This window comes from Hemitrygon akajei, unplaced genomic scaffold (assembly GCF_048418815.1).
Source record: "Hemitrygon akajei unplaced genomic scaffold, sHemAka1.3 Scf000102, whole genome shotgun sequence".
Classification (NCBI taxonomy): Eukaryota; Metazoa; Chordata; class Chondrichthyes; order Myliobatiformes; family Dasyatidae; genus Hemitrygon; species Hemitrygon akajei.
The window spans coordinates 2,135,020-2,275,756 of NW_027331988.1; the positions used below are offsets into that span (position 1 = coordinate 2,135,020).

General features: G+C 44.2%; 1 long non-coding RNA gene and 1 pseudogene across 1 annotated transcript; both read left to right on the plus strand.

Moving 5' to 3' along the window:
- The first annotated feature begins 6,707 nt into the window (after positions 1–6,707).
- On the plus strand, positions 6,708–103,196 carry LOC140723155 (uncharacterized; annotated as a pseudogene).
- Positions 103,197–114,879: 11,683 nt separating this feature from the next.
- On the plus strand, positions 114,880–116,219 carry LOC140723141 (uncharacterized). Its single transcript, XR_012097820.1, has 3 exons — positions 114,880–115,225; positions 115,606–115,732; positions 116,054–116,219. It is a non-coding gene; the product is annotated as an uncharacterized lncRNA (long non-coding RNA).
- Positions 116,220–140,737: the final 24,518 nt, after the last annotated feature.

The following is a 140,737-nucleotide window of genomic DNA, read 5'->3' on the forward strand; positions in this document are numbered from 1 at the left end:
AGGGGTCGCCCTGTTATAGGAAAGGCAGAAGTCCGCTGAAAAGAGTGCAGACAGTATTCACAAAGATGCTGCAGGGACTCTCGGGGTTGAGTTACAGGGAGCGGTTCGCCCGAGGGGCATTTTATTGAGGGCAGAAATGTAGCTGGATTACGAGCGTCGTTTCCTCACATAGAACCTGCTCTGTGTATTGAACAGCCTGAGAAAGGAAATGGGAGCAACAGAGTCGTTTACAATATTTAAAGTACACATGGCCAGTTTGACGAATCTGATCCAATCACGGACAACGGTATCAGATGGACACGTCGGTCAGCATTGAGATATTGGGCCGAAGGACCCGTTACTGTGATCTATCATTCTTGGACTCTACTCATCACTGCTGCATCGGTGAACGTGAAGAGATTAATGTGAGCATGCGCTCCTGTAAAACGTTTTCAGCTGCGGTCACGTGTTGAAACAAACAAAGTATCTTTTTACTTCCACTGATAATGTCCAGTAGAGATTTAATTCCAAGAGAACAATTGACGGCTGTGTTTCTGCAGAAAAATACGTTTGAATTTCTTTATTCTTATTTTTGGTCATTTTTGCTTCACTGTAGTTAACCTTGTGGCGATCATCATTCTGAGCCGGGGAAACTGCGGTCTCTCCAAATGCGTCACGCGGTACCTGGTGACGATGGCTGCGGCGGATCTAATGGTGGTGATTATCGAAGTCCTGTTCTACCAGATGAGTCGAGCAAACGGATTTCATTACGGAGTCCTGGACAACGCTCCGTTCTGCCTTGTCCACTACGTCCTGTGTCACGTGGCCGTTGACTGTTCCGTGTGGTTTACTGTCGCTTTCACTTTCGATCGCTTTGTGGCCATTTGCTCCGCTAAATATAAAACAAAATACTGCATCTCCAGAATTACGGGTTTGGTAACTGGCGCAATATCGATCGGTTTATGTTTAAAGAACATCCCATTTTATGTCATATACATGGAAGGCGTTGTTGGTGAGGGGTATCTGGGTTTGTTTCGATAGGTCCGCACTTCTTTTCTCGGGATCGTTTGAGGGGTTTTATTGGGTGGACCGTCTGTTGAATCCGCTACTTCCTTTCTTCCTCATTTTGACCCTCAATGCTCTGACCGTCAGACAGATACTGGCGGCGAGCAGAGTCCGAAGGGGGCTGAAGGGACGGGGAAATTGCGGGAAACACCGGGATCCGGAGATGGAGAGTCGGAAACAATCCATCATTCTGCTCTTCAGCCTGTCGGCGAGTTTCCTTCTCTGTTGGGCGACAACCACTCTGGTCTTCATTCTCATGCGATGCCTCTACACAGACCTGGAAATGTCAATCCGGCTTTTTCAGGCACAGTTTTGGGGTTCTGTGATTCAGAATTTCAGCAGCTGCACGAATACATTTATCTACGGAGTGACCCAGACCAGATTCAGAGAGCAGGTGAAAGCTCTTCTGCTCTCCCCCATTACCTCAGCTTTGAATTTTTTTTAGAAGTCTGTACCGCTCAGATGAACGCGTCAAATAATGTTTCAATATCGGAAGTTATCCCACACCAGATCCACAGGGATGGTAATAAACTGAACTCCCTGAAATCGTTATTCTCAGTGATTACATTTCTTCCCAGCAGGACTGCATCGCCTTTCATTCAGACTCTCCTTTCCCGTTATTGATAACGGCGTTTGATTACATCCCTCCCGTAGCAATGTATTTTACCTTGCAGATTAAATCACCCGGGTATCTAATATTGAAAACACATATATCCATTCTCGAGGTGTGTATTACCTGAACGTTTGCAGAGTGCTGGTCGTGGCTGCCGAACCGGACACCCAACGTTCATTCTCTCTCTCTCTTGTTCGGTGTTTTCGCTGAATTTATTTCTGCAGGGTGATTGTTTTTTCCTTTATCTGTCTGGCTGAAGCTCTCTAGTTTCGGCACAAGTCCAAGCCCACAGTATGAATGAGAAATCATTTTGCTTCGGCCCAACTTCGCTCTAATTTGACAACACATCGGGGCAGATTTCCCATTGGCCTGACAGTATTTCCACACAGTGAATACAGGCTGTCCTTGCTACAGCTGGTTTGCAGCACCGGCCCTTCACAGTAATGATGTCGAACATGAGGAACGATCAGAAGCAAGTTTAAAGACCTTACGCTTTGTTCCTTACACTGATTCTAAAATGTATACATTCACATTGAGTTCGAGCCATTACTGTCCCGATCATTCAAGCTAATGTCCTGCTTTATATATTCCGGGTTTCTTTGTTTACTAGGGATGTTGGACTGTGATGGTATTGAACTGTGACCCCCTTTGCAGTGTCACGTGTCGCACGCAACTGGGTTGTAAACAATTGCTGTGAATTGACGGCTCCGAGTCTGTATTCGCGGGGATTCAGAAGAATGAGGGGGGATCTGATTGAAACATCTCGAATGTTGCAATGCCTCGATAGAGTGGAGTTGAAAGGGCATTTTCCAGTAGTGGGGGAGATTAGGAGGGGAGGACACAGAATTGGGAGACGTCAATTTAGAACACAGATGAAAAGTTTTTCCTTTAGCCACGCACACAGATCTGTGAATCGATTGGCACAGTCGGCGGTGCAGGACAAGACACTGGATGGGTTTAAGCCGGAGTTTTATAGATTCTTAGTTAATCAGGGCGTCAAAGGTTAGGGGCGCGAAGGCAGAAAAATAACTATAAATCAACCATAATGGAATGACGGAGCGCATTCGACTGGCCAAATGGCCTAATTCTTTTCAAGTGTTTTATGGTCTTATTACATTTATTCTGATTCAAAGACACATCGCACCGGTTTCTCAAGCTTTCAACGCCTGTTCTTAGATTTTAAAATGTAAGTTCAAAGTCAGAATCATCTGGCGACTTTCTGTCCGGGTTTCCTGCTGGACTGAATATATTCGTCATCATTCTCCAATTTCAAAAGAGCGCGATACGTCTGGAAATTCAGACGTCTGTCCTTGTCCCACTAACACGTTGACAGCCGGTATATTAAAATAAGCACGAACACTACAGATCATCTAATTAAGAGCGTTCAATTAACTATTTTTGACTCTACCTACCCAGGATTAACTCAATATAAAGCTGACGTGCTGATTTTGATCTCTGCCCAGTTTGCAGCATTTTAAGACACTTTCCGGAGAAACGTCCCAATCAGCGGAGCGACTTCATATCTCGATCGAGTCCCCGCCATTGAAATTGCTCCTTCGTCTGATTCGGGATTTCTGGAAACATACTACGCAATCCGAATTGGTGCATCACTGATAAAGCGTTAAGTCAATGAGAAGTCGTTTCTAATCACTGAAACATCAGAATTGTCCCGGAATTCCTGCACAGGTCGTGCCGCTTTGTTTCCCGCAATTTTTTCCGAGGGTAAGTGGCCGAAAGGGTGGGGTTACCGTATGTTCAGTTCAGTGATCCCCATTAGAATGTTTTAAACTTGATATGCAGCAAAACCCTGAATTCACTTCTACTCGCAGGTACCGGCAGAGTCTGATTACTGATTTAAAATTCAGACTGATTCCTTTGCGTATTTCGTTCCTGACGTGAGTGATCTATCTCTGACTGACAAAGTCGTTCCCCGTGTTTTCATTGCTTAGGAAAATAATTCGGAAATGCCGAAGCTACTGGAAGATGCTGGGTCTCCCGCTGCGCCTTTTCTAATTCTACCTGCACGATCAGACGGTAAAATGAGCCGGACACAATCGGTTATGGTGCTGTGTAACGGCCCAGTGGGGTTAAATGTCTTTTAGTGAAGACAGCGCATTCAATGTTACACAATCTGAGCAAAGGATCGTTCAGTGGTGATGCAGCCCCGCTCTCTGAGTTTATCCGTAGGTGTAGTGTTTGGAATTAGGGAGTGTCAGTGCGATTCCAATAAATGTAAACTCATTTCATTACAGTGTTTTCCGAGATTAAAACGGACGGAAGATAAAACCTGAAGAATGTAGAAGAATAACTAATAGCAATGGAGATCTGATCTCACAACCGGCATTGTGGACAGAGGAAATGAGTTAAATCCAAATTTTCCGGAGTTGCTCGCTCTCCTGCAGTTCCGTTCCCAGCCCCTCGCTCTCCAATGCCATCGTTTAACCCCTTCACACATTTCCCCTATCGCGTGGTGCAGGATCGCTGACAAAGTCGGCAACAACCACAAATATCAATTGTAAATGAACGGCATAAATTGCTTATACATGTCAGTCGGCAGTGAGAGCGGTCTCGTTGTTGTCGGTCAGGAACAGGCCGGACGGTAGTTTTACAAAAGTGAACCAAATGAAATGTACAACCACATGTCACTATGGGACTAACTTCCCAGACAAAGTGGGAGGCGGGACTTTATTCTATGGATTTGTTTAACCCAGTTCAAATATCCAGCAACGTTCTTAGGCTATGAAAGCATTCCCCACGCTCAATGCTGACTATATGACGGGAAATCATTTCCACCATATTTCACGAATACCGCGGTCAATGGCGATTGCTCGATATTTATATTCCGTGGAGTGAAGGTATTAGAAGGAAGTTCGTGCAGCTGATGCACTTCTTGTCGAATTACAGGTTCCACACACAGAATTCTGGAGGAACTCAGCAGGCCAGACAGCATCGATGGGAAGGAGTACAGTCGACGTTCCGGGCCGGGAGCTCTTGCTGGTCTGTTGAGGAATATCATATTGAACGGATGTGATAAAACGTGCCGATCGCCTGTGATCACATTGGACGAAAGGGAATGCGTTACCCCAACTACTCCTGAAGGGGGCGGTCATGAGTCCATTATTGTGATGAAGCTGCCTGGTTTTCACCTTTGACATTATCTTCAGTCGGACGAATGTGTGCCCGGCAATTTTGCTTCAGAAAGGTCAATCACAGTGTTAATTTTAATTGTTTATGTTGTTTTCTTATCGAGACAATCAAACGATAAACTTGCAACATAATTGCTAAGAGCGTTTGCTATCAGTGATACGGGTGATTTGGAGAGAGGGGTTAGATTATCCTTGAAAGACGGGAGGCTGTGATGGAATCTGCCAGGATGATATTGAGGTTTTGTAGGACAGTCCAATGCTAAGAACGTTGGCTTTCAGTTATATGAAAGATTCGGAGAAGGTACTTAAATTATGCCTAGAAGAGAGAAGATGTGGGGAGTCTGCCGGGATGATATGAGAATTTGGAAGGCAGAGTCAGAGTGGGTGTAAGGACTGTGGACGGTCGGTACCGGAAGAATACAGTGAATGTGTCTCGAAGAATCTGACCGGGAATCAAAACACATTCCACACAGAGGATGGAGATGCGGGGAAGGGGCTCAATTTGCATTCACTCGGACAATTACGATATATTAGAACGAAGTTGTTAAAAAAAATCCTTCTTAGTAACACGGGAAAACCCTTCAGTGAAGCAGAAGATGCGTAAACTAATGCAACGGGGCAGTTACTGACTCCCAAAAGCTGCTGGAAAATCGGGTTGCCATGGAGATTTGATATCGTGCTATAACGGGGAGCGAGACTCTGCAGAATCAAGCCCTGAAATGTTGCTGCTTCTCCGGACCGTTGAAGGATTCACGCTGGACTTCCTCAGATGTTAGTAACATTTGCAATTTTTTATAATCACTAATGGAGAGCGGGAAAACTTTGGGAAAACAAAACCGTGATATAGAGGAAGGTTAATGGGAAATATAGCAAGTGAAATAAAATACTGAAGACCGTGACACCCGATAATAAAACACGCCTCTTGCACGACACTCACTCACTGACTACGCGTGTCTCCAAGTAGCAACAGATACTGACCTTCGGAATCTCTCAGCCCCCACAGACACCACAACTCCTCCTCTAACCTCTTCCAATCACCCAGCGTCTTCCGTACGGGCTGTACCCACATCCCTCCACCAGAGACCGTTCCCCCTCAGCTCGCCTGCTCGTTAAACACACCTCCCAGTAAACACACGTCTCCCCCAATAACCTGTCCGAATGAGCCCGGTCCTCCGACACAGAAACCCTCCGAGTCCATTCCATCAGCACAGGCCCTTCGTATTGAAATCACCGACACCCACCCCACACGTTTTACACACATCCAAAGACCACACACTACCTCACTGAACCCTCCTTCTGAATCTTCCTCTTCGCCACCGACACCCGGCAATGTCTCTGATCCTCCCCATCAGCTTGTGCCAGTGGGTGTTCCACCCTCAGACTAATGGGCAGGCTGAGAGGCCGGACCCGGACCTGGAGCGAGCCCTTCTCTGCCTTCTGTCCGGGAATCTGTCCTCTTGGAGTGACCATTTAATCCGGGCCGAGTCCGCCCACAATACCCTTCAGCATTCACCGTTGGGTCTGACCCCATTCGAATGTCAAATTGAGTTTCTGCCGCTCAGTCTCCTGATCAGGAATTAGATGTCGGGGTCCCCTCCGCCGAGTAATTTGTTCAAAGGTGTCTCAATGACAAAGACTCGGAAAGGAAGTTCAGCCGGGCTGCGGGCCAAGGCCAACAGACACTGACGGCTTGGCCCGTCTTTCAATATTTACAAGCGGGTCTTTGTTCAAGTAAAGATCGTCCACTCAAACTGGAATGGCGGAAACTAGCCCCTCGCTTTATCCGTCTCTCTAAAGTCATGAGGGAAACTGCCCGGGCAAAATACACATCACATCTTCCCCGTTCTCTAAAAATTCATCCCGCCTTGCATGTATGGGGATTTAAACTTGTACGTTGTCCCTACATGGCCCCGAATCGGAAGCCACACATGCCTCTCCCTCCGCCCTTCTCCCCGCCCCTCAGCACTGGGGATCATTTCACTAGTATGGGAGGGATGTGGTCCGGAGGAACCAGGGATATTTTGGATCCTGTCCTTAATTCAGAATTCCAGTGGACATTCCGGGCAGGACTGGGCCGTCAGATGCCGGCCATGGTGGTACGGGATTTGCCGCACCCTCGGGTCGGCGGTAGAGTATTCTCAACTCTCTGTTTTTCCCTTTGCTGTTTTTGTAATCCTCTGCATAGTTGCTGCCAGAACTGCAAAGTTCCTCCACCATTGTGTGTGTGTGTGTGCGTCTCTGTATTTCCAGCAACTGCAGAATCTCCTGTGTTTTATATCTGCCTTTGTGGATTGGACTTGGGCATTAGATACACTCTGATAGTGAGTATATTGTTTATGGGAGCCGCTTTCTGCGTTAAAACAGCTCCTGAGTTTTCTATATACAAAAAAAACCTGAGGTTTGGAGATGGAACGGAGCTTGCAGAAACTTTTAACGGCACCTTGATTACCGATAATGCCCTGGATTAAAAATTTCGCCGGCGCTGAAGCATCGATCACATGCGCAGGCGTCAATATTGATGACGTTTGCGAATATCACGCACGCGCGCAGTTCACCAAAGGCCTCGGGAGCACGGCTTCTGCATCGGACTCAGTCAAGTAATTATCTCCGGGCGACAGTCCTAAACACCGACTGAGGGACAATTGCTGTGACCTTCCGACACTGTACCCCGCAGTCCCGGGACGGTCCTGCTCACCTCCCTGTCTCTCAGCCCCACGATCCGTACACCGACTGATGAGGGAATGGGAACCGATGGATCTCTCAGACAGAGCTGAGCTCCAGCTATCTAAATGCAAGGATTAGGAACTCGGAGAAAGGGAACAAATTCGGGTCTTTTACATAACCAGTTGAGAAAATCACCAGAAACTCAGCATTAGTACACTTTTCCCTAGATGCTGCCTGGCCTGCTGAGTTCCTCCGGCATTTTGTGTGTGTTGCTTGAGCTACCTCCGTTTGTTCTGGACTTTTCTGCCCGTGACGACATGGTTTGACCCATTCTCTCTGGGAAGATAATGACATCAAAAACCTTTGTCCTTGACCAACAAGTAGCTTTCACATCGCAAATGTGCCAGACTCCAATGAGACAGACTACTGCCCTTCCCTTCATATTCATTGGCATTGCCATCACTGAGTTCACCACTGTCAGTCATTGGGGGAGGCTTCAGGGGAAATATTTATGTACAATACAGAAACTGATGTGTGTATTGTGGCGATGCAAACGTTGCTGGAGAATTTACAAGTGGGAAGAAGTGGAGTGATATTTGGAAATCTGTCTTTTTAAAGTGTAATTTAGCAGGCAAACCACATATAGGCAATGTGCAAATCCTTCATTACCCATTACAGGCCTGCTACATAGGTTCTGTGAGAGTGCAGATGAACTCGAACGAACCCAAAGGAGATCCAAGTTCCTACCTCTCCAGATAAAACTCACTGTGCACATGTCGTCACTGGGTGAAAGAATGCACAGTACATGGTTTATGTGCACACTGGTCATTACAAATTAGAGGGGACACTGGTGGGAGGGTGGGGAGACATCCAGTGTCCCTGATGCCCTCACCTACAAGATGTGTGTCCAGCTGCAATTTAAGGAGTTGGAGCTAGAAATGGATGAATTCTGGATCATCCAGGAGTTGGAGGGGGTGATGAATATGACATGAAGAGAGGTGAGTTACACCCAAGGTGCAGGACACAGGAAACGGGATGAGAGTCAGGAAGGGGAATGAGGGTAAATAGCCATCGCCGAGTACTCTTGTGGCCATCCCCCAAAAACAACAGGTGGACCACTTTAGAAACTGTTGGGGGGGATTACCTGGCAGAGGAAAGTCAAAGGGGTGATAGGGGATTCGATAGTTAGGGGAACAGAACAAGAGGGGACTAATATCCTAGTGGTAATGGTTGCTAGTGGTAGGGCGGGGTGAGGGGTAATGTGGTTAAAATAAGTTGTAGGGGGAATGGGTGCCAGAATGACAGAACAGATAGTGGAGAGGGTGAATTGAATTGAATTGACTTTATTATATCGATCCTCCCTATACATTATGTCTCCGTCTAAATTTGCAATGTGTAAAATATAGCATTTATGATAAATAGTTTGTACATATGACAGTTAATATAACATACAAATGCAACTGTATCAGCAGGAATTAATCAGTCTGATGGCCTGGTAAAAGATGATGTCCAGGAGCCTGTTGGTCCTTTTGCTGTGGTACTGTTTCCTGGATGGTAGCAGCAGGAACAGTTTGTGGTTGTGGTGGAATTGGTCCCCAATATCCTTTGGGCCCTTTTTACACACCTGTCTCTGTAAATGTCCTGAATAGTGGGAAGGTCACATCTACAGATGTGCTGGCCTGTCCGCACCACTCTGTGCAGGTTCCTGCAATTAAAGGAAGTACAGTTCCCATACCAGGCAGTGATGCAGCCAGTCAGGATGCTCTCAATTACATTCCTGTAGAAAGTTCTTAGTATTTGGGACCCCATCCCAAACTTCTTCAGCTGTCTGAGGTGAAAGAGGTGCTGTTGTGCTTTTTTCACTACACAGCCGGTACGTACACACGAGGAAATCTGCAGATGCTGGCAATTCAAGCAACACACACAAAATGCTGGTGGAACACAGCAGGCCAGGTAGCATCTACAGGGGGAAGCACTGTCGACGTTTCTGGCCGACACCCTTCGTCAGGGCACCATGTGAGATCCTCGGTGGTGTTTATACCAAGGAACTTAAAGCTCTTCACCTTCTTAACGACAGATTGATTAATGTTAATAGGGGTTAGTCTGTCTCCATTCCTCCTGTAGTCCACAATCAGCTCCTTTGTTTTTATGATAATGTGGGAGAGTTTCTTTTCTTGACACCAGTCAGATGTTGTTCAGACCTCAGACAGAGTCAGCAATCAAATGGTTGAGCATGGTGCGATGAATGTGCTGAGCTGTGTATATCACCATGCAAGAAGCACCGTAGGAAAGCCAGATGAGCTCAGGGCAGGGAATTCTGATATTGTAGCCATTATTGGGACTTGTTGACACCCAACAGTCTGAGGGATTTAGAGGAACAAATTTGTAACGAGATTGTAGACCATGTCAATAAACTTAGGTTTATTCAGTAAGTGATTTTAACTTTACATACATTGACTGGGACTCCCATACTGTGAAAGGACTAGATGGGGTAAAGTTGGTCAAATGTGCCTTTAATCAGTACGTAAAATTCCCGACGTAGAAGTGTGCAATAAGCTGTTAGGAAATGATCCAGGGCTGGTGACAGAATTTAGTGATCATAGTGCCATGAGATTCAAAGGAAATATGGAAAAAGAGAGGTCTGGACCATGGGTTGAGATTCAATATTGCAGAAAGGTCAATTTTGATGGTATGAGAAAGGATCGAACAAGTGTGGTTTGGGACAGGCTGTTTCCTGGCAACGGAGTACTTTGTAAGTGGGAGGCCTTCAAAAGTGAAATTTTGAGGGTGTGGAGTCTGTATGTGCCTGCCAAAATAAAAGTTGAGAGATAACTGGTGCAGGGAACCTTGGTTTTCAAGAGATATCGAGTCCCCAGATATTTTGTTCCTCTAAATCCCTCAGACTGTTGGGAGCTACCAAGACCCATTAATGACTACAATATCAGGATTCCACACACTGAGCTCATCTGAGTTTTTTTTAGTTGTCTGCTATTGGTTTCTAAAAGTTTTTGCTCTATTATGTGCCCTCTCTCTGGCTTTATGTTGGCTTTGGCTTCTCATTTTAGCCACGGTTCTGTCCTCCTGTCGTTTTAATATTTCCACTTCTGTGGAATCACGCAGCTCCCGAATTGCTCCCAGAAACTCCAGCCATTGCTGCTCTGTTGTCACTTCTATCTTTCCCTTCCAAACAAGTTTGGCCAGCTTCTCTGTCACAGAAACATGGAGAAGTTCAGTACGGAAATGGGCTATTTGGCCCATCTAGTAAATGCTGAAAAAAACATTTAAGCTGTCTAATGCAACTACTTGCACTGGGACCATCACGCTCCATACCCGTATCATCCAGGCTACCATCCCAACTTCCTTTAAGTGGTGAAACCGAGCTCATATTCACCACTTGTGCTGGTATCTCATTCCACACTCTCACAGCCATTACAGTGAACAGCTTTTCCAAATGTTCCCATTAAATTTTCACCTTCCCCACTTACCCATGACCTCTGGTTGTGGTCCCACCCAACCTCAGTGGAAACAGCTGCTTGCATTTACCCTATCTATACCCTCATAATTTTCTATACTTCTAACAAATCCTCAATCCAATGTATGATTTCCTTGTTTGTGTTTAGAGCCTTTTTTAGGTGTATAAAATGATGAGGGGCATTGAGCGTGTGGATAGTCAGAGGTTTTTTCCCAGGGTTGAAATGGCTAACACGAGGGGGCATAGTTTTAAGGTGCTTGGAAATAACCTTGGCAACTCAAGTAATCTCACTTGAAATGTTGTCCTACACCCATTGATGTATTTTGTAAATCTTTTTACAGGTTAAAAATGAGAAGGAATTTGTCTCCGGGAATCACAAACACGGAACGCCAGTTTTGTTGTCTCTGTCTAGATGTTCAAAAAGTGGAGCAAGGGATTCAATCGACCATCCTTCCTGCTCAGACTGTAGGGAGGGATTCAGTCGTGCATTTGACCAACTGGCACGCCCGTCATTTTACACAGCAGAAAGGCCGTTCATCTGCTCAGACAGTGGGAATAGATTCACTCGGTCATCTCAACTGAAGATAAGTTCACACTGGGCAAGGCCATTCACCTGGTCTCTGTGTAAGAAAGGATTCAGTCAGTCTTCCCACCTGTGGACACAACTGTCAGTTCACACCGGGCAGAGGCTGTCATCTGCTGAATTTCTGGGAAAGAATGCACTCAGTCATCTGACCGAATGGCACACCAGTGAGTTCACACTGGCGAAAAGCCGTTCACTTGCTTAGTCTGTGGGAAGGGATTCACTCAGTCAACCAATCTGCAGAGTCATCAGCGAATTCACACTGGAGAGAGGCCATTCACATGCTCAGTCTGCAGAAAGTTATTCACTCATTCATCTCACCTACAGATTCACCAGCGAGTTCACACCGGGGAGAAGCCAATCACATGCTCAGTCTGTGGGAAGGGATTCACACAGTCATCCACACTACAGAGTCATCAGCGAGTTCACACTGGAGAGAGGCCTTCACCTGCTCAAAGTGTGGGAAGGGATTCACTCGGTCATCCCAATTACTGGCACACCAGTCAGTTCACACGGGGGAAAAGCAATTCACCTGCTCAGAATGTGGGAAACGATTCACTGAGTCATCCACCCTACAGATACACCAATGAGTTCACACTGGAGAGAGGCCATTCACCTGCTCAGAATGTGGGAAGGGATTCTCACTGGCATCCCACCTACAGAGACACCAATCAGTTCACACTGGAGAGAGGCCATTCCTCTGCTCAGACTGTGGGAAGGGATTCACTAAATCATCGCATCTGAAGGTACATCAGCAAGTTCATGCCGGAGACAGGCCGTTCACCTGCTCTGACTGTGGGAAGACATTCACTCAGTCATCCCATCTACAGAGACATCAGCAAGTTCACACTGGAGAGAGGCCATTCACCTGCTCAGAATGTGGGAAAGGATTCACTCAGTCACCCCAATTACTGGCACACCAGTCTGTTCACATTGGGATGTGGCCGTTGTTATGATTCCATAGGTTTTGTTTGCCGTGGACTATCATTTTAAGAGAGAGAGAGATTAAGAAGGTGAATCAGTCTGCCTTGCAGCTTGTTTACATCGCGCGCAGCTTGTTTAGTTTTAACCGAGGACACAGACACTCAGAGATAGACGGAGACGAAGAAGGAAAAATGGAAAGATCAGAACAAGAGAACTGGTGGCCAAGGGTCACTGATCGCAACTTTCCTATTCCCACAAGGGTGGGTTAATTATCGATTCAGCGTACTCAAATGTGTGGTTGTCACCTCGTTTGATCGGTAGGAGTGGATCTGATTTGGGGTATCCTATGAAGACCACTGATGTATTAACCCTTGGCTGGGTGTGGTGTGGTAATTTGCTTGAAGACAATACCCCTTGTGACAAGTCACTTTCCGTGATAATTCATATGTGGATTTGGAATGATGACGGATAAAATTTACAGCAACTGTTGTCTTGTTTCACCAGCATGAAACCTGTGGAATTCGACATAATTGCCTTCTCTCAACATTTACGCTGGATTACAAATATCTCTCTCATCACCTATTCCATGGTTGAACTGAACTTTCATACTTTGCCATCTCAAGACTCCAAGTCTTGTTTCCCCCGAGCTCAATAATTTTGGAGTTATATTTGCACATATATATACACACAACAATGTTAACTTTTGTTTATCTTGCTTGTTACTATATTATAAGTAGATTCAAATAATCATAGTTTTAACTTCAAAAACAGACTCCAGGTGTAGTCTATTGCTGCTGGTTCATTTCTAAAGCATTAAGATTCATAACAAAATTGGGCCTGCGTCCCAGATATTAACAGTTTTGGGGGCATTGTCATTAATCATCGATTTCATTGAGGAAGTCCCTTTGATTTATTTGTGTGTGGAAAATCAGTAGCAATGGATGTTGATAGATGTCAGGAAGTGCCAACCTCTGAGGCATTAGAGGATGCCAAATGGACTGAGTTGTTGAGTCTTGCTAGAAGGTTAAAACTTGCTAAGTTGAAATCGACAATAAGGAGGGCACAGATGCAGAGGATAATAGCTGAACATTATGTATCTGAGGGTGTGTTTAAAGTGGAGGAGTTGGAGGTGTTTCCTGAAAGTAAACCTCATGGGCTTGTGCTCCAGTACAAGTGAGAAAAATTAAAGATGGGGCTGCGGAAGGCAGAGGCAGTTTGAGGCTAGGGAGGCAGAAAAAAAGGGAGGAAGCAGAAAGTCAGAGGCTGTTTGAGCTTGAAAAGATAGAGAGATTGCAGCAAAGGGGTCTGGCCTTAGACTCTAGTGATAAGTTTAAGGCCAGTCAGGAAGTTAAATTGTCCCTCCATTTGACGAAGCAGAGGTAGATATATACTTTCAGCATTTTGAGAAGGTTGCTCAAAGTTTAAAGTGGCCAAAGGAGGGTTGGCCTTTTCGCTTACAAAGTGTAATTAAGGGGAAGGCTCAGCAAGCCTATCCTGCTTTGACAGTTGATGAAGCAGCTGATTATGACCTTGTGAAACAGTCTGTGCTCAAAGCTTACGAGTTGGTCCCAGAATCATACAGGCAAAAGTTTGGAAATTTGAGGGAATCTGTGAAACAGACTTATATGGAACTTGCTTATGAGAAGTTTGTTGTGTTTTGACTGCCGGTGCACATATAAAAATATAAATGATGATTGTAACAGCCTGAAAGTGTTGCTTTTAATTGAAGAATTCAATAGGTGCATTCCTGATGACATAAAGAGATATTTAGATGAAAAGGATGCTGCCACTTTGCAGGGTTCTGCTAGATTAGCAGATGAGTTGTTTTTACTCATAAGGTTAAGATTATCCTGAATGAGAGCTTCCAAAAGAGTAGCAGGGATCACCAGGGTAAACCAGACATTAAAGCTGGGACTTGTGACAAGAGTAAGGATGAAGGGAAGCAGTTGAAGGAGAATTATTTTGGTCTCATTTGTTACTATTGTAAGAAAGCTGGTTATATGATGGATATTTGTTCCATCCTGAAGAGGAAAAAGGAAAAGGAGACAGTCCCAAATGCCTGTGTTCAGTATGTTGAAGCACCTGTCAACCCACAGGGTTCTGAACATTCTGTTTCAGGCTCAGTTAAGGTCTGAGAGGTCTGACCGTGTTAAGAAGGGATTCGATCATTTTATGTCAGATGTGTTTGTATTAGTAAAGGAAGCGTCAACCCCGGTACCAGTGAAAACTCTTTAAGTTCCTGGGGCTTCTCAGTCACTTATATCAGACAGCGTTCTAAAGTTTGATGATGAGACTAACACTGGTGAGGTAAATCTTATTAAAGGCATTGGGGGCGACATGGTTTCCGTGCCATTGCACAAGGTAACTTTACTGTCGGGGTTGGTTTCGGGATCTGTTGAGATCGGATTGTGCTCCAGTTTACCAGAGGAAGATGTTATTTTGCTGTTAGTGAATGACCAGGCAGATGGTAAAGTTGTTCCTGCTGTGCAGTTAACAAGTAACCCAACTACTGACGACCAACTGATGGATTTTAACATTTATCCTTCCTGCGCAGGAACTCGAAGTATGGCTAAAATGTCTGCCGATGCTGACGAGTTTATAGCAGAACAGAACCGAGACCCTGAGATTGAAGCTTTAAAAGAAACAGCTCTCTCAGATGATGAGATTAAGAAAGTGCCAGATATGTATTATCTCAAGGATGGAGTGTTAATGCAGAAGTAGAAGCCACCTACTATACCAGTGAGTAAGGAATGGGCAATTGTTCACCAAGTTGTAGTTCCTAAAGTTTCTAGGACTGAAATTTTAACTTTGGCCCACGGTATGCCTTTTGGTGGCCATTTTGGAGTAAATAAAACTGTAAACAGGATTATGAAATAATTCTACTGGCCTAATCTGAGGAAAGATGTGACCTTTTGCAGAACCTGTCATATTGGTCAAGTTGTGGGTAAACCTAATCAGGTCACCCCAGTGGCCCCACTGCAGTCTATATATAACTGCATTTGTTGAATCATTTTCAAAATTTATAGTGGATTGTGTTGGCCCATTGCCAAAGACTAAAGCTGTCCATCAGTATCTGCTAACTATTATGTGTACTGCATCCAGATTCCCAGAGGCAATACCTCTCAGAAATATTAAAGCTAAAACTGTGGCGAAGGCTCTTACCAAGTTTTTTTTACTTTATCTGGTTTGCCTAAAGAAATCCAGTCTGATCAAGGAAGCAATGTTACATCTGGATTATTCCAGCAGGTAGTTTATGAACTGGGAGCTAAACAAATTACATCGTCTGCGTACTATCCAGAATTGCAATGGGTTCTAGAAAGATTTCATTCTACCCTCAAAACAATGATTAAGACATAATGTGTTCCACACTGTCTCTCTCTCTCACTCCATGACTTATAAAGGCTTGAAAAATACATCATCGGACGCACGCACGCACATGCCAAAAAAAGACATACTGTGTTGAAAATGGAAAAGACTGAGATGAAGGAATATATTTGCTTTTGTTCGCAGTAAGAGAGTTGGTACAGGATTCACTGGGCTTTAGTCCATTTGAATTTGTATTTGGTCATAGAGTGCGGGGAGCTTTGACCTTGTTAAAGGAACAGTGAATTGATGGGGATGTGCATGTTAACTTGTTAGACTAAGTTTTGAAGTTCAACAATGAACTACTCCAGGCCTGTAGTCTAGCGAGACAAAACTTAAAGATTTCTCAAAACAAACTGAAGTGTTGGTTTGATAAGTGGGATTGCGAAAGAAAATACCAGGTGGTGGATAAGGTGCTTACCTTATCTCCAATGTTGACAAATCCACTTCAGGCAAAACTCAATCGACCGGAAGAAATAGTCTCTCAAATTAATAATGCGAATTATGTTATCAAAACACCCGACCGATGTAAACTAACACTGGTGGTACAGATAAATATAATAAAGCCTTATTTTGACAAGCAGGCACCATCTGTGTGTGTTGTTGTCAAAACATATGAATCTGGCAACCCTGAGAATGAAACAATTGACTTGTCTGAGACTTTTCACAAGCCAAACATTGTCCCAGTTAGGCTAATGAACTCGGTTGCTCCAGAAAACTTTGATAACAGGTTGGCTCACCTGCAGCCAAAACAGCAACAACAGCCGAAGGAATTAATTCTGCAGTTTAAAGATTTATTTCCCGATGTTCCCAAGCAAACCACGGTCGTAATACATGATGTAGATATTGGTTAAACCGATTAAACAACACCCATATCGCATGAACGTAGAAAAGTGTAAATTGGCTGAGCAAGAATTTGAAAATATGCTGGAAAATTGTATTATTAGTCCTTCAGCATCAGATTGGAGTCACCCCCCGTTATTGTGCCCAGACCTGATGGTAGTATTAGATTTTGCACTGGTTATAGGAAGGCAAATGCAGTAACAAAAACAGATGCCTATCCTATCCCTAGGATGGATGATTGCATCAATAACGTTGGAAAAGCTGAATTTCTTACAAAGTTTGATCTGTTTACAGGGTATTGGTGTGTTCCATTGACGGACAGAGGTAGAATAAATTCTGCATTTATGATACCATCTGGGTTGTATGAATATAATGTCTTGCTGTTTGGGAATGAAAACTGGTCCAGGAACATTCTGGAGAATGAATGATTCTGTAATTCGAGGGTTGGAACACACAGATGCCTATATTGATGACTTAGTCACGGGGAGTGACACTTGGGACGAGCATATCTCTGCAGTAGAAAAACTGTTTGACAGGTTTTCCCAGGCCAGCCTTACAGTTAACTTAGCTAAGAGTGAATTTGGCCATGCCACTGTGACCTGTCTTGGCTATGTTGTAGGTCAATGCAAGTTGGCTCCTTTTCGGGAAAAATTCCAGGCAATTTCTTGAATTCCTATTCTGACTGTTAAGAAGGCTCTTAGAAGGTTTCTGGGAATGGATGGATATTACCGTAAGTACTGTAAGAACTTTGCTGCTATCGCTCTTCCTCTGACTAATCTCCTGAAGAAGGGTGAAAAGTTTGTTTGGACCGAGCCTTGTCAGGAGGCATTTGAAAGATTTTAAGTTATTATGTGAGATTAGGCCAATCAATGGAGTGCTGTCAGCAAATTTAATTAGCAGATTGGAGCTGTGGGTGGCAACACAAATCATGTGTGCACAGAAAGTAAAGGAGAGGGCCAAATAGACAACTCTGTGGGTTATGTGTCCTGAGGGTCAGAGAGACAGAGGAGGTGGAGCCCACTCTTACCACCTGCCGGCGATCTGACAGGAAGTCCAGGATCCAGCTACACAAGACAGAATGAAGGCCGAGGTCTCTGAGCTCCTTGTCGATACTTCATGCCTTTGTATGGCTACTGCTCTGCCCATGACTGCAAGGAACATGCAGAGAACTTTGGAGAGCAGAGAACATCAGAGAAACAAGCCGCCACTCCATGGACTCTTCCTACACTTCCCCTCCCTCGGAAAAGCAGGCCATGTACACAAAGAACCTCATAACCTGGATATTCTTGCTGCAAACCCGCTCCCACATTGGCGGAGAGATACAAAAGCCTTAAAGTGCGTAACACCAGGCTGAAGGACGGGTTTCTGTCTGCAGTTATAAGCCAAATGAATGATAAAATGGACTCAAACTCACAATGTATATCGACATGACCCTGCACTATATGTCTATCTGCACTGCACTTTCCCTGCAGCCTAATGCTTTGTTACAGTTATTGTTTTCTTGTATATCAGCTCAATGTACTGTTGTAATGTATCGATCTCTGTGGATGGTATGCCAGGCAAGATTCTCACTGTAGCTCAGTACGTGATAAGAATAAACAAATTCCCCATTTTAATTGTGTGGAAATATTAGACAGACTGAGCTTCTGCTCTGGAACCACAGAAGGAAACTGAACTGTTGTCATTTCTGTGGAAAGCAAATATATGGAAAATGCTTCAATCTCTCATTACGATCTGCAGTAACTGGGATCAGGTGACCGGTGGTGGGTCTCCCATATCAGTATCAGAATCAGGTTTAATAGCACCGGCATATGCCATGAAATACGTCGTCTCTGCGGGAGCAGTAGAACCTAATTCTTAACAAAAGATTTTAACAATTGTGATTTAAAATAAGTGTATATATATATAGTACAAAAATAGAAAAAATAAAAATGTAATAAACTATTTTAATTGTGTAAATGTAATAAAGTATTTTAATTGTGTGGATCTATTTGACTGACTGGGTTGTTGCTTTGGAAATTCTGAAGTGAAGCTGAATTAAACTTTACACATTTATGAGAAGCTCAGATAAATACAGAAGGCTAAATTCTCACATAAGTGGGCCAGCCACCCAAAAACATCGGCTGCACTTCAGCACGTCGAAACAGTGAATGAAACATGCAGAAAATATTGCACGAAAAAAAAACATCGTCCACCCACAACGAGAGGACGTGACTGATCCGGATCTCACTGCCTTGTCTGAAGGGGCAAAAGGTGAAGCTACACGTACACGTAGAGCAGTGACCCACAGATACTGCAGATCTGCAGAAAAACGTGAACAGGAAACGGGATCAGGTGACGGGTGGAAGGACTCCAACCTGAACCGGTGACTCTGCTCCTCTCCCCACACACACTGCCCGACCCATCCGCCGCATTCCCCAATTTATTCCATATTTATACCAGATACATGTCTACTTTTCCACACCATATCTGCACCGATCACTTTTCCTCCACCCCCAGGTCATAGAGTCACGGGCTCGATTCCCATCCCAGTCCGAAACATAATTCAAGCCCAACCAGGAAGTGTTCACGTTTCATTTAAATCGGTTCTGTGTTTATAAACACTAATTTGTATTCAAATTCCTCCGGCTTCAGTGGACAGGAACACTGAAACATCAAGTGAGAAACAGCAGGAGGTGGCCATTCTGCCCATCTAACAATCAACAAGATGGCGGCTGCTCTCCCATCTCAGCCACGTTTCTGTCCGATCCTCATTTCCTCGATCCTTTCGGTCTCAACACATCTGCCGGACTCTTTTCTACCTGAGAACGATCACTGAGTCTTCACCGCTCTCTGTGGAGGGGATTTACAGATATTCACAACCCTCGGAATGGAGACATCCAATCATCTCAGTCCCGGACCATCCACCCACTTTTTCAGAAACTGGGATCCCTGGATCAAACGGTAATGATGTGCATTTCAATGTGTTCTCCTCTCAGTCCTCGATTCTCTAAATGACATTTAGAGTTATCACATTTGATCTTTCTTCAAGTTATGACCCCACCACTCCAGGGATCAGTCAGGTGAATCTTCATTACACTCTCTATAACAAATACTCTCTAACCTCTTTGTTCATCCTCTATGGAATTAATTTCCATCTTCTGCAGCCCCGTGTTGCCCCAACCACTCACCTCCCACCCCTGTCACTATTTTCGCCTTCCACCTACCCCCTCACCTGGATCCACCTCTCAATCCCCAGCTCTTGCCCCATCCCCACCCCTCACCCTTTTTCTCTGACTATTTCCCGTCCACTCTCAGTCCAGAGGGAGGGTCTCGCCCCGAAATGTTGACCGTCTATTTCCCTCCACAGATGCTGCCCGACCCACTGCGTTCCTCCGGCAATTTGTTATTTGGTCTGTATAACCCGTGTTAGTATGGGGAGCGGGAATTTACACCATATTGCAGGGATAGGGTTTGTGTTAATGGACTTTTCGGTGAGACAACAACATTAATCACGGGTTTCCTCACTGAATCCAGTGTTGTGAGATGTAAAGTCCCCTGCTATGTGTCCGGCTGTGCCGTGTTGATGGTGGAGTGGGCAGCGTGGTGTTTGGCTCGATTCGGGTCACAACAACAAAATTGCCAGCGGGGTCCACACACAGTGTATTAGTCAACAGAAAACCTCTTGTCACTGCAGGCTTTGTCTCCTGGTAAACTCAGCACCCTGGCAGTGTGACCCATAGATGCCCCTTCCTCTCAGAGTCAGGGAATCATTCTGTCAGCTGATCGACGAGAGGATATTATATTTATTGGTCATTAAAGTTCACCCAGATTCGTTTGGACGGATTTGATGTGGAGTTCGGGGTGTCACAGTGAAAGGACCGGACGGCCGAACTCTCCCCGTTGTCCAATCGTCCTTCCCGGTGAGGCGACACTTCACCTGTCAAGCTTCTGCAGTCGCCCATTGTGTCCGCTGCTCCCGATGCGGCCGCCTCGACGCTGGTGACACCGGCTCCTCCTCAGTTTTGCCGGGTAGGAATGTTTTTTAACGGGAGTCGATATTTTTCTTCCCTTTTGTGCGGGAGGGGTGGGTTTTGGGGGTTGATGATCGGGAGGCCGTCATTTTTGATGCGGGGGGTGGGGAGGGAGTTTCATTTTTTTTCTCTCTGAACGAATTTCCTGTTTTCTTTGTTCCGTTGTTCTCTGGAGAAGAAGAAAACTCAGCGTTATTTATGGATACCTGCTTTGATAATAAATTAACCTTTGAACTATCCACTCCCAGCGGGAATTACTTAGTTAGTCACTCAGACAGGAACATTCTGTGAATGCTCCCACCCAATTCCCCTTACACCACAGATATATCTGTCCAGATACTCCCCACACAAGACAGGCTGGAGCCAAAATTATTTACTACATGACAGACCCTAAAGACAAATTAAAAAATAGTCATAATGGCTTACACACACAGAACAGACAGAAGCTGTCCTATCAGTACGCATGAGTGCACAAGGAGATAAGCATCCTGAAACCCTAGCTAGCTACCCTGAAGAAGAAATATGGCTCAGCACGGCTTAGCACATTGGTTGATCATCAGAAGTTTCTTTCAGAAAAACAGGCTGCTATTGTTTAATGTAGTGTTAACCCTTTTACATACTTTATCATTCCCTCCTTTAGATCATTACATGATCAACAAAGCAGTAACTTTTTACAGAGAAAGCAACCAAGTACAGCATTGACTTCTCAGTGGGTAAAAACGGCATACCTCAGTAATTCGAACAATGATATGTACAACCATTTGGACATAATGCAATATCATGCCCCACTTATCACCGACAGGTCTTCGAAGATCACCATTTCGACCCTTCGGTGAACCCGTGTACATCCTGCCCTACTCTCTTGATGCTGCCAGTCTCCTAGGCAGTGTGCTTGGAGAGGGATGTAACGTTAGTAGCCTCATCAGGGATATAGGTGCAGCATTCTGTGTCAGTAATAGCACAGGTTCCCCCTTTCTCAGCTGGGATAAAATCTAAAGCTGTACGATTCTATATGACTGTTTGCCGGATTGCAATCATTTCAGTGGATATTTATGTTATTTGGGCCTGTGTTTCTGTCAGGGCCCCTGCAGTATTGTGGCCTCAAGCTCCTCAAGTGCTTGTAGCCAAATTGATTATCTCTCGTGAATTCCTGGTTACTCCATAGGAGAGAAAAGCGATCATCCAAAATCGCTCAGTCTCAGTTATTCCTCTCGGCTGCTGGACAATTGCGGTTCTGGCCAGGATGCATGTTTCCCAGTATAGGAAGTTCAGTTTGGTGGGGGCCTGCGATACCATCCCTCAAAACACCGACAGCCACAGTCATCTCTGACTGGAACACAATTCCTCACTCTCTTCCCCAAGTGTTATTTGAGGAAGCCCAGGCTAAGAGTTCCTCACTCTGGTTGATCAGGATTACAGACATTGGAATCATAGTTTTACCCAGCAGGCCCCTAGTTCTACCTGTTTGGCAAGGTGTGACAGAGAGACATTGAGGTGTTAACATGGGGACTCCCAGAAAGACATAAATACGAACACTTCTGTTACATTCCCATAACGGTTTAAATGAACCAGCAGCAATAGACCACACCTGGAGAGTGGTTTTGATGATAAAACCACTCTCTTTATTCGTATCTACTTATAATATAACAAATTAAGCAAAATAATCAAAAACTAAAAGTGTTATGAGTACACATATGTGTAAATATAACTCCCAAACCACTAAGCTCAGAGAATGCCAAGCTTAAACTCTTGAGATGGCAATCTGTGAAATTCAGTTCATCCACGGAATCAATGACGAGAGAGAGATATTTGTAATCCAAGGTGAATGTCAAGAGAAGGCAATTACGTTGAATTCCACAAATTCCACAGTGGTAAAACAAGATAACAGTCGCTGTAAGTCTTTTCCGTTGTTGCTCTAAATCCACATACGAATTATCTCCAAAAGTAGCTTATCACAGGAGTACTGTCTTCAGAAGGATCTACCACCCAAGCAAGGGTTAACACACAGGTAGATTCCGCAAGGTACTCCCAATCTAGACCCAACACACATAGTATTACCGACAGTGATTTCCACAGAATATCCCTTCTCACAAGTGGTTACCACATAACACACCCGAATCCAGCTAAGGGTTAACAAAAGTGGTAGCCACGGGATACTCCAACAAAATCCCCATATGGATTATACGAATTATCACCAACAGTGATTGGTCACAGGGGTACCTCTTCAAGTGAATTACCACCCCCAGGCAAGGGTTAGCACAAGTGGTCCTCACAGGATGCTCCCAAACCAACAGATCCACTCCAATGGATCAAACAAAGTGACAATCACGCATTCGGTATACGCTGGATCAGCAGTCAACCCACCTTGTGGGCATAGGAGAGTCCAAACAGTGGCCTTTGGCCACTAGGAACCTTTGTTTCGAACTTTCCATCTTCTTTCTTTCTCTCTGGCTGACTGTGTGTCCTTGCTTAAATAAAACAAACTGTGAGCTATGTGAACACAAGCTGCAAGCAAGTGTAAACACGCTGCATAGTCAAATAGGTCCGCCTCTCTCTCTCTCTCTCTCTCTCTCTCTCTCTCTCTCTCTCTCTCTCTCTCTCTCTCTCTCTCTCTCTCTCTCTCTCTCTCTCTCTCTCTCTCTCTCTCTCTCTCTCTCTCTCTCTCTCTCTCTCTCTCTCTCAGTAAGAATCAAACGGCAGCTGGGAACGCCAGGCTTGTTTACACAGGAATTTAGGAGAACTTAGAATTTTGTATTTTCTCCCCGTATTGCCTTTTTAGTTATCTTCTGTTGTTCTTTAAAAGTTTCCCAATCCTCTGGCTTCCCTCTCATCTTTGCTCTGTTATACATCTTCTCTTTTATTTTTACACTGTCCTTGACTTCCCTTGTCATCCACGGTCGCTCTCTATTCCCTTTAGCTGGCTTTTACCACTGAGATAGTGCGGAACTACAACCAGAGGCCATGGGTTAAGGGTGAAAGGTGAAATGTTAAGGTTAACATGAGGGGAAACTTCTTCACACAGACAGTCATCCGGGTGTGGAATGAGCAGCCAGCACAAGTGGTGCATGCAAGCTCAATTTCAACTTTTAAGCGGTTCGTGTAGGTACCTGGGTGGTAGGGATGTGGAAGTGGGTAGTTAATAATATGTAAAAGAAAAACCAAGATGCACGTCAAGAAAGACAATTTGCATGAGAGTGTTTTAGTTACTGTGGGTCAGGCACCCATGCAGCTCAGCAGGAAGAGGGAATAATACCAATGGAGAGAGTCAAACTGAACCAGGGTAGAACTTGCAGATGGCAGAAATGCCCCATTCTTATAGAAACAGGAAGAGCATCGGGGAACTGATGGTCATTCCAGATACCAGCACTCTGCCCAGTCAGGAGATGATTTCTCTCTCCAACTTGGGTTCAACCTCATTGTAACATTGAGGAACAGCCAGATCAAATCTTGGCGACTCCAATAATCTCATCTGAAATGTTGTCCTACAGTCATTGATGAACTTTGTAAATCATTTCACAGTTTAAAACGAGTAGGAATTTGTCTCCAGGAATCTCAAACACAGCACGCCAGTTTTGCTGTCTCTGTCTAGATATTTAATAAGTGGAGCGAGGGATTAAATCGAACATCCTTCCTATTCAGACTGTGGGGAGGGATTTATTCGGTCATCTGACCAACTGGCACGCCCGTCATTTTACAAAGGAGAAAGGCTGTTCACCTGCTCAGACAGTGGGAATGGATTCACTCGGTCATTTCAACTGAAGGTACATCAGCAAGTTCACACTGGACAAGGCCATTCACCTGTTCTGTGTGTGAGAAAGGATTCAATTGGACTTCCCACCTGCCGACACACCAGTCAATTCACATCGGGTAAAGGCTGTTGATCTGCTGAATTTGTGGGAAAGGATTCACTCAATCATCTGACGTAATGGCACACCAACGAGTTCACACTGGGCAGAAGCCCTTTACTTGCTCTGTCTGTGGGAAGGGATTCACTCGGTCATCCCACCTACAGAGACACCATCGAGTTCACACCGGGGAGAAGCCCTTCCTTTGTTCAGAATGTGGGAAGCGATTCACTCAGTCTTCCACACTACAGATGCATCAGCGAGTTCACACTGGGGAGAAGCCGTTCACCTGCTCAGTCTGTGGGAAGGGATTCACACAGTCATCCCACCTACAGAGTCATCAGCGAGTTCACACTGGGGAGAAGCCGTTCACCTGCTCAGTCTGTGGGAAGGCATTCACTCAGTCATCCACCCTACGGAGTCATCAGCGAGTTCACACTGGCGAGAAGCCGTTCACCTGCTCAGTCTGTGGGAAGGGATTCGGTAAGTCATTCAACCTACAGAGTCACTTGCGAGTTCACACTGGGGAGACCCCGTTCACCTGCTCAATCTGTGGGAAGGGATTCACTCGGTCAGACAACCTGCAGAGACATCAGCGAGGTCACGCTGGGGAGAAGCCATTCACCTGCTCAGAATGAGGGAAGCGATTCACTCAGTCATCCCAAGTAATGACACGCCAGTCAGTTCACAATGGGGAGTTGCCGTTGCTATGAATCCCTAGAGTTCGTTTGCTGTAGACTGTCATTTTAAGAGGGAGAAATTAAAAAGTTAAATCAGTTTGACTTGCAGCTTCTTTAGTTTTAACCGAGGACACAGACACTCAGAGTCAGACGGAGACGAAGGAGGAAAAATGGAAAGATCAAAACAAGGGAACTAGTGGCCAAGGGTCACTGATCGCAACTTTCCTATGCCCACAAGGGTGGGTTAATTAGAGATTCAGCGTACTCAAATGTGAGGTTGTCGCCTCGTTTGATCCGTAGGAGTGGATCTGATTTGGGGTATCCTGTGAAGACCACTGATGTGTTAACCCTTGCCTGGGTGTGGTTGGGTAATTCACTTGAAGACGATACCCCTTGTGACAAGTCACTTTCCGTGATATTTCGTATGTGGATTTGGAATGATGACGGATAAAATCTACAGCAACTGGTGTCTCGTTTTAACACCATGGAACCTGTGGAATTCGACATAATTGCCTTCTCTCAACATTTACGCTGGATTACAAATATCTCTCTCATCAACTGACCTTTCATACTTTGCCATCTCAAGGCTCCAAGCCTTGTTTCTCCCGAGTTCAATAATCCAGGAGCTATATTTACACACATATATACACATAACACTTTTGTTCATCTTGTTTAAGTTACTATATTATAAGTAGATTCTAATAAAGATAGTTTTAACATCAAAAACAGACTCCAGGCGTAATCTATTGCTGCTGGTTCATTTCTAAAGCGTTACAATTCATAAGAAAATTGGACCTGCATCCGGGATATGAACAGATTTGGCGGCGTAGTCATTAATTATCGATTTCATTGGGGAAATTCCTTTAGATTTATTTGTGTGTGGAAAATCAGTAGCAATGGATGTTGATAGATGTCTCGAAGTGCCAACCTCTGAGGCATTAGAGCACATCAGGTTAAAACTTGCTAAGGGGAAATCAACAATGAGGAGGGCACAGATGCAGAGTGTAATAGCTGAACATTATTTATCTGAGGGTGTGTTTAAAGTGGAGGAGTTGGAGGTGTTTCCTGAAAGTAAACCTAGTGAGCTTGAGCTCCAGTACAAGTGAGAAAATTAAATGTGGAGGCTGCGGAAAGACAGAGGCAGATTGAGGCTAGAGAGGCAGAAAAACAGAGAGGAGGCAGAAAGGCAGAGGCTGTTCGACCTGGAAAAGAAAGAGAGATTGCAGAAAATGGGTCGAGTGTTAGACTCTGGTGATAAGTTTAAGGCCATTCGGGAGGTTTCATTGGTATCTCTATTTGACGAAGCAGAGGTTAATAAGTACTTTCAGCATTTTGAGAAGGTTGTTTAAAGTGGCCAGAAGAGGGTTGGTCTATTCTCTTGCAAAGTGTAATTAAACGGGAAGGCTCTGCAAGCCTATTCTGCTTTGACGGGTGAAGAAGCAGCTGATTATAACATTGTGAAACAGGCTGTGCTCAAAGCTTACGAGATTTTCCCAGAATCATACAGGCAAAAGTTTAGAAATTTGAGGACGTCTGTGAACCAGACTTATATGGAACTTGCTTATGAGAAGTTTGTGTGTTTTGACCGCTGGCGCACATATAAAAATATAAATGATGATTTGAACAGCTTGAAAGAGTTGGTTTTAATTGAAGAATTCAGAGGATGCGTCCCTGATGAGATAAAGACGTATTTAGATGAAGAAGATGCTGCCACTTTGCAGGAGTCAACTGGATTAGCAGATGAGTTTGCTTTAACTCATAAGGTTAAATTTATCCCGAATAAGAGCTTCCAAAAGAGTAGCAGGGATCACCAGGGTAAACCCGAAATTAAAGCTGGGACTAGTGACAAGAGTAAGGATGAAGGGAAGCAGTTGAAGGAGAAATATGCCGGTCTTACTTGTTACTATTGTAAGAAAGCTGGTCATATGATGGCTAATTGTTGCCTCTTGGGGAAGAAAAATGAAAAGGAGGCAGTCCCGAATGCTTGTGATCAGTCTGTTGAAGCACCAGTAAACCCACAGGGTTCTGAACATTCTGTTGAGGCTCAGATAAGGATTGGAGAGGTCTGACCCAGTTAAGAAGAGCTTTGATTATTCTATGTCAGATCGGATTGTATTATTAAAGGAAGGGTCAACCCCGGTACCACTGAAAATTGTTTGAGATACAGGGGCTTCTCAGTCACTTATATTAGACAGCGTTCTAAAGTTTTGTGATAAGACTGAAAGCGGTGAGGTAAAACTATTAAATGCATTGGGGGGCGTTGTGGTTTCTGTTCCATTGTACAAGGTAACTTTACAGTCAGGGTTGGTTTCGGGACCTGTTAAAATCGGATTATGCTCCAGTATACCGGTGGAAGATCTTACTTTGCTGTTAGGAAATGACCTGGCAGATGGTAAAGTTGTTCCTGGACTGCAGTCGACAGCTAAGCCAACCACTGACGACCCACAGATGGATTTTAACATTTATCCTTCCTGCCCAGTAACTCGAAGTATGGCTAAAAAGTCTGCCGACGCAGACGGTTCTGTGCAGAATGATTCTGATACCCATGATAACCAAAATCGGGATTCCTGTTATCATGACTTGTCAGGGACTTTCCTGCCTTCATTGTTTCAGCAGGATTCAGGTAGTAAGTCTGATGAGAAAGACTTACTCCTGACTAGGAAGGAGATTATAGCAGAACATAACCGAGACCCTGAGATTGAAGCTTTAAAAGAAACAGATCTCTCAGATGATGAGATTAAGAAAGTGCCAGTAGGGTATTATCTCATTATGGAGTGTTAATGAGGAAGTAGAGGCCACCTGCTATACCAGCGAGTCAGGAATGGGCAATTGCTCACCAAGTTGTTGTACCTAAAGTTTTAAGGGCTGAAATTTTAACTTTGGCCCACAGTATGCTCTTAGGTGGCCATTTTGGAGTGAATTCAACTGTCAACAGGTTTATGAAATAATTTTACTGGCTTAATTTGAGGAAAGAGGTGACCTTTTGCAAACCTATCACACTTGCCATTTGTGGGTAAACCGCACCAGGTCACCCCAGTGGCCCCACTGTGGTCTATACATGCATTCGGTGAACCCTTTTCTAAAGTTCTAGTGGATTGTGTTGGCCCATTGCCAAAGCCTAAAGCTGGCCATCAGTAACTACAAAGTATTATGTGTACTGCATCCAGATTCCCAGAGGCTATACCTCTCAGAAATATTAAAGCTAAAACTGTGGTGAAGGCTCTTACCAAGTTGTTTTTTGACTTTTTCTGGATTGCCTAAAGAAATCCAGTCTGATCAAGAAAGTAATTTTACACCTGGATTATTTCAGTAGGTAGTTTGTGAACTAGGAGCTGAACAGATAACATCATCTGCGTACCATCTGGAATCACAAGGGCTGTAGAAAGTTTGCATTCTACACTCAAAACAATGATTAAGAGATAGTGTGTTGAAAATGGAAAGACTGTGATGAAGGAATATATTTGCTTTTGTTCTCAGTAAGAGAGTCAGTACAGGATCACTGGACTTCAGTTCACTTGAACTTCTATTTGGTTGTAGACTGAGGGGACCTTTGACCTTGTTAAAGGAACAGTGGATTGATGAGGATGTACATGTTAACTTGTTAGACTATGTTTTGAAGTTCAAAAAACAACTACACCAAACGTGTAGTCTAGAGAGACAAAACTCAAAAATTTCTCAAAACAAAATGAAGTGTTGGTTTGATAAGCGGGCTTGCGAAAGAAAATACCAGGTGGAGGATATGCTATCTTATTTTATCTCCAGTGTTGACGAATCCACTCCAGGTGAAACTGAATATGAAATAGGCTCTCAAATTAATGTTGTGAATTATGTTATTAAAACACCCGGCTGACGTAAACTAACACAGTTTGTACACATAAATATAATAAAGCCTTATTTTGACAAGCAGCCATCATCTGTGAGTATTGTCGTCAAAACATATGAATCTGGTAAACCTGAGAATGAAATAATTGACCCGTATGAGACTTTTCACAAGCCAAACATGCTTCCCAGTTAGGCTAATGAACTCGGTTGTTCTAGAAAACATTGATAACAAGTTGGCTCATCTGCAGCCAAAGCAACAACAACAGCTGAAGGAATTAATTCTGAAGTTTAAAGATTTATTTCCTGATGATCCCAAGGAAATCACGGTCGTAGTACATGATGTAGATATTGGTCAAGCTAAACCTATTAAATAACACCAATATCGTATGAAAGTAGAAAAGTGAAAATTGGCTGAGCACGAATTTGAAAATATGCTGGAAAATGGTATTATTATTCCTTCAGCATCAGATTGGAGCTCACCCTGCGTTATTGTGCCCAGACCTGATGGCAGCGTTAGATTTTGCACCATTATAGGAAGGTAAATGCAGTAACAAAAACAGATGCCTATCCTATCCCTAGGGTAGATGATTGCATCGATAAGGTTGGAAAAGCTAAATTTCCAACAAAGATTGATCTGTTGAAAGGGTATTGGTGTGTTCCATTGATGGACAGAGGTAGAGAAATTTCTGCGTTTGTGACACCTTCTGGGTTGTATTTGCCTTTGGACATTGTTTTGCCTTTTGGAATGAACAATGGTCCAGGATCATTCCAGAGAACGACTGATTTTGTAATTCGAAGATTAGAACACACAGATGCCTATATTGATGACATAGTCACAGGGAGTGACACTTGGGAAGTGCATATCTCTGCAGTAGAAAAGCTGTTTGACAGGCTTTCCCAGGCCAGCCTTACATTTAGCTAAGAGTGAATTTTGCCATGCCACTGTGACTTATTTGGGCTATGTTGTAGGTCAAAGCAAGTTGGCTCCTGTTCAGGCAAAAGTCCAGGCAATTTCTCAAGTTCCTATTCCGACTGGTAAGAAGGCTCTTAGAAGGTGTCTGGGAATGGTTGGATAAAGCTCAGCAAGAACTTTACTGATATCGCTCTTCCTCTGACTAATCTCCCGAAGAAGGGTAAAAAGTTTGTTTGGACCGATCCTTGCCAGGAGGCATTTGATTGATTGAAAGCCATTTTTATGTCATTAACCTGTGCTCAGGGCACCTGACTTTACAAAGCCATTTTCTATAGCTGTGGATGCCAGTGATGAAACTGCCGGGGCAGTGTTATTACAGAAAGATGATGATGATGTTGAACTTCCTGCAGCTTACTTTTCGAGAGAATTCAATGAGCATCAAAGAAATTATTCCATCTTAGCGGGCTCGCTTTTGACATTATAGAAAAACCTGGACAGATATATGGATGAGAGGGGCTTGGAGGGATATGGCCCAGGTGCAGGTCAGTGGGACTAGGCAGATAAATGGTTCGGCACAGCCAAGAAGGGCCAAAAGGCCTCTTTCTGTGCTGTAATGTTCTATGGTTCTTAGAGAAAGAGTTATTGTCACTCATCTTGGCTTTGTGGCATTTTGATGTCGATGTTTGTCTGAGAAGGAACCTCTTGTAGTTTATACTGATCATAATCTGTTGGTGTTTTTGATTCAGGTAAAGGGCAAAACCAGATGAATGTTAAACTAGAGTCTGATTTTGCAAGAATATGGCATTGTGATAATGCATATGAAAAGCACGGACAATATCATTGCCGATTGTCTTTCCAGATGCTGAGTTTACAGTTTTAATAGTGAAGCACAATCTGGTATTTGTATACGATTCTACAATGTGTTACATGATAACCATTATTTTACATACGGTAGCTTGCAGTAAAATTTTTGCTCTTTTAGATCAAAAAGAAATTTCCTTTGGGGGGGGGGGGCGAAGTGTGATGTATCTCTCGGTTTCGTTTGCTGTGGACTGTCACTTTAAGAGAGTGCCTGAGTGAGGTGGGGACTAACAATGACGTCAGCAGCTGACTTTCTCAGCTCACTTTTGATTTTTACAGAGAGAGAGAGCTCAAGGAGGCGGGACTGTCTGACTTGTAGCTTGTTTACATTACTCGCAGTTTGTTTGGTTTTAAGCGAGGACACAGACACTCACAGTCAGAAGGACGCAAAGAAAGAGAACAAAAGGATTTAGACAAGGAAGCTAGTGGCCAAGGGTCACTGTTTGGAACTCTCCTGTGCCCACAAGGGCGGTTTGATTATCGATCCAGTGCACATCGAATGTGTGCCTGTCACCTCGAATAATCCGCAGGAGTGGATTTTGTTTGGGGAATCCTGTGGTGACCACTTACGTGTTAACCCTTGCCTGGGTATGTGGTGTGGCGATTCACTTGAAGACGATATCCCCTAGGAAATCTGAAATTCAAACAACAACACAAACAAAATGCTGGTGGAACACTGTAGGCCAGGCAGCATCTACAGGGAGTAGCGCTGCCGACGTTTCGGTCCGAGACCCTTCGTCAGGACTAACCGAAAGGAAAGATAGTAAGATATTTGAAAGTAGTGGGGGTAGGGGAAATGCGAAATGATAGGAGAAGACCGGAGGGGGTGGGATGAAGCTAAGAGCTGGAAAGGTGATTGGTGAAAGTGATACAGAGCTGGAGAAGGGGAAGGATCATGGGACGGGAGGCCTCGGGAGAAAGAAAGGGGGGGGGCAGATGGAGAACAGGTAATCAACTAAATATGTCAGGGATAGGGTACGAAGGGGAGGAGGAGCATTAACGGAAGTTAGACATTTTAATTACACGTCCCATTCCCATTCTGATATGTCTATCCATGGCCCCCTCTATTGTCAAAATGAATCCAAACTCAGGTTGAAGGAACAACACCTTATATACCGGCTGGGTAGCCTCCAAATGAACATTGACTTCTCTAACCTCCGTTAATGCCCCTCCTTCCCTTCTTACCCCATCCCTGACATATTTAGTTGTTTGCATGTTCTCCATCTCCCTCTGGTACACAAGTCAGTTCACACTGGGGAAAAGCCGTTCACCTGCTCAGACTGTGGGAAGGGATTCACGGTCATCCGACCTACTGGCACACCAACGAGTTCACACCGGGGAGAGGCCGTTCACCTGCTCCGACTGTGGGAAGGGATTCACTTGGTTATCTCAACTGAAGGTACATCAGAGAGTTCACACTGGGGAAAAGCCGTTCACCTGCTCAGACTGTGGGAAGGGATTCACGCTCATCCGACCTACTGGCACACCAACGAGTTCACACCGGGGACCGGCCGTTCACCTGCTCCGACTGTGGGAAGGGATTCGAATAATCTGCAGGAGTGGATTTTGTTTGTGCTATCCTGTGGAGACCACTTATGTGTTAACCCTTGCCTGGGTATGTGGTGTGGCGATTCACTTGCAGACGAAATCCCTAAAAGCAAACATGAGGTCATCTCAACTACGGGGACACCAGCGAATTCACACTGGGTAGAGTCTGATCACCTGCTCGGACTTTGGGAAGAGATTCTCTCAGCCAAATCAACCAAATGTGCATCATTGAGTTCACAGTGGGGAGAGGCTGTTCACCTACTGTGAATGTGGGAAGCGATTCGCTTATTCATCTAACCTGATGTAACTCTCGCTTCGGCTGGCAGCTTAATATAGGAGGTGATAGCCCCTCCCACCCGGCGAAACTGAAGAAATCTCATTTGGGTGGATGCTGCGTGATGTGCCCACTGTTACAAATCAGTACTGTACCCCGAAATAACAAACGGTACACAACATTTGATTAAACAATTGAGCTTTATAATTCTTACTTTGACTGAGACAAATATGTACAGTGTATCAGTAAAGTTTCCTGTAACATTTGATTTCATTGTGAAGTATTATCTTGCACCTTCTATCTCACTGAGTTTTCCAAGAATCAATTTCTGTTTGCTGGAACGACAAGAGGTTTCATTGAATGCAGCACCTGGTGGGGTAAGAGTTATAAGCTACGATCATAGGCTATGGCAGGATAGATTGTAGCATTTTGTTACGAACAGTAACACTTTAGAAACGAACCAGCATGAACAGACTGCACTTGGAGACTGGTTTTAGAAACATAGAAACATAGAAAATAGGTGTAGAAGTAGGCCATTCGGCCCTTCGAGCCTGCACCGCCATTCAGTATGATCATGGCTGATCATCTAACTCAGAACCCTGTACCTGCTTTCTCTCCATACCCCCTGATCCCTTTAACCACAAGGGCATTTCTAACTTCCTCTTAAATATAGCCAATGAACCGGCCTCAACTGTTTCCTGTGGCATAGATTTCCACAGATTCACCACTCTCTGTGTGAAGAAGTTTTTCCTCATCTCGGTCCTAAAAGGCTTCTCCTTTATCCTTAAACTGTGACCCCTCATTCTGGACTTCCACAACATCGGAAACAATCTTCCTGCATTTAGACTGTCCATTCCCTTTAGAATTTTATATGTTTCAATAAGATTCCCCCTCAATCTTCTAAATTCTAGTGAGTATAAGCCTAGTCGATCCAGTCTTTCTTTATATGAAAGTCCTGCCATCCCAGTAGACAATCTGGTGAACCTTCTCTGTACTCCCTCTATGGCAAGAATGTCTTTCCTCAGATTAGGGGACCAAAACTGCACACAATATTCTAGGTGCGGTCTCACCAAGGCCTTGTACAACTGCAGTAGAACCTCCCTGCTCCTGTACTCAAATCCTTTTGCTGTGAATGCCAACATACCATTTGCCTTTTTCACTGCCTGCTGTACCTGCATGCCCACATTCAATGACTGGTCTACAATGACACCCAGGTCTCGTTGTACCTCCCCTTTTCCTAATCGGCCACCGTTCAGATAATAATCTGTTTTCCTGTTCTTGCAACCAAAGTGCATAACCTCACATTTATCCACATTCAATTGCATCTGCCATGAATTTGCCCAATCACCGAACCTATTCAAGTCATCCTGCATCCTCTTACCATCCTCCTCACAGCTAACACCGCCGCCCAGCTTCGTGTCATCTGCAAACTTGGAGTTGCTGCATTTAATTTCCTCGTCTAAATCATTAATATATATTGTAAACAACTGGGGTCCCAGCACTGAGCATTGCGGTACCCCACTAGTCCCTGCCTGCAATACTGAAAAGGTCCCGTTTACTCCCACACTTTGCTTCCTGTCTGCCAACCAATTCTCTATCCACATCAATACCATACCCCAATACCGTGTGCTTTAAGTTTGCACACTAATCTCCTTGTGGGACCTTGTCAAAAGCCTTTTGAAAATCTAAATATACCACATCCACTGGCTCTCTCTTATCCACTCTACAAGCTACATCTTTAAAAAAATTCTGTAAGATTCGTCAGACATGATTTTCCTTTCACAAATCCATGCTGACTTTGTCCGATGATTTCACCTCTTTCCAAATGTATTGTTATCACATCTTTGAAAACTGACTCTAGCATTTTCCCCACCACCGACGTCAGACTAACCGGTCTATAATTTCCCGGTCTTTCTCTCCCTCCTTTTTAAAAAGTGGGGTTACATTAGCTACCCTCCAATCCTCAGGAACTAATCCAGAATATAAGGAGTTTTGAAAAATTATCACTACTGCATCCACTAATTCTTGGGTTATTTCCTTAAGTACTCTGGGATGCAGACCATCTGGCCCTGGGGATTTATCTGCCTTTAATCGCTTCAATTTACCTAGCACCACTTCCCTACTAACATGTATTTCCCTCAGTTCCTCCATCTCACTAGACCCTCGGTCCCTTACTATTTCCGGAAGATTATTTATGTCCTCCTTAGTGAAGACAGAACCAAAGTAGTTATTCAATTTGTCTGAAATGTCTTTGTTCCCTATGATCAATTCACCTGTTTCTGACTGTAAAGGACCTACATGTGCTTTGACCAATCTTTTTCTTTTCACATATCGATAAAAGCTTTTACAGACTGTTTTTATGTTCCCTGCCAGCTTTCCCTCATAAAGATAGATTCTCTCATAATCTTTTGTCGCTTTCCTAATTAAGCTCTTTTTCCTCCTCTGCTGGTCTCTGAATTTCTCCCAGTCCTCAGGTGTGCCGCTTTATTTTTGCTAATTTATATGTTTCTGCTTTGGACTTGATACTATCCCTAATTCCCCTTGTCAGCCACGGGTGCACTACCTTCCCTGGTTTTTCTTTTGCCAAACTGGGATGAATAATTGTTGTAGTACATCCATGCGATCTTTAAATGCTTGCCATTGTATATCCACCGTCAACGCTTTAAGTATCACTTGCCAGTCTATCCTAGCTAATTCACGTCTCATACCTTCAAAGTTACCCTTCTTTAAGTTCAGAACCTTTGTTTCTGGATTAACTATGTCAATCTTCATCTTAACTCTTATTATGGTCACTCTTACCCAAGGGGCCTCGCACGACAAAATTGCTAACTAACCCTTCCTCATTGCTCAATACCCAATCTAGAATGGCCTGCTCTCTAGTTGGTTCCTCGACATGTTAGTTCAGAAAACCATCCCGCATACATTCCAAGAAATCCTCTTCCTCAGCACCCTTACCAATTTGGTTCACCCAATCTATATGTAGATTGAAGTCACCCGTTATAACTACTGTTCCTTTATTGCACGCATTTCTAATTTCCTGTTTAATGCCATCTCCAACTTCACTACTACTGTTAGGTGGCCTGTACACAACTCCCACCAGCGTTTTCTGCCCATTAGTGTTATGCAGCTCTACCCATATCGATTCCACCTTGTCCAGGCTCATGTCCTTCCTTTCTATTGCGTTAATTTCCTCTCTAACCAGCAATGCTACCCCACCTCCTTTTCTTTCCTATCTATCCCTCCTGAATATTGAATACCCCTGGACGTTGACCTCCCATCCTTGGTCACCCTGGAGCCATGTCTCTGTGATCCCAACTATATCGTATTCATTAATAACTATCTGCACATTCAATTCATCCACCTTGTTACGAATGCTCCTCACATTGACACACAAAGCCTTCAGGCTTGTTTTCACAACACTCTTAGCCCTTATACAATTATGTTGAAAAGTGGCTCTTTTTGCTTTTTGTCCTGGATTTGCCTGCCTGCCATTTTTACTTTTCACCTTACTACTTTTTGCTTCTACCCTCATTTTACACCACTCTGTCTCTCTGCACTTGTTCCCATCCCCCTGCCACGTTAGTTTAAATCCTCCTGAACAGCAGTAGCAAACCCTCCCCCTAGGACATTGGTTCCAGTCCAGCCCAGGTGCAGACCATCCTGTTTATACCGGTCCCACCTCCCCCAGAACTGGTTCCAATGCCCCAGAAATTTGAATCCCTCCCCCTTGCACCTTTTCAAGCCACGTGTTCATTTGAAATATCCTCCTTTTCTGCTCTGACTAGCACGTCTTTGATGTTAAAAACACTATCTTCATTAGTATCTACTTACAATATAGTAACTTAAGCAAGATGTATGTATGTGTAAATATAACTCCCAAACTATAGAGCTTGGTGGTGGGTTGGGGGGGGGGGGGAGCAAGGCTTAGAGTCTTGAGATGGTAAAGTATGAAAGTGTAGTTCATTCACGGAATAAGGGATGGGAGAGAGATAATTGTAATCCAGGGCAAATGCAGAGAGAAGGCAATTACGTTGAATTCCATAGGGTCCACGGTGGTAAAATGAGATAACAGTCGTCGTAGGTTTTATCCGTCGCCGTTCCAAATCCACATACGAATTATCACCGAAAGTGACTTGTCACAGGGATCAACAACACACATAAAATGCTGGTGGAACACAGCAGGCCAGGCAGCATCTATAGGGAGAAGCGCTGTCGAAGTTTCGGGTCGAGACCCTTCGTCAGGACTAACCTAAAGGGAAAATAGTAAGAGATTTGAAAGTCGTGGGGGGAAGGGGCAATGAGAAATGATAGGCGAAGACCGGAGGAGGTGGGATGAAGGTAAGAGCTGGAAAGGTGATTGGCGAAAGATATGGAGCTGGAGAAGGGAAAGGATCATGGGACGGGAGGCCTCGGGAGTAAGAAAGGAGGCGGGGGCGGAACACCAGAGGGAGATGGAAAACAGGCAAAAAACTAAATATGTCTGGTATGGAGTAAGAAGGGAAAGAGGGGCATTAACGGAAGTTAGAGAAGTCAGTGTTCATGCCATCAGGTTGGAGGCTACCCAGCCGATTATAAGGTGTTCTTCTTCCAACCTGAGTTTGGATTCATTTTGACAATAGAGGAGGCCATGGATAGACAGATCAGGATGGGAATGGGACGTGTAATTAAAATGTCTAACTTCTGTTAATGTCCATCCTCCCCTTCTTACCCCATATCTGACATGTTTAGTTGTTTACCTGTTCTCCATCTACCACCCCCCCCCCTTTCTTTCTCCCGAATCCTCCCGTCCCATGATCCTTTCCGTTCTCCAGCTCTGTATCACTTCCGCCAATCACCTTTCCAGCCCTTAGCTTCATCCCACCCCCTCCGGTCTTCTCCTATCATTTCGCAATTCCCCTCCCCCCACTACTTTCAAATCTCTTACTATCTTACCTTTCGGTTAGTCCTGACGAAGGGTCTCGGCCCGAAACGTCGACAGCGCTTCTCCCTATAGATGCTGCCTGGCCTGCTGTGTTCCACCAGCATTTTGTGTGTTGTTGTTTGAATTTCAGGTTTCCTCGTGTTTGTCACAGGGATATCGTCTTCAAGTGAATCGCCACACCACATACCCAGGCAAGGGTTAACACGTAAGTGGTCTCCACAGGATTCCCCAAACAAAATCCACTCCTGTGGATTATTCGTGGTGACAGGCGCACATTCGATGTGCACTGGATCGATAATCAAACCGCCCTTGTGGGCACAGGAGAGTTCCAATCACTGACCCTTGGCCACTAGCTTCCTTGTCCAAATCCTTTTGTTCTCTTTCTTTGCGTCCTTCTGACTGTGAGTGTCTGTGTCCTCGCTTAAAACGAAACAAACTGCGAGTAATGTAATCAAGCTGCAAGTCAGACAGTCCCGCCTCCTTGAGCTCTCTCTCTCTGTAAAAATCAAAAGTGAGCTGAGAAAGTCAGCGGCTGACGTCATTGTTAGTCCCCACCTCACTCAGGCACTCTCTTAAAGTGACAGTCCACAGCAAACGAAACCGAGAGATACATAACACTTCGCCCCCCCCAAGGAAATTTCTTTTTGATCTAAAAGAGCAAAAATTTAACTGCAAGCGACAGTATGTAAAATAATGCATGTATGGTTATTATGTAACACATTGCAGAATCGTATGCAAATACCAGATTCTGCTTCACTATTAAAACTGTAAGCTTAGCATCTGGAAAGACAATCGGCAATCATATTGTCCGTGCTTTTCATATGCATTGTCACAATGCCATATTCTTGCAAAATCAGACTCTAGTTTAACAATCATCTGGTTTTGCCCTTTACCTTAATCAAAAACACCAACAGTTTATGATCAGTATAAACTACAAAAGGTTTCTTCTCAGGACAAACATCAACATCAAAATGCCGCAAAGCTAAGATGAGTGACAACAACTCTTTCTCTAAGAACCATAGAACATTACAGCACAGAAAGAGGCCTTTTGGCCCTTCTTGGCTGTGCCGAACCGTTTTTCTGCCTAGTCCCACTCACCTGCACCTGGGTCATATCCCTCCAAGCCCCTCTCATCCATATATATGTCCAGGTTTTTCTTAAACGTCAAAAGTGAGCCGGCTAAGGTGGAATAATTTCTTTGATGCTCATTGAATTTTCTCGAAAAGTAAGCTACAGGCTGTTCAACATCATCATCATCTTTTTGTAATAACACTGCCCCGGCAGCTTCATCACTGGCATCCACAACTATAGAAAATGGCTTTGTAAAGTCAGGTGCCCTGAGCACAGGTTAATGACATAAAAATGGCTTTCAATCGATCAAATTCCTCCTGACAAGGCTCGGTCCAAACAAACTTTTGACACTTCTTCGGGAGATTAGTCAGAGGAAGAGCGATATCAGTAAAGTTCTTGCTGAGCTTTATCCAACCATTCCCAGACACCTTCTAAGAGCCTTCTTACCAGTCGGAATAGGAACTTGAGAAATTGCCTGGACTTTTGCCTGAACAGGAGCCAACTTGCTTTGACCTACAACATAGCCAAGATAAGTCACAGTGGCATGGCAAAATTCACTCTCAGCTAAATGTAAGGCTGGCCTGGGAAAGCCTGTCAAACAGCTTCTCTACTGCAGAGATATGCTCTTCCCAAGGGTCACTCCCTGTGACTAAGTCATCAATATAGGCATCTGTGTGTTCTGACCCTCGAATTACAGAAACAAACGTTCTCTGAAATGATCCTAGACCATTTTTTCATTCCTAACGGCAAAACATTGTATTCATACAACCCAGAAGGTATCACAAACGCAGAAATTTCTCTACCTCTGTCCATCAATGGAACACACCAATACTCTTTCAACAGATCAATCTTTGTTGGAAATTTAACTTTTCCAAACTTGTCGATGCAATCATCCACCCTAGGGATAGGATAGGCATCTGTTTTTGTTACAGCATTTACCTTCCTATCACCAGTGCAAAATCTAATACTGCCATCAGGTCTGGGCACAACAGCACAGGGTGAGCTCCAATCTGATGCTGAAGGACTAATAATACCATTTTCCAGCATATTTTCAATTTTTTGCTCAGCCAATTTACACTTTTCTACTTTCATACGATATTGGTGTTGTTTAATCGGTTTGGCTTGACCAATATCTACATCATGTACTACGACCGTGGGAACATCGGGAAATAAATCTTTAAACTGCAGAATTAATTCCTTCAGCTGTTGTTGTTGCTTTGGCTGCAGGTGAGCCAACCTGTTATCAATGTTTTCTAGAACAACCGAGTTCATTAGCCTAACTGGGACCATGTTTGGCTTGTGAAAAATCTCAGACGAGTCAATTGTTTCATTCTCTGGGTTACTAGATTCATATGTTTTGACAACAACACTCACAGATGGTGCCTGTTCGTCAAAATAAGGCTTTATCATATTTATTTGTACAACCTGTGTTAGTTTACGTCAGTCGGGCGTTGTAATAACATAATTCACATAATTAATTAGAGAGCCTATTTCATACGGTCCATTGAATTTCACCTGGAGTGGATTCGTCAATATTGGAGATAAGATAAGATAAGATAAGATATCCCCCACCTGGTATTTTCTTTCGCAAGCCCGCTTATCAAACCAACACTTCATTTTGTTTTGAGAAATCTTTAAGTTTTGTCTCACTAGACTACACGCTTGGTGTCCTTTATTTTTGAACTTCAAAACATAGTCTAACAAGTTAACATGTACATCCCCATCAATCCACTGTTCCTTTAACAAGGTCAAATGTCTCCTCAGTCTACAACCAAATAGTTCAAATGGACTAAATTCCAGTGATCCTGTACTGACTCTCTTACTGAGAACAAAAGCAAATATATTCCTTCACCACAGTCTTTCCATTTTCAACACAGTATGTCTTAATCATTGTTTTGAGTGTAGAATGAAAACTTTCTACAGCCCTTGTGATTCCAGATGGTACGCAGATGATGTTATTTGTTCAGTTTCTTCACAGGACCAACATCAACATCAAAATGCCGCAAAGCCAAGATGAGTGACAACAACTCTTTCTCTAAGAACCATAGAACATTACAGCACCGAAACAGGCCTTCATCTTTTTGTAATAACACTGCCCCGGCAGCTTCATCACTGGCATCCACAACTATAGAAAATGGTTTGTAAAGGCAGGTGCCCTGAGCACAGGTTAATGACATAAAAATGGCTTTCAACCGATCAAATGCCTCCTGACAAGGCTCGTTACAAAGAAACTTTTGATCCCTCTTCAGGACATTAGTCAGAGGAAGAGCGATATCAGTAAAGTTCTTGCTGAACTTTATCCAACCATTCCCAGAAACCTTCTAAGAACCTTCTTACCAGTCGAAATAGGAACTTCAGAAATTGCCTGGACTTTTGGCTGAACAGGAGCCAACCTGCTTTGACCTACAACATAGCCAAGATAAGTCACAGTGGCATGGCCAAATTCACTCTCAGCTAAATGTAAGGCTGGCCTGTGAAAGCCTGTCAAACAGCTTCTCTACTGCAGAGATATGCTCTTCCCAAGTGTCACTCCCTGTGACTAAGTCATCAATATAGGCATCTGTGTGTTCTGACCCTCGAATTACAGAATCAAACGTTCTCTGAAATGATCCTGGACCATTTTTTCATTCCAAACGGCAAAACATTGTATTCATACAACCCAGAAGGTGTCACAAACGCAGAAATTTCTCTACCTCTGTCCATCAATGGAACACACCAAAACCCTTTCAACAGATCAATCTTTGTTGGAAATTTAGCTTTTCCAGCTTTATCGATGCAATCATCCACCCTAGGGATAGGATAGGCATCTGTTTTTGTTACTGCATTTACCTTCCTATAACCAGTGCAAAATCTAACACTACCATCAGGTCTGGGCACAATAACGGTGGGTGACTCCAATCTGATGCTGCAGGACTAACAATACAATTTTCCAGCATATTTTCAAATTCTTGCTCAGCCAATTTACACTTTTCTACTTTCATACCATATTGGTGTTGTTTAATCGGTTTGGCTTGACCAATATCTACATCATGTACTACGACCGTGGTTTCCTTGGGAACATCAGGAAATAAATCTTTAAACTTCAGAATTAATTCCTTCAGCTGTTGTTGCTCTGGCTGCTTGTTATCATTTTTTTTCCAGAACAACCGAGTTCATTAGCCTAACTGGGGCCACGTTTGGCTTGTGAAAATTCTCAGACGAGTCAATTGTTTTATTCACAGGGTTACCAGATTCATATGTTTTGACAGCAACACTCACAGATGGTGCCTGTTTGTCAAAATAAGGCTTTATCATATTTCTGTGTACAACCTGTGTTAGTTTACGTCAGTCGGGTGTTTTAATAACATAATTTACAACGTTAATTTGAGAGCCTATTTCATACGGTCCATTGAGTTTCACCTGGAGTGGATTCGTCAACATTGGAGATAAGATAAGATATCCCCCACCTGGTATTTTCTTTCGCAAGCCCGCTTATCAAACCAACACTTCATTTTTTTTGAGAAAACTTTAAGTTTTGTCTCACTAGACTACACGTTTGGTGTAGTTTTTATTGAACTTCAAAACATAGTCTAACAAGTTAACATGTACATCCCCATCAATCCACTGTTCCTTTAACAAGGTCAAAGGTTCCCTAAGTCGACAACCAAATAGTTCAAGTGAACTAAAGCCCAGTGATCCTGTACTGACTCTCTTACTGAGTACAAAAATAAATATATATATTCCTTCATCCCAGTCTTTTCCATTTTCAACGCAGTATGACTTAATCATTGTTTTGAGTGTAGAATGAAAACTTTCTACAGCCCTTGTGATTCCAGATGGTACGCAGATGATGTTATTTGTTCAGCTCCTAGTTCATAAAATACCTACTGAAATAATCCAGGTGTAAAATTACTTTCTTGATCAGACTGGACTTCATTAGGCAATCCAGAAAAAATGAAAAAAAAACAACAACTTGGTAAGAACTTTCGCTACAGTTTTAGCTTTAATATTTCTGAGAGGTATTGCCTCTGGGAGCCTGGATGCAGTATACATAATACTTTGTAGTTATTGATGGCTAGCGTTAGGATTTGGCGATGGGCCAACACAATCCACTATAACTTTAGAAAAGGGTTCACCGAATGCAGGTATAGACTACAGTGGGGCCACTGGGGTGACCTGGTGGGGTTTACCCACAAATGGACAAGTGTGACAGGTTTGCAAAAGGTCACATCTTTCCTGAAATTAAGCCAGTAAAATTATTTCATAAATCTGTTTACAGTTATATTCACTCGAAAATGGCTACCTAAGGGCATACTGTGGGCCAAAGTTCAAATTTAAGTCCTATAAACTTTAGGAACTACAACTTGGTGAACAATTGCCCATTCCTCACTCTCTGGTATCGCAGGTGGCCTCCACTTCCTCATTATCACTCCATCCTTGAGATAATACCCTACTGGCATTTTCTTAATCTCATCAACTGAGAGATCTGTTTCTTTTAAAGCTTCAGTTTCACGGTCTCGGTTCTGTTCTGCTATAAACTCCTTCCTAGACAGGGATAAATCTTTCTCATCACTTACTACCTGAATCCTGTTGAAACAATGAAGGCAGAAAAGTTCCTGACAAGTCAACATAACCTGAATCCCGATTTTGGCTATCATGGGTATCAGAATCATGCTGCACAGAACCGTCTGTGTCGGCAGATTTTTTAACCATACTTCGAGTTACTTGGCAGGAAGGATAAATGTCAAAATCCATCTGTGGGTCGTCAGTGGTTGGGTTAGTTGTCAACTGTACTGCAGGAACAACTTTACCATCTGCCAGGTCATTCCCTAACAGCAAAGTAACATTTTCCACCGGTAAACTGGAGCACAATCCGATTTTAACAGGTCCCGAAACCAACCCTGACTGTAAAGTTATCTTGTACAATGGAACAGAAACCACACCGCCCCCAATGCCTTTAATAAGATTTACCTCACCTGTTTCAGTCTCATCGCCAAACTTTGGAATGCTGTCTCATATAAGTGACTGAGAAGCCCCTGTATCTCAAACAATTTTCAGTGGTACCGGGGTTGACCCTTCCTTTAATAATACAATCCCATCTGACGTAAAATGATCGAATCTCTTCTTAACTGGGTCAGACCTCTCAAATGCTTATCTGAGCCTCAACAGAATGTTCAGAGCCCTGTGGGTTTACTGGTGTTTCAACAGACTGATCACAGGCATTCGGGACTGCCTCCTTTTCTTTTTTCCTATCTGAGCCTCAAACAGAATGTTCAGAACCCTGTGGGTTTACTGGTGCTTCAACATACTGATCACAGGCATTCGGGACTGCCTCCTTTTCCTTTTTCCTTATCTGAGCCTCAACAGAATGTTCAGAACCCTGTGGGTTTACAGGTGCTTCAACAGACTGATCACAGGCATTCGGGACTGCCTCCTTTTCCTTTTTCCTTACCCGAGACTCAACAGAATGTTCAGAACCCTGTGGGTTTACTGGTGCTTCAACAGACTGAACACAGGCATTCGGGACTGCCTCCTTTTCCTTTCCCCTATCTGAGCCTCAAACAGAATGTTCAGAACCCTGTGGGTTTACAGGTGCTTCAACAGACTGATCACAGGCATTCGGGACTGCCACCTTTTCCTTTTTCTTCCCCAGGAGGCAACAATTAGCCATCATAAACCAGCTTTCTTACAATAGTAACCAGCAAGACCAGAAAATTTCTCCTTCAACTGCTTCCCTTTATCCTTACTCTTGTTACTCGTCCCAGCTTTAATTTCTGGATTACACTGGTGATCCCTGCTACTCTTTTGGAAGCTCTTATTCGGGATAAACTTAACCTTCTGAGTTAACGCAAACTCATCTGCTAATCCAGCAGACTCCTGCAAAGTGGCAGCATCCTTTTCATCTAAATATCTCTTTATGTCATCAGGCACGCACCCTCTGAATTCTTCAATTAAAACCAACTCTTACAAGCTGTTAAAATCATCAGTTATATTTTTATATGTGCACAGGCGGTCAAAACACATAAACTTATCATAAGCAAGATCCATATAAGTTTGGTTCGCAGACTTCCTCAAATTTCTAAACTTTTGCCTGTATGATTCTGGGACCAACTCGTAAGCTTTGAGCACAGCCTGTTTCACTATGTCATAATCAGCTGCTTCATCAACTGTCAAAGCAGAATAGGCTTGCTGAGCCTTCCCCTTAATTACACTTTGTAAGAGAATAGGCCAACCCTCTTTTGCCAGTTTAATCTCTGAGCAACCTTCTCAAAATGCTGAAAGTATTTATCAACCTCTGCTTCGTCAAATGGAGGTACCAATTTAACTTCCCGACTAGCCTTAAACTTATCGCCAGACTCTAACACTCGACCCCTTTGCTGCAATCTCTCTATCTTTTCCAGCTCGAACAGCCTCTGCCTTTTTGCTTCCTCTCTCTGTTTTTCTGCCTCCCTAGCCTCAAACTGCCTCTGCCTTTCCGCAGCCTCCGCTTTTAATTTTTTTTTCACTTGTACTGGAGCTCAAGCTCACGAGGTTTACGTTCAGGAAACACCTCCAACTCCTCCACTTTAAACACACCCTCAGATACATAATGTTCAGCTATTACACTCTGCATCTGTGCCCTCCTCATTGTCGATTTCCCCTTAGCAAGTTTTAACCTTTTAGCAATACATAACAACTCAATCCTTCTGGCGTCCTCCAATGCCTGGCACTTCGAGACATTTATCAACATCCATTGCTTCTGATTTTTCACACACAAATAAATCAAAAGGGATTTCCCCAATGAAATCGATAATTAATGACTACGCCCCCAAATCTTTCATATCCCAGACGCAGGCCCACATTTTGTTATGAATTGTAACGCTTTAGAAACGAACACCAGCAATAGGCTACACCCGGAGTCTGTTTTAATGATAAAAGTATCTTTATTAGAATCTACTTATAATATAGTAACTTAAGCAAGATAAACAAATGTGTTATGTGCATATATGTGTGTAAATATAGCTCCCAGACTATTGAGCTCCGGGGAAACAAGGCTTGGAGTCCCGAGATGGCAAAGTATGGAAGTTCAGTTCAACAATGGAATAGGTGATGAGAGAGATATTTGTAATCCAGCGTAAATGTTGAGAAAAGGCAATTATGTCGAATTCCACAGGTTTCATGGTGGTAAAACTAGACAACAGTTGCTGTCCGTCATCATTCCAAATCCACATACGAATTATCACGGAAATTGTCTTGTCACAAGGGGTATTGTCTTCAAGTGAATTACCCCACCACACCCAGCAAGGGTTAACACATCAGTGGTCTTCACAGGGTACCCCAAATCAGATCCACTCCTACGGATCAAACGAGGTGACAACCACACATCTGAGTACGCTGAATCGATAATTAACCCACCCTAGTGGGCATAGGAAAGTTGCAATAGTGACCCTTGGCCACTAGTTGAATTGTTTTGATCGTTCCATTTTACCTCCTTCGTCTCCGTCTGACTCTGAGTGTCTTTGTCCTGGGTTAAAACTAAACAAGCTGTAATGATGTAAACAAGCTGAAGTCAAACTGATTTAACTTTTTAATTTCTCTCTCTTAAAATGACAGTCCACAGCAAACGAAATCTAGGGATTCATAACAATGGCCACTCCCCATTGTGAACTGACTGATGTGCCATTACTTGGGGCGACTGAGTGAATCCCTTCTCACATTCTGAGCAGGGAATGGCCTTTCCCCAGTGTGAGCTCGCTAGTGACTCTGTAGGTTGGATGACTGAGTGAATCTCTCCCCACAGACTGAGCAGGTGAACGGCTTCTCCCCAGTGTGAACTCGCAAGTGACTCTGTAGGTGAGGAGACTGAGTGAATCCCTTCCCACAGACAGAGCATGTGAATGGCTTCTCCCCAGTGTGAACTCGCAAGTGACTCTGTAGGTGAGGAGACTGAGTGAATCCCTTCCCACAGACAGAGCATGTGAATGGCTTCTCCCCAGTGTGAACTCGCTGATGTCTCTGTAGGTTGGATGATTGAGTGAATCTCTCCCCACAGACTGAGCAGGTGAACGGCTTCTCCCCAGTGTGAACTCGCGTGTGAATCCGTAGGTTGAATAAGTGAGCGAATCCTTTCCCACATTCTGAGCAGGTGAATGGCTTCTCCCCGGTGTGAACTCGCTGATGACTCTGTAGGTGGGATGACTGAGTGAATCCCTTTCCACAGACTGAGCAGGTGAACGGCTTCTCCCCGGTGTGAACTCGCTGATGTATCTGTAGGGTGAAAGATTGAGTGAATTGCTTCCCACATTCTGAACAAAGGAAGGGCTTCTCCCCAGTGTGAACTCGATGGTGTCTCTGTAGGTGGGATGACTGAGTGAATCCCTTCCCACAGACAGAGCAAGTGAAGGGCTTCTCCCCAGTGTGAACTCGCTGGTGTGCCATTACGTCAGATGATTGAGTGAATCCTTTCCCACAAATTCAGCAGATCACCAGCCTCTGCCCGATGTGAAGTGACTGGTGTGTCCGCAGGTGGGAAGACCAACTGAATCCTTTCTCACACACAGAACAGATGAATGGCCTTGCCCAGTGTGAACTTGCTGATGTACCTTCAGTTGAGATGACCAAGTGGATCCATTCCCACTGTCTGAGCAGGTGAACAGCCTTTCTCCTTTGTAAGATGACGGGCGTGCCAGTTGGTCAGTTGACCGAATAAATCCCTCCCCACAGTCTGAGTAGGAAGGATGTTCGATTGAATCCCTCGCTTCACTTCTTAAATATCTGGACAGAGACAGCAAAACTGGCGTGGTATGTTTGAGATTCCCGGAGACAAATTCCTTCTCGTTTTAACCTGTGAAATGATTTACAAAGTCCATCAATGGCTATAGGACAACATTTCAGATGAGATTGCTTGAGTCGCCAAGTTTTGATCTGGCTGTTCCTCACTGTTACAATGAGGTTGAACCCAAGTTGGACAGAGAAATCATCTCCTGACTGGGCAGAGTGCTGGTATCTGGAATGACCATCAGTTCCCCGATGCTCTTCCTGTTTCTATAAGAATGGTGCATTTCTGCCATCTGCAATTTGTACCCTGGTTCAGTTTGACTCTCTCCATTGGTATTATTCCCTGTTCCCACTGAGCTGCATGGGTGCCTGGCCCCACAGTAACTGAAACACTCTCGCGCAAATTCTCTTTTTAACGTGCATCTGGGATGTTCTTTCACGTATTTTTAACTTAAAGTTCCACAATTTTAACGCCTTATAAAAAAATCCCTGCTGAGGTGAATGGTTGGTCTGCCCAGCTGTTAAATGGACTTCGAGTGAATATTAGTATTACTTCAGGTTCCTGTGGAAAATTACAATACAGAAACAGGCCATTTGGGCCATCTGGTTTGTGCGGAACTAATTAAACTGCCCACTCCCACACCCCTACCATCCAGATACCTACACGAACCTCTTAAATGTTGAAATCGAGCTCGCATGCACCACTTGTGCTGGCTGCTCATTCCACACCCAGATGACTGTCTGTGTGAAGAAGTTTCCCCTCATGTTCCGTTAACATTTCACCTTTCACCCTTAACCCATGGCCTCTGGTTGTACTCCCACCCCATCTCAGTGGTGCTTTTTAAAAGCTATTATTAATGCTTTTTGAGAGAGTGATTTTAGATGCATATCATATTTTTACTGAGTTAAGTATTGTATGTAATTACTTTTGCTACAATAAGTGTATGGGACATTTGAAAAAATGTTGAATTTCCCCATGGGCATGAATAAAGTATCTATCTATCTATCTAAAGGGAGTGGGGGGCGACCGTGGATGACAAGGGAAGTCAAGGACAGTATAAAAATAAAAGAGAATATGCATAACATAGCACTGATGAGAGGGAAAGAGGATTGGGAAACTTTTAAAGAACAACAGAAGATAACTAAAAAGGCAATACGGGGAGACAATACTAAATTCTAAATTCTACTACTAAATTCCTATGTAAACAAGCCTGGCTTTCCCGGCTCCTGTTTGATTCTTACTGAGAGAGGGGGGGGGTAGGGAGAGAGAGGGGGGGGTAGAGAGAGAGAGAGAGAGAGAGAGAGAGAGAGAGAGAGAGAGAGAGAGAGAGAGAGAGAGAGAGAGAGAGAGAGAGAGAGAGAGAGAGAGAGAGAGAGAGAGAGAGAGAGAGAGAGAGAGAGACGGAACTATTTGACTATGCAGCGTGTTTACACTTGCTTGCAGCTTGTGTTTACATAGCTCGCAGTTTGTTTTATTTAAGCAAGGACACACAGTCAGCCGGAGAGAAAGAAAGAAGATGGAAAGTTCGAAACAAAGGGCCTAGTGGCCAAAGGCCACTGTTTGGACTCTCCTATGCCCACAAGGTGGGTTGACTATTGATCCAGCCTATACCGAATGTGTGATTGTCACTTTGTTTGATCCATTGAAGTGGATCTGTTGGTTTGGGAGTATCCTGTGAGGACCACTTGTGCTAACCCTTGCCTGGGTGTGGTAATTCACTTGAAGAGGTACCCCTGTGACCAATCACTGTTGGTGATAATTCGTATAATCCATATGCGGATTTTGTTGGAGTATCCCGTGGCTACCACTTTTGTTAACCCTTAGCTGGATTCGGATGTGTTATGTGGTAAACACTAGTGAGAAGGGATATTCTGTGGAAATCACTGTCGGTAATACTTTGAATGTTGGGTCTGGATTGGGAGTACCTTGCAGAATCTACCTGTGTGTTAACCCTTGCCTGGGTGGTAGTTCCTTCTGAAGACAGTACTCCTGTGATAAGCTACTTTTGGAGATAATTCGTATGTGGATTTAGAACAACGACGGATAAGACCTACAGCGACTGTTATCCTGTTTTACCACTGTGGAATTTGTGGAATTCAACGTAATTGCCTTCTCTCGACATTCACCTTGGATTACAAATATCTCTCTCTCGTCATTGATTCCGTGGATGAACTGAATTTCATACTTTCCCATCTCAAGACTTTAAGGTTGGCATTCCCTGAGCTCAGTGGTTTGGAGTTATATTTACACATATGTGTCCTCATAACACTTTTAGCTTTTGATTATTTTTCTTAATTTGTTATATTATAAGTAGATACGAATAAAGACAGTGGTTTTAACATCAAAACCACACTCCAGGCGTGGTCTATTGCTGCTGGTTCATTTAAACCGTTACGGGAATGTAACAGAGGTGTTCGTGTTTATCTCTTTCTGGGGGCCTCCATGTTAACACCTTTCTGTATCTCTGTCACACCTTGCCAAACAGGTAGAACTAGGGGCCTGCTGGGTAAAACTATGATTCCAATGTCTGTAATCCTGCTCAACCAGAGTGAGGATCTCTCAGCCTGGGCTTCCTCAAATAACACCTGCGGAAGATAGATAGATAGATAGATAGATAGATAGATACTTTATTCATCCCCATGGGGAAATTCAACATTTTTCCAATGTCCCATACACTTGTTGTAGCAAAAACTCATTACATACAATACTTAACTCAGTAATAATATGATATGCATCTAAATCACTAACTCAAAAAGCATTAATAATAGCTTTAAAAAAGTTCTTAAGTCCTGGCAGTTGAATTGTAAAGCCTAATGGCATTGGGGAGTATTGACCACTTCATCCTGTCTGAGGAGCATTGCATCGACAGTAACCTGTCGCTGAAACTGCTTCTCTGTCTCTGGATGGTGCTATGTAGAGGATGTTCAGGGTTTTCCATAATTGACCGTAGCCTACTCAGCGCCCTTCGCTCAGCTACCGATGTTAAACTCTCCAGTACTTTGCCCACGACAGAGCCCGCCTTCCTTATCAGCTTATTAAGACGTGAGGCGTCCTTCTTCTTAATGCTTCCTCCCCAACACGCCACCACAAAGAAGAGGGCGCTCTCAACAACTGACCTATAGAACATCTTCAGCATCTCACTGCAGACATTGAATGACGCCAACCTTCTAAGGAAGTACAGTCGACTCTGTGCCTTCCTGCACAAGGCATCTGTGTTGGCAGTCCAGTCTAGCTTCTCGTGCAACTGTACTCCCAGATACTTGTAGGTCTTAACCTGCTCCCCACATTCTCCATTAATGATCACTGGCTCCATATGAGGCCTAGATCTCCTAAAGTCCACCACCATCTCCTTGGTCTTGGTGACATTGAGACGCAGGTAGTTTGAGTTGCACCATATCACAAAGTCCTGTATCAGTTTCCTATACTCCTCCTCCTGTCCATTCCTGACACACCCCACTATGGCCGTGTCATCAGCGAACTTCTGCACATGGCAGGACTCCGAGTTATATTGGAAGTCAGATGCGTACAGGGTGAACAGGACCGGAGAGAGTACGGTTCCCTGTGGCGCTCCTGTGCTGCTGACCACTGTGTCAGACCTACAGTCTCCCAACCGCACATACTGAGGTCTATCTGTCAAGTAGTCCACTATCCAATCCACCATGTGAGAGTCTACTCCCATCTCCGTTAGTTTGTGCTTTAAGATCTTGGGCTGGATGGTGTTAAAGGCACTAGAGAAGTCAAGGAATGTAATCCTCACAGCACAACTGACCCCATCTAGGTGAGAGAGTGATTTGTGCAGCAAATACGTGATAGCATCCTCCACTCCCACCTTCTCCTTATACGCAAACTGAAGCGGATCCCGGGCGTGCCTGGTTTGTGGCCTCAGATTCTGTATTATCAGCCGCTCCATGGTCTTCATCACGTGCGACGTCAAGGCAACAGGTCTGAAGTCATTCAACTCCTTTGGTTGTGGTTTCTTCGATACCGGGACAATACAAGATGTTTTCCACTGTCTGGGTACTCTTCTCTGATCTAGACTCATGTTGAAGATGCGCTGTAGTGGTTCTCCCAGTTCACTCGCACAGGCCCTCAGTAATCGTGGGGAAACTCCATCCGGTCCAGCCGCCTTGCTGGTACAGATCTTCCTCAGTTGACCTTCCACCTGTGCAGCCGTAAACCTGGGCGTAACTGAGAGTGAGTAACTGTGGTCCAGTCAGAGATGACTGTGGCTGTCGGTGTTTTGAGGGATGGTATCGCAGGCCCCCACCAAACTGAGTTCCTATACTGGGAAACATGCATCCTGTCCAGAACTGCAGTTACCCAGCAGCCGAGAGGAATAACTGAGACTGAGCGATTTTGGATGATCGCTTTTCTCTCCTATGGAGTAGCCAGGAATTCACGAGAGATAATCAATTTGGATACAGCACTTGAGGAGCTGGCCACAATACTGCAGGGGCCCTGACAGAAACACAGGCCCAAGTAACAGAAATATCCACTGAAATGATTGCAGTCCGGCAAACAGTCCTACAGAATCGTACGGCTTTAGAGTTTATCCCAGCTGAGAAAGGGGGAACCTGTGCTATTATTGACACAGAATGCTGCACCTATATCCCTGATGAGTCTACATCCCTCTCCGAGCACACTGCCAAGGAGACTGACAGCAGCAAGAGAGTGGGGCAGCATTTACACAGGTTCACCGAAGGGTCGGAATGGTGATCTTCGAAGACGTGTCGGTAATATGTGGGGCATGATATCGCATTATGTCCAAATGGTTGTAGATATCATTGTTATAATTACTGATATATGCCGTTTTTACCCACTGAGATGTCAATGCTGTACTTGTTTGCTTTCTCTGTTAAAAGTTACTGCTTTGTTGATCATGTAATGTTCTAAAGGAGGGAATGATAAAGTATGTAAAAGGGTTAACACTTCGTTAAACATTAGCAGCCTGTTTTTCTGAAAGTAACTTCTGATGATCAACCAATGTGCGAAGCCGTGCTGAGCCATATTTCTTCTTCAGGGTAGCTAGCTAGGGTTTCAGGATGCTTAACTCCTTGTGCACTCATGTGTAGAGATAGGACAGCGTCTGTCTGTTCTCTGTGTGTAAGCCATTATGACTATTTTGTAATTTGTCTTTAGGGTCTGGCATGTAGTAAATACTTTTGGCTCCAGCCTGTCTTGTGTGGGGAGTATCTGGAAAGATATATCTGTGGTGTAAGGGGAAATGGTGAATTGGGTGGGAGCATTCACAGACTGTTCCTGTCTGAGTGACTAAGTAAGTCCCGCTCGGAGTGGATGGTTCAAAGGTTAATTTATTATCAAAGCAAGTATTCATAAATAACGCTTTTTTTTCTTCTTCAGAGAACCACGAAACATGAAAGTCGTTCAGAGAGAAAAATAAAATGAAACTCCCTCCGCACCCCCCGCATCAAAAAGGACGGCATCCCGATCATTAACCCCCAAAACCATCCCCTCCCGCACAAAAGGGAAGAAAAATATCGACACCCGTTAAAAAACATTCCTACCCGCACAATTGCGGAGGATCCGGTGTCACCAATGTCGATGCGGCCACATCGGGAGCAGCGGACACAACGGGCGACCCCGGAAGATTGACAGGTGAAGTGTGGCCTCACCTGGAATGATGATTGGACAATGGAGGGAGTTCGGCCGTCCGGCCCTTTCACTGTGACATTCCGAACTCCACATCAAATCCGTCCAAACGAATCTGGGTGAACTTTAATGACCAATGAATATAATTCCTCTCAGCGATCAGCTGTCTGAGTGATTCCCTGACTCTGAGAGGAAGGGGTATCTATGGTCCACACTGTCAGGGTGTTGGGTTTACCAGGAGACAAAGACTGCAGGGACGAGAGGTTTTCTGTTGACTGATACACTGTGTGTGGACCCCGCTGGCAATTCTGGTGTTGTGACCCGAATCGAGACAAACACCACGCTGCCCACTCCATCAACAACACGGCACAGCCGGACACATAACAGGGGACTCCCTCTGGACTGAGTGTGGACGGGAAATAGTCAGAGAAAAGAGGTGAGGGGTGGGGATGGGGCAAGAGCTGGGGAGTGAGAGGTGGAAGGTGAAAATAGTGACAGGGGTGGGAGCTGAGTAGTTGGGGTAACTCGGGGATGCAGAAGATGGAAATTAATGCAGAAGATGAACAAAGAGGTTAGAGAGTATTTGTTATAGAGAGTGCAATGAAGATTCACCTGGAGTGGTGGGGTCATTACTTGAAGAAAGATCAAATGTGATAACTCTAAATGTCATTTAGAGAATCGAGGACTGAGAGGTGAACACATTGAAATGCACAACATTATTACCGGTTGAACCAGGGATCCCAGTCTCTGAAAAAGGGGGTGGACTGTCCGGGACTGTGATGAGGGGGAAAGTCTCCATTCCGAGGGTGGTGAATATCTGTAAATCCCCTCTACTGAGGGCGGCGAAGACTCAGTGATCATCCTCACGTAGAAAAGAGGCCGGCAGATGTGTGGAAACCGAAGGGATCGAGGAAATGAGGATCTGACTGAAACGTGGCTGAGATGGGACAGCAGCCGCCATTTTGGTGATGGTTAGAGGGGCCGAATGGCCACCTCCTGCTGTTTCTTACTTGATGTTTCAGTGTTCCTGTCCACTGAAGCCGGAGGAATGTGAATAGAAATTAGTGTTTATAAACACAGAACTGATTTAAATGAAACGTGAACACTTCCTGTTTCGGCTTGAATTATGTTTCGCAGCGGGATGGGAATCGAGCCCGTGACTCTGTGACCTGGGGGTCGAGGGGAAGGGATCGGTGTAGATATGGTGTGGAAGAGTAGGCATGTATCTGGTGTAAATATGGAATAATATGGGGAATGCGACGGATGGGTCGGGCAGCGTGTGAGGGGAGAGGTGCAGAGACACCGGTTCAGGTGGGAGTCACTCCACCCGTGTCCTCATCCCGTTTCCTGTTCACGTTTCTCTGCAGATCTGCAGTATTTGCGAGTCACTGCTCTACGTGTACGTGTAGCTTCACCTTTCACCCGTTCAGACAAGGCAGTGAGTTCCGGATCTGTCACGTCCTCTCGTTGTGGGTGGACAATGATTTTTTTTCTGTAATATTTTCCGCATGTTTCATTCACTGTTTCGACGTGCTGAAGTTTTGCCAATGTTTCTGGGTGTCTGACCCATTTATGTGAAAATTTAGCCGTTTATGTTTATCTGAGCTTCTCATAAATGTGTAAAGTTTAATTCAGCTTCACTTCAGAATTTCCAAAGCAACAACCCAGTCAAATATTTCCACACAATTAAAATGGGGAAATTTTTTTATTATCATCACGTACTGAGCTACAGTGAAAATCTTGCCTGACGTACCATCCACACAGATCGATACATTTCAACAGTACATTGAGCTGATATACGACAGAACAATAACTGTAACAAAGCATTATGGCTGCAGAGAAAGTGCAGTACAGATAGACATATGGTGCAGGGTCACGTCGAATTACATTGTGAGTTCGAGTCCATTTTATCATTCATTTGGCTTATAACTGCAGACAGGAAGCCATCCTTCAGCCTGGTGGTCCGCACTTAAAGGCTTTTGTATCTCTCCGCCAATGTGGGAGCGGGTTTGCAGCAAGAATGTCCAGGTTATGAGCTTCTTTGTGTACATGGCCTGCTTTTCCGAGGGAGGGGAATTGTCGGGAGAGTCCATGGAGTGGAGGCTTGTTTCTCTGATGTTCTCTGCTCTCCAAAGTTCTCTGCAGTTCCTTGCAGTCATGGGCAGAGCAGTAGCCATACGAAGGCATGAAGTACCGACAAGGAGCTCAGAGACCTCGGCCTTCACCCTGCCTTGTGTAGCTGGATCCTGGACTTCCTGTCAGATCGCCGGCATGTGGTAACAGTGGGATGCATCTCCTCTGTCTCTCTGACCCTCAGGACACATAACCCACAGGGTTGTTTCTTTGGCCCGCTCCTTTACTTTCTGTGCACCCATGACTTGTGTTGCCACCCACAGATCCAATCTGCTAATTAGATTTGCTGACAGCACTGCATTGATTGGCCTAATCTCAAATACTGATAACAATCGATCAAATCGATCCTTCTGACAAGGTTCTGTCTAAACAAACTTTTCACCCTTCTTCAGTAAATTAGTCAGAGAAAGAGCAATACCAGCAAAGTTCTTACAGAACTTACGGTAACATGAATCCATTCCCAGAAACCTTCTAAGAGCCTTCTCAGCATTTCTAGAACAACCGAGTTCATTAGCCTAACTGGGACCATGTTTGGCTTGTGAAAAGTCTCAGACGAGTCAATTGTTTCATTCTCAGGGTTGCCAGATTCATACGTTTTGACAACAACACACAGATGGTGCCTACTTGTCAAAATAAGGCTTTATCATGTTTATCTGTACCACCTGTGTTAGTTTACATCGGTCGAGTGTTTTGATAACATAATTCACATTATTAATTTGAGAGACTATTTCATAGGGTCCATTGAGTTTCGCCTGAAGTGGATTTGTCAACATTGGAGATAAGGTAAACACCTTATCCCCACCTGGTATTTTCTTTCGCAAGCCCGCTTATCAAACTGTAACGAACCCCGAAACTGGGTGCCTTACCAGCAAAGATAGAAGTATCCGTTGGAGTCTGGTGATACTATTTTCAACAATATTTATTCGCAAAAATATACAAAATAATATCAGTGCGAATATACAGAGAATATACGTTAGCAATACTAAACCTAAAAGTGTGGGTATAATAATAATCACTAATCAAACAGGCTCTATCGTTGTCTAGGGGATAATGAATTGTCAGATGGAAATATAAAGTTCAGTTCAGTCCATACAGGCTGCGGTAGTTGTTTGTCGATGTGTTGCAATTGTTGGAGAAAGAGAGAGAGAGAGAGAGAGAGAAAACGTGTGAACAGTAACAACTATTATTTTGCCAACCTTCCTTTACGATTTTGATCCGTCGATGCGTTATTGTTGTGGCCATTCAGGTATGACCCCTCCATTCTTTAGCTAGACCGTTCTTCCGTGGTGGACTCGTCACCCAGGCAAGGGTGGACACACACGCAAGCCCCCACCGGCCTCGCTGTAAAACACTGTGAGTTAAAATTTACCGACCCTTCGTTCGGTCTTCGAAGTCCCACTCTGTCTCGAGGGTTTCTGATGCTCAGTAGCGTTTCTACCGGTGCGTCTGAGGGGTTTTACCCCAGACCTCACTTTTATCCCCACTCACGGGGTCTCAGGTGTCAATCATGTTTGAATGACGTAACCCATCAAACCAACCCACTCTGGCTGTCCCCTGAGTGACTTCAATGAATAGAACAGTACCAAGTAACCAATCCTTCTCCAAAAGACAATAGCATTAAATCTCCTCTTTTGTCAGTAGGAGACGTTCCGCCTTAGCTGTGTCTCTTAGCTGTCTCCCTCTCTCTGTCATTCTCTTTCATGAGCTGTTATCAATAACAACTGCCCTGGCAGATTTTCTTTTCTCTCTCTTACTTCCTTGGTAGCAGCATCGAAATAGTAGTGATTTGCGATTCTCCAAAAGGGGGGGGGGGGGGGCAGGGGCCACTCCGCACCCTTCTGCCCATCAGAGTTGTTCATTCTTCGTAACAAAACCAGCACTTCATTTTGTTTTGAGAAATCTTTAAGTTTTGTCTCGCCAGACTACAGGCCTGGAGTAGTTCATTGTTGAACCTCAAAACATAGTCTAACAAGTTAACATGTACATCCCCATCAATCCACTGTTCCTTTAACAAGGTCAAACGTCCCCTCACTCTATGACCAAATACAAATTCAAATGGACTAAAGCCGAGTGATTTCTGTACCAACTCTCTTTCTGCGAACAAAAGCAAATGTATTCCTTCATCCCAGTCCTTTCCATTTTCAACACAGTATGTCTTTTTTTTTGGCGTGTGGGTGCGTGCGTCCGATGGTGAATTTTTCAAGCCTTTACAAGGCACGGAGTGAGAGGGAGAGACAGTGTGGAACACATTGTGTCTTAATCATTGTTTTGAGGGTAGAATGAAATCTTTCTAGAACCCATTGTAATTCTGGATAGTACGCAGACGATGTAATTTGTTTAGCTCCCAGTTCATAAACTACCTGCTGGAATAATCCAGAAGTAAAATTGCTTCCTTGATCAGACTGGATTTCTTCAGGCAAACCAGATAAAGTAAAAAAACTTGGTAAGAGCCTTTGCCACAGTTTTAGCTTTAATATTTCTGAGAGGTATTGCCTCTGGGAATCTGGATGCAGTACACATAATAGTTAGCAGATACTGATGGGCAGCTTTAGTCTTTGGAAATGGGCCAACACAATCCACTATAAATTTTAAAAAGGGTTCACCGCATGCAGGTATAGACCGCAGTGGGGCACTGGGGTGACCTGATTAGGTTTACCCACAGCTGGAAAAGTGTGACAGGTTCTGCAAAAGGTCACATCTTTCCTTAGATTAGGCCAGTAGAATTATTTCATAAACCTGTTTACAGTTTTATTCACTCCAAAATGGCCACCTAAAGGCATACTGTGGGCCAAAGTTAAAATTTCAGTCCTATAAACTTTAGGAACTACAACTTGGTGAACAATTGCCCATTCCTCACTCACTAGTATAGTAGGTGGCTTCCACTTCTGCATTAACACTCCATCCTTGAGATAATACCCATCTGGCACTTTCTTAATCTCATCATCTGAGAGAGCTGTTTCTTTTAAAGCTTCAATCTCAGGGTCTCGGTTCTGTTCTGCTATAAACTCATCTGCATCGGCAGACATTTTAACCATACTTCGAGTTCCTGCGCAGGAAGGATAAATGTTAAAATCCATCTGTGGTCATCAGTGGTTGGGTCAGTTGTTAACTGCACTGCAGGAACAACTTTACCATCTGCCAGGTCATTCCCTAACAGCAAAGTAACATCTTCCTCTGGTAAACTGGAGCATAATCCAATATTAACAGGTCCCGAAACCAACCCTGACAGTAAAGTTACCTTGTGCAATGGCACGGAAACCACACCTCCTCCAATGCCTTTAATAAGATTTACCTCACCAGTGTTAGTCTCATCACCAAACTTTAGAACGCTGTCTAATATAAGTGACTGAAAAGCACCAGTAACTCGAAGAATTTTCACTGGTACTGGGGTTGACTCTTCCTTTACTAATACAAATCCATCTCTCATAAAATGATCGAATCCCTTCTTAACTGGGTCAGACCTCTCAGACCTTAACTGAGCCTCAATAGAATGTTCAGAACCCTATGGGTTTATAGGTGCTTCAACATACTGAACACAGGCATTCGGGACTGCCCCCTTTTCCTTTTTCCTCTTCAGGACGAAACAGTTAGCCATCATATGACCAGCTTTCTTACAATAGTAACAAGCAAGACCAGAATATTTCTCCAAATGCTTCCCTTCATCCTTACTCTTGTCATTAGTCCCAGCTTTAATTTCTGGTTTACCCTGGTGATCCCTGCTACTCTTTTGGAAACTCTTTTTTGGGATAAACTTCACCTTATGAGTTAGAGCAAACATATCTGCTAATCTAGCAGACTCCTGCAAAGTGGCAGCATTCTTTTCATCTAAATACGTCTTTATGTCATCAGGGATGCACCTTTTGAATTCTTCAATTAAAAGCAATTCTTTCAAGCTGTTAATATCATCATTCACATTTTTATATGTGCACCAGCGGTTAAAGCACACAAACTTCTCAGCAGCAAATTCCAGATAAGTCTGGTTCACAGATTTCCTCAAATTTCTAAACTTTTGCCTGTATGATTCTGGGACCAACTCGTAAGCTTTGAGCACAGCCTGTTTCACTATGTCATAATCAGCTGCTTCATCAATTGTCAAAGGAGAATAGGCTTGCTGAGCCTTCCCCTTAATTACACTCTATAAGAGAATAGGCCAACCCTCTTCTGGCCACTTTAAACTCTGAGCAACCTTCTCAAAATGCTGAAAGTATTTATCAACCTCTGTGTCATCAAATGGAGGTACCAATTTAACTTCCCAACTGGCCTCAAATTTATCACCAGAGACTAACGCTAGACTCCTTTGCTGCAACCCCTTTATCTTTTCCAGCTCGAACAGCCTCTGTCTTTCTGTTTCCTTCTTCTGTTTTTCTGCCTCTTCTCTGTTTTTCTGCTTCTCGAGCCTCAAACTGCCTCTGCCTTTCCGCAGCCTCCAGCTTTAATTTTTCTCACTTGTACTGGAGCTCAAGCTCACTATGTTTACTTTCAGGAAACACCTCCAACTCCTCCACTTTAAACACACCATCAAATTCATAATGTTCAGCTATTATCCTCTGCATCTGTGCCCTCCTCATTGTCAATTTCACCTTAGCAAGTTTTAACCTAGCAAGGCTCAACAACTCAATCCTTCTGGCATCCTCTAATGCCTCAGAGGTTGGTTATTCCAGACGTCTATCAGCATCCATTGCTGCTGATTTTCCACACACAAATAAATGAAAACGGATGAAATTGATAATTAATCAATACGCCCCAAATCTGTCCATATCCTGGATGCAGACCCCAATTTTGTTACAAATCATAACGTTTTAGAAACGAACCAGCAGCAGTAGACTATACCTGGAGTCTGTTTTTGATGTTAAAACTATCTTTATTAGAATCTACTTATAATATAGTAACTTAAGCAAGATAAACAAAAGTTAACAGTGTTATGTGTATATATGTGAGTAAATATAAATCCAATACTATTGAGCTCAGGGGAAACAAGGCTTGGAGTCTTGAGATGGTAAAGTGTGAAAGTTCAGTTCAACCGCAGAATAGGTGATGAGAGAGATATTTGTAATCCAGGGTAAATTTTGAAAGAAGGCAATTATGTCGAACTCCACGGGTTCCATGGTGGTAAAACAAGAGAACAGTCGCTGTAAATTTTATTTGTCATTGTTCCAAACCCACATACAATTTATCACCAAAAGTGACTTGTCACAAGGGGTATCGTCTTCAAGTGGATAACCACACCACAGCCAGGCAAGGGTTAACACATCAGTGGTCTACACAGTATACCCCAAATCAGATCCATTCCTGTGGATCAAACAAGGTAACAACCACACATTTGATGTACGCTGAATCGATAATTAACCCACACTTGTGGGCATAGGAAAATTCCAAACAGTGACCCTTGGCCATTAGTTCACTGGTTTCGATCCTTCCATTTTGCCTCCTTCAACTCCGTCTGTCTCTGAGTGTCTGTGTCCTCGGTTAAAACAAAACAAGCTGCAAGTCAGACTGATTCACCTTCTTAATCTCTCTCTCTCTCTCTCTTAAAATGACAGTCCAAAGCAAACGAAACCCAGGGATTCATAACTATGGCCACTCCCCATTGTGAAGTGACTGGTGAGCCACTAGTTGGGACGATTGAGTGAATCTCTTCCCACAGACTGAGCAAGTGAACGGCTTTTCCCCAGTGTGAACTTGCTGATGTCTCTGTAGGTTGGATGATCCAGCGAATCTCTTCCCACATTTTGAGCAGGCGAACGGCCTTTCCCCTGTGTGAACTCGCTGGTGTTTCAGTAGTTGGAATGACAGAGTGAATCGTTTCCCACAGACTGAGCAAGTGAACGGTTTCTCCCCAGTGTGAACTCGCTGATGTACCAGTAGGGTTGATGACAGAGTGAATCGTTTCCCACAAACTGAGCAAGTGAACGGCTTCTCCCCAGTATGAACTCGCTGGTGTCTCTGTAGGGTGGAAGATTCAGTGAATCTCTTCCCACAGTCTGAGCAGGTGAATGGCCTCTCCCCAGTGTGAACTCGCTGATGTCTCTGTAGGTGGGATGACTGTGTGAATCCCTTCCCACATTCTGAGCAGGTGAATGGCTTCTCCCCAGTGTGAACTCGCTGATGTACCAGTAGGCAGGATGAATCCGTGAATCCCTTCCCACATTCTGAGCAGGTGAACGACTTCTCCCCAGTGTGAACTCGCTGATGTTTCTGCCGGGTGGATGAATCAGTGAATCCCTTCCCACAGACAGAGCAGGTGAACAGCTTCTCCCCAGTGTGAACTCGCTGATGATTCTGCAGGTTGCATAAGTGAGTGAATCTCTTCCCACAGTCTGAGCAGGTGAACGGCTTCTCCCCAGTGTGAACTCGCTGATGATTCTGTAGGTTGGATAAGTGAGTGAATCCCTTCCCACAGACTGAGCAGGTGAATGGCTTCTCCCCAGTGTGAACTCGCTGATGATTCTGTAGGTTGGATAACTCAGTGAATCTCTTCCCACATTCTGAGCAGGTGAAAGGCCTCTCCCCAGTGTGAACTCGCTGATGTCTCTGCAGGTGGGATGACTGAGTGAATCCTTTCCCACATTCTGAGCAGGTGAACGGCTTCTCCCCAGTGTGAACTCGCTGATGTCTATGCAGGTAAGATGACTGACTGAATCCCTTCCCACAGTCTGAGCAGGTGTACAGCCGCTCCCTGCTGTGAACTCGCTGCTGAGCCATTACGTCAGATGACTGAGTGAATCTTTTCCCAGAAATTCAGCAGATGACCAGCCTCTGCCTGGTGTGTCCACAGGTGGGAAAACTGACTGAAACCTTTCTCACACACAGAACAAGTGAATGGCCTTGCCCAGTGTGAACTTGCTAATGTACCTTCAGTTGAGATGACCGAGTGAATCCATTCCCACTGTCTGAGGAGGTGAACGGCCTTTCTCTTGTGTAAAATGATGGGTGTGCCAGTTGGTCAGTTGACCGAGTGAATCCATTCCATGGTCTGAGCAGGAAGGATGATCGAGTGAATCCCTTGCTCCACTTCTTAAACATCCAGACAGAGACAGCAAAACTGGCGTGTCATGTTTGAGATTCACAGCGACAAATTCCTTCTCGTTTTTAACCTGTAAAAAGATTTGCAAAATCCATCAATGGGTTTAGAACAATATTTCAGTTGAAATTACTTGAGTTGCCAAGGTTTGATCTGTATCACACTGTTACAGTGAGGTTCAACCCAAGCTGGACAGAGAAATCATCTCCTGACTGGGCAGAGTGCTGGTATCTGGAATGACCATCAATTCCCTGATGCTTTTCCTGTCTCTATAAGAATGGGACATTTCTGCCATCACCAATTTGTACCCTCGCTCAGTTTGACTTTCTCCATTGGTATTATTCCCTCGTGCAACTGGGATTTTCTTTTATGTATTATTAACTTAAAGTGCCACAGTTTTAACACCATATGAAAAATTCCTGCTGAGATGTCCGCACGTCTGATAAAAGGATTTAGAGTGAATTTTTGTATTATTTCAGGTTCTTGTCACAGTCATAAAAAATTACAACACAGAAACAGGCCCTTTGGGCCATCTAGTTTATGTTGAACTATTTAAATTGCCCAATCCCATACCCTTACCATCCAGGTATCTACACGAACCTCTTAAATGTTGAGATCGAGCTCGCATGCACCACTTATGCTGGCTGCTCATTCCACACCCGGATGACTGACTGTGTGAAGAAGTTTCCCCTCATGTTCCACTTAACATTTCACCTTTCACCCTTAACCCATGGCCTCTGGTTGTAGTCCCAGCCAATCTCAGTGGAGAAAGCCAGCTTGCATTTACACTATCTATGCCCCTCTATCACAATCAAATCTCCCCTCAATCTTCTACATTCCAATGAATAAAGCCCTGACCTGTTCAATCTTTCCTTATAACCCAAGTCCTCCCGACCTGGCAACTTTATTGAGAATTTTCTCTGAACTCTCTGAACCTTTTACATCTTTCCTGTAGGCAGGTGACCAAAACTGCACACAATACTCTAAATTAGGCCTCACCAATGTCTTCTACAAGTGAACATAAAATCCATCTATATTTGTCAGTACTTTGGTTCATGAAGGCCATTGGGCTGAAATCTTTTTTTCCGTCTCTATCTAACTGTGATACCAATTTCAGTGAATTAAGGACCTGTACTCCCAGGACCCTTTCTTCTACAACACTCCTCCGTGCCTGACCAGTCACTGTGAAAGACCTCCCTTGGTAGGTCAGACCAAAGTGCAACAACTCACACTGGTCTGCATAAATTCCATTTTCCATTTCTCAAACCATTTTCCCAGCTGGTGCAGATCGCACTGCAAGCCATGATAATCTTCCTCACTGTCCACTACACCACCAGACTTGGTGTCATCCACAAATCTGATGATCCAGTTAACCACACTATCATCCAGATTACTGATATAGATGACAAACAACAACAGATCCAGCACTGATCCCTGTGGCAACCACTAGAGACAGGCCTCCGGTCAGAGAGGCAACCATCTGCTACCACACTCTGGCTTCTCCCAAAGACAGTGTCTCATCCAATTTACTATCTCATCTTGAATGCTGAGTGACTGAAACTTCTTGACCAAACTCCCATATGAGACTTTGTCAAGTGCCTTGCTAAAGTCCATGTAGACATCTGCTGCTTGGCCTTCATACACTTCCCAGATAACTTACTCAAGAGACTCTATAAGATTGGTTAGACATGACCTACCATGCACAAAGCCATGGTGTCTCTCCTTAATCAGTCCACATCGATCCAAATACTTATATATTGGGTTCCTGCACATAACATTCCAAGAACTTTCCCACTACTGATGTCAAGCTCACCAATGTACAATTTCTCAGTTTAGTTTCAGAGCCTTTCTTGAACAGCAGAACAACATTGTCTGTCCTCCAATCCTCCAGTACCTCACCTGTCACTTACGATTATTTAAATATCTGTGCTTGTGCCCTGACAATTTCTGCACTTGTCCTCCACAGGATCCTGGGGAACAACTTGTCAGGCCCTGGGGATTCATCCACACTAATCTGCCTTAAGACTGCAAACACCTCCACCTCTGTAATCTGTACAGGGTCCATGAAGTTGATGAGGCTTTGCCTCACTTCTGTAGACTCTGTGTTCAGCTCTTGAGTAAATACGGATGCAAAAAAAATCTCCCCAAGTCTATGTTATCCCTTCTTATGGATTACCATTCTGATCTTCCAGAGAATTAATTTTTTCCCATGCAATCGTTTTGCTCTTAACATATCTGCAGAATCCCTGAGGATTCTCCTTCACCTTGTCTGCTGGGGCAACCCCATGCCTTCTTTTATTTCTTTCATCAGTGTTCACTTGAATTTCCTGTATTTCATAAGTACCCCATTTGTTCCTATCTGCCTGTACCTGGTATGAACCTCTCCGGTCCTGTTCACCCTGTACACATCAGACTTCCAATATAACTTGGAGTCCTGCCATGTGCAGAAGTTCGCTGATGACACAGCCATAGTGGGGTGTGTCAGGAATGGACAGGAGGAGGAGTATAGGAAACTGATACAGGACTTTGTGATATGGTGCAACTCAAACTACCTGCGTCTCAATATCACCAAGACCAAGGAGATGGTGGTGGACTTTAGGAGATCTAGGCCTCATATGGAGCCAGTGATCATTAATGGAGAATGTGTGGAGCAGGTTAAGACCTACAAGTATCTGGGAGTACAGTTAGACGAGAAGCTAGACTGGACTGCCAACACAGATGCCTTGTGCAGGAAGGCACAGAGTCGACTGTACTTCCTTAGAAGGTTGGCGTCATTCAATGTCTGCAGTGAGATGCTGAAGATGTTCTATAGGTCAGTTGTTGAGAGCGCCCTCTTCTTTGTGGTGGCGTGTTGGGGAGGAAGCATTAAGAAGAAGGACGCATCATGTCTTAATAAGCTGGTAAGCAAGGCGGGCTCTGTCGTGGGCAAAGTACTGGAGAGTTTAACATCGGTAGCTGAGCGAAGGGCGCTGAGTAGGCTACGGTCAATTATGGAAAACCCTGAACATCCTCTACATAGCACCATCCAGAGACAGAGAAGCAGCTTCAGCGGCAGGTTACTATCGATGCAATGCTCCTCAGACAGGATGAAGAGGTCAATACTCCCCAATGCCATTAGGCTTTACAATTCAACTGCCAGGACTTAAGAACTTTTTTTTAAAGCTACTATTAATGCTTTTTGAGTTAGTGATTTAGATGCATATCATATTATTACTGAGTTAAGTATTGTATGTAATGAGTTTTTGCTACAACAAGTGTATGGGACATTGGAAAAAATGTTGAATTTCCCCATGGGGATGAATAAAGTATCTATCTATCTATCTATCTATCTATCTTTTATTGATCTGGGAGAGGAAAGCCAAAGGGGTGATAGATCTGCATGGTGGGAGGTGGGGGTAATGGGGGGGGGGGTTAAACTAAATTTGCAGGAGGAATGGGAGCCTGAATGGTAGTGGAGAGGTTGTGGAGACAGATGTTGTTCAGGCCTCAGACAAAGTCAGGAATGAAAACGTTGAGCATGGTGCAGTGAATATGCTGAGCCCTATATATTTCAATACAAGGAGCAGCGTAGGAAAGGCGGATGTGTTCAGGGCATGGATCAACACCTGGAATCAACACTAGCATCTGACAACTGTGGATTGGGACAGGCTGCTTTATGGCAAAGGTGTGCTTGGTAAATGGGAGGCCTTCAAACCAAAATTTTGAAAGTACAAAGTGGGTATGCGCTTGTCAGAATAAAAGGTAAAGATAGAAACTGTAGGGAACATTGGATTTCAACAGATATTGAGACCCTGGTAAAGCACAAAATTGAATTGCATAACAGGGATAGGCAGTCAGTTTCTTATGGAGTATAAGAAATGCAAGAGAACACATAAGAAATAAATCAGGATGGCTAAAAGAAGGCATGAGGTTGCTGTCACAGAAAAGGTGAAGGATAATCCTCAGGGATTCTAGTGATAGATTAGATAGATAGATAGATACTTTATTCATTCCCATGGGGAAATTCAACATTTTTTTCCAATGTCCCATACACTTGTTGTAGCAAAAACTAATTACATACAATACTTAACTCAGTAATAATATGATATGCATCTAAATCATTAACTCAAAAAGCATTAATAATAGCTTTAAAAAAAAGTTCTTAAGTCCTGGCAGTTGAATTGTAAAGCCTAATGGCATTGGGGAGTATTGACCTCTTCATCCTGTCTGAGGAGCATTGCATCGATAGTAACCTGTCGCTGAAACTGCTTCTCTGTCTCTGGATGGTGCTATGTAGAGGATGTTCAGGGTTTTCCATAATTGACCGTAGCCTACTCAGCGCCCTTCGCTCAGCTACCGATGTTAAACTCTCCAGTACTTTGCCCACTACAGAGCCCGCCTTCCTTACCAGCTTATTAAGACGTGAGGCGTCCCTCTTCTTAATGCTTCCTCCCCAACACGCCACCACAAAGAAGAGGGCGCTCTCAACAACTGACCTATAGAACATCTTCAGCATCTCACTACAGACATTGAATGACGCCAACCTTCTAAGGAAGTACAGTCGACTCTGTGCCTTCCTGCACAAGGCATCTGTGTTGGCAGTCCAGTCTAGCTTCTCGTCTAACTGTACTCCCAGATACTTGTAGGTCTTAACCTGCTCCACACATTCTCCATTAATGATCACCTGCTCCATATGAGGCCTAGATCTCCTAAAGTCCAAAAGCAAAAGGATTGCAAGGCACAAAGTTGGTCCTCTGGACGAAAAGAATGGCAATCCACGTGTGGAACCAAAGCAGATGGGGGACATCTTAAATATTTTTCCATTCTCTATTTACTCAGGAGATGGACAAAGATTCTATGGGAGTGTGGAAAAGCGGCATTAAAATCGTGGACCCTGTACAGTTTAAAGAAGAGAAGTTACTTCACTGTTCAAAATGGAACGTAGAAATCTACAGCATATTCCAGGCCATTCCGACTAAAATGTTGTGCCAATCATGTGACCTACTCTAGTAACTGCCCAGAATTTCCCCAGCACACGCCCTCTATTTTTCTAAGCTACATGTACCTATCTAAGAGGCTGTTGAAAGACCCTGTTGTGTCTGCCTCAACAACCACAGCTGGCAGCACATTCCACGCACCCACCACTCTCTGTGTAAAAAACTTACCCCTGACATCCCCTCGGTATCTATTTCCAAGCACCTTAAAACTATGACCCCTCATGTTAACCATTTCAACCCTGGGAAAAAACTGCTGGCCACCCACACGCTCAATACCCCTCATCATTTGACTCCTCTGCCAGGTAATTACCCCCAACAGCTTCTAAAGTGGTCCACCTGTTGTTGTTGGGGATGGCCACTAGAGTACTCTGTGATGCCTATTTAACCTCATTTTCCTTCCTGACTCTCACCCAATTTCCTGTGTCCTGCCCCTTGGGTGTAACTCACCTCTCTTCATGTCATATCTATCACCCCCTCCAACTGCTGGATGATCTGGAATTCACCCATTTCAAGTTGCAGCTCATTGAAGTGCAGGGTTACAAGCTGCAGCTGGATGCACATCTTGTAGGTGAGGGCATCAGGGACACGGGAGGTCTCCCCTCCTTCCCTCCAATATCCTCTCTAATTTGTAATAACTACTGTGCAGATAAATCTTGTACTGTGTATTGTTTACCCAGTGACAAGACGTGCAGAGTGAATTTTATATAGAGAGGCATTCATTCTAACAGCTGGCAAATCACTGTCAATAGGAACTTTGATCTCTTCTGGGTTTGATCCAGTTCATCTGCACTCTCACACAACCAATGTAGCAGGCCTGGAACGGGTAACGGAGGATTTTCTCACCAAAGCTTTTGCACATTGTCCATATGTGGTTTGCTTGCTAAACTATGCTTTAAAAAGTGAGATTTCCAAATATCACGCCACTTCTTCCCACTTGCAAATTCTCCAGTAACTTTTGCATCACCAAAATGCAAACAGGCATCCCCAGTTTCTGTACTCTACATAAATATTCCCCCTGAACCCTCCCCCAATGACTGATGGTGGTGAACTCAGTGATGGTAATGCCAATGAATATGAAGGGAAGGGCAGTAGTCTGTCTCATTTGAGTCTGGCACATTTGTGATGTTAAAGCTGCTTGTTGCCCAGGGCAAAGGTGCTTGATATTATTACGGACCCAGAGAGAATGGGACAAAACATGTTCTCACCGGTAGAAAAGTCCAGAGCAAGAGGAGGTAGAACAAGCAACACACACAAAAAACTGGAGGAACTCAGCAGGCCAGGCAGCATCTATGGAAAAGAGTACTAATGCTGAGTTCCTCCGGCATTTTGTGTGTTGCTTGGATTTCCAGCCACTGCAGATTTTCTCTTGCTGCGGTTGGATGCAGAACAAAGGTGATTTCCTCAACAGCTGATAGAAAGATTGTGTTCTCTTTTTCCGAGTTCATAATCCTTGCATTCAGATTGCTAGAGCTCAACTCTGTCTGAGAGATCGATCTGCTCCCATTCCGATTAGCCGGAAGCTCTCCGGGCCCCGTATACAGATCGTGGGGCTCAGAGAGAGGAAAAAGACCTGCCTGTGCCGAGTTTGCGGGTCACAGTCTCCGGTTCTCACAGCAATTGTCACTCAATTAGAGTCGAAAAAGCCCTTACCTTTCCGCTCCTCCCGACATTTTGTATACTGCGCGCATGCGTAATTATCAGAGCCGGCAGCAATCCTGACGCCTGCGCATTTGATCGGTGCTTCAAACGACAGCGAAAGTTTAACCGCGGGGCTTTATGGGTAATCACGGTGCCATTAAAAATTTCTGCAAGCATTGGTTCCATGTCCATATCTCAGTTTTTTTTGTGTGTGCAGAAAACTCAGCAGCTTTCTTAACGCAGAAAGCGGCTCCCATAAACGATACACTCATTGTCAACATGCATTTCGTGTATCTAATGCTAAAGTACAATCCTCTTACAAATGCAGATGTGAAACAAAAGAGATTCTGCATTTGCTGGAAATACAGAGACGCACACACACGCGCACACACACACACACACACACACACACACACACACACACACACACACACACACACACACACACACACACACACACACACACACACAGACAATACTGGAGGAACACTGCAGTTCAGGCAGCAACTAAGCAGAGGAGTACACAGTCTAGACATGCTGAAGGGGCTCGGCTTAAATGCTGCCCATTTCTTGCTCTCCACATTTGTTGCCTGATCTGCTGATTACCTGCAATGTTCTGTAGAAATTAACCATTTTGTTTTTCAATTAACCAGTTTCCAAATGTTTCTCATCTTTCATTCATAGCCACATCCTGCTGGTCTTGTTCCTCTTCCTCCTCCTGCTCGTAACCTCCAGACCCCATCTCTTTCCAGAGCCCCAAAGCCCTGATTGGTGCTGGTAACTCTTTGGTTTCTGACTCTGCTCCACTGAAGATTCACTCGCTAGTCTGCTGTCAGGCTTTAGAGGTGCATTGCAGCAACCCAGCTGTCTGAGGCACAGTCCTTTGAAATTGGTGAAAATGACACAAAATTTGAAAAGAGCAGGGAAATAGGAGTTTAACCACATTAGTCCAGAGCCATGGGGAAGGTCAAATACTCAGCGAGCTCATCGTGTTAATTAGCCTGGGGAAAATCATGCAGGAAATTCATGCAGGTGTATAAGATGATGAGAGGCATTGATCGTGGGAAAAGTCAGAGGCTTTTTTTTTCCCCCAGGGCTGAGATGGCTAACACGTGGAGGGCATAGTTAAGGTGCTTGGAAGTAGTTCAAGGGAGATGTCAGAGATATATTTTTTTATACAGATAGTGGTGGGTGTGTGGACTGCACTGCCAGCGACGGTGGTATAGACGCGTACAATTGAGTCTTTTAAGAGAACCTTAGATAGGTACACGGAGCTTAGGAAAATAGAGGGTTCTGTCGTAGGGTAATTCTAGGCATTTTCTAGAGTTGGTTGCTGTGGGCCGAAGGGCCTGTAATTTGCTGCAGATTTCTCTGATTCTGGGAATTCAAGGGAAATCTCTTCTCCCACGGAGTGGTGACAAGTTGCAACAGGGAGAGTGAGAGATAAATTTTAAAATACTGATATGGAGCAGAAACCTGGGCAGAGAGCAGATAGACCGAGTGGCCTTTCTGGTGTACATTGTGAGTTTGGCAGTGACAGTAAGTACCTGTGACGTGGGATTTGATACAGAATTGATTTATCTTTCACAGATCCACAATATTAAACGCCAGTGGGGCGCTGTCTTCTCCCGCATCTCCAACTCCACATTCAAGGATCGGTGGCATTCAAACGCTGGTAAAGGCAACACGTACAACACACTGGAGGAACTCAGCAGGTCGGGCAGCATCCATGAGAACGTTGTGTAGAGGGGGTTTCTTATTAGTATAAGGGGGTTTCTTCTTTGTGAGGGTTTATTTTTCTTTTTTGTTACTGCGTATGTTAATCAAATGGCTTCTTAGTTTTGTTATAAAAGAGTGCTGGAAGCTTGTTTGAGTTAAATTTACTGATAACGGGAATTGTATTCATTTGTTAACCAATTGGAATTAATGTTATTCTCTCTTCTGGGTCTGTAAGCTATTGTTGGTGGGCTTTTGGGGAGTCGGCCCGAGGGGATGAGGGAGAGAGGACGCGATGCTGAAAGCTGGGTGACGGAACCGAGGCCAGGTTGTAGATGTACATCTGTACAAAAATGACAGGAAGAATATAAATGGACCGTGAGCAATGGCTACAACCGCGACAGCGCAGGGATCTACCTGCAAATGAACTGTAATTGTGCAGGTAGCTCATTGCATTAGTTTCCATTCAATAGTACCGATTAGAGAAACAACATACCATCTCGATTTCAGACCAAACCTAGGTTCAGCAGCAGATTCTATTGGTGCCAGATATTGTTACAATCAGAAACTATTTCTGCCCAATCAATTCTAAGTGCTGACTATAGACAGCGCAATGCGACAGATTATGTGAACACAGGACAGGGCCTTTCTGTGAAGTTTCTGTCCATATTCCACTTCAATCGACCGCTTAAACGTCGAAGTTTTGCAATTCCCGCGATGTGCTCTTCGGTGAGATTAAAGAATGTTTCAGTGTCGTCAGGGACAGTGAATATGGAGCACAGAAACAGATATAACGGCGGTCTGAAGTTATTTATTTATAAGTCAATTTGCCAGATATTTAAAATATCCATTTTAGTAATGCAGTGAATAATGTTCCATGTTTGCCGGAGCATACAGAGCAGGTGTTACTGAGGTTAAAGTAATGGAGAGCCCTGTCTGTTTACCTATGTCAGTCACCGAGGGATATACTGTGCCCATGATTGTAAACAGGTTCCTCAAAGTCGTTCTGCACAGCGGCCGCTTCATGTGACGTCACCGCCGACTGTGCGGTGAAGCTCCTGAAGTTTTGAGAGGTAGTTATGTCTCTCAGAATGCAGAATTCTGAGCAGCGCCAGTGTGACCACGGAGTTAATGTTACAATCCGCAGCCGCTTGCCATACTACAATTACCTATCATGGAGCATGAGAGTCTGTGGAACGCTCTGCGACAGTCTGCGGTGGAGGACAAGTCTTGGTTATATTTCAAGCGGAAGTCTATCGTTTCCTGACCGGTCAGGGCATCAAAAGATATGGTGTGAAGACAGGTGTATGGGGTTGCGTGGAATCCGGGATCAGCCATGAACTGGCGGAGCAGACTCGATGGGCTGAATGGCCCAATTCTGACATTTCGTCTTCTGATCTTATGGTCCTCTGGAGCTAGAACTGGAATATGGAGAGTCCTTCATATCCCTCTCGTCCATGTGTATTTGGTATTAGATTAATAAATCGGGAAGATGGGGAGTTAGAATCTCTGCTGAAATTAGAGAAAACACGTTCGACAATTTACTCCCACTCAACAGGAACAAATGTTGTCAGTTATTTTCTCAGTGACTCTAGAACTAAAGGAGTCTATTCACGTTCATTATTTAACACAAACATTAAGCGATTATAGCTATACCATCCGGACAACTGCTATCGCAAGAAACCCCCTCCTCCACGGTAAACAGCGGGTTTTATTTCTCAAGCAGGGTTTGTTGTCCCCACCCAACCGGAATCATTTGTGGAATTTGTCTCCCTGAAAGTCCACAAGACAAAATGACCATAAGGCATCGGTGCAGAATCAGCCCATCAGATCCATCGAGTCTGCGCCGCCATTTCATCATGACTGATTCCGTTTTCGTCTGAGCCCCCGTCTCCTGCCTTCTCCGTGCATCCATTCATGCCCTGACCAGTCAAGAATCAATCAAACTCTTCCTTAAATATACATAAAGATTTGGCCTCCACAGCAGCCTGTAACAAAGAATTCCACACATTCACCGCTTCCTGGCAAAATAAATGCCTTCTGAAAGGACGCCTCTCCATTGTGAGGTTGTGTCCTCTGGTCTCAGACTCTCCCACCAGAGGGAACATCCTCTCCACATCCACTCCGTCAAACTCTTCAGTCAGGCTTCAATGACGTCACCTCTTATCCTTCTGAAATCCAGTGAATACAGGCCCAGAGTCAAACACTTTTCATATGACAAGCCATTCAATCGCAGAATCGTTTTCGTCAACATCGTCTGAACTCCTTCCAGGTTCACGGCACTTTTTCTAAGGTAATGGCCTGAACTGCTGACAGTGCGGCCTCACCAGTGCTTTACAAAGTCCCAACAGGACATCTTTGCTTTTATATTCTATTCCTCTTGAAATGAATGCTAATATTGCACCTGCCTTCCTCACCACGGACTCACCCGGAAAACTCACCTTTAGGGAATCCTACACAAGGACTCCCAAGTGCATTGGCGCCCTCGTGTTTTTTCGTAATTTCCCTCCGTTTCGAAAATACTCAATCGTTCCACCTCTTCAACCAAAGTGCCTGACAGTAGATTTGCAGACACTGTGTTCCAACTGCCATTTCTTTGTCTACTCTCCTAATCTGGCTGTCCGTCCCCCTGTACCTCCTCAACTTCCTCAAAACTACCTGTCCCTCCACCCTTCTTCATATCATCTGAAACTTTTCAACAAGGTAATCAGTTACATCATCCAAATTCTGGCATACAACGCAAAAAGAAGCAGTCCCAGCACATGTCCCTGTAGAACACCGCTAGCCATCGCCAGCTAACCAGAACAGGCTCGATTTATTCCCGCTCTTTGCCGCCTACCAATCAGCCACTGATTTATCTATGCCAGAATCTTCCCTGTAATACCACGAGTTCTTAACTTGTTAAGCAGCCTCACTATAGGAAGGATGTGGAAGCATTCGAAAGAGTACAGAGGAGATTTACCAGGATGCTGCCTGTTTTAGAGAGTATGGACGATGATCAGAGATTAAGGGAGCTAAGGCTTTACTCTTTGGAGAGAAGGAGGATGAGAGGAGACATGACAGAGGTGTACAAGATATTAAGAGGAATAGATAGAGTGGATAGCCAGCCCCTCTCCCCCAGGGAACCACTGCTCAGTACAAGAGGACATGGCTTTAAGGTAAGGGGAGGGAAGTTCAAGGGGGATATTAGAGGAAGGTTTTTCACTCAGAGAGCGGTTGGTGCGTGGAATGCACTGCCTGAGTCACTGGTGGAGGCAGATCCACTAGTTAATTTTAAGAGATTACTAGACAGGTATATGGAGGAATTTAAGGTGGGGTGTTATATGGGAGGCAGGGTTTGAGGGTCAGCACAACATTCTGGGCCGAAAGGCCTGTAATGTGCTGTACTATTCTAAGTTCTATGTATGGAATCTTGTCAAAGGCCATCTGAAAATCCGAGTACACAGTTTCGATCGATTCTCCTTTGCCTCTCCTGCTTGCTATGTCTTCAGATAATTACAACAGATTTATCAGTCGAGATTGTCCTTTGAGGAAACCATGCTGACGACCGCTTATCTTATCATGTGACTCCAAGTACCGTCAGAGCTACTTAATAATAGACTCCAACACCTTTCCAACCCGAGATCAGCCTAACTGGCCTACAATTTCCTTTCTTCTGACTCTTTCCCGTCTGGAAGAGTGGAGTGACACATGCAAACTTCCATTGTTCCGGAACCTTTCCAGATCCCAGTGCTTCTTGAATGATCATTACTAATGCTTCCACAATCTCTTCAGACACCTCTTTCAGTATCCTGGGATCTCACCATCTGGTCCAGGTGACTTACCTCCCTTCAGACCTTTTAGTTCCCCAACAACCTTCTCTCTAATGATGGTAACTTCACACACTTCATGAACCATGACACCGGGAAATCCCACCATATTGCTCGCGTCGTCCACAGTGAAGACTGATGCAAAATACTCAATCAGTTCGTCCGCCATTTCCTTTCCCCATTACTATCTCTCCAGCGTCTTTTCCCAGCGTCCGACACCTGGTCTCACATTTTGCTTCCGACTGTATGTTTCGAAAGAAACTTTCGATGTCCTCTTGGAATGTCGCTTATTCCAAAGGGCCGGATGATTTAACACGGGAAAGAGTGATGGGCTGATCCAAAATGGGAACCATGGAGGCAGTGAGGCAAGAACTTCAGTAAGAATTGTAAGAATGTCGTCTGGGAGAGAGAGATGCACTCACTGAAAATCTTCACCTACGTTAAAATGCCCGAAGGGAGGGTATGAAGTCCTGATTGACAATCAGCGAAGGAGTGAGCCGCGGATTGAAAATGGCCACCTGTGATGAAATGCACTGACCTCTTCAGGCTGTAGACTGGGGAAGGTGTCTTCAATGGATTTCTGTGCCAACTGGAGGCGAGGTTTAAAGATGCGAGTTGGTTAGCGTCAATCAAAACCACCTTCTGCAGGGGACATGGAGAGCGGGAGAGGGTGATGGGAAGAGATTGGGGAAGAGAGTGGGGAAAGCGAAGTGGAGAAGAGGAGGAAAGATGAGTGAAACCATCATCACCCCTGTGTCCTCCATCTCCACTTACCGTTCACATTTCTGTCCCTCTCTCCACCAGTCTTTCCACTCACTCTGCACTCTCTCAACCCCCACGCTCTCCGCCCACATTCTCGCCTCTAGCTCTGCACCGCTCCGTCAGCACCCCCCTCACCACCACTATACTCTCCTCTGCACATCCTTCGTCTTTCATTCCCCTTTCCCCCGGTCTATCCCTCTCTTCCCATCCCTCCGCTCCATTAACCCTACCTGTAAGCCTCATAATTTGTATAATCTCTATCAAATGTCACGGAAATCTACATTCCAAGGAATAAAGTCCTAACCTATTCAATCTTTCCTTATATCGTAGGTCCTCCAATCGCGGCATCATCCTTGTAAATTTTCAAAGTATTCTTACAAACCTATTTACATTTTTCATGCAGTTAAGTGACCAAAACTGCAGACAACTGCAGACTTAGGAGATCTAACTAACGGAGATGGGAGTAGACTCTCACATGGTGGATTGGATAGTGGACTACTTGACAAATAGACCTCAGTATGTGCGGTTGGGAGACTGTAGGTCTGACACGGTGGTCAGCAGCACAGGAGCGCCACAGGGAACCGTACTCTCTCCGGTTCTGTTCACCCTGTACACATCAGACTTCCAATATAACTCGGAGTCCTGCCATGTGCAGAAGTTCGCTGATGACACGGCCATAGTGGGGTGTGTCAGGAATGGACAGGAGGAGGAGTATAGGAAACTGATACAGGACTTTGTGATATGGTGCAACTCAAACTACCTGCGTCTCAATATCACCAAGACCAAGGAGATGGTGGTGGACTTTAGGAGATCTAGGCCTCATATGGAGCCAGTGATCATTAATGGAGAATGTGTGGAGCAGGTTGAGACCTACAAGTATCTGGGAGTACAGTTAGACGAGAAGCTAGACTGGACTGCCAACACCGATGCCTTGTGCAGGAAGGCACAGAGTCGACTGTACTTCCTTAGAAGGTTGGCGTCATTCAATGTCTGCAGTGAGATGCTGAAGATGTTCTATAGGTCAGTTGTTGAGAGCGCCCTCTTCTTTGTGGTGGCGTGTTGGGGAGGAAGCATTAAGAAGAAGGACGCCTCACGTCTTAATAAGCTGGTAATGAAGGCGGGCTCTGTCGTGGGCAAAGTACTGGAGAGTTTAACATCGGTAGCTGAGCGAAGGGCGCTGAGTAGGCTACGGTCAATTATGGAAAACCCTGAACATCCTCTACATAGCACCATCCAGAGACAGAGAAGCAGTTTCAGCGACAGGCTACTATCGATGCAATGCTCCTCAGACAGGATGAAGAGGTCAATACTCCCCAATGCCATTAGGCTTTACAATTCAACTGCCAGGACTTAAGAACTTTTTTTTAAAGCTATTATTAATGCTTTTTGAGTTAGTGATTTAGATGCATATCATATTATTACTGAGTCAAGTATTGTATGTAATGAGTTTTTGCTACAAGAAGTGTATGGGACATTGGAAAAAATGTTGAATTTCCCCATGGGGATGAATAAAGTATCTATCTATCTATCTATCTAATATTCTACATTAGGCCTCACCAACTTCAATATAACATCCCATCTCCTGCACCCAGTACATGAAGTCCAATGCGTCAAAACATTTCCTTACGAACCTCTCCACATAGGACGCCATTTCCAACGTATTGTGACCTTGTATTCCCCGACCCCATTGTTGTACACACTCATCAGTGTCCGACTTTTAATCTGTAAACCCTAGCCTCCTGGTTCCTACCGAAGGTCCATTTGCTATTTATCCAGCTGATCCAAATCCCTCTGCAAGATATGATGGCCTCCTTCGCTGTCCAATATACACTCACTTGGTGTACATACAGAAACTTGGTTAAGTTCATGGATGGGAGGGCATGATCTGACGGATGTACAGTTCGACACAGTGATCGGGAGCAGTGCGTGGACATCGCAATACCCCCAAACCCCGCCTCACCCCACAAAACCCCTACCCCACCCCAGCGTCGGGTTGCAGAACCGGGACCATGTGCGGTAAAAGTTTCGCTGTGGGATTCCGAGACGAGGGCCGCAATCTCAACCATGACTAACATATTGGCCACTGTGGATAAATAACTGGTTAATTTAATCATTCTGACCAGACGCACCGCCTCTCACTCATCCATGTCTCCTCACTGCCGCTCCCCTTCGCAGTGGACTCTTCTTCCAGCCTCTCCCTCTTCCCTTTCAAATCGCTCCACTCTCCTCGCCACCCAAAACACTGAACCCTCCTTTCCACAAACCCGGTCAGTTTACCACACCCTCCACACTGCACACATTCACGCTGCAAACTCGTCTCCCCCTCTCCTTTCTCTTGACGCCATTTTCACTCACATCTCCTTCCTCGCCACCCCTATATCTTACCCCCACCACCTCGGTATCCTGCACACCCATCCTTCCTCACCCCTTTCTGTAGCCCACCACGCCGCCTCCCCCCCCCACCAATTCCACCTTTCCATCCCAGTCTCCGTAAAAAAAACCCTCCCACTCCCTTTCTTTTAGCCCTCTATCCCTTTCTCTCTACCTCGCTCTCCTCACTCTCCAGCTCTCTCCCCTTGCTCCAACCATCTCTAAAGCCCCCTCTATATCCTCCGTGACTGTCCACACTCAACATCATACATTGCCAGGTATGATGATGTGGCCATCACTGAATCGTGGCTGAAGGATGATTGCAGTTGGGAGCTGAATGCCCAAGGTTACATGTTATACAAGAGGGATAGGAAGGCAGGCAGAGTGGGTAGTGCGGCTCTACTGGTAAAGGTAGGAAGATGTTACATAGGACCGGAAGATGTTGAATCCTTGTGGATTGAGTTAAGAAACAGCAAGTGTAAAAAGACGCTGATGACAGTTATATAGAGGCCTCTAACAATGGCTGGGAGGTGGACCACAGGTTACAACAGATAATAGAAAAGGCGAGTCAAAAGGGCAATGTTATGGCAGTCATGGGACATGGTAGCATGAAGGTCAACTGGGAAAATCAAGTTAGTAATGGATCTCAAGGGAGTGAGTTTGTTGAATGCCCGAGGGATAGCCTTTCAGAGCAGTTTGTCGTTGAGCCTACTACGGAATCAGCTGTACTGGATTGGGTGCTATATAATGAACGGGAGGCGATTAGGGAGCTTAAAGTGGAAGAACCTTTGGAAAATGTGATCGCAACACGAGTGCGAGCAACTAAAATCATTAGAAGGGAAAAAGATGAAATATGAAAGCAAGCTGAGAAATAATATCAAAGTGGAATATAAAAGTTTTCCCCCAAGTGTATATTAAAAATAAAAGAGAAATTGGAGTGGATCAAGGACCGCTAGAAAACGAGGCAGGAGAAATAATAACCGGGTACAATGAGATGGCTGATGAAACTAATTGAGTATTTTGCATCATTCTTCACTGTGGAAGACACTAACAACACGCCTGATATTGTGGTGTGGGAAGGAAGAGAAGTAGGTGCAGTTACTATTACAAGAGAGAAGGTGCTCAAAATACTGAAAGACCTAAAGGTACACAAGTCACCGTGACCAGAAGAACTGCACCCTGGGGTGCTGAAAGAGGTAGCGTTAGAGATTCTGCTGGCATTAGAAAATATATTGCAATAATGATTAGACTCCAGCATGGTGTCGGAGGACTGGAAAATTGCAGATGCCACTCCACTCTTTAAGAAAGGAGGAAGGTAGCAGAAAAGCAACTATAGACCGGTTACCCTGACCTCAGTTGTTGGGAAGATGTTAGAATCAATTGTTAAGAGTGAGGTGATGCATTATCTGGTGACAGAGGACAAGATAATACAAAGTCAGCATGGTTTCCTTCAGGGAAAATCCTGCCTGACGACTCTTTTGGAATTCTCGAAGGAGATTACAAGTAGATTAGATAACGGTGATGAATTGGATGCTGTACATTTGGAACTTCAGAAGCCCTTTGACCAGGTGCACACACATGAACTGCTTACCAAGTAAAGAGTCCATGGTATTACAGGAAAGTCACTAAAATGGTTAGAGCATTGGCTGATTGGCAGGACGCAGGGAGTTAAAATAAAAAGGACCCTTTTCTGGTTGTTTGCCAGTCACTAGTTCCAGAGGGGTCAGTGACGGGACCGCTTCTTTTTATACTTTATATAAATGATTCAGATGGAATAGATTGCTTTGTTGCCAAGTTTTCAGATGATGCGAAGGTTGGTGGACGGGCACTAGTGTTGAGGAAACAGGAAGGATGAAGAATGATTTAGTTTAGGAGAATGGGGAAGAAAGTGGCAAATGACGTACAATGTGGGACAATGCAGGGTCATGCAACTTGATAGCAGAAACAAATGTGCGGACTATTTTTTAAACTGTGAGAAATTCCAGGAATCTAAGATGCAGAGGGAGATGGGAGTCCTTGTGCAGAACACCATGAAGGTTATCTTACAGGCTCATTCGGTGGTGAGGAAGGCAAATGCCATGTTAGCTTTCATTTCAAGGGGTCTAGAATACAAGAGCAAGGATGTGATGCTGAGGCCTTATAAGGCACTGGTGCGGCCTCACCTTGAGTAGTTTGAGCAGCTTCCAGCCCGTCATCTTAGAAAAGATGTGCTGCCATTGGAGAGGGTTCAGAGGCGGTTCACAAGGATGATTCCAGGAATGAAAGGGTTATCACACGAGGAGCGTTACATGGATCTGGTTCTGTACTCTCTCGAATTCAGAAGGATGAGGGGAATATCATTGAAACCTTTCAAATGTTGAAAGGCCCCGACAGAGTGCGTGTGGAAAGGATGTTTTCCATCGTGGGACAGTCTAGGACAAGAGGGCACAGCCTCGGGATAGGGGGGCGCCCTTTCAAAACAGATCCGGAAAAATTTCCCTAGCCAAAGTGTGATGAATGCGTGGAATTGCTTGCCACATGCAGCAGTGGTGGACAGATCATTGGGTATATTTAAGGCAGAGATTGACATGTCCTTGATTGGACATGACAATGAACATTACGGGGAGAAGAGCGGGAACGGGGATTGAGGAGGAGGGGAAAAGGTTTAGACATGATTGAATAGCGGAACAGACTCGATAGGCCAGATGACCTCATTCTACTCCCATGTCTTATGGTCTCTCTTTCTCCTCCTCCCTTTTCCCCACCATCTCTCCACACACTCAGTTTCACCTGCAGCTACCCGCTCTCCACTTTCCACACACAACTTTCTCAACACCTCTCTCCACTTCACACACCTCCTATTACTCAGCCTCATTCTACCTGTACCTTTATCCTCATATCAAGATCTAGATGTCTGGACTAGGACTCCGAGTCAGAGACTGGACAATGACCCGGAAGATGGGTCTTGACTCGGGCTCTGAACCCGGATCCAGTCGAGGATTCGGGACTAGGAACAGACTAGACACAAGATAGCACTGGGATCACAGGGACGTGGCTTGGACTAGACCAGGATCTTGGACGTGGCTAGGGCTGGGCGAGGAATCTCCAGCACCAGGCTGGGCGAGGTACTCCTGGGCTCAGTGAGGCACCAGAACCGGATGAGGACACGAAGCTCAGACTTGGACGGGGCTGGAACATGGCGCCCTGACTTGATCTTGGAACACAGAGCCTTGGTGTTGGAGTACAGGGTCACAGAGCCGGGACCCCTCCTTGGGAACAGGACTGAGAGCCGGGGTTCTACACAGAACACAGAACCAGGACCCCTCCTTGGGAACAGGTCTGAGAGCCGGGGTTCTACACAGAACACAGAACCAGGACCACTCCTTGGGAACAGGACTGAGAACCGGGGATCTATACAGAGTCAGGACCCCTCCTAAGGCCGGGACTCTTTCCCTGACGGACACTAAACACAGGGACACAAAGAGACAGATCCAAACTCAGTAACAGATACCTCCATATCTTGGCATGGCGAGGCTCCAGTCTCACTCCGGCGGTTGAACTTGACAGCGATACAGGCAAGGAGACAGGTGAGGTTACGGGCAAGGTAGCAGGCGCAAGAAACTGACGAAGGTTAGCGCCAAAATAACTGTTGAGATAAGCTGCCAAACTAACTGCCAGAGATTCAGCCGTGCGGAGAAAGAAAAGAACAGTTCAGCTGAATGAATCTGAATCCCGAAACGATTTATGGAGCCAGCCCAAAACGAGAATCAGGTGCCGCAATTAAGGCCCCCACTGGACCCAAGGTAAACTGGAAAACCCGGAATGAGGATCGATGAATCGGACCGTGAATCGGAATGCGGATTTCATGCACCGGACCATGACACTCACTCCAGTACAATCGCATGTTTATTGTGATTGTTTTTATCAGTTAATGTGAGAGGGGGTAAGTTCAAAGGAGATGTGAGAGGCAAGTTCATTCACACAGAGATTGGTGGGTGTCTGGAATGCCTGGGCTGATGGTAGCGGCAGATATATTGGAGACTTTTAAGAGACGCTGAGACAGGCACATAAATGTGAAGAACATGGAGGGAGATGGACATTGTGCAGGCACAAGGAATCAGTTTAGTGGCCATTTGGTCGCTAATTTATTTGGCTGAGCTCAACATGATGGGCCGAACTTTGTTGACGTACTTTGTTACGTCAGCAATATTTCCATGTTATTTTCAGTTCGGTGCATTGTTTTACCGTATCGAGCTGCAGAAATCCTTTCAGCATTTTGTCCAACTTTGCCAAATCATTTCTGATTCCCACATCACTCTCTGGGACTGGGAGCCTTTCCCCATCACCAGGTCTGAGGAAAAGCGGGGAATCCTCTGTCGCGGTTTCCTTCTCTGTGAGTTCTGTGATTTCCTGTAAACATGGAAGGTGTTGAGTGACGGACTGAGTGAAAGAGAATGGAGAAGACATTATCTGCTCAGTGATGGGACGTCCCAGTGACTTTGATCACAGGAAGAGTCACTGGGCAGCCTCTACACCCATGCTGTAAATTACCGGGTTCGGTAATTAACAGCAAAGCACATGACTGTGGAAATTACATATCAGAATATTATTAGAGTCACAGAGCCCAGCAGCACTGAAACAAGCATTTCGGCCCTTCTGGTCAATACCGACCCGTTTGCGTTTTTACTGCCAACTACCTGCATACACCTCCCATCCATGTCCTTACCCAAATTTCTCTTTAGTGTCTAACTCGAACCCACATCCACCACTTCCACTGGCAGCTCATTCCACACTCTCACCAACCTCTGAGTGAAGAACTCCCCTTCAGATTCCCCAAAAATATTTCACCTTTCACCCTGAAATATCAAGTGTGACAGTGGGAGAGTGGGTATGGAACCGGAGGAAATAGCAGAGCTACTTAATGAATACTTTACTTCAGTATTCACTATGGAAAAGGACCTTAGTGATTGTACTGATGACTTGCAGCAGACTGAAAAGCTTGAGCATGTAGATATTGAGAAAGAGGATGTGCTGCAGCTTTTGGAAAGCATCAGTTGGATAAGTCGCTATGGATATGAACATTTGGAGAGGCATAATATGATTAGTAATAGTCAGCATGACTTTGTGAAGGACAGGTCGTGCCCTACGAGCCCGATTGAATTTTTTGATGATGTGACTAAACACATTGATGAAGAAAGAGCAGTAGATGTAGTGTATATGGATTTCAGCAAGGCATTTGATAAGGTGAACCATGTAAGGTTTATTGAGAAAGTAAGGAGGCATGGGATCCAAGGGGACATTGCTTTGTGTATCCAGAACTGGCTTGCCCACTGAAGGCAAAGAGTGGTTGTAGATGGGTCGTATTCTGCATGGATGCCGGTGACCAGTGGAGTGCCTCAGGGATCTGTTCTGGGACCCTTAATCTTTGTGTTTTTTATAAATGACCTGGATGAGGAAGTGGAGGGATGGGTTGGTAAGTTTGCTGATGACACAAAGGTTGGATGTTTTGTGGATAGTGTGGATGGCTGTCAGAGTTTACAGCGGGACATTGATAGGATGCAGAACAGGGCTGAGAAGTGGCAGATGGAGTTCAGCCCAGGTAAGTGTGAAGTGGTTCATTTTAGTCGGTCAAATATGATGGCAGTGAAAATGTCGGGACTGAGATGAGGGGAAATGTCTCCACGCCGAGGGTGGTGAATGTCTGTAAATCCCCACCACAGAGGGCGGTGATGACTCGGTGATCGTCCTCACATATAACAGAGGCTGGCAGATTTGTGGAGACCGAAGGGATTGAGAAAATGAGGATCGGTAGAAGCATGTGGCTGAGATGGGAGAGCAGCCTCCATCTTGCTGATGGTTAAAGGGGCCGAATGGCCTCCTCCTGTTGTTTCTCACTTAATGTTTCAGTGTTCCTGTCCAGTGAGGCTAGAGGAATGTGAATAGAAATGAGTGTTTATAAACATAGACTGATTTAAATGACAAACACGAGGAAATTTGCAGATGCTGGAAATTCAAGCAACACACACAAAATGCCGGTGGAACGCAGCAGGTTAGGCAGCATCTATAGGGAGAAGCGCTGTCCACGTTTCGGAACGTTTCAGGACTGTCGAAGGGTCTCGGCCCGAAGCGTCGACAGTGCTTCTCCCTATAGATGCTGCCTGACCTGCTGCGTTCCACCAGCATGTTGTGTGTGTTGACTGATTTAAAAGAAACCTGCTCATTTTCTGTGTGGGTCTGAATTGTGTGTCGGGATGGGAAGTGAATCAAAACTATAACTCTGAGAACTCTGTGACCTGGGGCTGGAGGGAAAGGGATCGGGGAAGATATGGAAGGAAAATCTAAATACGTATGGAAATGATATAGGGAAATAATGAAATAATGTGGGAAATGCGGCGGTGGGTAGGGCAGTATGTGAAGGGCGAGGAACAGTCACCGGTCACATGGGAGACCCTCCAGCGAAACGTGATCATGTTTTACCGCAGATCGGCAACATTTGCGGGTTTGTTTCCGTGGCCCCGCCCACCACCTGTGACGCGAAAGAAGCACAATGCGCATGCTCACAGGCCCAAGCTAGGCAGTGATGTTTTTTTCGTTCTTTGTGTAAGTGGGTCAGCGGTGGATCCGGGTTCGGGTTCGGGTTCGGAATCGGGAGGGGGTCCTCGCCCCCTTGGACGGGGAGCCGGAGACGGATTATTCTCTGCGGGGCAACACCAACAATTTCCCTTCGGTGAGTATTGAAGCCGGTTCCGAGCGGGGAGGTCTGACGTTGGGTAGTGAGTTAACTTTCCCGAACTCAAACAAGAGAAAATCTGCAGATGCTGGAAATGCGAGCAACGCGCACAAAATGCTGGAGGAACTCAGCAGTCCGGGCAGCATCTAGGGGAAGAATACAGTCGACATTACCGGTCGAAACCCTTCGGCAGGACTGGAGAATAAAAGGTGGGGGTGGGGAGGGAGAGAGAAACACAAGGTGATCGGTGAATCCTGAAGAGGGAGGGGTTGAACTTTCCCGAACTGGCGGCCTCGCCTCGCTTCCTTCACAGAATCTGCTGGGGTCGGTCCGGGTTGTGAGACCTTCACACCGAACCGTCCGAGATGAGCCGCCGCTCAGCCCCTGTTGTTCTGGTCCTATTAGCAGGATGACATAAAACATGTTTCTATATTGTTACTGACAGAGAATTGTATAATTTGTGTTCCGTGTGTTATCTGAATGTACTTGCCTGTGATGCTGCCACAAGTCTGTGTTTCTCTGTACCTGTACCTTCCCGTACTTGTGCACTTGGCAATAAATTCAACAGGACCTGAGAAATCTCAGTGAGATTTGATTAGTGATGATCATCTTGGCAGCTCGGTAGGTCGAATGTATGAGACAGTACAATGTTAAATGCAAAAACCCTGAACAGTGTTGATGATCAGAGCGATTTTAGACTCCAAGTTTATCGCTCCCTGAAAGAGACTGCACAGATTGATCGGGTGGTTAAGAAGGCAAATGGCATGGTTGTCTTTATCAGTTGAAGCATTGATTTCAAAAGTCGGGAAGTTGTGTTGCAGATTTATAAAACTAGTTAGACCACATCTGGAGTGTTTCATTCAGTTCTGATCGCTCCCATTCTCGGAATAATGTCGGGGCTTTGGAGTGGGCGCAGAAAAGGTTTACCAGGATATTGCCTGGATTAGAGGGCCTGAGCTTTAACGGGAGGTTGGACAAAATTGTGTCGTTTTCTCCGGATCCGTGCCAGCTGGGGTGAGACTGGATGGCCGTTTATAAGATTACCAGAGGATTAGAAGCCATGTCTCAGAAAGGCAGCGTCCATTATCAAGGACCTCCAGCACCCAGGGCATGTGGTTTTCTCAATGTTACCAGCAGGTAAGGAGGTACAGAAGTCTGAAGGCTCACACTCAGTGATTCAGGAACAGTTTCTTCCCCTCTGCCATCCGATTGCTAAATGGATATTGAACCCTTGAACACTACCTCACATTTAAAATATATAGTATTTCTGTTTGTTGCACGATTTTTAATTTATTCACAGAAACATAGAAAACCTACAGCACAATACAAGCCCTTCGGCCCACAAAGTTGTGCCAACATGTCCCTACCTTAGTTATTACTAGATAGATAGATAGATACTTTATTCATCCCCATGGGGAAATTCAACATTTTTTCCAATGTCCCATACACTTGTTGTAGCAAAAACTAATTACATACAATACTTAACTCAGTAACAATATGATATGCATCTAAATCACTAACTCAAAAAGCATTAATAATAGCTTTAAAAAAGTTCTTAAGTCCTGGCAGTTGAATTGTAAAGCCTAATGGCATTGGGGAGTATTGACCTCTTCATCCTGTCTGAGGAGCATTGCATCGATAGTAACCTGTCGCTGAAACTGCTTCTCTGTCTCTGGATGGTGCTATGTAGAGGATGTTCAGGGTTTTCCATAATTGACCGTAGCCTACTCAGCGCCCTTCGCTCAGCTAACGATGTTAAACTCTCCAGTACTATGCCCACGACAGAGCCCGCCTTCCTTACCAGCTTATTAAAACGTGATGCGTCCTTCTTCTTAATGCTTCCTCCCCAACACGCCACCACAAAGAAGAGGGCGCTCTCAACAACTGACCTATAGAACATCTTCAGCATCTCACTGCAGACATTGAATGACGCCAACCTTCTAAGGAAGTACAGTCGACTCTGTGCCTTCCTGCACAAGGCATCTGTGTTGGCAGTCCAGTCTAGCTTCTCGTCTAACTGTACTCCCAGATACTTGTAGGTCTTTACCTGCTCCACACATTCTCCATTAATGATCACCCATAGCCCTCTATTTTTCTAAGCTAGTATTTCTTTATTTTTTTCCAGTGTCTCCAGGTACCTATCCAAAAGACCATATTCTACCCACCTCCATTACCTTTGCTGGTAGCCAATTCCACACACTCACCAACCACTCACTGAGTAAAAAAACTTATCCGTAACATTTCCTCTGCAACTACTCCCCAGCACCTTAAACCTGTGCTGTCTTTTCATAACCATTTCAGACCTGGGAAAAAGTATCTGACTATGCACACGATCAATGCCTCTCATCATCTTATACACCTCTATCAGGTCACCTCTCATCCTCCGTTGCTCCAAGTAGAAAACGCCGAGTTCACTCAAACTATTTTAGTAAGGCATGTTCCCCAATCCAGGCAACATCTGTGTAAATATCCTCTGCATCATTTCTATGGTTTCCACATGCTTCGTGTAGTGAGGCAACCAGAATTGAGCACAGTGGGGTGTGACCAGCGTCACATATAGCTGCCGCATTACCTCTCGGCTCCTAAATTCAATCCCATGATTGATGAAGGTCAATGCATCATATGCCTTCTTAACCACAGAGTCAGCCTGCGTAGCAACTTTGAGTGTCCTATGGACTGGGACCCCAGGATCCCTCTGATCCTCCACACTGCCAAGAGTCTTACCATTAATGTTATATTCTGCCATCATGTTTGACCTAACAAAATGAACCACTTCACACTTATCTTGTTTGAACTCCATCTGCCACTTTTCAGCCCATTTTTGCATCCTATCAATGTCCCACTGAAACCTCTGACAGCCCTCCACACTATCCACAACTCCCCCAACCTTTGTCTCATCAGCAAACTTGCTAACCCATCCCTCCACTTCCTCATCCAGGTCATTTATCAAAATCACAAAGAGTAAGGGTCCCAGATATGCTGTAAATAATTTAGTTGTTTATTTTTATTATTTTATTTTGGGTTTTTTTTCCTTCTATAATATGTATTGCATTGAACTGCTGCTGCATGGTTTTCAAATTTCATGACACACACCAGTGATAATAAACCTGATTCTGATTCTGAGTGGACAGACAATCTATTTTTCCTGGGGGTTGAAATGTCTAATATATTTATGGTGAAAGGAGATGTAAGCAGCAAGTTTGTTTCTTTACACAGAGTGGTGGGTAGCTGGAAAACTCTGCCTGGGGTGGGAGACCCGACTGGTCACGTGATCCCGTTTGCCCCTCCCATTTAACAGCAGACGGGCAGCACCTGTGCATCTGTTTCCAAGGCCCTGCCCTCCGGATGATGTGACACTCACTTCGCGCATGTTCACTGTCTCCGGCCGGGCGGTGTTTTCTTTTCCGTTCAGTGCTGAAGTGCATCATCTGTGGGATCGAGGGAAGGGTCCTCACCTCCTGGGTGGGGGAGCCAGGGGTCGGGATCACTGTCTGTGGGCCAAAGATATTGCGTTCCCATCAGTGAGTATTGAGACCGATCCCAAGTGGGGAGATCCGATGTTGGCCGTGAGCCCCAAACTGGGGACCAATTACTCATTTATTTTCCGATTATCCGGGCTGGACAAAAATGTGTAAACTTTACTTAATCTGCATTGAATGATCCAAACCTGGAGCCTAGGCTGATTATTTCTGCAGAGTTGAAATGGGAGACACACCAATAGGTCATGTGAGGATGTTTACTGCAGATCTGCCCTACCCTTCACTTTGTGATGCAAGATGACGTGGTGTGTGCTCAGAGTCCCCAGATGGGTCAGGGTGCTTCCTCTATGTTGTGTTGGGGAATCTGATGTTGGTCACTGAGTCCCATTAACTTCCCCCAACTCGCCTCACTTCCTGAGGCTGCTCACATTTGTCCTTGAGCTTTCTGGCTGTTGTGTCTTCTCCCGGACTGGGGTGGGTGAGAAAGGAGAACGTCCCAGGTTGTGGGGATCTTTGATTTCACTGCCTGCTTTACCGATGGACTGGGAAGTCTAGGGGGGAGAGTGGTTTCTGTGATGTGCACGTGGCCAAGTGGTTACGCAATCTGAAGGTCATGAGTTTGAGCCTCAGGCCAGGCAGTGCGTTGTATCCTTGAGCATGGCACTTAACCACACATTGCTCCTGCACGTTTATAGCCCAGATGGATCAAATCACCTAATCCTGTTCCTGTGTCTTATGTATTACCATGACAGAATGATGGTTCCTTCTTATCCCATATTGTTTTGTGATGTGTGAGGGACAATAAAAGATTGTTCACTGAGATGATTATATTTGGCTTCAACATTTAAATTTCAGTGACTTTTGTTCTTAGTAACATTAAGCAGAAATGTTTGGTTCTCCTTTTCTTTGTTAATGTGCTTCATTATCTCTCTGGTTAATGTTAGACCTGCGGTGAGAGGTTTATTGGAAGAAAAACCCCAACTGGAAGCAAACCACGGCTGAAGATGTGGGAATAGCAACAAGTGAACCAGCCCGAGGACTGAGAGCATCAACTGGAGAGAACAACTCTGAATCACCTGACTTGGACATCCCAATGAGTCAGTGAGGAGGAAGTTTGGTGAGTCTCATTTACTCAAACACTGGTCCTTTATACATTACATACCTGTACAATAGAAGTAGTTGGAGTGAGACTGAATGTGCCCAGAAGAACCATTTATGCCTCTGTCAGACACAGTTGCAATCACACCAGGTCGGGTAATGTGCTTCCAGCAGCCCAGCCCTTTAAAATCACTCGTATTTTGTGGAAGTCAGATCTGGATAAAGTGGTGGAAATCGGGCAGAATCTCAAGTTGCTGGAGATCTGCATTAAAAACTGAAAATGTTTGAAGTCATCCTGACAAAATGTTATTAACCTGAATTGTAAAGATTGTTCCTCTCTCCACAGCTGTTCCTTACATGCTGAGCAGTTTGGTAATTCCAATTTCTTTTTATTACATTCACTCTGGATTGGTTTATGTTTCCTGAAATGTACCAGTTTTAATATGGACATGGGAATGGCTCACTCTGTGATAGTAGAACAGTAAAGTAACCACAACTTTCCCCTGCAAATTACCCTGGTACCAATTAGTTTGTTATTCTTAGAAATGTGTTCAGTACAGTTGTTGTGAACAAGGTTTACAAAAATAATCTCAGGAATGTTTGGCGTTATGTTTGAGGAGCATTTGATGGTTCTGGACCTGTGCTCAATGGAGTTCAGAGGGGTGGTGGGGGATGTTTGGTTAAGTAAACCTACTAACTGCTGAAAAGCCTGGATACAGTGGACATGGAGAGGATGTTTCCATTAGACTGTGATCTGACAGCACAGTCTCGGAATAAAGAAGCTTCCCTTTAAAACTGAGAGGAGAAGAATTTTTTGGCCAGAAGATGTCTGATCTGTGGAATTTGTTGCCACAGAGGTTGGTTGAAGCTGCCATTTGGGTATATTTATGACAGAGATTAACATATTGATGATTGCTGAGTAGCTCAGGGTTACAGGAGGAAGGCAGGAATATGATGGTGGAATGAAAATCAGCTGTGGTTAAATGGTGGGGCAGACCAGATGGATCGAATCACCTAATTCTGTTTCTGACTGAATGATGGCTCCTCCTTATCCCATATTGTTTTGTGATGTGTGAATGACAATAAAAAAATGTTTACTGAGATCATTATATCAGCCTTCAATGTTTTGTTCTTAGTAACATTAACCAGAAATGTTTGGTTCTCCTTTTTATTGTAATTGTGCTTCATTGTCTCTCTGGTTAAAGTTAGACCTGCGGTGAGAGGTTTATTGGAAGTAAAACCCCAACTAGAAGCAAACCACGTCTGAAGACGAGGGAACAGCAACAAGTGAACCAGCCTCAGGACTGAGAGCATTAACTGGAGAGAACAGCTCTGCCTCAAGAGACTCGGAGATTCCATTGATTCAGTCAGGAGAAAGTTTGGTGAGTCTCATTTACTCAAACACTGATCCTTTAGACATTACATACCTGTATAAGGGAAGGTGGGATATAGTTGGAGTGAGACTGAATGTGCCCAGAAGAACCATTTATGCCTGTCAGACCCAGTTGCAATCACTCCAGGTCTGGTAATGTGCTTCCAGCTTCCAGCCCTTTAAAACCACTCCTATTCTGTGGAAGTCGAATCTGGAGAGTCACTCAGAGACCATATAAGTACAAACGCTTTGTTCCAAGCACCTGAGGCTTACTGAGTTAGTCACTCAGACAGGCACAGTCAATGACTGTCCCCACCCAATCCACTAACTGACTAACAATTCCCCTTACACCATAGATATATCCATCCAGATACTCCCCACGCAACACAGGCTGGAGCCAAAGATATTTACTACATGAACCGCCCCTATAGACAAATTACAGAACAGTCATAATGGCTTCCAGACACAGAACAGACTGAAGCTGTCCTATCTCTTCACATGAGTGCACATGGAGATAAGCATCCTGAAACCCTAGCTAGCTACCCTCAAGAAGAAACATGGCTCAGCATGGCTTAGCACATCTGTTGATCATCAGCAGTTTCTTTCAGAAAAACAGGCTGCTATTGTTTAATGAAGTGTTAACCCTTTTACATACTTTATCATTCCCTCCTTTAGATCATTACATGATCAACAAAGCAGTAACTTTTTACAGAGAAAGCAACCGAGTACAGATTTGACTTCTCAGTGGGTAAAGACAGTGTACAACAGTAATTATAACAAAGATATGTACAACTATTAGGCCATAATGCAGTATCATTCCCCACATATTACCAAACAGGCCTTCGAAGATCACTGTTTCGATCCTTCAGTGAACCCGTGTAAATCCTGCCCTACTTTCTTGATGCTGTCAATCTCCTTTGCAGTGTGCTTGGAGAGGGATGTAATGTTAGCAGATTCATCAGGGATATAGGTTCAACATTCTGTGTCAGTAATAGCACAGGTTCCCCCTTTCTCAGCTAGGATAAAATCTAAAGCCATACAATTCTGTAGGACTGTTTGCAGATTGCAATCATTTCAGTGGATATTTCTGTTACTTGGGCCTGTGTTACTGTCAGGGCCCCTGCAGTATTGTGGCCAGCTCCTCAAGTGCTGTATCCAAATTGATTATCTCTCATGAATTCCCGGCTACTCCATAGGAGAGAAAAGTAATCATCCAAAATCAATCAGTCTCAGTTGTTCCTCTCTGCTGCTGGGCACCTGCAAGTATGGCCAGGATGCATGTTTCCCAGTATTGGAAGTTCCGTTTGGTGGGGGCCTGAGACACCATTCCTCAAAACACTGACAGCCACAGTCATCTCTGTCTGGACCACAGGTCCTCATCTCACTTCCCCGGATGTTATTTGAGAAAGCACAGGCTGAGAGTTCCTCACTCTGGTTGAGCAGGATTGCTGACATTGGAACCATAGTTTTACCATGCTGTGGAATTTCAGCACAAACCCAGCAGGCCCCTAGTTCTACCTGTTTGGTATAGGTATGACAGAAAGACGGAAAGACGGGCATGGGGGGCCCCGGATGCTGGGGTGAGCCCTCTCAAAGGCATAAACATGAACACCACTAACAACCAATACATTTTCCATTAGTCCGAGAGAGACCTTATACTCAGTTCCTTCAGTAACATGTTTGGCACCTAATGATGTATCCACCGAGATTGCCCCTTCACTTTCACAGCCGTGGGAGTGGTCGGTAACACCTGATATGGTCCTCTCCTCCGAGGTCCGAGTTTCCCTCAATCCCAGTTCTTCATCAGGAAAAAAAATCCCAGGTTCCATGGTGCAGAGTAGTTCTCTTCCTTGTAAGCCTGTCGTACCTGTGAATGTATGCTTGGAAAATTTTGGTTAGTTGGCATATATATTTCCCCATGTCTTCCCCTCGGGTATGAATATCCAATTTTGCTGGTAGACTTTCTGGGAGCAATGGTACACAAGGTCTTAGTCCCCAGGGTGTCTTCATGGGCCATCCATAAATGATTTCAGCTGGTGACAACCCTGTTTTCCCCTGTGGGGTAACCCTCATATGGAACTGGGTGACGGTAGGACCTTCAACCGAGTCCAATCTCCTCTGTTAGTTTGGCCAATTTACTCTTCAGAGTGCCATTGGCTCTCTCCACTGTGCCAGCGGCCCGTGGGTGGTGTACACAGTGGAATTGTTGCTTGATAGCTAGTTCATTACGTACGCCTTTGTTTACTTTCATCACGAAGTGTGGGTCACTGTCAGAGCTCAGAATCTCTGCCAGGCTGTACCTGGGAATTATTTCCCATAATAATACCTTCACAACAGTCATAACAGTATTATTGGTAGTTGGAACAGCTTCAACCCATCTACTAAACACATCTATAATATCTAAGCAGTATCTATAGGAATGTACTCGAGGCAATTCAATAAAATCAACTTGTAGACACAAAAAGGTCCACCTGGCAAGGGAGTCGTACCCGGTGTGCAGGGTACAGGTTACCAACCATTACCTCCTTTCCCAGGTGTGTACAATTATGTATATAATCGACCAATATTGGTAAAAACTGTGTAGGAACACAAACCTGTCCCGCTGGGTGATCCAAAAACCTATGTTGGGGTCTTTCTGGCGCCCCATCTGGGACCACAGTTTTCACTCCTCCTCAGAGGCGTCCCCCTGAGAAGAACAAAACTTGATGTAGCTGTAGAGCGGTGAGTAAGTTGTTTACAAAGGTGGCATTACTAATGGGGTGGCCAGAGGAAGTCAGGAATCCCCATGTTCCCAGAGAGCCCTGTAGTCATGTACAATTCCAAATGTATAATGGGAGTCTGTGTAAACATTCCCACTTTAGTCTGTTGCTGGGATACAGGGATGAGTCAGAGCAAACAGCTCAGCCTTCTGGGCGGAGACAGCTGCTTCAAAAGATGCCTGCTTAATTACTTCACTGTCCATCACTCTCGCATCGTTTCCCTGCTGGATCCACAAAGGAGCTTCCATCCTCAGAAAACGTTGCCTCGGGATTGAGGGGATATTGCTAAATGGATGGGAGAGTCTGTCCTTCTTTCGTGGTGATCCAGACAGGGGGACAGTTGGTGCGACAGACTTCTCGGCCTGAAATTACACAGAGATGGGGTACAGCATCTTGGGATTGGACACTATTAAAAGGTTGTCTTACCAGATATTCCGTCTTCACCTCAGACTCCTTCCCGTATTGGACTAGACCCGCGGCCAAGTCTTGCCAGTCTCCCTCGGTGCTGGAGGCTTGTTTCGTTAGGGTGTAGGCCAGGAACCCTGGGCTCTTTGGCTTGAACCCAGTGCAAACCCTAATGGTGGTATGGGGAACTACCAGTTCTGTCTGTCGCCAAAGGAAATCTGGAAATTCGGCCAGTAATGCAATACCGTCTCTTCCTTTAACCTCTCTAATCACCATGACTGGGAACTTCTGTCCATCGAGGGGTGCATAATATTGGCTTTCCTCAGTGGCACACCCCATAGGGTCAAAGCACAGAGTCACATGAGGGTCGGCTGCTGGCAGAAGGAGTGGAGTCCAAATTAAGTGTCCTCCACTTGGGGGTCGGAAACTGGAGAAGCTGTCGGTTGTTCACCTGTCAAGGGTGACAGCATTGTCTGTGCAAAGAATCTCGACTTCCAACAGACAGAGCAAGTCTCTCCCTGCTAGATTACACCCCCGTCTGGTGGTGACTGTAAATGAAACCTCACACTGGCTCCCCTGGAATTCCACCTGCAGTGGCTGGGTAAGTGAATATGTACGTTCCGTGCCTTCAAACCCTGACAGAGTGATTATAACGTCTGATAGCTGGAATCCCTTTTCCGATACTATTTCCTGATCGAGAGTGGTTGTGGTTACCCTCATATCAATCATAAACGGAACTGGATTTCCAGCAACTTGCAATATTACATTGGGCTCTTCCTGAGGGTTGGCACTCATGGTTGGAAGCATCTTCTTGTCAATTTCTAAACGGGTTGTTGTCCCCACCTGTCCCTTGGTAGGTTTTTGCTCCCATTTCTGTTCCTCAGATATAGCCCGTTCGCATCCTTCTTCCCACTGAACATGTTCACTTTAAATATTAGTTCCCTTTGGGGTTGATCGAGATTCGAAAGTTGGGTCCTAATGATATGTCAAAGCTTGTTGCATTCGATTTCAGTCATTGTCAGGCCAATCCATATTATTTGTTTTAATCATGTTGGCTAACTTAGTTGGTAAGCATTGGAGCAGTAGGGCATTGAACTGGGGGGAGAGATTCCCATCATTAAAGTCTTGGTCTCCTGCGAAGGTGCCGTAGCAGGCCACAAATCGCTCTCAATAGTCTGGTCCCGATTCCCCAGGCTTAGGTTTGCATTCAGGTACTGCTGTTCAGGAGGATTTAAACTAATGTGGCAGGGGGATAGGAACAAGTGCAGAGAGACAGAGGGGTGCAAAATGAGAGTAGCAAAATTCCGTATCCACCGTCAACCCTTTAAGTATCATTTGCCAGTCTATCTTAGCTAATTCATATCTCATACCTTCAAAGCTACCCTTCTTTAAGTTCAGAACCTTTGTTTCTGAATTAACTATGTCACTCTCCATCTTAATGAAGAATTCCACCATATTATGGTCACTCTTGCCCAAGGGGCCTCGCACAACAAGATTGCTAACTAACCCTTCCTCTTTGCTCAATACCTAATGTGGAATTGCCTGCTCTCTAGTTGGTTCCTCAACATTCATATGCAATGGCAAGCATTTAAAGATTGCAAGGATGAAATACAACAAGTGTTCATCCAGTTTGGCAAAATAATAAACCAGGGAAGGTAGTGCACCCGTGGCTGACAGGGGAAACTAGGGATAGTATCAAGTCCAAAGAAGTAACATACAAATTAGCCAGAAAAAGTGGCACACCTGAGGACTGGGAGAAATTCAGAGTCCAGCAGAGGAGGACAATGGGATTAATTAGGAAAGTGAAAAAAGATTATGAGAGAAAGCTGGCAGGGATCATTAAAACTGACTGTAAAAGCTTTTATAGATAAGTGAAAAGAAAAAGATTGGTTAAGATAAATGTAGGTCCCTTACAGTTAGAATCAGGTGAATTGGTCATAGGGAACAAGGACATGGCAGACCAATTCAATAACTACTTCAGTTCTGTCTTCACTAAGGAGGACATAAATAATCTTCCGGAAATAGTAGAGGACCGAGGGTCTAGTGAGATGAAGGAACTGAGGGAAATACATGTTAGTAGAGAAGTGGTGTTAGGTAAATTGAAGGGATTAAAGGCAGATAAATTCCCAGGGCAAGATGGTCTGCATCCCAGAGTGCTTAAGAAATTAGCCCAAGAAATAGTGGATGCATTAGTGATAATTTTTCAAAACTCCTTAGATTCTGGATTACTTTCTGAGGATTGGAGGGTGGCTAATGTGACCTTACTTTTTTAAAAAATGTGGGAGAGAGAAACCGGGAAATTATAGATCGGTTAGCCTGACATCGGTGGTGGGGAAAATGCTAGAGTTGGTTGTGAAAATGTGATAACAGCACATTTGGAAAGAGGTGAAATAATCGGACAACGTCAGCATGGATTTGTGAAAGGAAAATCATGTCTGGAGAATCTTATAGAATTTTTTGAGGATGTAACTAGTAGGATGGATAGGGGAGAACAAGTGGATGTCGTATATTTGGATTTTCAAAAGTCTTTTGACAAGGTCCCACACAGGAGATTAGTGTGCAAATTTAAAGCACACAGTATTGGTGGTATGTTATTGATGTGGATAGAGAATAGGTTGGTAAACAGGAAGCAAAGAGTGGGAATAAATGGGACCTTTTCAGATTGGCAGGCAGTCAGCAGTGGGGTACTGCAAGGCTCAGTGCTGGGACCCCAGTTGTTTACAATATATATTAATGATTTAGACGAGGGAATTAAATGCAGCATCTCCAAGTTTGCGGATGACACGAAGCTTGGCGGCAGTGTTAGCTTTGAGGATGCTAAGAGGATGCAGGGTGACTTGGATAGGTTAGGTGAGTAGGCAAATTCATGGCAGATGCAATTTAATGTGGATAAATGTGAGGTTATTCACTTTGGTTGCAAGAACAGGAAAACAGATTATTATCTGAATGGCCAATTAGGAAAAGGGGAGGTGCAATGAGACCTGGGTGTCATTGTACACCAGTCATTGAAAGTGGGCATGCAGGTACAGCAGGCGGTGAAAAAGGCAAATGGTATGTTGGCATTCATAGCAAAAGGATTTGAGTACAGGAGCAGGGAGGTTCTACTGCTGTTATACAAGGCCCTGGTGAGGCCACAGCCGGAGTACTGTATGCAGTTTTGGTCCCCTAATCTGAGGAAAGACATTCTTGCCATAGAGGGAGTACAAAGAAGGTTCAACAGATTGATTCCTGGAATGGCAGGATTTTCATATGAAGAAAGACTGGATCGACTAGGCTTATACTCACTGGAATTTAGAAGATTGAGGGGGGATCCTATTGAAACATATAAAGTTCCAAAGGGATTGGACAGGCTAGATGCAGGAAGATTGTTTCCAATGTTGGGGGAGTCCAGAATGAGGGGTCACAGTTTATGGATAAAGGGGAAGCCTTTTAGGACCAAGATGAGGAAAAACTTCTTCACACACAGAGTGGTGAATCTGTGGAATTCTCTGCCACAGGAAACAGTTGAAGCCGGTTCATTGGCTATATTTAAGAGGGAGTTAGATATGGCCCTTGTGGCTAACGGGATCAGGGGTATGTAGAGAAAGCAGGTTCAAGGTTCTGAGTTGGATGATCAGGCATGATCATACTGAATGGCGGTGCAGGCTTGAAGGGCCTAATGGCCTACTCCTGCGCCTATTTTCTATGTTTCTATGTGTGGAAAATTAAAATCTCCCACAATCACAACCTTGTGCTTACTACAAATATCTGCTATCTCCTGACAAATTTCCTTCTCCAATTCTCGCTCCCAATTAGGTGGTTTATAATACACCCCTATAAGTGTTACTATACCTTCCCCATTCCTCAATTCCACCAAAATAGGCTCCCTAAATGAGCCCTGTAATCTATCCTGTCAAAGCACCGCTGTAGTATTTTCTCGGACAAGCATTGCAATACCTCCCCCTCTTGCCCTTCTGATTCTGTCACACCAGAAGCAACAAAATATTGGAATATTTAGTTGCCAATCACACCCCTCCTGCAACCATGTTTCACTAATAGATACAACATCATATTTCCAGTTATCAATCCATACTCTAAGCTCATCCACCTTTCTTAAAATGCTCCTAGCATTAAAATAGATGCATTCAAGAAACTTTCCACCTCTTCCTCTATGTTTATCCCTAACGGTGCAAATAACTTTATTATCTCTTTTTTTCCCTTCTCCCCTACACCTTCAGTCTGAGCGCTCCTATATCAGGGAGGAAGTTCAAATCATCTGTGTGTTAAAAGTTTAGCCATCATGTTGACTGAAGGCATCTGCAGGTTCATGAGGGACTGTTACTGTCAGATTCTGCAGTTCTTCTGGCGGCTCATCGCACCCAGGACTGAACCCTGGTCACTGAGCATTGGAGGAGTCTGTTCTGCTGATGTTAGCCTTAAACTAGACTGGCATTTAATATTGTGGATCTGTGAAAGATAAATCAGTTCAGTATCAAATCCCATGTCTCAGGTACTTACTGTCTCTACCACACTCACAATGTACACTAGAATTGCCACTCAGCCCATCTGATTCCTGCCCATGTTTCTGTTCCATATCAGTATATCAAACTCTATCCCTGCCGTTCCTCTCTCACCCTCCCTGAGATGACAGGTTGCAACTAGTCACCACTCCGTGGGATAGGAGATTTCCCGTGAATTTCATGGAAACATATAAATGCACAACACATTACTGATGCTTTGTCCCACATTGCTGTGCCGACCATGTATCTTACTCTAGAAGCTGCTTAGAATTACCCTGCCGCATAGCCACCTATTTTCCTAAGCTCCATGTACCTATCTGAGAGTCTCTTAAATGACCCTATTGTATCCGCCTCTACCACCGTCGCTGGCAGTGCATTCCACACACACTCCACTCTTTGCTTAAAAAACTTAGCTCTGACATCTCCTCTGTACCTACTTCCAAGCAGCTTAAACCCCCCCCCCCCCTCATGTTAGCTGTTTCAGCCCTAGGGAAAAAGCCTCTGGCTATCTACACGACCAATGCCTCTCATCATCTTATACACCTGCATGATTTTTTCCAGGGTGAATAAGACAATGAGCTCACTGTGGTTTTGACGTTCTCTCTCTCTGTCTTTGACGTCACAGTCCCGCCTCACTCAGGCACTTAAAGTAACACTCACAGTAAGCGAACCTGCTGTCTCGTAACACAATGCACCTCTAAAGTCTGACAGCAGACTAGCGAGTGAATCTTCGATGGTGCAGAGTCAGAAACCAAAGAGTTGCCAGCCTGAGTCAGGGCTTTGGGGCTCCAGAGAGAGATGGGGTCTAGAGTTTACCAGGAGGAGGAGGAATCAGACCAGCAGGATGTGGCTACAAAAGAAAGAAAAGAAACATTTGGAAACTGGTTGACCGAAATAATGGTGGTTAATTTCAGGCAGCAATTGTGGAGAGGAATAAAAAGACAACGTTTAGGCCGAGCCCCTTCAGCATGCCTAGCCTGTGTACTCCGCTGCTTAGTTGCTCTCTGAATTGCAGAGTTCCTCCAGCGTTTTGTGTGTGTGCGTCTCTGTATTCCCAGCAACTGCAGAATCTCCTGTGTTTTATATCTGCATTTTACTTTGGCATTAGATACACGTTGATATTGAGTATATTGTTTATGGGAGCCGCTTTCTACGTTAAAACAGCTGCAGATTTTTTCTATACACACTATAAAAAAAATGAGGTATGGACATTGAACCGGTGCTTGCAGAAATGGTTAATGGCACCGTGATTACCCAGAGGGCCATGCGTTAAGAATTTTGCCGGCGCTGAAGCGCCGATGAAATACACCAACATCAGGCTGAGGACGTCCCCGAGTATCACGCATGCGCGCAGTACACAGAAGGCCTTGAAAATGTCGGGTGCAGGTAAGACCGATTCTCCATGTTTTTATCTAAAACACCGACTTTGGGACAATTCCTGTGAAATCCGGACACCATGGCCAACAATCCCGGGACAGTCCTGCTCTTGTCCATGTCTCTCATTCCCACGATCCATACACGGGCCCAAGGGAGCTTCCGGCTTCTGAGTGAATGGGAACCGACGGATCTCTCAGACAGAGCTGAGCTCCGGCTATAATAAAGGCAAGGATTAGGAACTCAGAGAACAAAATCTTTTACATCACCAGTTGAGAAAATCACCTTTGTTCTATCTCCAATCACTAACAACAGAAAATCTGCAGATGCTGGAAATCCAAGCAACACTCACAAAATGCTGGAGGAATTCAGCATTAGTACTCTTTTCCATAGATGCTGCCTGGCCTGCTGAGTTCCTCCAGCATTTTGTGCCTGTTGCTTGTTCTACCTCCTCTTGTTCTGGACTTTTCTACCCATGAGAACATGTTTTGTCCCATTTTCTCTGGGTACTTAATGATATCAAACACCTTTGCCAGGGGAAGCAAGCAGCTTTCACATCCCAAATGTGCCAGGCTCTAATGAGACAGACTACTGCCCTTCCCTTCATATTCATTGGCATTGCCATCACTGAGTTCACCACTGTCAGTCATTGAGGGAGGCTTCAGGGCAATACAGAAACTGGTGATACTTGTGTGTATTCTGGTGTTGCAAAAGTTGCTGGAGAATTTGCAAGTGGGAAGAAGTGGAGTGATATTTGGAAATCTGACTTTTTAAAGCGTAACTTAGCAAGCAAACCACATATGGACAATATGTAAAAACTTTGGTGAGAAAATCCTTCATTACCCATTACAGGCCAGCTTCATAGGTTGTGTGAGAATGCAGATGAACTGGATCAAACCCAGAGGAGATCAATGTTCCTATCGACAGTGATTTGCCAGCTGTTAAAATGAATACCTCTCTATAAAAATTCACTGTGCACAACTTGTCACTGGGTAAAAAAAATACACAGTGCAAGATTTATGTACACACTGGTTATTACAAGTTAGAGGGGGTATTGGAGGGAAGATGGGGAGACCTGTAGTGTCCCTGATGCCCTCACATACAAGATGTGCATCCAGCTGCAGCTTGTAACCCTGCACTGTAAGGAGTTGGAACTTGAAACGCATATGGGAATTGATGGTCATTCCAGATACCAGCACTCTGCCCAGTCAGGAGATGATTTATCTTCCAACTTGGGTTTAACCTCACTGTAACAGTGTGATACCAAATCAAACCTTGGCAACTCAAGTGAGCTCATTTGAAATGTTGTCCTACACCCATTGATAGATTTTGTAAATCTTTTACAGGTTAAAAACGAGAAGGAATTTGTCTCCAGGAATCTCAAACACGACACGCCAGTTTTGTTGTCTCTGTCTAGATATTTAAGAAGTGGAGCAAGGGATTCAATTGACCATCCTTCCTGCTCAGACTGTGGGGAGGGATTCACTTGGTCATTTGAACATCTAGCAAGCCCGTCATCTTACAGAGGAGAAAGGCCTTTCACCTGCTCAGACAGTGGGAATGGATTCACTCGGTTATAACAATTGAAGGTACGTCAGCAAGTTCACACTGCGCTAGGCCATTCACCTGTTCTGTGTGTGAGAAAGGATTCTGTCAGGCATCCCACCTGTGGACACACCAGTCAGATCACACTGGACAGAGGCTGGTCATCTGCTGAATTTCGGGGAAGGGATTCTCTCGGTCATCTGACCTAATGGCACACCAGCGTGTTCACACCAGGGGGCGGCCATTCACCTGCACAGTCTGCGGGAAGGGATTCACTGCATCATCCAACCTACTGGTACATCAGCAAGTTCACACTGGGGAGAGGCCATTCACCTGCTCAGTCTGTGGGAAGAGATTCACTCAGTCATCCCACCTACAGAGTCATCAGCGAGTTCACACTGGGGAGAAGTCGTTCACCTGCTCAGACTGTGGGAAGAGTTTCACTCGGTCATCACGACTACTGGCACACCAGTCAGTTCATACTGGGGAGAAGCCATTCACCTGCTCACTCTGTGGGAAGGGATTCACTCAGTCATCCCACCTACTGAGACATCAGCGAGTTCACACTGGGGAGAGGCCCTTCACCTGCTCAGTCTGTAGGAAGGGATTCACTGAGTCATCCACCCTACAGAGTCATCAGCGAGTTCACACTGGGGAGAGGCCATACACATGTTCAGTCTGTGGGAAGAGATTCACTCATTCATCCCACCTACAGAATCATCAGCGAGTTCACACTGGGGAGAGGCCATTCACCTGCTCAGTCTGTGGGAAGGGGTTCAGTCAGTCATCTGACCTGCAGAGACATCAGAGACTTCACACTGGGGAGAAGTTGTTCACCTGCTCAGAATGTGGGAAGGGATTCATACTGTCATCCTACCTACAGAGACATCAGCGATTTCACACTGGGGAGAAACCATTCACCTGCTTACTCTGTGGGAAGGGATTCACTGAGTCATCCACCCTACAGAGACATCAGAGAGTTCACACTGGGGAGAAGCCGTTCACCTGCTCAGTCTGTGGGAAGAGATTCACTGATTCATCCCACCTACACAGTCATCAGCAAGTTCACACTGGGGAGAAGCCGTTCACCTGCTCAGACTGTGGGAAGAGTTTCACTCGGTCATCCCAACTACTGGCACACCAGTCAGTTCATACTGGGGTGAAGCCATACACCTGCTCAGTCTGTGGGAAGGGATTCACTCAGTCATCCACCCTACTGGTACATCAGCGAGTTCACACTGGGGAGAAGCCGTTCACCTGCTCAGACTGTGGGAAGGGATTCACTCATTCATCCAGCCTACAGAGTCATCAGCGAGTTCACACTGGGGAGAAGCCATTCACCTGCTCAGACTGTGGGAAGAGTTTCACTCGGTCATCCCACCTACAGAGACATCAGCGAGTTCACACTGGAGAGAAGCCGTTCACCTGCTCAGTCTGTGGGAAGAGATTCACTCGGTCATCCCACCTACAGAGACATCAGCGAGTTCACACTGGGGAGAAGCCGTTAATCTGCTCACTCTGTGGGAGGGGATTCACTCAGTCATCCCACCTACAGAATCAGCGAGTTCACACTGGGAAGAAGCCGTTCACCTGCTCAGACTGCGGGTAGAGTTTCACTCGATCATCCCAACTACTGGCACACCAGTCAGTTCACACTGGGGAGAAGCCATAGACCTGCTCAGTCTGTGGGAATGGATTCTCTGAGTCAATAAACATTACTGAGTCATCAGCGAGTTCATACTGGGGAGAAGCCATTCACCTGCTCAGTCTGTGGGAAGGGATTCATTCAGTCATCCCACCTACAGAATCATCAGCGAGTTCACACTGGGGAAAAGCCGTTCACCTGCTTAGACTATGGGATAGGATTCACTCAGTCATCACAACTACTAGCACACCAGTCAGTTCACAGTGGGGACTGGCCGTTGTTATGAATCCCTGGGTTTCCTTTGCTGTGGACTGTCATTTTAAGAGAGAGAGACAGAGATTAAGAAGGTGAATCAGTCTGACTTGCAGCTTGTTTACATCGCTCGCAGCTTGTTTAGTTTTAACTGAGGACACAGACACTCAGAGTCAGTTGGAGACGAAGGAGGAAAAATGGAAGGATCGAAACCAGAGAACTAGTGACCAAGGGTCACTGTTTAGAAGTTTCCTATGCCCTCAATGGTGGGTTAATTATCGATTCATGTACATCGAATGTGTGGTTGTCACATTGTTTGATCCATAGGAGTGGATCTGATTTGGGATATCCTGTGGAGACCACTTATGTGTTAACCCTTGCCTGGCTGTGGTGTGGTAGTTCACTTGAAGACGATACCCCTTGTGACAAGTCACTTTTGGTGATAATCAGTATGTGGATTTGGAATGATGACGGATAAAATCTACAGCGACTGTTCTTTCATTTTACAACCATGGAACCTGAGGAATTCTACATATTTGCCTTCTCTCGCTATTTACCCTGGATTACAAATCTCTCTCTCTTATCGCCTATTCTGTAGTTGAACTGAACTTTCATACTTTACCATCTTATCTTGTTTAAGTTGCATATTACAAGTAGATTCTAATAAAGACAGATTTAACATCAAAATCAGACTCCAGGTGTAGTCTATTGCTGCTGGCTTGTTTCTAAAGCATTCTGGTTCATAACAAATTTGGGACCTGCGTCTGGGATATGAACAAATTTGGGGGCTATTGATCGATGAATTATCGATTTGATTGGGGAAATCCCTTTTGATTTATTTGTGTGTGGAAATCAGCAGCAGTGGACATTTATAAATTTCTGGAAGCAACAACCCCTAAGGCATTAGGAAAAGCCAAAAAGAATGAATTGCTGACTGTTGCTACTGGGCTGAATCTTAAGCAGGTAAGGGGGTGTGAAGGACCAGGGCAAGCATAAAACTGGGAGAGGAGGTAAAGGTAAAACAATAGGGGTTATATTATAAAATATAGGCATCCACCCCCTTTTTCAGAGACTGGGATCCCTGGTTCAACCGGTAATGATGTGCATTTCAATGTGTTCACCTCTCAGTCCTCGATTCTCTAAATGAAAGGGTTATCACATTTGATCTTCCTTCATATGATGACCCAACCATTTCAGGGATCAGTCTGTTGAAACTTCATTGCACTCTCTATAACAAATACTCGCTAACCACTTTGTTAATCCTCTGTGCAAAAAATGTCCATCTTCCGCAGCCCCGTTTTGCCCCAACCAGTCACCTCCTACCCCTGTCATTGGCCCCACTTGCAGGTCAACCGTGTGCCGGTGTTTCCCCCCCAATGTGAATCCCTCTGCTCACCACCACCGTGGGCTCAGATTTTTCCACAGATTTCCACCGGGACAAACATCCTGTCCGCCCCCTCTCACATCATCTTCACCCGTTCAATAAAATCCCTCCTCTCCCTCCCCAGGGAACTGGCATCAAACCGACGGGCCGAGCAGTCTCCTCCTACCTCTCGGTGACACATCAGACTCCGGCCGCAGAAGACGCTTCACAAATGCCCCAACTTCCCTTGGAGGGAAATGGAAATAAATCAAAAAACGGAGATTTACTCCGCTGTGATATGGAGTTTGAGGCCGGAGCGGGAGGCGAACTCAGTGGGGGTAAGGCCCTCTGGACTTGGTGGTAACAAGTGATTGACATTGCTTTGCACCAATGGGAATTGCGCAGACCCTGAATCCTCTGTTGACAGCAGTGGGGAAGGGTTCGTCACGTGATTATTAGCCCAGCTATTAAACTGATAAAGCCTGAGCTTACCAGCGCATGGATGACGTAAGACGCTGTGCACGTAAGGGCAGATCCCGGTATGGGAAGCCCATGCCTGACGTCAGGCGCGATGGGGTCTGTGTGACGTCACCTGTGGGGATGCACTCACATTTAAATGCACCTTAATGTGCGTTTCTTATGATTTCAGAGGGAAAACAACATTAATCACCGGTTTCGTAACTGAATCCAGTGTTGTGAGATGTAAAGTCCCCTGTTAAGTGTCCGGCTGTGCCGTGTTGTTTGGGGGCTATTGATCGATTAATTATCGTTTTGATTAGGCATATCCCTTTTGATTTATTTGTGTGTGGAAATCAGCAGCAGTGGATATTGATAAATTTCTGTAGGGTGGATGTCTGAGTGAATCCCTTCCCACGTACTTCCTCATCCAAGTCATCCACTCTTGGTCTTCCTGGAATCATTCTTTGAAACTTCTCTGGACCCATTCCAATACAAGCACATCCTTTGCTCAGATAATAAGTCGGAAGTACAGGTCGGAATCTGCTCACCATACACCAACAGTGATCTGCCCAATGCGTTATAAAGCTATAGTATCGCATCCTTGCTCTTATATTGCTAACATTGCAGTTGTCATCCTTAATCAACTCCATCTGCAAGCAAACCTTTAGCGCCTCTTGCTCAAGGACTCACAAGCACTTATGCACCTCTAATTTTCTCAGGTTTCTCCCATTTATTTTTCTACGCCCAATTACTTCTACCAAATGTACATGACATGCATACACTGTATTTCAACTGCTACTTTGCTGGCATTCTCCCGACCTATCGAAGTCCTTCTGCAGACTCCCGCTTTGCTCTAAACTACCTGTCCCGTACCTATCTTTGTATCAACTGCAATGTTCGTCACCAAGGTATCAATTCCGTCATCCATATCATTCAGATTTAACGTGAAACGATGCGGTCTCAATACTGACCCCTGCAGAACAGCATTAGTTACCGACAGCAAAACAGAATTGCCCACATTATTATGACTCTTTCTCCCTTGTCAGTACAGGTTTCTTTCCTGTAATTCCATGAGCTGTGATCCTGTTCAGCAGCCTCACGTGCAGCACCTTAGAAACATAGAAACCCTGCAGCACGTTACAGGCCCTTTGGCTCACAAAGCGATGCCGAACATGTCCTTGCTCTAGAAATGCCAAGGGTTACCTACAGTTCTCTATTTTTCTCAGCTCCGTGTACCTATCCAGGAGTCTCTTAAAAGACCCTATCCTGTCCGCCTCCACCACGATAGGTGGGAAAGCCTCTGACTATCCAGACGATCAATGTCTCTCATTTTCTTGTACACCTCTATCAGGTCACCTCTCATCCTCCATCACTCCAAGGAGAAAAGACTAAGTTCACTCAACCTATTCTCAAAAGGCATGCTCCCCTATCCAAACAACATCCTCGTAAATCTCCTCAGCACCCTTTCTATGGCTTCCACATCCTTCCTGTAGTTTGGCGACCAGAACTGAGCAGAGTACTCCAAGTGGGGTCTGACCAAAGTCCTATATAGCTGCAACATTACACCTCGGCTTTTAAACTCAAGCCTGCAGTTGATTAAGGCCAATGCACAGTATGGCTTCTTAACCACAGAACCAACCTACATAGCAGCTTTGAGCGTCCTATGGACTCCGTCCCCAAGATCCCTCTGTTCCTCCACTGCCAAGAGGCTTACCATTAATACTATATTCTATCATATTTGACCGAAGAAAATGAACCACATCACACTTCTCGGGGTTGAACTTCATTTGCCATTTCTCAGCCCAGGTTTGCAGACTATCAATATCTCCCCGCAACCTAACCCAACCTTTGTGTCATCAGCAAATTTACTAACTCGTACCTCCACTTCCTCATCCAGGCCATTTATAAAAGTCACGAACGGTAGGGGCCCCAGAACAGATCCCTGAAGCAGACCACTGGTCACCGACCTCCATGCAGAATATGACCAGTCTACAACCACTCTTTGTCTTCTGTGAGCAAGCCAGTTCTGGATGCACAAAGCAATGTGCCCTTGGATCCCATGCCTCCTTACTTTCTCAATCAGCCTTGCATGGGGTACCTTGTTGAAGATCATCTGAAAATCCAAGCAAACAACATACACTGCCTCTGCTTTATCTATCTTGCCTGTTATTTCCGCAAAGTATTCCAAAAGATTTGTCAGTCAAGATTTCCTCGAAAGAATCCGGCTGACTGCACCGAGCTGCCAGACAAGGGGCAGGGACGATTGTAATCTAAGAGAAGTTTGCTTAGGTCACTGGATGAGAAGCATATGGAGGGCTATGGTCCAGGTGGAAGTTGTTGGAACTCGGAAGATTAATGCTTTATCACGGACTAGACTGGCCGAATGGCATTTTCCTGTGTTGTAGTGTTTTATGACTCTAATGCCTTCACAATCTCTTCAGCTACTTCTTTCTGAACTCTGCGGTGTCTTATCTACCTTCAGGCCTTTCAGCTTCAAAAACACCTCTCCTTGGTAAAAGCATGTATCCTCACTTCTGCCCCAGGTACTGCTGAATGTTTGGCATTTATGTAATAAATTTAATGACACAACTGTAGTGGGTGACTTCAATCTGCAGGAGGATTGGGAAAGTCAGATTGGCGTGAGATCGCAAAAGAGGGGATGTATTGAATGCAAACGAAATGGCTTTTTAGAGCAGCTGATGGTTGAGCCTACTCGGGGAACTGCTATCTTAGATTGGGTGTTGTGTAATAATCCAGATCTTATGAGGGGGGTTAATGTAAAGGAACCATTAGAAGGCAGTGATCATAATATGATTGAATTCCTACTGCAATTTGTGAGGGAGAAGCACAGGCAAGATGCATAGTATCTCAATGGAATGAAAGGGAATTTCAGAGGCGTGAGAGAGGTGATTCCCCAGGTGGATTGGAGAAGGATGCTGGTGGAGATGACGCTAGAGCAGAAATTGCTGACGTTTCTGGGAATAGTTCATAATGTACAGGATAGATATGTCCCACAGACATAGTTCTCAAACAGCGGGGCTAGGCTATCGTGGCTGACAAAGGAAGTTAAGGACTGTATAAAAGCATATAAGGTATTAAAAGTGAGTAGTAGGTTGGATAATTGGGTAGCTTTTAACATCCAACAACCGGCACATTTAAAATAAAAGCTATAAGGGGAAAGGTGAAATATGACAGCAAACTATACAATAATATAAGCCAGTTATAAAAATATACGAAAGGGAGGCGAGAGTTGATATTGGACCACTGGAAAATGATGCTCATGGGGTACAAATGGGGAAGAGATGGTAGATGAACTTGATAGGTACTTTGCATCCATCTTGTCTGTGGAAGACACCACCAGTGTGCCAGAGATCCGTGAGTGTCAGGGAACAGGAGTGAGTGTCATTGCTATTACAAAGGAAAACGTGCTAGGCCAACTCAGGTTCTTAAAGTGGATAAGTCACCTGGACCAGATGGACTACATCCCAAAATTCCTGAGAGAGGTTGCTGGAGAGATAACAGATGCATCGGTCATGACACGTCAAGAATCACTTGATCCTGGCATAGTCCTGGGGGACAGGAAGATTGCAAATGTCAATCCACTCTTTGAGAAGGGAGGAAGGCAAAGTAAAGCAAATTCTAGTCCAGTAGGCCTAACCTCAGTGGCTGGGAAAGCGTGGAGTCATGATAACAGTTGAGGTTTTGGGGTACTAGGAGACTAATGATATAATAAGACAAAGCCAGCATAGGTTCTGTAGAAGGAAATCTTGCCTGACAAGTCTGTTACAGATCTTCGAGGAAGTCATAAGCAGGATGGACAAACGAGAGGCAGTGGATATCATTTACTTGGATTTTCAGAAAGCATCTGATAAGGTGTCACACATGAAACTGCTTAACAGGATAAAAGTCAGAAGTAATACTGGCATGGATAGAGGAATGGCTGACAGCCAAGAGGCAGTGAGTGGGAATAAAAGGGGCCTTTTCTGTTTGGCCAGCAGTGACTTGTGGTCTTCAGGGGTCAGTATTCGGTCCGCTACTTCTCACATGGTTTGTCAGTGATCTGGATAATGGAACCGATGGGGTTGTGTTGCTCAGACTGCGGGAAGAGATTCACCACATCATCTCACCTAGTGACTCACCAGTCAGTTCACACTGCAGTGAGAGATTTCACCTGTTCAGTCTGTGGGAAGAGATTCACTCAGTCATCTAACCTACAGAGACACCATCATGTTCACACTGGGGAGAAGCTGTTCACCTGCCCAGACTGTGGGAATGGATTCACTCGATCTTTCAACCTACAGAGTCACCAGCGAGTTCACACTGGGGAGAGGCTGTTCGCCTACTCAGACTGTGGACAGGGATTCACCAAATCATCTCACCTAGTGACTCACCAGTCAGTTCACACAGCAGAGAGGGATTTCATCCGCTCAGATTGTGAGAAGGGATTCACTCAGTCATCTGATCTGCTGGCATACAAATGAGTTCCACAGGGGAGAGGCCTTCGACCTGTGAATGTGGGAAGGCATTCACACGATCATCTCATCTATTAAAACACCAGCGAGTTCACATCACTTAGAGGCCGATCGTCCGCTCAGACTTTGGGAAGAGATTCTCTCAAACGTCTCCACCAAGGCTGCATCATTGTGTTCCACTGGGGAGAGGCCGTTCACCTGCTGTGAATATGGGAAGGGATTCACTCAGTAATCTAACCTTGTAACACACGACCGGGTTCACATTGGGGAGAAAGTTTCAATAAGCTGTAGGCTGGATATTTGCCCATACCCGTTGCTGAATGCAATTTCGACAGTGACTGGGGGAGTCTAGTACAAGAGGGCATGACTTAAGGTTTACAGGGCGCCCATTCAGAACAGAGATGCGGAGAATTTTTTTTAGTCAGAGGGTGGTGAATCTGTGACATTTGTTGCCACGGGTAGCAGTGGAGGCCAAGTCATTGGGTGTGTTTAAGGCAGAGATTGATAGGTATTTGAGTAGTCAGGGCATCAAATGTGGGGGAATTGGACTAAAGGGCAGATTGGATCAGCTCATGATGAAATGGTGGAGCAGACTCGATGGGCCAAATGGCCGATTCTGCTCCTGTGTCTTATGGTCTTATGTCATTTTCTTTCTCATGTGCGTTATTCCTTTTCCTCCTTCTGTCCAAGGTAATGTTAATCTCAGTGGGTTTGAGTGTAAATATTCTTTTCTAAACTTGTCATTTCAGTTCTTACTTATCTTTGTAAATTTTACTGATTGAAATGGGACTAAGATATTTTCATTAAAAAAAAGTCAATGTCGGTATTGATGGAAGTGTTTATTGCCTTTGTTGTATTTGTTAACTACTGAGCTCTGTTCGGCAGTTTTTTAAAGCCTTGAAATAAATTTTGTCAAAGGTTTTCCCAATATTGCACTACTTTCTGTTGTCTTTGCTTGTTGATTTTTCAGATACGTGGTTATCACGAGTCCTGGTGAAGGGTCATGGCCGGAAATGTTGATTCCCATCCATAGATGCTGCCTGACCTGCTGAGCTCCTCCAGCATTTTGTGTGAATTTCTCTCGATTTGTTGCATCTGCAGGTCTTCCTGTTTCCCAAATATATATATGTTTAGTGAAATAACAAGCCGGCCGTGGGGTTGTGTGGCTCTGTTGGTAAAATATTAAATAAAATCATTAGATAAGAGGTGGCATAGGGTTGGGCAGTGTGGAATCTGTGGGTAGTATTAAGGAACAGCAAATGTACAAAAAAATCCTTGATGGGAATTGTATAGTGACCCCAAAACAGTAGTAAGTATGTGGTCCACAAATTACAATGAGAGATAGAAAATGAGTGCCAAAAGGGGCAATGTTACAATAGTCATGGGGGATTGTCATGCAGGAGATTAGGAAAATCAGGATGGTGTTGGTCTCAAGAGGAGGAATTCCTAGAATGCCTACAAGAAGCATTTTTTTTAGAGCAGCTCGTGGTTGAGCCCACTTGGGGATCAGATATTCTGGATTGGGTGCTGTAATGAACCGGAATTAATTAGGTCACTTGAGTTCAAGGAACCCTTCGGGACAAGTGATCTTCATATGATCAAATTCACCCCGACATTACAGAAGGAGAAACTAAAGTCAGATATGAATAAAAAGAGAATTAGAGAGGCCTGAGAGAAAAATTGGTCAAAATTGATTTGGAAAGAACACGGGCAGGGATGAAAACAGAGCAGCAATGGCTGGAATTTCTGGAAGCAATCTGGAAGTGACGGGATATACACATCACAAAGAGGAAGTAGTATTCTTAAGGTAAGGTGACAAAACCGTAGCTGCTAAGAGAAACCAAAGACAACATAAAGACCAAAGAGGGCACAGAACAAAAATTACTAGGCAGTTAGAGAATTGGGAAGTTTTAAAAATGAACAGAATGCAACCAAAACCATTAAGAAGGAAGAGATGAGATACATAGATGAGCTAGCCAGTAATATTAAAGAGGATACCATTTTTAATTTCAGGTACATATTGTGTAAAAGAGAGACAGAAATGGATACCAAACCACTGGAGAATGATGCTGGAGAGGGAATAATGGGGTGAGGGTGAAAGGTGATGGCTGATGAACTGAATAAGTATTGTACTCACTCTTATCTGTGGAAGGCACTGGCAGGAATATGGAAGTCCCAAATGTCAGTGGTCAGAATGTGTAAAGTTACGTTACTCGGGAGTAAGTAGAAGGGAAGGCAATGGGCTGTGAATTTTTTTTTTGCTCTAAGGAGAAATCGATATTCATGCCTTCAGGTTGGAGCTACGCAGGTGGAATATGATGTGTTTCTCTTCAACCCTGAGGCTGTCAAGTGGAGCAACTCCAGCCATTGCTATTCTGCCATCATCCCTGCCAGTGTCCCCTTCCAATCAACTTTGGTAAGCTCTTCTCCAGTGCCTCCGTAGTTCCCCTCACTCCACTAATAATGATGCATCTTGTTTTACCTTTCCCCTCTCAAAGTGAAGGGTGGATTCAGTCATGTTATTATCACTGTATCCACATGCTCCCTTTACCAAAAGCTCCCCAATCAAATTTGGTTCATTCCAGAATTAACTTTTCCCTAGTGGGCACAATCGCAAAGGGAAGGTAGGTCACATCCGGAATTTTCAATTTAGCGGGCGATTTCCTCTGACGTATTGGGAAATCATGTAGGAGGATAGTTACAGCAATGGCTTGCCATTGTTGTATTTGCCTTCTGCCGGGTGAGATTTTATTTTAAGAGATCAACAGCTCTTAACCCAGCACAGATGGGTGCCGGCTGGATTCAAACTCAGGACCTCCCGCCACTGATGCCACTACGCCACCAGCCAGCTGCATAATTCCAAGCTGTTCTAAAAGGCATCTCATTGGTATTTTCCAAATTCCCTCTCCTGAGATCAAGCACCGATCTAATTTTCACAATCTACCTCCTCCCATCCCACTCATGGACTATTTGTCTCACTCCCATCGGGGGTAGATACGCAGCGTCTTCACCAGGACTACCAGCCTCTGGGACAGCTACTTTTCCCAAGCAGTAAAGCTGATAAATATCTCTACCCTCTAACCCACCCTTCCACAACACCAAACACCTCTATCATTTCCTGTCTGTCATCTTATATGCAGGCATCCTATGCGAGCGTCACTTTATGAACATACAATCAATCCGTGCACAGTATATAAGCAGTGGATATATGTTGTTACTGTTGTGTTTCTGTGCTGCATTGGAACCGGAGTAATAATTATTTCGACCTCATTTACACGTGTCTGCTGGAAATGGAATTAAACAACCCTGAATCTTGAAGAAACATTTCAGCAGCTGCAGCGTCACATTTCTGTCTCTCAGCGTTATTGCGGCAGAGCGCCACCTGGTGACAATGGATTCCACAAATCAGGGGGTCCTGTTATTGTGGTAAATCACCACGATAAGAATGGGTGTAGGGGCTGGACGCCAACTGCAAGTGGATGAAGTGCCAGAGATGCCCCTAACCTCTCTCCTCACCACTAGTCAGAGTCCCAAACAGTCCTTCCATATGAGGCAACTTTTCGACATCGTGACTGTTGGGGGCATCCATCGTTTCCAGTTTTCCAGGTGTGGCCTCCTCGACATTACTGAGACCCGCTGTTGTCTCTGCATCCTGCACTCTGTCCCGATGAAATTCTGCAGATGTTGGAGATGCAGAGTAACATACACAAAATGTTGGAGGAAGTCAGGAGGTCTGGTAGCTTCTATAGAGGGGGTAAAGCCAAAGAGAGATTTCCTGCCGAGACCCTTCATCAGGACTGGAAGTGGGGAGAAGCCGGAATAAGATGGTGTGGGGAGTGGAAAGAGTCCAAGCTGGTAGGTGATAGGTGAAACCAGATAAGAGTGAAGGTGAGTGGGTGGGGGAGGTGGGAGATGAAGCGAGACGCTGTGAGGTGGTAGGTGGAAAATGCAAAGGGCTGAAAAGGAGGAAACTGATAGGAGAGGAGAGCGGACAATGGGGAAGTAAAGGGAAACCAGAGGGAGACGATCCTCAGTGGAGAAGAGAGAAGTGAAGAGACAGAATGGAAGAGACTGGCGTGTGGGTTGATGAAATGAAAACGTGGAGATAGAAGTTAAAGATATCGATGTTCATGCCATTGAGGTGTAAACTACCCGGATGTAATATGAGTTGTTGCTCCTCCAACCTGAGAGTGCACTCATCGTGTTAGTTAAACAATGAAACGGAAGGGAGAGTGGATTAATAGTTTTCCCCTGGGATCCCTATTAACTCAATCCTCTCTCACCTTAAACCAGTCCTCTCTGGTTGTTGATTCCACAAAAATGGGGTAAAAGAAAAAAATAAACATAGAAAACCTACAGCATAATACAGGCCCTTCGGCCCACAAAGTTGTGCTGAGCATGTACCTAAATTAGAATTTACGAGGGTTACCCATAGCCCTCTATTTTTCTAAGCTCCATGTACCTATCCAGTAGTCTCGTAAATGACCCTATCGTATCCGGCAGCAGCCTGCAGCACATTCCACACACTCACAACTCTGAGTAAAAAACTTACCCAGGACATCTCCTCTGTACCTGCTCCCAAGCACATTAAACCAGTGCCCTCTGTGGCAGCCATTTTAGCCCTGAGGAAAAGCCGCTGACTATCTACACGATCAATGCCTCTCATCATCAGTTTGCTGATATATAACATTGAGGAGGTGGGATAAAAGGCGGACTGAGGATGACCCAGATGGGAGATGTATATCACTGAAGCGGGGTTGGGTGGTGTGAGGAGACTGGACAGAGGTTGAACAAGATGAGCAGATGGAACCAGGTGGGAGAAGGTATCAAGGACAATCACTGATGGTCCTCCAGCAACACACAGAAACTGAATGAATAGTACATACTATTGTATAAAAGATTCTAAAATGACAGAATTAGCAAAAATAACAAAAACTTTGCCAGATATACTTTGACCCTCACCAAAATTATATCAACACACCATAGGAAGTTTCCCATCCGGACACATCACGCTTTGCATGGTAACTACTTCGCCCGTGACTGCGAGGAACTGCAAAGTCCTTTGGATCCAGATCAACACATCACAGAAACCATTCTCCCCCCTAGACTTCCCAGTCCCTCGGTAAAGCAGGCAGTGAAATCAAAGATCCCCACAACCTGGAACGTTCTCCTTTCTCACCCACCCCAGTCCGGGAGAAGACACAACAGCCATAACGCTCCAGGACAAATGTGAGGAGCCTCAGGAAGCGAGGCGAGTTCGGGGGAAGTTAACGGGACTCAGTGGCCAACATCAGATTTCCCAACACAACATGGAGGATGCGTGACCGCCCACCTGGAGATTGTGAACATGCACAAAGAGATCGTTACATCTGCGGTTAAATGGGAGGGGCAAATGAGATCACGTGACCGGTGGGGTCTAACATCCCAGGCATAGACTCCAGCTCCCCAGCATTCTGTGGAAATAAACAGACGCCCCTCACATCTCCTCTCACCTTAAATGTATTCGACATTTCAAAACCCAGGAAAAATATATCGTCTGTCCACTCTATCTATTCCTCTCGTAATCTGAAAAACGTCCATCCAGTCTCACCCCAGCCTGCGCCGCTCTGGAGAAAACAACACAAGTTTGTCCAGCCTCTTGTTATAGCTCATGCCCTCTAATCCAGGCAGTGTCCTGGTAAACCTCTTCTCCGCCCTCTCCAAAGCCCCGACATCCTTCCGAGAATGGGGGCGACCAGAACTGTATGAAACACTCCAGATGTGGTCTAACTAGTTTTACAAAGCTGCAACACAACTTCATGACTTTTGAACTCAGTGCTTCAACTAATAAAGACAACCGTGCCATTTGCCTTCTTAACCACCCGATCAATCTGTGCAGTCTCTTTCAGGGAGAGATGAACTTGGAGTCTAAGATCCCTCTGATAATCGACACTGTTCAGGGTTTTGCATTTAACACTGTACTGTCTCATACATTCAGGGGTGCAGTGCTACCAGAGCTCACCGGAGAGCCGTTCCGACACCTCTGTAAAAAAGTCAAAATAAACAAGCACGGAATTTAACAACCCCGGATATTAAATAGAGGGAATTTTACGGAAGCGGGGTTGTTGGCTGGTGGGGAAAAATACCACTAATAACATTAGGATATTTGATCGTTTTTGGTGAAATCCTGGAGCTGTGACTGTTTTTAATTTAGGTACTTGTGAAATTCCTTCTCACTCGACCCGTTATCCAAGGAAGCTGGGGAATACCTGTACACAAATGCGAGCATTTTTCCGCTCTTTCCAATTTGTACCATTGGATACCAGGAAGGAGCTATATTAAGCACGGAATGAGCATCGAAACCTATGTTTAAGAGTCGAAAATAATGAAACAAAAATTCACTGCTCGCTCATCTTCGGCCTGATTTTGATGAAATATTCAAGGTAATCATCCAAAATCCTCTTCTACACCTGGATAAATTTAGTTTTGTTTTGGAAGCCAAATGGAAAAAAAAAATTCTAGGCTACAAGCTAGTTTTACGTCATTTCATATCATTAGTAGCTGATTAACTCCTTGGCCTCGCTCCACCAACTGTAGTTGATTGAAAAGAGGCTCTTTTTCTCTTTGTGTTGACAGGAAAAAGAGTAATTTAGTGAGGCAATGAACGAGATGAAATGCATTTCCAAATCTCCCAAATGGTTGATCTCCTCCCATTAACATTTGCCACTTCCACAATACAATATTTTCTATTCGTATATTGCGATAATAATTTATGTAAAGATTCAAGCTTCTTTAACTTTTTATATATTTAAACACTGAACAGGATGTACAAAGTTCGAACCATGTAACACCTGACGTGTGAGGATATTTTGAGTATCGACACTCACAGGTACACTTCAATATATTGAGAAAGGGATGGAGCAGTGGACCCAGAGTGAAGTGATAAGCAGGTGAGAGGACGTACAAAGACAGAGAGGATGAGAGGGAGTGGGAGGGAGGGGTGTGAGGTAAATTTGTTCACCGGAAGGGGAAATCGATATTCATGCCATCAGGTTGGGTGGGGGCACCCAGACGGAATATAAGTTGCTGATCCTGCACCCTGAGGGTGGCCTCATCTTGGCAAGGGATGGGATGACACGTCGGAACGGGAATGGGAATCGGAATTGAAATGTTTGGACACCGGGAAGTCCCGCTCGGAGTGGAGAGTTCAAAGGTTAATTTATTATCAAAGCAGGTATTCATAAATAACGCTGAGTTTTTTTCTTCTCCAGAGAACCACGAAACAATGAAAGCATGAAAGTCGTTCAGAGAGAGAAAAAAATGAAACTCCCTCCCCACCCCCCGCATCAAAAAGGACGGCATCCCGATCATCAACCCCCAAAACCCACCCCTCCCGCACAAAAGGGTAGAAAAATATCGACACCCGTTAAAAAACATTCCTACCCGACACAACTGCGGAGCAGCCGGTGTCACCAGTGTCGATGCGGCCGCATCGGGAGCAGCGGACACAACAGGCAACCCCGGAAGATTCACAGGTGAAGTGTCGCCTCACCTGGAAGGATGTTTGGACAACGGAGAGAGTTCAACAGTCCGGCCCTTTCACTGTGACACCCCGAACTCCACATCAAATCCGTCCAAACGAATCTGGGCGAACTTTAATGACCAATAAATATAATTCCTCTCAGCGATCAGCTGTCTGAGTGATTCCCTGACTCTGAGAGGAAGGGGTATCTATGGTCCACACTGTCAGGGTGTTGAGTTTACCAGGAGACAAAGACTGCAGGGACGAGAGGTTTTCTGTTGACTAATACACTACCCGCTGGCAATTCTGGTGTTGTGACCCGAATCGAGACAAACACAACGCTGCCCATTCCACTAACACGGCACAGCCGGACACATAACAGGGGACTTTACATCTCACAACACTGGATTCAGTGATGAAACCCGTGATTAATGTTTTTGTCTCACCGAAAAGTCCATTAACCCTAACCCTGCAATATGGTGTAAAATCCCGCTCCCCATATTAACACGGGTTATACAGACCAAAGAACAAACTGCCGGAGGAACTCAGTGGGTCGGGCAGCATCTGTGGAGGGAAATGGACCGTCAACATTTCGGGCCGAGACCCTCCCACTGGACTGAGAGTGGACGGGAAATAGTCAGAGAAAAGAGGTGAGGGGTGGGGATGGGGCAAGAGCTGGGGAGTGAGAGGTGGATCCAGGTGAGGGGGGAGGTGGAAGGTGAAAATAGTGACAAGGGGGGGAGGTGAGTGGTGGGGGCAACATGGGGCTGCAGAAGATGGAAATTAATTCCATAGAGGATGAACAAAGAGGTTAGAGAGTATTTGTTATAGAGAGTGCAATGAAGATTCACCTGACTGATCCCTGGAGCGGTGGGGTCATAACCTGAAGAAAGATCAAATGTGATAACTCTAAATGTCATTTAGAGAGTCGAGGACTGAGAGGTGAACACATTGAAATGCACAGCATCTTTAGCGGTTGAATCAGGGATCCCAGTATCTGAAAAAGGGAATGGGAATCGAGCCCGTGACTCTGTGACCTGGGGGTGGAGGGAAAGGGATCGGGGTAGATATGGTGTGGAAAAGTAGACATGTATCTGGTGTAAATATGGAATAATGTGGGGAATGCGGCGGATGGGTCGGGCAGTGTGTGAGGTGAGAGGAGCAGAGTCATCGGTTCAGGTCGGAGTCCCTCTACCCGTCACCTGATCCCGTTTCCTGTTCACGTTTTTTTGCAGATCTGCAGCATTTGCGGGTCACTGCTCTACGTGTCCGTGTAGCTTCACCTTTGTCCCCTTCAGACAAGGCAGTGAGATCCGGATCAAATAGTTCCACACAATTAGAATAGTTTATTACATTTTTTTTCTATTTTTGTACTATATATATACTTATTTTAAATCACAATTGTTAAAATCTTTTGTTAAGAATTAGGTTCTACTGCCACCGCAGAGACAACGAATTTCATGGCATATTCCGGTGCTATTAAACTTGATTCTGATATTAATATGGGAGACCCACCACCGGTCACCTGATCCCATTTACCGCAGATCGTAATGTGAGATTGAAGCATCTTCCATATATTTGCTTTCCACAGAAATGACAACAGTTCAGTTTCCTTCTGTGGTTCCAGAGCAGAAGCTCAGTCTGTCTAATATTTCCACACAATTAAAGTGGGGAATTTGTTTATTATCATCACGTACTGAGCTACAGTGAAAATCTTCCCTGATGTACCATCCACACAGATCGATACATTACGACGGTACATCGAGCTGATATACAACAAAAAAATAACTGTATCAAAGCATTATGGCTGCAGAGAAAGTGCAGTGCAGATAGACATATGGTGCAGGGTCACGTCGAGTTGCATTGTGAGGCCGAGTCCATTTTATCTTTCATTTGGCTTATAACTGCAGACAGGAAGCCATCCTTCAGCCTGGTTGTACACCAGGTACAACTTTAAGGCTTTTGTATCTCTCTGCCAATGTGGGAGCGGGTTTGCAGCAAGAATGTCCAGGTTATGAGGTTCTTTGTGTACATGGCCTGCTTTTCCGAGGGAGGGGAAGTGTAGGGAGAGTCCATGGAGTGGAGGCTTGTTTCTCTGATGTTCTCTGCAGTTCCTTGCAGTCATGGGCAGAGCAGTAGCCATACAAAGGCATGAAGTATCGACAAGGAGCTCAGAGACCTCGGCCTTCACCCTGCCTTGTGTAGCTGGCTCCTGGACTTCCTGTCAGATCGCCAGCATGTGGTAACAATGGGCTCCATCTCCTCTCGCTGTGACCCTCAGGACACATAACCAACAGGGTTGTCTCTTTGGCCCTGTCATTTACTTTCTGTGCACCCATGACTTGTGTTGCCACCCACAGCTCCAATCTGCTAATTAAATTTGCTGAGAATACTACATTGATTGGCCTAATCTCAAATACTGATAACAATCGATCAAATGCCTCCTGACAAGGTTCAGTCCAAACAAACTTTTCACCCTTCTTCAGATTAGTCAGAGGAAGAGTGATAGCAGCAAAGTTCTTACAGAACTTACGATAATATCCATCCATTCCCAGAAACCTTCTAAGAGCCTTCTTAGCAGTCAGAATAGGAACTTGAGAAATTACCTGGACTTTTGCCCGAACAGGAGCCAACTTGCTTTGACCTACAACATAGCCAAGACAGGTCACAGTGGCATGGCCATATTCACTCTTAGCCAAGTTAACTGTAAGGCTGGCCTGGGAAAGCCTGTCAAACAGCTTTTATACTGTAGAGATGTGCTCTTCCCAAGTGTCACTGACTGTGACTAAGTCATCAATATAAGCATCTGTGTGTTCTAACCCTCGAATTACAGAATCAATCATTCTCTGGGATGTTCCTGGAGCATTTTTCTTTCCAAAAGGCAAAACATTGTATTCATACAACCCAGATGGTGTCACAAATGCAGAAATTTCTCTACCTCTGTCCGTCAATGGAACACACCAATACCCTGTCAACAGATCAATCTTTGTAAGAAATTAGCTATTCCAACCTTATCGATGCAATCATCTACCCTAGGGATAGGATAGGCATCTGTTTTTTTTTCTGCATTTACCTTCCCATAATCAGTGCCTCTGAGACCTACTGAATCTGTTTCCACACTTACAACAATTGCTCAGCCAATTTACATTTTCTACGTTCATGCGATATGGGTGTTGTTTAATCGGTTTGGCTTGACCAATATCTGTGTCATGTACTGAGACCGTGGTTTGCTTGGGAACATCGGGAAATAAATCTTTAAACTTCAGAACTAATTCCTTCAGCTGTTGTTGTTGCTTTGGCTGCAGATGAGCCAACTTGTTATCAATATTTTCTGGAACAACCGAGTTCATTAGTCTAACTGGGACAATGTTTGGCTTGTGAAAAGTCTCAGACGAGTCAATTGTTTCATTCTCAGGGTTGCCAGATTCATATATTTTGACAACAACACTCACAGATGGTGCCTGATTGTCAAAATAAGGCTTTATCATATTTATGTGTACCAGCTGTGTTAGTTTACGTCGGTCGTGTGTTGTAATAACATAATTCACATCATTAAATTGAGAGACTATTTCATACGGTCTATTGAATTTCACCTGAAGTGGATTCGTCAACATAAGGCAAGCACCTTATCCCCCACCCGGTATTTTCTTTCGCAACCCTGCTTATCAAACCAACACTTCATTTTGTTTTGAGAAATCTTTAAGTTTTGTTTCACTAGACTACAGAATTGGTGTCGTTTATTTTTGTACTTTAAAACATGGTCTAACAAGTTAACATGTACATCCCCATCAATCCACCGCTCCTTTTACAAGGTCAAGGGTCACCTCACTCTGCGACCAAATACGAGTTCAAATGGAGTAAAGCCCAATGATTCCTGAACCGACTCTCTTACTGCGAACAAAAGCAAATGTATTCCTTCATCCTAGTCGTTTCCATTTTCAACACAGTATGTCTTGATCATTGTTTTGGGGGTAGAGTGAAATGTTTCTAAAGCCCCTTGTGATTCCGGATGGTATGTAGACGATGTAATTTGTTTTGCTCCCAGTTCATAAACTACCTGCTGGAATAACCCAGATGTAAAATTACTTCCTTGATCAGACTGGATTTCTTGAGGCAAATCGAATAAAGTAAAAAAAAAACTCGGTAAGAGCCTTCGACACATTTTTAGCTTTAATATTTCTGAGAGGTATTGCCTCTGGGAATATGGATGCAGTACACATAATAGTTAGCAGATACTGATGGCCAGCTTTAGTCTTTGGCAAATGGGCCAGCAGAATCCACTATAACTTTGGAAAAGGGTTCACTGAATGCAGGTATAGGCCGGAGTGGGGCCACTGGGATGACCTGATTAGGTTTAGCCACAACTTGACAAGTGTGACAAATCCCAGCATTAATTTCTGGTTTACCCTGGTTATCCCTGCTACTCTTTTTGAAACTCTTATTCAGGGTAAACATAACCTTATGAGTTAAAGCAAACTGATCTGCTAATCTAGCAGACACCTGCATAGTGGCAGATTCATTTCCATCTAATTACGTCTTTATGTCATCAGGCACGCACTTTTTGAATTCTTCAATTAAAACCAACTCTTTCAAGCTGTTAAAATCAGCATTTGCATTTTTATATGTGCACCAGCGGGAAATACACACAAATTTCTCATAAGCAAATTCCATATAAGTCTGGTTCACAGATTTCTTCAAATTTCTAAACTTTTGCCTGTATGCTTCTGGGACCAACTCATAAGCTTTGAGCACAGCCTGTTTCACTATGTCATAATGTGTGGTGCGTGACCATGTGGTTAAGGTGTTGAACTAGTGATCTGAAGGTCATGATTTTGAGCCTCAGCCAAGGCAGCGTGAATGTCTTTGAGCAAAGCACTGAACCACACACTGCTCCTGCACGTTTATAGCCCAGTGGCGATGATTGGTGCAGTATAAAGCTGCTTCATCAACTGTCAAAGCAGAATAGGCATGCTAAGCCTTCCCCTTTGTTACACTTTATGAGACAATTTTCTGTCTGTTTTTCTGCCTCTCCAGCCTAAATCTGCCTCTGCCTTTCCGCAGCCTCCATCTTTAATTTTTCTCACTTGTACTGGAGCTCAAGCTCACTAGGTTTACTTTCAGGAAACACCTCCAACTCCTCCACTTTAAACACACTCTCAGAAACATAATGTTCAGCTATTATCCTCTGCATCTGTGCCCTCCTCATTGTCAATTTCACCTTAGCAAGTTTTAACCTTCTAGCAAGACTCAACAACTCAATCCTTCTGGTGTCCTCTAATACCTCAGAGGTTGGCGCTTCCTGACATCGATCAACATCCATTGCTGCAAATTTTCCACACAGAAATAAATCAAAAGAGATTTCCCCAATGAAATCGATAATTTATCAATCCTCAAATTTGATCATATCCCAGATGCAGGCCCCATTTTGTTACGAACCGTAACGCTTCAGAAACGAACCAGCAGCAACAGACTACTACTGGAGTCTGATTTTGACGTGAAAATCACAATGCTTATTAGTATCCACTTATAATATAGTAACTTAAGCAAGTTAAACAACAATTAACAGTGTTATGTTTATATATGTGTATAAATATAACTCCCAAACTATTGAGCTCGGGGGAAACAAGGCTTGGAGTCTTCAGATGGTAAAGTATGAAAGTTCAGTTCATCCACAAAATAGGTGATGAGAGAGATATTTGTAATTCAGGGTAAATGTCGAGAGAAGGCAGTTATGTCGAACAGCAAGGGAGATGAGGCTGAGTGCAGAGCTATGGTGGAAATCTTTGTCACATGGTACGAGGAGAATCATCTGCAGCTTAATGTGAAAAAGACTAAGGAGCTGGTGGTGGACCTGAGGAGGGCTAAGGCACCGGTGACCCCTGTTTCCATCCAAGGGGTCAGTGTGGACATGGTGGAAGATTACAAATACCTGGGGATACAAATTGACAATAAACTGGACAGCTCAAAGAACACTCAGGCTGTTTACAAGAAGGGTTAGAGCCGTCTCTATTTCCTGAGGAGACTGAGGTCCTTTGACATCTGCCAGATGATGGTGAGGATGTTCTACGAGGCTGTGGTGACCAGTGCTATCATGTTTGCTGCTGTGTGCTGGGGAAGAAGGTTGAGGGTAGCAGACACCAACAGAATCAACAAACTCATTCGTAAGGCCAGTGATGTTGTGGGGGTGGAACTGGACTCTCTGACGGTGGTGTCGTAAAAGAGAATGCTGTCCAAGTTGCATGCCATCTTGGACAATGGCTCCCATCTGCTCCATAATGTACTAGTTAGGCACAGGAGTACATTCAGCCAGAGACTCATTCCACCGAGATCTAACATTGAGCGTCACAGAAAGTCATTCCTGCCTGTGGCCATCAAACTTTTCAAATCTTCCCTCCGAGTGTCAGACACCCTGAGCCAATAAGCTGGTCCTGGACTTATTTCCACTTGCAAAGATTAACTTATTATTATTTAATTATTGATGGTTTGATATTGCTATATTTCTACACTATTCTTGGTTGGTGTGGCTGTAACGAAACTCAATTTCCCTCAGGATCAATAAAGTACGTCTGTCCATCTGTCTGTTATACAGGTTCCACAGTGTTAAAATGAGAGAACAGTTGCTGTAGACTTTATCCGTCATCTTTACAAATCTACATACGAATTATCACCGAAAGTGACTTGTCATGAGGGCTATCATCTTCAAATGAATGAACACCTCACACCCAGGCAAGGGTTAACACATAAGTGGTCTCCACAGGATATCCCAAATCAGATCCACTCCTATGGGTTAAATGAGGTGACAACCACACATTCGATGTATGGATAATGGATAGTGGATAATTAACCCACCCTTGCAGGCATAGGAAAGTTCTAAACAGTGACCTTTGGCCACTACTTCCCTGGTTTCAATCCTTCCATTTTTCATCCGTCTCCGTCTGACTCTGAGTGTCTGTGTCCTCAATTAAAACTAAACAAGCTGCAAGTCAGACTGATTCACCTTCTTAATCTCTCTTAAAATGACAGTCCATATCAAAGGAAACTAAGGGATTCATAACAATGGCCACTCCCCACTATGAACTGACTTGTGTTCCAGAAGTTGGGATGACTGAGTGAATCCTTTCCCACAGATTGAGCAGGTGAATGGCTTCTCCCGAGTGTGAACTTGCTGATGTCTCTGTAGGTTGGATGACTGAGTGAATCCCTTCCCACAGTCTGAGCAGGTGAACAGCCTCTCCCCAGTGTGAACTGACTGGTGTGCCAGTAGGTGGGATGACTGAGTGAATCCCTTCCCACATTCTGAGCAGGTGAATGGCTTCTCCCCAGTGTGAACTCGCTGATGTCTCTGAAGGGTGGAAGAGTGTGTGAATCTCTTCCCACATTCTGAGCAGGTGAACGGCTTCTCTCCAGTGTGAACTCGCTGATGACTATGTAGGTTGGATGAGTGAGCGAATCTCTTCCCACATTCTGAGCAGGTGAACGGCTTCTCCCCAGTGTGAACTGACTGGTGTGCCAGTAGGTGGGATGACTGAGTGAATCTCTTCCCACATTCTGAGCAGGTGAATGGCTTCTCCCCAGTGTGGACTCGCTGATGTCTCTGTAGGGTGGAAGAGTCAGTGAATCCCTTCCCACAGACTGAGCAGATGAACAGCTTCTCCCCAGTGTGAACTCGCTGATGTACCAGTAAGGTGGATGACTTAGTGAATAGTTTCCCACATTCTGAGCAGGTGAAAGGCCACTCCCCAGTGTGAACTTGCTGGTGTGCCAGTAGTTGGGATGACCGAGTGAATCCCTTCCCACACTCTGAGCAGGTGAATGGCCTCTCTCCAGTGTGAACTCGCTGATGACTCAGTAGGGTGGATGGATCAGTGAATCTCTTCCCACAGACTGAGCAGGTGAATGGCTTCTCCCCAGTGTGAACTCGATGATGTCTCTGTAGTTGGGATAACTGAGTGAATCTCTTCCCACATTCTGAGCAGGTGAACGGCTTCTCCCCAGTGTGAACTCGCTGATGCTTCTGTAGGCTGGATGAATCACTGAATCGCTTCCCACATTCTGAGCAGGTGAACGGCTTCTCCCCAGTGTGAACTCGCTGATGCTTCTGTAGGCTGGATGAATCACTGAATCTCTTCCCACATTCTGAGCAAGTGAACGGCCTCTCCCCAGTGTGAACTCGCTGATGACTATGTAGGATGGAAGATTGAGTGAATCTCTTACCACAGTCTGAGCAGGTGAACGGCCTCTCCCCGGTGTGAACTCGCTGATGACTCTGTAGGTGGGATGACTGAGTGAATCTCTTCCCACAGACTGAGCAGCTGAATGGCTTCTCCCCAGTGTGAACTCGCTGATGACTCTGCAGGTAGGATGACTGAATGAATCTCTTCCCACAGACTGAGCAGCTGAATGGCTTCTCCCCAGTGTGAACTCGCTGATGTACCAGTAAGGTGGATGACTTAGTGAATCCTTTCCCACATTCTGAGCACGGGAAAGGCCACTCCCCAGTGTGAATATGCTGGTGTGCCAGTAGTTGGGATGACCGAGTGAATCCCTTCCCACAGACTGAGCAGGTGAATGGCTTCTCCCCAGTGTGAACTCGCTGGTGACTGTGTAGGTGGGATGACTGAGTGAATCTCTTCTCACAGACTGAGCAAGTGAACAGCCTCTCCCCAGTGTGAACACGCTGGTGTGCCATTAGTTCAGATGACTGAGTGAATCCTTTCTCAGATATTCAGCAGATCACCAGCCTTTGCCCAGAGTGAACTGACTGGTGTGTCCACAGGTGGGAAGACTGACTGAATCCTTTCTCACACACAGAACAGGTGAATGGCCTTGCCCAGTGTGAACTTGCTGATGTACCTTCAATTGTGATAACCGAATGAATCCATTCACACTGTTTCAGCATGTGAACAACCTTTCTCCTGTGTAAAATGACGGGTTGCCAGTTGGTCAAATGACCGAGTGAATCCCTCCCCACAGTTTGAGCAGGAAGGATGGTCGATTGAATCCCATGCTCCACTTCTTAAATATCTGGACAGAGACAACAAAACTGGTGTGCCTTGTTTGAACTTCCTGGAGACAAATTCTTTCTTGTTTTTAACCTGTAAAAAGATTTACAAAATCCATCAATGGGTGTAAGACAACATTTCAGATGAGATTACTTGAGTTACCAAGGTTTGATCTGGTATCACACTGTTACAGTGAGGTTCTACCCAAGTTGGACAGAGAAATCATCTCCTGACTGGGCAGAGTGCTGGTATCTGGAATGACTATCAATTCCCTGACGCTCTTCCTGTTTCTATAAGAATGGGGCATTTCTGTCATCTCCAATTTGTACCTTGGCGGAGTTGGACTCTCTCCATTGGTATTATTCCCTGTTCCTGCTGAGCTGCATGGGTGCCTGGCCCCACAGTAACCGAAACAGTCTCACGCAATTAGTCTTTCTTGATGTGCATCTGGGATTTTCTTTTATGTATTATTAACTTAAAGTGCCACAGTTTTAATGCCATATAAAAAATTCCTGTTGAGGTGAATGGTTGGTCCGCACAGCTGTTAAAAAGACAGAGTTAATTTTTGTAATATTTTACATTCTTGTAGAAAATTACAACACAGAAACATGCCCTTTGGGCCATCTAGTCTGTGGTGAACTATTTAATCTGCCCACTCCCACACCCCTACCATCCAGGTACCTACATGAACCTCTTAAATGTTGAAATTGAGCTCGCATGCACCACTTGTGCTGGCTGCTCATTGCACACCCGGATGACTGTCTGTGTGAAGAAGTTTCCCTTCATGATCCCCTTAACATTTCACCTTTCACCCTTAACCCATGGCCTCTGGTTGTACTCCCACCCCATCAATCAAATCTCCCCTCAATCTCCTACACTCCAAGGAATAAAGTCCTGACCTGTTCAATCTTTCCTTATAACCCAAGTACTCCGGACCTGGCAACATCCTTGTGAATTTTCTCTGAACTCTTTCAAAGTCTTTACATCTTTCCTGTAGGCTGGTGACCAAAACTGCACTCAGTACTCCAAATTAGGCCTCACCAATGTCTTCTACAAGTCAACATAACATCCATCTATTGTTGTCAGTATTTTTGTTCATGAAGGCCATTAGGCTAAAATCTTCCCTTCCATCTCTATCTAACTGTGATACCACTTTCAGTGAATTAAGGACTTTCTTCTACAAGAGGTCCCTTTCTTCTACAACACTCCTCCGTGCCCGACCAGTCACTGTGAAAGACCTCCCTTGGCAGGTCAGACCAAATAGCAACAACTCACACTTGTCTGCATTAAATTCCTTTTTCCATTTCTCAAACCATTTTGCCAGCTGGTCCAGGTCGCACTGCAAGTTTAAATGCTTTTTTGGCATTGACTAGATGGGACAAATAGCCTGTTTCTTTACTGAACTTCTCCATGTTTCTATGGCAGAGAAGCTGGCCAAACTTGTTTGGAAGGGAAAGGGTAGGAGTTACAATTGAGCAGCAGTGGCTGGGGTTTCTGGAGCAATTCGGGACCTGAGTGATTCCACAGAAGTGGAAGCATTAGAAAGACAGGAGGACACAACTGTGGCTAAAATGAGAAGCCAAAGCCAACGTAAATGTCAAAGAGAGGGCAAACAAAAGAACAAAAACTATTCGGAAGCTTTGAGAAACCAAAAGAAGACAACAAAAAAATTCAGATGAGCTCAGTGCGTGGAATCATGACTTGTAGTCATTAATGGGTCTCAGTAGCACCCCAACAGTCTGAGGCATTTAGAGGAACAAAATATACGAGGCTTCAATTTCTCTTCAAAAGCAAGGTTCCCTGGACCAGTTACCTTTCAACTTTCATTTTGGCAGCCACATACAAACTCTGTATCCTCAAAAATTCACATCTGAAGGCCTCCCACTTACAGGTACTCCTTTGCCAGGAATCAACCTGTCCCAAACCACACTTGTCAGATCCTTTCTGATAACATCAAAATTGACCTTTCTCCAATTTAGAATCTCAACCCGTGGTCCAGACCTCTCTTTTTCCATATTTACTTTGAATCTCATGGCATTATGATCACAAATTCTGTCACCAGCCCTGGATCATTTCCTAACAGCTTATTGCACACTTCTACATCAGGAATTCTACGTATTGATTAAGGGCACATTTGACAAACTCTACCCCATCTAGTCTTTTTACAGTGTAGGAGTCCCAGTCAATATATGGAAAGTTAAAATCACTTATTGAATCAACCTTTTTTTTTTATTGGCATGGTCTGCAATCTCTCTACAAATTTGTTCCTCTAAATCCCTCACACTTCTGGCTGCAACCAAGTCCCAATATTGGCTACAATATCATAATTCCTTGTCCTGAGCTCATCTAGCTTTCCTACGATGCTTCTTGCATTGTGATATACACAGCTCAGCACATTCATCGCACCAGGCTCAACCATCTAACTGCTGAATCTATGATCTGAACACCTGACTGGTGTCAAGGAAACAAATCCTCCATCATTGTCACAAAAACAAAGGAGCTGATTGTGGACGACATGAGGAATGGAGACAGGATAACCCTTATTGACATCAATGGATCTGGGGTTAAGAAGGTGAACAGCTTTAAGTTCCTCGGCATAAACATCACCAAGCACCTTACATTGTCTGTACATACGGCTGTGTTGTGAAAAGAGCACAGCAGTACCTCTGTCACCTCAGATAGTTGAAAAAGTTGGGGATGGGGACCAAAATCCTGAGGACTTTCTACAGGGACACAATTGAGAGCATCCTGACAGGCTGCATCACTGCCTGGTATGGGAACTGTACTTCCCTTAATTGCAGGAAACTGCAGAGAGTGTTGCGGACAGCCCAGCACATCCGTAGTGGTGAACTTTCCACTATTCAGTACATTTACACAGACAGGTGTATAAAAAGGGCCCAAAGGATATCAGGGACCAAATTCACCACAACCACAAACTGTTCCTGCTGTCACCATCCAGGAAACGGTACCACAGCAAAAGGACCAACAGGCTCCGGGACATCATCTTCCACCAGGCCATCAGACTGATTAATTCATGCTGATACAATTGCATTTCGATGCTATATTGACTGTCCTATGTAAAAACTATCTATTATAAATTACCATAAATTACACATTGCACATTTAGATGGAGACATAACATAAAGATTTCTACTCCTCATGTTTATGAAGTATGTATCTAATAAAGTCAATTCAATTCAATTTACCCTCTCCATTATCTGATAGATAGATAGATAGATAGATAGATAGATACTTTATTCATCCCCATGGGGAAATTCAACTTATTTTTTCCAATGTCCCATACACTTGTTGTAGCAAAACTAATTACATACACTACTTAACTCAGTAAAAAATATGATATACATCTAAATCACTATCTCAAAAAGCATTAATAATAGCTTTTAAAAAGTTCTTAAGTCCTGGCGGTAGAATTGTAAAGCCTAATGGCATTGGGGAGTATTGACCTCTTGATCCTGTCTGAGGAGCATTGCATTGATAGTAACCTGTCGCTGAAACTGCTTCTCTGTCTCTGGATGGTGCTATGTAGAGGATGTTCAGAGTTATCCATAATTGACCGTAGCCTACTCAGCGCCCTTCGCTCAGCTACCGATGTTAAACTCTCCAGCACTTTGCCCACGACAGAGCCCGCCTTCCTTACCAGCTTATTAAGACGTGAGGCGTCCCTCTTCTTAATGCTTCCTCCCCAAAACGCCACTGCAAAGAAGAGGGCGCTCTCCACAACTGACCTATAGAACATCTTCAGCATCTCACTACAGACATTGAATGACGCCAACTTTCTTAGGAAGTACAGTCGACTCTGTGCCTTCCTGCACAAGGCATCTGTGTTGGCAGTCCAGTCTAGCTTCTCGTCTAACTGTACTCCCAGATACTTGTAGGTCTTAACCTGCTCCACACATTCTCCATTAATGATCACTGGCTCCCTATGAGGCCTAGATCTCCTAAAGTCCACCACCATCTCCTTGGTCTTGGTGATATTGAGACGCAGGTAGTTTGATTTGCACCATATCACAAAGTCCTGTATCAGTTTCCTATACTCCTCCTCCTGTCCATTCCTGACACACCCCACTATGGCCGTGTCATCAGCGAACTTCTGCACATGGCAGGACTCCGAGTTATATTGGAAGTCTGATGTGTACAGGGTGAACAGGACCGGAGAGAGTACGGTTCGCTGCGGTGCCCCTGTGCTGCTGACCACCGTGTCAGACCTACAGTCTCCCAACCGCACATCTATCTGTCAAGTAGTCCACTATCCAATCCACCATGTGAGAGTCTACTCCCATCTCCGTTAGGTCTCTGTTTGGTCATTCTGGCTCCCATTCCCCTTGCAGTTTATTTTAACCACATCACCCGCTCCACCCACACTAGCACTAGCATGCCTTACCACTTGGATATCAGTCCCCTCTTGTTCTGTTCCCCTAACTAATGAATCACCTATCACCCCTTTGACTTTTCTCTGTCAGGTAATCCCCTTCACCACCAGTTTCTAAAGTGGTCTACCTTTTGTTGTGTTTGATGGGCACTAGAGTACTCTGCAATGGCTATTTAACCTCATTCCCCTTCCTGACTCTCTCCCAGTTTCCTGTGTCCGGCACCTTGGGTGTAACTCACCTCTCTTCATGTCATATCTATCACCCCCTCCAACTCCTGGATGATCCGGAATTCATCCATTTCAGGTTCCAACTCCTTAACGTGCAGGGTGCACATCTTGTAGGTGAGGACATCAGGGACGCTGGAGGTCTCACCACCTTCCCACCAATGTCCCCTCTAATTTGTAATGACCAGTGTGCAGTTAAATCATGTACTGTGCACTTTTTTTAACTCAGTGACATGTGCACAGTGAATTTTATACAGAGAGGTAATCGTTTTCACAGCTAGCAAATCACTGTTGATAAGTACTTTGATCTCCCCTGGATTTGATCGAGTTCATCTGCACTCTCACACAACCTATGTAGGAGGCCTGTAACGGGTAATGAAGGATTTTCTCACCAGAGCTTTTGCATATTGTCCATATGTGGTTTGCTTGCTAAATTATGCTTTAAAAAGTCAGATTTGCAACTGGTTTGTTGATCAAGTTTGACTGTTTAAATGGTTAATTACATATTTGACTGAGAAAAGAGGATAAAAGGATTTGTTCATTTTATCTAATATTTGGTTTGATTTTTGTTGTTATTTCTTAAATTACTAACTGGTAGTCTTTTTTTCTACCAACAGGGTTTCTTTTTATATATTTATCTGGGAGGGTTAAGTTACTATGATTTTACTAATTAATATTTCTATCAATTCAGTTAAGTATACTATTAACTTTTTTAAATCTGTTTTATTATAGCACCCTATAACTGAATTTAAAGTTTTCTTAGGGATTTAAAGCTAAACTTAAGATGGGGCTGGTTTTTCTCTCTAAGAGATTATATTATTTTGGTTCTTTTTCTGTTTAACACATGATAGAATGTAAAGACTCTCCTTTGTTGAGACTTTACTGTCTTTCTTGCAAGGTCATTTTATATATTTTATGTACTGGCTGGGGGGAGGCAGAGACGAGACCAACAGAGTGGCCCATGTCTTCACATCTATCTTAGTTCACTTGCCGTTTTTTCAGGCTTTTTGGAGGGTGGGTGGGTTTAGAGTTAGGAGTTTTTTCCCATTGGGTGGTTCCAGAGCATGCGTGTTTTCTATATGGCTTTATTCTTCATCACTGCCATCTTTGATAATCCCGTATTGGTATGTGTTCTGCGCATGTATAAAGTAAATTAGAATAAAATTATAGTATGGCAGTTAAATGGATTAATGTAATAATTTGGAATATACGTGGTTGGAATTATCCTATTAAACAAAAAAGACTTCAAATTATTAATCGATTCCAACCTGATATAATTTTTGCTCAGGAGACGCATATCAAGGCAGGAGATCAGAATAGATTTTTTCGCTGGTGGAATGGAAAACAACTCCATGCTACTTCTCAGAGCAAAACTAAGGGTGTGTCTATCTTTATTAAATCTAATATATTTACTCAAGAGTATATTGAGTCAGATTCTAATGGTAGATTTTTAATTGTTAAAGGAGTGATTTGTAATAGAAAGGTTGTTTTGGTTAATTTGTATGGTCCTAATTTAGATGATCCTGCTTTAAAAAAAAAATATTTGCTTTACTGCCAGATTTAAATGAGTATATGTTGTTAATGGGTGGGGTTTTTAAACTGTTGCTTAAATCCTATGATTGATAAGAGCTCAACTAATCAACGACTTACAAATCATTTTGCATCAGTTATTAACTCTTTTTTGACCAATTTTGGGTTGATCGAATTATGGAGGCATTTACACCCTGATAACAGAGAATATTTTTTTTCTTTCCATGTTTATGAAATATATTCAAGGATTGATTATATTATAGTTGATCCCTGTCTTTTGCCTAATGTTAAAAACTGTGAATATGACGCTATTGCTATACCTGATCATGCGCCTTTGAGTTTGTCCTTTGAATTTGACGATGACATTTTTGGCCGTCCACCATGGCACATGTCTCAGACTTTATTGCAAAGCTCTGACTTTATCAGTTTTATCAAAAGCCAGATAAAAGAAGTTTTTACTTTTTAATGATATAGGAGGTATGTCTAAATTAATTATATTGGATACATTCAAAGCATTTTTATGTGGTCAGATTATTTCTTATTCAACTAAACTTAAAAAACAGACTAAAGCAAAATTAGATAAAATTTCAAAACAAATTAAAGATTTAGATAATATCTATGTGACCTCCCCTAATATTGACATTTAAAAAAAGGGTGGAACTTCAATCATAATATAACCTATTATTAACTCATTTAATTGAAGGTTATCTACTTAAGTTAAAGACCCAATTTTATATGTTTGGAGATAAAAATAATAAACTACATGCATCTCAATTAAAATGAGCTGGAGCCAAGAGGCTAATTTTGAAAATTCGTAGAAAAGATGGTACCCTGGCTCGGGATTATGAAGAAATTAATAAGATTTTTCAAGACTTTTATACTGAACTTTATAAATCTCAATGTCCAGTGGACTCTTCTGAAATGAATGTTTTTTTTTTACGAACGATTGCTTTTCCTAAAATTTCTGTTGAGGATCAAAAAACTCTGGATGCCTAAATTACTGAATCCAAAATTCATAAAGCTATTTTCTCAATGCAAACTGGTAAGGCCCCGGGACTTACCGGTTATCCTGTAGAATTTTATTAAAAATTTGGAAAATTGCTTTCTCCATATATGTTGGAGATGTTTAAAGAATCTTTTGTGAAAAGTGATTTACCCTCTACTTTTTATGAAGCTTCTATTTCTTTAATTCTCAAAAAGGATAAAGATCCTTTTGATTTTGCCTCATACAGACGTATTTCATTATTGAATGTTGAAGCTAAGATTCACTTAAAGATGATGGCCAATCCATTGGAGAGTATTTTGGGTAAAGTCATTTTTAAAGCTCAAACAGGCTTTATAAAGGGTCATTTTTCTTTCTCAAATGTTCGGAGATTATTTAACATTATACATTCACCTTCTTCTAAAACTCCACAATGCCTTATATCTTTGGATGCTGAAAAAGCATTTGATTGAATCGAATGGAAATATTTATTTAATACTTTAGAAAAATTTTGTTTTTGTATTAATTTTAATAATTGGATTAAAATGATATATAAAGCTCCTATTGCTACTGTTGTCACTAATAACTGTAGGTCTCCTTTTTTCAGCTATCACGGGGGACAAGCCAAGGTTGCCCATTAAGTCCTTTGTTATGTAACTTAAGATTAGAGCCCCTTGCTATTGCTCTTTGTGAAGCCAAAAATATTCATGGGATTTTTGTGAATGAGGCCATGCACAAGATCTCTCTTTACACTGATGATTTATTGATATGTATATCCAAGCCTGAATAATCTATTCCTGCTTTGCTAAAATTATATGACAAATTTGGAGACCTTTCAGGATATAAAATAAATTTTAGTAAAAGTGAATTACTTCCTTTAAATGAATCTGTCTCTATATATGATAATATTCCTTTTAAAGTTATGGATTCTTTTAGATATTTAGGTGTTATAATTACTAAAAAATATCAGGATCTTTATAAAGCCAATTTTCCTCCTTTAGTGGACTTTTTAAGATTTGTTTTTACAAGAGTGTTTAATGTCTTTTTCACAGTTAATGGACAAATATGATATCTCTAATACACATTTTTCAAATATTTACAGGTTGGGAATTTTTTACGTGATTTTTTACCAATTTACCCCTCAGCCTGCTCTTTAAATTTGGCTTATGCTATTTTTCAGTTTAAACCTTTTCAAAAACAATTCATAACAATCCTTTATAAACAGTTAATGAATGCTCGCATGTCGCCTAATGACAGGGTTCAATGCACCTGGGAAGTACAACTTCAACATTCACTTTCAGATAATCAGTGGAGTAAAATTTATTATTTAGTCAATAATTCACCTATCTGCACATGCCATATCTAAATTCAGTTTAAGATAGTACACAGGGCCCACATGTCCAAAGATAAATTGGTGCATATTTTTTCTAATATAAGCCCTATTTGTGACAGATGTAATGCAGAAGTGGCTACTCTAACTCATATGTTTTGGTCATGTGTAAGTTTAAACAATTTTTGGAGGGATGTGTTTGGAATATTATCTAAAGTTATAGATGTGGATGTTCAACCTAATCCACTTACAGCAATTTTTGGGATTATTCCAGAGGAAGCAAGCAAAGTGTCTGCTTCCGCCCAACAAAACTTTTATATTTATTTCAGAATATTCCTGTTTTTGTTTACTAAGAAGTTATTTGATCGGATTGATTCTATTATTCTATCTTTTATTTGGGATAATAAAAGACCAAGAATTGGTAAATGTCATTTGCAAAAGTTAAAAAAGGATGGTGGTCTCACTTTGCCTAATCTATGAATGTATTATTGGGCTGCTAACTTCTGGTATGTCCTTCTGGTTATATTGGGTTGATAGGAATGAACAGCCAATCTGGGTAGACCAGGAACTGAGAGATGTGAAACAGTTTTATTTAACTTCGTTATTAGGAGTTACTCTACCTATACAATTAGCTAAAGTTGCTAATTTAAACCTATATCCTGTGGTTAAGCACTCTTTACAAATTTGGAACCAGTTCCGCAATTTTTTTTAATCATAAAAAAGTTAAACTTTGTAGTATAATTTACCATAATTACTTTTTAAACCTTCTTGGAGTGCTCCAATTTTTTTTTTACTTTGGGAAAATAAAGGTATTAATTCTTTTTTGGATTTATTTAAAGAAGGCAGATTGATGTCTTTTGAACAATTTGTCAATAAGTATTCTCTCTTATATTCAAATTTTTTACAATATCTTCAAGTTAGACATTTTTTACAAAAATATTTAAGTAATTTTCCTTACATATTGGAGGCTGATTTGTCAGATACTATTATGAATATGAACCCCTTGTTGAAAGGTTCTATTGGAAGAATTTATCATTTATTATTACAAAGGGATAAGCGTCCTTTACTTAAGATTAAACAGGATTGGGAGAAGGAACTCAATTTCCCTTTTATATGGGAGGATTGGACATGGATTCTGAAGCTGGTTAACTCTTCTTCGATCTGTGCTAGTAATTCACTGATTCAATTTAAAATTGTACATTATTACCATTTGACGAAGGAGAGACTTCCAAAAATATTTCCCAATGTTGACAAGTATTGTGATAGATGTAAAAATGAGATAGCCACACTGACACATATGTTCTGGTCATGTCTATATTAAAACAGTTTTGAAAGTCAGTCTTTTTGACAATTTCTAAAGCACTCAGAATCAATTTACAACCTAATAAATTAACTATGCTTTTTGGAATAATTCCTCAAAATATCCATGGTATTTCTGTGTCTGACCAACATGTTTGTTACATTGATAGCTAGGAGGGCCATCTTGTTGAAATGGAAGGATATATCAGCTCCTACTTTGTCACAATGGCTCTCTCAGGTGATGCTGTGTCTTGGAGAAAATTAGAAGTCGAACCTTTGTACCTTTATTTGATTTTGAGAAAAGATGGGGATCATCTGCTCATTATTATCATTTCAGTTAACTGATAGATTTCCTCCACGATCTAAATGTAAATTTTTTTGATATATCTTTTCTTTCTTTTTGGTGGTTTGATGTTTATTTTTAGAAGCTTTTTGTATGACGCTTGGCTCTGGGGTTGTACCTCCAATGGGTTTCTTCTTTTTTCCCCTCACTTTTCTTTTTAGTTTAATTCACAAAATTTTCAATCCTCAAGATAATTTCCTCTTTTATGAGGCATTGTAAGTGTTGTTACTTCGATGCACTTGTGCTATTTTTGAATAATAATAATAATAAAAAGATATGAAAAGAATATTAAAGGTGAATATGTTCAGTGGGAAGGAGGATGCGAGCGGGCTATATCTGCGGATCAGAAATGGGAACAACAACCTACCAAGGGACAGGTGGGGACAAGAACCCATTTAGAAATTGACAAGCAAAGATGCTTCCTACCATGAGTACCAGCCCTCAGGAAGAGCCCAATGTAATATTGACAGTTGCTGCTATTCCAGTTCCGTTTATGATTGATATGGGGGCAACTACAACCACTCTCAATCGGGAAATAGTATCGGAAAAGGGATTGCAGTTATCAGACGCAACATTCACTCTGTCTGGGTTTGAAGGCACGGAACGTACGTATTCACATAACAGTCGGGGGTGTAATCCAGCAGGGAGAGACTTGCTCTGTCTGTTGGAAGTCGAGATTCTCTGCACAGGCAATGGTGTCACCCTGTGACAAGTGAACAACTGATAGCTTCCCCAATTTCTGACCTCCCAGTGGTGGGCATTTAATCTGGACTCCATTGCGTCTGAACCCCTTCTGCCAGTGGTCGACCCCCATGTGACTCTGTGCTGTGACATTACGGGGTGCTCAGCTGAGGAAAGTCAATATTATGCACCCCTCGAGGGACAGAAGTTCCCAGTCATGATGATTGGAGAGATCCCCATTCCACTGTTAGTGTTTGCCCTGGGTTCAAGCCAAAGAGCCCAGAGTTCATTGCCTACACCTTGCTGAAACAAGCCTCCAGCACCGAGGGAGACTGGCAAGACTTGGCTGCGGTCCAACTCCGATAATGGAAGGAGTCTGAGGTGAAGGCGGGACATTTGGTGAGACACACTTTTAATATTGATCGATCCCAAGACGCTGTACCCCATCTCTGAGCAAATTCAGGCCATGAAGTCGGTCGCACCAACTGTCCCCCTGTCCGGATCACCGTGAAGGAAGGACAGACTCTCCCATCCATTCTGCAATATCCCCCTCTAGCCCGAAGCAATTTTATGAGGATGGAAGCTCTTTTGTGGATCCAGCAGGGAAATAATATTCTGGCTATGCGATAGTGACAGACAGTGAAATTGTTCAGCAAGCTTCTTTTGAAGCAGCTGTCTCCGCCCAGAAGGCTGAGCTGTTTGCTCTGACTCGTGTCTGTATCCCAGAAACAGACTGAAGTGGGAACGTTTACACAGACTCCCGTTATGCATTTGGAATTGTACATGACTACAGGGCTCTCTGGGAACATCGGGATTCCTGACTTCCTCTGGCCATCCCATTAGCAATGCCACCATTGTAAACAACTTACTCACCGCTCTACAGCTACCTGGAGTTCTGGCTGTTATTAAATGTGCGGCCCACACACGCATGTCCGACTGTGTCACTAAACACAATGCTCTAGCAGATCAGACAGTGAAAAGTGCGGCACAATCTTCAGTAGTTGTAGCCTCCTCGGGTTCCCGTCAAGCAATCCTCCATGACTAAAGCAGAAGGGGTTTCCCGGACATGTGGGAGGTACGTAATTTTCAGGGGGACACCTCTGAGGAGGAGCACAAACTGTGGTCCCAGATGGGGGTGCCAGAAAGACCCTGACCTAGGTTTTTGGATCACCCCAGCGGGACAGGTTTGGGTTCCTACACAGTTTTTACCAATATTGGCCGATTATATACATAATTGTACACACCTGGGAAAGGAGAGAATGGTTGGTAACCTGTACCCTGCACAACGGGTACAACTCCCTTGACAGGTGGATCCTTTTCTGTGTCTACAAGTTGCCTAGAGTACATTGCTATAGATACTGCTTAGTTATTATAGATGTGTTTAGTAGATGGATTGAAGCTATTCCAACTACCATTAATCCTGCTATGACTGTTGTGAAGGTATTATTATGGGATATAATTCCCAGGAACAGCCTGCCAGAGATGCTCAGCTCTGACAATGGCCCACACTTTGTGGTGAAAGTAAACGAAGGGGTATGTAACAAACTAGATATCCAGCAACAATTCCACTGTGTACACCACCCACGGGCCACTGGCAGAGTGGAAAGAGCCAATGGCACTCTGAAGAGTAAACTGGCCAGACTAACAGCAGCGGAGACTGGACTCACTTGGTTGAATGTCCTACCGTTAGCCCTATTCCACAAGGGTTACCCCATAGGGGTAAGCGGGGTTGTCACCAGTTTAAAACATTTATGCATGGCCCATGAGGATATCCTGGGGACCAAGACCTTGTGCACCATTGCTCCCAGAAAGCCTACCAGCAAAATTAGATATTGGAAGAGATGGGGAAATAAATATGCCAACTAACCAAAATTTTCCAAGCGTTACATTCACAGGTATGACAGGCTTACAAGGAAGAGAACTACCCTGCAGAGAGGAGTGACTATCCCACCATAGAACCTGGGAATTTATCCTGATCAGGAACTGCGATCGAGGGAAACTCAGACCTCGGTGGAGAGGACCATATCAAGTGTTACTGACCACTCCGACAGCTGTGAAACTGAAAGGGCAATCTCGGTGGATACATCGAAACAGACTACAAACGTGTTACTGAAGGAACTGAGTAGAAGGACTCTCTCGGACTAAAGGAAATTGTATTGGTTGATGATGAACCTCTCGGTTTCTTGCTGTGGACTGTCATTTTAACAGATATTGCCTGAGTGATGTCAGCCACCAGCTTTCTCAGCTCCTGTTTGATTCTTACAAAGAGAGAGAGAGAGAGGGCTGAAACTATTTGACCATGTAGCGTGTTTACACTTGCTCGCAGCTTGTGTTTACATAGCTCAAAGTTTGTTTTATTTAAGCAAGGACACACAGTCAGCCGGAGAGAAAGAAAGAAGATGGAAGGTTCGAAACAAAGGACCTAGTGGCCAAAGGTCACTGTTTGGACTCTCCTATGCCCACAAGGGTGGGTTAATTATTGATCCATTGTATACTGAATGTGTGATTGTCACTTTGTTTGATCCACTGGAGTGGATCTGTTGGTTTGGGAGTATCCTGTGAGGACCACTTGTGCTAACCCTTGCCTGGGTGTGGTAATCACTTGAAGAGGTACCCCTGTGAACAATCAGTGTTGGTGATAATTCGTATAATCCATATGGGGATTTTGTTGGAGTATCTCGTGGCTACCACTTTTGTTAACCCTTAGCTGGATTCGGGTGTGTTCTATGGTAACCACTTGTGAGAGTGGATATTCTGTGGAAATCACTGTCAGGTAATACTTTGTGTGTTGGATCTGTATTGGGAGTACCTTCCCGAATCTACCTGTGTGTTAACCCTTGCTTGGGTGGTAGTTCCTTCTGCAGACAGTACTCCTGTGATAAGCTACTTCTGGTGATAATTTCGTATGTGGATTTAGAACAACGATGGATAAGACCTACGGTGACTGTTATCCCGTTTTATCACCATGGAATTTGTGGAATTCAACGTAATTGCCTTCTCTCGACATTCACCTTGGATTACAAATATTTCTCTTGTCATTTATTCCATGGCTGAACTGAACTTCATACTTCACCATCTCAAGACTTTGAGCTTGGTATTCCCTGAGCTCAGTGGTTTGGGAGTTATATTTACACATATGTGGTAAATATATATGGTTCATTTAAACCGTTACGAGTGCGTAACAGTAGTGTTTGTGTTTATGTCTTGAGAGGGCTCACCCCAGCATCCAGTTACGATCTTTCTGTCTCTGTCACACTTATGTCAAACGGGTAGAACTAGGGGCCCTGACAGACACAGTGTTTTGACAGATGTATCTCAGGCCCCCACCAAACGGAACTTCCTACACTGAGAAAACATGCATCGTGGCCATACTTGCAGGTGCCCAGCAGCGGAGAGGAATAACTGAGACTGAGCGATCTTTGATGATAGTTTTTCTCTCCTATGGAGTAGCCGGGAATTCACGAGAGATAATCAATTTGGCTACAAGCACTTGAGGAGCTGGCCACAATACTGCAGAGGCCCTGGCAGAAACACAGGCCCAAGTAACAGAAATATCCACTGAAATGATTGCAATCTGGCAAACAGTCCTATAGAATCTTACGGCTTTAGATTTTATCCTAGCTAAGAAGGGGGAACCTGTGCTATTATTGACACAGAATGCTGCACCTATATCCTTGATGAGTCTAATAACATTACATTCCTCTCCAAGCACATTGCCTAGGAGACTGACAGCATCAAGAAATTAGGGCAGGATTTACACAGGTTCACTGAAGAGTCAAAATGGTGATCTTCGAAGGCCTGTTTGGTAATATGTGAGGCATAATATTGCATTATGGCCTAATAGTTGTACATATCATTGTTATAGTTACTGTTGTATGCCATTTTTACCCACTGAGAAGTCAAAACTGTATTCGATTGCTTTCTCTGTAAAAAAATTACTGTTTTGTTGCTCATGTAACAATCAAAAAGCAGGAATGATGAAGTATGGTTTAACACTTCGTTAAAAAATAGCAGCCTGTTTTTCTGAAAGAAACTGCTGACGATCAGTAGATGTACTAAGCCATGCTGAGCCATATTTCTTCTTGAAGGTAGCTAGCTAGGGTTTCAGGACGCTCATCGCCTTGTGTGTTCATGTGCAGAGATAGGACAGCTTCAGTCTGTTCTGTGTGTGTAAGCCATTTTATATTTGTGTACAAATTGTGTATTGTGTAATTATTTTGTAATTTGTCTTTAGGGGCTCCAGCCTGTCATGTAGTAAATAACTTTGGCTCCAGCATGTCTTGTGTGGGGAGTATCTGGATGATATATCTGTGGTGAAGGGGAATTGTTAGTCAGATAGTGGATTGGGCAGGAACAGTCATTGGCTGTTCCTGTTTGAGCGACTAACTGAGTAAGCCCCAGATACTTGGAATAAAGAGTTTGTACTTATACAGTCTATGAGAGGCTCTCTCCGGATTCGACTTCCACAAAATGGGAGTGGTTTCAAAGGGCTGGGCTGCTGGAAGCACATTACCAGACCTGGAGTGATTGCAACTGGGTCTGACAGAGGCATAACTGGTTCTTCAGGGCACATTCAGTCTCGCTCCAGCTGTTTCCTACCTTCCCTTGTACAGGTATGTAATGTCTAAAGGACCAGTGTTTGAGTAAATGA